The 137,386-nt window shown below is 32.7% G+C and overlaps 13 protein-coding genes, 1 long non-coding RNA gene, 1 other non-coding gene and 1 pseudogene across 18 annotated transcripts; 10 read left to right on the top strand and 6 right to left on the bottom strand.

Moving 5' to 3' along the window:
• Positions 1–40: 40 nt before the first annotated feature.
• Positions 41–9,656, top strand: LOC100790700 (beta-hexosaminidase 1). The gene is made up of 15 exons (XM_003518614.5): positions 41–502; positions 657–731; positions 1,297–1,332; positions 1,905–2,016; positions 2,118–2,188; positions 2,286–2,416; positions 2,822–2,838; positions 3,084–3,132; positions 3,637–3,737; positions 5,218–5,277; positions 6,999–7,032; positions 7,977–8,075; positions 8,358–8,417; positions 8,504–8,754; positions 9,266–9,656. Exons 1-15 carry the CDS (start codon positions 104–106, stop codon positions 9,436–9,438), a joined length of 1,668 nt encoding a protein of 555 aa, XP_003518662.1. The 5' UTR covers positions 41–103; the 3' UTR covers positions 9,439–9,656.
• On the top strand, positions 5,712–5,901 carry MIR9735 (microRNA MIR9735). Its single transcript, NR_126772.1, is given in 1 exon segment — positions 5,712–5,901. It is a non-coding gene; the product is annotated as a microRNA MIR9735 (primary transcript).
• A 9,439-nt stretch (positions 9,657–19,095) lies between the features above and the next one.
• On the top strand, positions 19,096–23,803 carry LOC100790177 (protein-tyrosine-phosphatase MKP1). The gene is made up of 3 exons (XM_003518613.5): positions 19,096–22,102; positions 22,879–23,068; positions 23,503–23,803. The coding sequence occupies exons 1-2, from the start codon at positions 19,643–19,645 to the stop codon at positions 22,933–22,935; spliced, it is 2,517 nt and encodes an 838-aa protein (XP_003518661.1). The 5' UTR covers positions 19,096–19,642; the 3' UTR covers positions 22,936–23,068; positions 23,503–23,803.
• Positions 23,804–25,806: 2,003 nt separating this feature from the next.
• On the top strand, positions 25,807–27,610 carry LOC100527754 (uncharacterized). Its single transcript, NM_001249970.2, has 4 exons — positions 25,807–25,848; positions 26,026–26,073; positions 26,766–27,132; positions 27,351–27,610. The coding sequence occupies exons 2-4, from the start codon at positions 26,058–26,060 to the stop codon at positions 27,433–27,435; spliced, it is 468 nt and encodes a 155-aa protein (NP_001236899.1). The 5' UTR covers positions 25,807–25,848; positions 26,026–26,057; the 3' UTR covers positions 27,436–27,610.
• Positions 27,611–31,103: 3,493 nt separating this feature from the next.
• On the bottom strand, positions 31,104–33,964 carry LOC100789641 (psbP-like protein 1, chloroplastic). 3 transcript variants are annotated; one of them, XM_006574803.4, is made up of 7 exons: positions 33,792–33,964; positions 33,629–33,713; positions 33,177–33,257; positions 32,945–33,027; positions 32,611–32,805; positions 31,709–31,805; positions 31,104–31,312 (listed from the first exon to the last, which is right to left on the bottom strand). In XM_006574803.4, exons 1-7 carry the CDS (start codon positions 33,888–33,890, stop codon positions 31,209–31,211), a joined length of 744 nt encoding a protein of 247 aa, XP_006574866.1. In that variant the 5' UTR covers positions 33,891–33,964; the 3' UTR covers positions 31,104–31,208. The 3 variants fall into 3 exon arrangements, with proteins under 3 accessions (XP_006574866.1, XP_006574867.1, XP_003518660.2); XM_006574804.4 differs by having other exon boundaries at positions 31,709–31,801; positions 33,629–33,716; positions 33,792–33,963; XM_003518612.5 differs by having other exon boundaries at positions 33,629–33,716; positions 33,792–33,961.
• Positions 33,965–39,220: 5,256 nt separating this feature from the next.
• On the top strand, positions 39,221–48,271 carry LOC100789116 (ABC transporter B family member 20). The gene is made up of 11 exons (XM_003518611.5): positions 39,221–39,924; positions 42,397–42,451; positions 42,550–42,725; positions 42,845–43,045; positions 43,423–43,682; positions 43,763–44,073; positions 44,164–44,384; positions 44,466–44,806; positions 45,069–45,853; positions 45,940–46,181; positions 46,413–48,271. The coding sequence occupies exons 1-11, from the start codon at positions 39,538–39,540 to the stop codon at positions 47,640–47,642; spliced, it is 4,209 nt and encodes a 1,402-aa protein (XP_003518659.1). The 5' UTR covers positions 39,221–39,537; the 3' UTR covers positions 47,643–48,271.
• Positions 48,272–49,472: 1,201 nt separating this feature from the next.
• On the top strand, positions 49,473–51,226 carry LOC100788583 (aquaporin TIP1-1). Its single transcript, XM_003518610.5, has 3 exons — positions 49,473–49,721; positions 50,316–50,566; positions 50,689–51,226. The coding sequence occupies exons 1-3, from the start codon at positions 49,589–49,591 to the stop codon at positions 51,061–51,063; spliced, it is 759 nt and encodes a 252-aa protein (XP_003518658.1). The 5' UTR covers positions 49,473–49,588; the 3' UTR covers positions 51,064–51,226.
• A 5,724-nt stretch (positions 51,227–56,950) lies between these two features.
• LOC121174101 (secreted RxLR effector protein 161-like) lies at positions 56,951–57,829 on the top strand. The gene is made up of 2 exons (XM_041012497.1): positions 56,951–57,085; positions 57,362–57,829. The coding sequence occupies exons 1-2, from the start codon at positions 56,951–56,953 to the stop codon at positions 57,827–57,829; spliced, it is 603 nt and encodes a 200-aa protein (XP_040868431.1).
• A 1,431-nt stretch (positions 57,830–59,260) lies between these two features.
• Positions 59,261–64,870, bottom strand: LOC106797814 (uncharacterized). The gene is made up of 3 exons (XR_001387060.3): positions 64,701–64,870; positions 64,317–64,414; positions 59,261–59,431 (listed from the first exon to the last, which is right to left on the bottom strand). It is a non-coding gene; the product is annotated as an uncharacterized lncRNA (long non-coding RNA).
• A 1,550-nt stretch (positions 64,871–66,420) lies between these two features.
• LOC102668120 (F-box protein At2g39490) lies at positions 66,421–69,493 on the top strand. The gene is made up of 3 exons (XM_041011808.1): positions 66,421–67,414; positions 68,806–68,967; positions 69,067–69,493. Exons 1-3 carry the CDS (start codon positions 66,620–66,622, stop codon positions 69,286–69,288), a joined length of 1,179 nt encoding a protein of 392 aa, XP_040867742.1. The 5' UTR covers positions 66,421–66,619; the 3' UTR covers positions 69,289–69,493.
• Positions 69,494–81,799: 12,306 nt separating this feature from the next.
• Positions 81,800–82,567, bottom strand: LOC100500371 (C2H2-type zinc finger family protein). The gene has a single exon (NM_001250091.2). The coding sequence runs from the start codon at positions 82,459–82,461 to the stop codon at positions 81,919–81,921; it is 543 nt and encodes a 180-aa protein (NP_001237020.2). The 5' UTR covers positions 82,462–82,567; the 3' UTR covers positions 81,800–81,918.
• Positions 82,568–88,088: 5,521 nt separating this feature from the next.
• Positions 88,089–93,406, top strand: LOC100787520 (uncharacterized). Of its 2 annotated transcripts, none has more exons than XM_041011804.1 (6): positions 88,089–88,282; positions 88,398–88,531; positions 91,003–92,406; positions 92,500–92,568; positions 92,649–92,847; positions 92,937–93,153. In XM_041011804.1, exons 2-6 carry the CDS (start codon positions 88,529–88,531, stop codon positions 93,029–93,031), a joined length of 1,770 nt encoding a protein of 589 aa, XP_040867738.1. In that variant the 5' UTR covers positions 88,089–88,282; positions 88,398–88,528; the 3' UTR covers positions 93,032–93,153. The 2 variants fall into 2 exon arrangements, with proteins under 2 accessions (XP_040867738.1, XP_003518656.1); XM_003518608.5 differs by lacking the exon at positions 92,937–93,153 and adding an exon at positions 93,160–93,406 and having other exon boundaries at positions 88,092–88,282.
• A 1,428-nt stretch (positions 93,407–94,834) lies between these two features.
• Positions 94,835–101,873, bottom strand: LOC100786978 (2-oxoglutarate dehydrogenase, mitochondrial). The gene is made up of 9 exons (XM_003518607.5): positions 101,551–101,873; positions 99,815–101,430; positions 99,494–99,720; positions 99,061–99,393; positions 97,925–98,171; positions 97,167–97,295; positions 96,029–96,244; positions 95,798–95,921; positions 94,835–95,295 (listed from the first exon to the last, which is right to left on the bottom strand). Exons 2-9 carry the CDS (start codon positions 101,387–101,389, stop codon positions 95,057–95,059), a joined length of 3,090 nt encoding a protein of 1,029 aa, XP_003518655.1. The 5' UTR covers positions 101,390–101,430; positions 101,551–101,873; the 3' UTR covers positions 94,835–95,056.
• A 1,530-nt stretch (positions 101,874–103,403) lies between these two features.
• LOC100793707 (pentatricopeptide repeat-containing protein At3g12770-like) lies at positions 103,404–106,166 on the bottom strand (annotated as a pseudogene).
• A 1,868-nt stretch (positions 106,167–108,034) lies between these two features.
• LOC100786439 (ras-related protein RABE1c) lies at positions 108,035–112,677 on the bottom strand. The gene is made up of 8 exons (XM_003518606.5): positions 112,380–112,677; positions 110,336–110,408; positions 109,768–109,868; positions 109,389–109,454; positions 109,024–109,121; positions 108,777–108,839; positions 108,601–108,693; positions 108,035–108,391 (listed from the first exon to the last, which is right to left on the bottom strand). The coding sequence occupies exons 1-8, from the start codon at positions 112,450–112,452 to the stop codon at positions 108,308–108,310; spliced, it is 651 nt and encodes a 216-aa protein (XP_003518654.1). The 5' UTR covers positions 112,453–112,677; the 3' UTR covers positions 108,035–108,307.
• A 6,415-nt stretch (positions 112,678–119,092) lies between these two features.
• Positions 119,093–119,973, top strand: LOC102659683 (uncharacterized). The gene is made up of 2 exons (XM_006575760.1): positions 119,093–119,503; positions 119,617–119,973. The coding sequence occupies exons 1-2, from the start codon at positions 119,093–119,095 to the stop codon at positions 119,971–119,973; spliced, it is 768 nt and encodes a 255-aa protein (XP_006575823.1).
• The last annotated feature ends 17,413 nt before the right edge of the window (positions 119,974–137,386 follow it).

Raw genomic sequence — 137,386 nt, 5'->3', positions numbered from 1 at the left:
AAGTAGTTTGTATACGTAAGAATTTATTAAATAGTAAGTTGTGACGCATATCAGTAACATGTATACTGACTAAATTATTAAAACCTTAGTGAATTCTGCAACCATGTTTCTCTTGTTCTTCAAACCCACCACCTCTCTTCTCTTTCTCTTCTTCTTCCTCATTATTTCAGTTACCTCACTTACTGTGCCGCCGCGAGGGGGGGCCCCACTCGATAGTGATGATGATATTGATTCCCTCACCTACCTCTGGCCCCTTCCCGCAGAGTACACTTTCGGCGTCGACGCTCTCTCCGTTGACCCCGCCCTCACGCTCTCCGTCGCCGGCAACGGCGGCGGCTCCGCCATTCTCAGAGCCGCCTTCGACCGATACAGAGGGATCGTGTTCAAGCACACCGGTGTCGGGTTTAGTTTCTTCAGAAAGCTGAGGGAACGATTGGTGTCTTCTGTTTCGGCATTCGATGTTGACACTTTGAAAATCACTGTTCGTTCAGACAACGAGGAGGTGAGGGTTTGGGCTTGGGATAACTTGATTCCAAAAACTAGCCATTGAACTGGGGATTGTTACTTACTTGTATACATTGTTTTAGTCTTCTCATTAGTCAACGTGGGGTTCAACTGAGCGAGAACTTTTTTTTTTTTTTTTTTTCTGTTTGCAGCTTCAATTTGGAGTGGATGAAAGCTATACCTTGCTGGTTCCCAAAGCCAAGGAATCTTCCCAAGTCACAATTGAGGTGAGGTGCATTGTTGATTACGATTTTTGGATTTTAGTTTTAGTTTTTTTTTTCTTAATGAATTTTGGATATTCGATGCTATTTTGTTTTGTATCCTGCATGGTATAGACACTGTTGATCTGAAAACAGCTGAATGGCTCTAAAAATTATCCATCTTTTCGGAGTGCCAAAAGCTGAATTGAAGTTGGTTTCGGTTTTATTTTATCTTTCTTTCCTTTTTTTTGTTGTTTTTGAAGAATCTTCCTACTTTCCCGTACTAGAAGCAATTCAATCAAGCACTTTCGTTTTCTTTCTAAGATTACAGTACAATGCATATCTTAACTTGTGTTTTACATATTCGCCTTGTAATTTACTCAAGCAATTGTTGCATAAAAGGAAAAGAAAATTATTATTGATTTTTTTTAATTAAAGAATGAGGTAGAGTCGTGCTTGGCTGGTTATTTTTGGACTTTTGTTTTTTGACAGGAGGTTATTTTTGGACTTGAACAAATAAAGTAAATTATGTGATTGTTAGTCATTCTGCATGGTTGTATGTAATCCTATTTTGTGATTTTGTTTATTGTAGGCAAATACAGTTTATGGTGCATTACGCGGATTAGAGGTATGTAATATGTATAATATTTGCAACTCAATCAGCTCAAACTGTTTATTTCTTCTTTTTCTTTTTTACTTTATTTGGTGGTTTGAAGTGGAGGAGCAGAGGTGGGCAGATGGTGAGGATGTAAAGACTGCAGATTGATGAATGGAGAGCAGTTAGTTCTTGTGTAGTGCTTAAACTTGTGATGCTTGATGACTTTATTTCATATCTGATTACTGGAATTGTAGATACTGGATATCTCTGGATGAGTTGTGACATATACTCTTTAAGATAGTTTCTAACATGTATCTCCATTCTCCATTTTTCATATTTTAGGTTTGTTTTTCTCCATTTGATTGGTAAATCTATAATTTGCCGTGTCCTTGCATTCGGGATAAGATTTCAGCAATTTACTAGAATGTATTCCTTATTATACCTTAACATTGTTGATCTTGATACTGTGGAAGTATAAACCCTGCCCTAACATGTATATGTAGTGTCATACATATAGTAAATTGCTCAAAGTATTAGTTTATCTGTATTTTTACATTGAAAAATGAAGACTGAACTGTTGTTGTCTTTGCATGATGCCCCAGACATTCAGCCAGTTGTGTTCTTTCGATTATACAACTAAAACAGTAAAAATATACAAGGCACCTTGGTCCATCCAAGATAAACCTAGATTTGCATATCGTGGGCTTATGCTGGGTGAGGCACAATGTTTTTAAAGAGAAGATATTTTATTCTGCTAGCGGTTTTACGATCAGAAGATATTGACACATGATTTTTTTATTTGTCTATTTTTGCAGATACATCAAGGCACTATTTACCTATTAATGTAATTAAGCAGATTATTGAATCTATGTCCTATGCTAAACTTGTAAGATATATGTTCTATGTTTCTTTCATTTTTCTTCCATGCTTTTTTTTCTTTTCTTTTCATGTAATGCTGAATATGAAAAATTAATGCTTCACAGAATGTTCTACATTGGCACATCATAGATGAACAGTCATTTCCTCTTGAGGTACCTACATATCCAAACTTGTGGAAAGGTTCATATACAAAGTGGGAACGTTATACAGTAGAAGATGCATATGAAATTGTCAAGTAAGACTCATCTTATCCAAATTAATTTTTGTTCTTCTTGTTTTAACTATCTTCCTCACAAAAGAAATTTTACGAAAGGAACAGCAAGTTGAAATAAATTATCTGTCAAGTCTTTGATAAAATTATCTCTGTCTCAAACTGTCCAGTTGTAAATAATTTTGCCACCTCAATTATTCTATTTTAAACTTGTCACTTATTTTTCTATGACAAGCAATTTTGAACTGGAAATAGTTAAATGTAAATTTTCATTTGAAATTGTGTAAAGGGGACAAGAAAAGCTACTAGTGGAATACCTTTTACTTTTATTGAATTGTTAGTTTCCAGTTACTTTGAGTTGGATTTCTTAATCTATCATTGACAAATATTGTGTTTTCTTTTCTTGCTTCACGGTATGTTGATATAAAGCTTTGCCAAAATGAGAGGTAAGGTATCTTCAAATTCCTTTTCCAAATTTTCTGCTAAATAATATCCTAAGCATTTTGTGTTGATCATGATTTCGAAATTTAGTGTTTTATTTTTCCTTTTTTCTCTTTCGTATTCTTTGTATCATGCAAAATACGTTAATAAAAATAAAAGTGAATCTTCATACCTTTATAAGGCTATTTCTTAAGGCTTTTAAAATATTGATGATCGTATATTTATTGAGTATTTGCATGATTTATTTCAGGCATAAATGTGATGGCAGAAGTGGATGTCCCTGGTCATGCAGAATCATGGTAAAGCACATGCCTTGGTCATTTTTATTTATTAAGTATGACCTGATAGTATGATAATAATTGGCTTTGTTATTGTGACACCTGGAGACCCAAAAAATTTATTTTACTTTTCAAAATTTATAAATATTTCTTTTAAGAAAGAATTGTCCATAGAAAAGTTTATTCTAGCTTGCAAACTGTAACTTCATTGAGTTGAGTGCTTCCATTAAAGGAAGTTCGATGTTGAATATTGGTCTGTGCTAAACTCATTCCTCCAATGATTGGTACTTGCTAGGATTGACATAGAATACAAATTTTGTTTATTTTAGCAAGCAATTGATTTTTCTCCTTTTCATATTTGCTTGGTCTGATTATTACCTGAATTTTTATTCAATTAGTTTTTTTTAATCAATTAGTTTTATTAATTTGGACTTTAATTGTTACTGCAGCAATTTAATATTTATATTTTTTACTGACAAGTAGCATTCATAGCAAATTCTTAAGGTTTTTTTTTTCTTTTTGTAGGGGTGCTGGATATCCTGATCTTTGGCCATCACCTTACTGTAGGGAGCCACTAGATGTTTCAAAGAACTTTACTTTTGATGTCATTTCTGGTATTTTGACAGGTTAAGTTCTTATAAAACCTTAAGCCCCACACTTGTTAAGTTCTTTTCTGATTTATGCATTACATTTATTAACTTTCTCCTCTATTGAATATCATTATGACTTCTTGAATTCTTGCTAAACAATATATTGGGAAGATTATATCATAAACAAGTTGAATATATCAGTAATTTTAGTTATATAACATGCTTAGAGTCTATTAGAGACACCATTTAATATTCAGTTGCAAGTCATTTATCTTTTTTCTCATTTAATTTAACAGTCTTTGATAATTTTCATCTTCTATTTTAACATGGCAGTGGTGGTATTTCCGTGTTTGTTAATTGTTACCTTACCTGAATATGCATATGTAAAAATGCATTATTTTAAACAACTGTCAGGTATCATTGTTTAATTTGAGAATGAAGGACATTAAATTGTTATTTCTTGAATTGATAATTTTAAGGGTTGAAATAATGGATTTCTGATACCAAATTACCAATCATGGCTAAAAAGTAGTTTGCCTTGTTTTATGATATATGAAATACAATAACAATAATACATTATTTGTAATAATAACTTATGACATTTTCTTGATACTATATTAGTCATCTATATTTAATAATACTAATATTCTTTTGTTTTTACTTTTATAGATAGTGTGACTTTGGAGTAAATAATTAATAAAATAGTTATTATTTTACTGATATTGCGCCTATAGTTTTTCTCAAAATTTTGCTCTAGTTACTTTGTTGTCTATCTTTTACAAGTAAAAAAATTATAGTGTGTTTACTCTAAAGATTTGGTTTGCTATGACCTGCTTAAGTAGCTGGACAATGGATTAGGAATCCAAATGTTTGCTAACCATATTGAAACACCAAAGAGAATCAAGTAATCCAATTGGAGTTTTTAACTATTTTGGCCATGGTTATGATTGCATATGTCTACTGTACCTCCAGGAAAGTAATCAATAACATTCTAAAAATACCCCTTTCCTTACAATGAAGCAGTTCAATTGTTATATCCTTTTTAATCATATTGTTGACATCAAACTACCATACTACCATAGATATAATTAAGAATTTTGTTGGAGATTCCCATAAAATTACTATTTTAGTTTTCCTTTTCTATTTCTCTGTTTTACCTAACATCCCCTTTGTTAGTTTCAAAGTTTTAATCCAGTCTTGCTGAAATGGGAGATTATATGAGGGAAATATACTTTCTTATGCTTTCTTCATTTTTCTTTTATTGTTTGTTTCTGCATAAATAAAACATGCATGCATCAAGTTATGCATCTTTATTCTTGTTCTTCAGCCACTTAATCTTGTCCTTCATATATCTTGTTATATTGTTAATATTCTTGTCCTTGATATATCTTGTTATATTATTAATATTATGTGGATTGTTAAACCAGCTTATCCCAACATCTTCTATTTGTGTATTGTGCTCCTCTCTCTCAACACACATAAACTGACTATCTTTCTCTTTTTATAAATTTTGTAGATATGAGAAAGATTTTCCCATTTGAGCTATTTCACTTGGGTGGTGATGAAGTTAATACAGGTCAATCTAAATGGTTTCCTTCTTGCAACTTGCCAACGAACCACTTGAACTAAAAGCTAAATTCGTTTAAATGAGGGAAAATGGTTTTTTTTTTATCATTATTATGTCTTTAAGCCAATTTCTGAACTGATAAATGCTATATGAGAATGGAGAGTGATAATTGTCATATATTCCTACATTTTGTTGTTATTTTGGGGGCAATTATGAACTATCTTTTATGTTTTTGAGCTTTGTGTTCCTCTTAAGTTTTGAATAAAAGCTTAGTTTGTTTAGAATTTTCTAATTTTCTACTTTTTATGCTTGATCTTGGGTTTTTTTTTTCATGTTTTGTAGAAAATTTGAAAGGACCATTTGGAGAAGAGTTAACAAGCTTTAGCAGCATTTTGGAAGGAAAAAAAAAAGAGATAAATTCTGCCAAGGCTTAATCCTACCACTTTGGTACGGCTTAAGTTCAACTTTGGAGGAAAAACATGGATGTTATGGTGCTTAAGCCTGCAACTTTAGTGCGGCTTAAGCACGACCCTTAAGCATGCCAGTTTTTGATTAAGCTGCATCAAACTTTCAGGCTTAAGCACAGTAGCATCCATATTTTTCCTCCAAAGTTGGGCTTAAGCTGTACCAAAGTTTAATCCTTGGCAGTAAAATCTCAAATTTATCTCTTTTCTTTTCCTTCCAAAATGGTGCTAAAGCTTTTCAACTCTTCTCCAAATGGTCCTTCATCAAATTTTCTACAAAACACAAACAAACAACCCAAGATCAAGCGTAAAAAGTAGAAAATTCTAAACAAACTAAGCTTTTATTCAAAACCTAAGTAAGAGGAACACAAACAAAGCTAAAAACATAAAAGATACCACATAATTGCCCCAAAATAACTACAAATGATAGGAATAAAAAACTTCGTACCCCATTGCCCAGAGGCTCTTCGCTATGCGAAGGTATGGGGGAGGGATATTGTACGCAGCCTTACCCTTGCATATGCAAAGAGACTGTTTCCGGATTCGAACCCATGACCAACAAGTCACCAAGGCACAACTTTACCGCTGCACCAGGGCTCGCCCTCAACTACAAATGATAGGAATATATGTCAATTATCAGAGCAACAGATAAATCATTGATGCTGTTGGATACGCCTACCACCGACTTTTTTCCTTGTTTGAAATCTATATTCTAATGGTCCCACATTGCTATCTTCAATATTATGTTAAAAACTGCTATTGTAGGTTGATGCTTCTGTGCAAACTTGTGATTGTTATGAGTTTATCTTTACTAAATTTATCAATGGAATAAAGTAATCTAAGTTCAGATATTATGAGGGTTGCAAGAGCAGATACATCATACATGTACATCTCTCTGAATTGAAAGTTCTTTATATTAAAAATCCATGGAACTGATGTTTCCTCAGAATTGTTTTTCATGTGCTTTTTTCTTTCCAATATTTAGAAACCTTGAAGAGGATTGGGATTCACATTTCAAGGGGGCCTCTAGCAGTCCACACACTTAGTTTCCATGAGTTTATTTAACATTGAAGTTTGAAAATCCCTCAAGTTCCTTAATATGGGTATTTTGTCTATTTAGAAGTGGTTTCATAGCAGGGACCATGTGTGTGACTTCGTAAATTTATAATATATCAAGTATAATAAAGTAGACTTTACATGATTGTTGAAATGTTGAAGATATTTGTATCAATGCTAATTGATGTGAAATTATGTTTTGTTTGACAGATTGCTGGAGTAGTACTTCTCATGTAAAGGAATGGTACTAACATTAACTTGTTAAACTCATATGTTAAATTCTATGATGACTTTTTGTTTAGCCATTTATGTACAGTTTTTGGAAATTCAACTAAAACTTTTTATGTGTAAAGTGTTAGGAAGTCCCACATCGTCTACCTCAATTCTTAGGATGCAACTTATATATCTGTTGGACAACTTCATTTAGTGTCAATTGGTTTTAAACTGAAATTTAACATGATATCAGAACTTATAGCCCATCTTGGTTCTTGTCTATTCTAGTAGGCTCGCTTGTTCTGGCAGCTGAAATCTATGACTTGGCACATGGTGGGTGTGCCTTGCAGAAATAATTTCATATCAAACCTTGCATTTTTGTTAATTGGGAGGGATTTCTGAGGCCATATTTGAGTGACTTTATTTTTCATCTTTTGGAATCAACTAAATTTTTTTGGATTATTCGCTTTGAAGTTGTCATGAACCAATAATCTGAATTCCCAAAAGCTTAAGTTGTTAGTTGGAGATACATGAATGGTTTTAAATTATATCTCTTTAACACATCCCCTCATGAAACCGCCATCTGGGCTTGGAGGATGGACAAATGCATAAGCCCATTTACCTAGTGTTGAAATTTGATTTTTTTATTGGAAGGATCAAGAATGGGGCCAGCAATGATTGACCTCTAGAACACTTGATCATAAAGGCTCTATTACCATGTCATGACATGAGCCAACAATTGACACATGAACAGTTTTATATTAGTGTTTTTAATCATTAATAGGAAGAATTAGCTACTCAATTTTTTGTTCTTTTCTCCCCTCTTTCTCACACCATTTTTGGTACTGAGCATTGAGGTGGTTGTCAATTTCCAGATAAGTTAACAACCATAGTGATTCTGATTAATTGTGAGTGTAAAGGTACTATTTATAGATGTGACATTTATTCTGTATCTTGACCATTACATGAATGCAGGCTTCAGAGTCACAACATGACCACTAGAGATGCCTATCAATATTTTGTACTGAAGGCCCAAGAGATGGCTGTTTCGAAAAATTGGAGTCCAGTGAACTGGTATGATCTGTATATATGTGGTATTATAACTAGAAAACCTTATTTGTACCCTTAATTTGTCCTTAGTGTCTGCTTCACCCGAGTATCTTTCCATCCTAATCCCTCATGTTGAAAACATCAATATTTCAACATTCAAATGCCACTACTAGTTTGCATATGCTTGGAACAGTATGAACAGTATAGTTTATGCGCAAATCAATAAGTAACTGTTCTGTTTAGTGCATGTTCTTTAAATGAAGATACATTTTTTAGATGTGACTTTTCTTTAAAAAAAAATCTCAGGGAGGAAACCTTCAATACGTTTCCATCAAAGCTCCATCCAAACACCATAGTGCACAACTGGTGAGTTTCCATATCTGTAATTAGTTTTATTGCAGGGCCAAACATGTCATAGTTTCAGAATAAAGCATTTCAAGTAAACATTGTAGGTTGGGCCCTGGTGTTTGTCCAAAGGTTGTTGCAAAAGGTTTCAGGTGCATTTACAGTAATCAGGGTGTCTGGTATCTTGACCATCTGGATGTACCTTGGGATGAGGTCTACACTACTGAGCCACTACAGGGAATACATATAGCTTCTGAACAAGAGCTTGTAATTGGAGGAGAAGTTTGCATGTGGGGTGAGACAGCTGATACATCCAATGTTCAGCAGACAATATGGCCTCGAGCTGCTGCAGCTGCAGGTAGGCATGTCTTGCTGATGCTAAGTTGTTCAAAATTCTTGCAGTGTACTTATAGTGTTATTGCTACAGCATTCTCCTTAACTCTTAAACATGTCTTCCTACCTGCTATTAGTAATTCTAAAGAAAATGTATCAGTCAATGAGCAACCTACTCACTTTTCCTTGTGGGATAGCTAGCACATGGGGACTTAAGCTGTCATTTCCTGATATAATAACTGATTTTGTTGCAGAAAGTAGGTAGTAGAAATTTCAGTGCCCCTCTTCTATAAAATTAAAAATTGGTCCTCTCTTATTTCTTGATTTATACCTTTTGAGGATCCATAAAAGATATAGGTCTACATTTATAAATCTATCATTCTTTTTTATTATATAATGGTGCCTCTTTCCTTTATCAAATTCCCTTTGATGGTAGCTTGTATTTTTGGGGGAAGAGGGAAGAAGGGGTGTGTGATTGAAACATACAGACTGCTGATTTTGATTATGCAAAATTAATTACTCCTTGTTTCCCACAGAACGCTTATGGAGTCAGAGAGATTCTACCTCACAAAATATTACCTTAATTGCATTGCCCCGGTTGCTAAACTTCAGATGTCTATTGAATAGACGAGGGGTTCCAGCTGCTCCTGTCACAAATTATTATGCTAGAAGGGCACCTGTTGGTCCAGGGTCATGTTATGACCAATAATCCTTGTAATGATTCACATGTTCAGGTGTAACCTGGTATGCAAGTAACTGATGTTTCATCTACTTTACCTGGTTGATGAGCTAGAATCATTATTTGAGCTCAACTCCATGGCAGATATGGTTGTTGATGTCAGAACTCTTTAATGAACTGGCAACAGCCATGTTGCAATGTAATTTATTGTTGAGTTAAATAAATCATATCCAGTTTACATTTTTTAATGTGTTTCTAAAAGCAAATTATATAGACTTGAGAATGCTATTGAGTTAGCAATAGTACCACTCCACTATACAAACTATATAATTCAATCATTAATAACCCATTAACCCTTCTAATGACATTGCACACTGTAAAGAAGAAAGATTACCATTAGTATCTAAGGTTCAAACAGTTAACTTTACAATATTTATGTAACTATTTTTGTCTTTTTAGTGCTCAAATATAGCCAACTGGTAACGTTCCCTAGTGTACTATGATAAACGTATTATTTTCTGGGATCGGTGATCCAGTTTCCCCTCCCCCCCACCCTCTAGAAAATATTTTCATAGCCATGTCATTTTTTAAAAAAATAAGGTGGACCTGGCGTACTTGCATGGATAGTAAATAGAACTAGTTAGCTTGATTAATCAAAGTTGTAATAAGTAACCAATTTTGTCAACTATGAACTTATCAATTAATTATTTTATACAAATGACCACCATCCATTCAACCTTGTTACTTTTGCTCAAATTTTCTTGTGTTTTCCATTTTAATCAGTCCAGTTAATATTCTTGCTTTAAAAGATTGAAGTAAATGAATATTTTCCGTATGTAAAACACAGAATCAGATTTTTTTTTTTCCACAGCGAAAAAGGCTGAACCTAATTAATCTATTTGTGTCGCGAATAATTTCAGTACTTAATGTCATTTTGGAAATTGTGCTACACTTCCTAATCTGTGATACAAACAGATCCTAAATCATTAAGGATGAAATTGTGTGTGGAAAAATATTTTGATAGTTTTAAGTTCAAATTTCATTACTACAGCACGAAGTCCATATCAATAGAGTAATATTACCAATGAGTATAAAAAACTCTTTTGGTACGCAAAATTTCGAATTTGTAGCTTTAGCCTTTAGCAATTAGGTTCTACCTACGTAACCGTATATGGATGAGTAGGAATAAATGCCATTTTTTAATAAAAGCCTAACACCTCAAATTGGCACCACATTCATAAAGCAACTTTCGTATTATTTGTCATTTTAGTCCATAAAAACTTCAAAACTCGTTCAAATTTTTTTTTATCACTCTCCATTTTAGGGACGACAATTCATGAGGAAACCAGTAATAGCCAAGCAAACCTTATATGATAATCCTGGTATTAGTACCTAAGTCATAATATCATAACAACATAGTAAATGATTGACAAAATTCTGGTAAGGAGGGGATTCCTTATTGCTCTATACTTCCTCATTACGTGATGTACGAATTGGAAGATATTTCTCTAGACAACCTAGTCTAGTTAGGAAGCTTCTTGTTGCAACATAGTAGTATTAATTAACCACCATCCACCACTCGTGAATAATGAAGAAGGACATGCAGTAGTAAATCTGAGTGGATCGACATTAAAGGGGTGTTCCACCGAATTGCCGGGGCTTCAAGGCAAAGTGCTAGTGAATAAGTGCATTTCTGACTCCAACAGAAAGCACGTGTTAAGATTTATACCCCTCTTATGTAGTAGCTTCTTTTTGACAACCAAGTTGTGATCATAAAGTCTCCACGTAAGTAAGTAAAAACCTCAACACTCTTTTGTACTACTCTAGCTACTAGATTTAAATTTTAAATTCAAAACTGATATAAATGTAATAAAGTCACTCATTAGCTTATACTTAATAGCCTAAAGTTTATAGAATAATTGGTTCCATTCTCGACAGTGACTCAAGAAATGTTTTTAAAAAATGCAACAAAATTAAGACAAAACTAACATTGTGATCTTTTAAGTATTTTTTATGTGATTTTCTAATTAAAATTAGAGTTTCACCTTGATAATTTATGCTAATTTTCAGTGTAAACTTTTGTTACACAAGTCAAAGTCAAATTTTGATAGAGAAATAATTAGTACACATGTTTGATTTTGCTTTCACAGAAATGGAACGCGTGTCAAGGTTGAAGTTACTAATTAGTTAGTAACTTCCACTTCTTTTTTCCCCCTTCAATTTGATGTAAGTTTAGCTTGAACCATAGTGTTAAAAGTAGATCCAAACACACCTGTTTACCAAAACACATTTAAATAATTATATCTAAGTTTTATCCATAAAATTATCCACGTGCAAGCCTCATGATAACTAATTATAACAAATGGGGAGTGACCATTAATGTTTGATTGGTTGACCATATAGTCTGATCCCTAGATACAATAATTAATTATGCGTGGAGGCATAAAATGTGGCAATTAACCATATAATACTACACGTAGCTAATTGCGATAATAGGCTTCTAGTTCTACTTTGTCTACTTTAGGTGGCATCCTTGTGTGCCCGTGTGTACAAGCTTTTCAAAAAATGTTGGGTCTATGTTTTTAAAGTATTTCAGGCTTTGATTGGAGGTTGGTATCCTTTTTAAGGCGTTATCATGTCTTGTCAACAAGAAATGCATGCACGTATATATAGTCCTTCAGCTTTATATTAACATAGCAATGAATTCATCACCTGACATGTTCCAAATGTTAGAAATCGGAGCATCACTTTAACAACTTTAGTTAAAGCAATTAATTGGTGATATCACCCATTATCCTTTTTTTTTTATACTGGAATATCACCAATTATCCTAGGACTGGCTGTTCAGGAGAAACATTATATCTTAGAAATTCCTCCTTTTTTTTGTCAAAAAACAAAAGTAATGGTTCTCTCCCCAATTAGAAGAAGTGCTTACTTAAAACAGCGTGATACTATATAGTTTCCTGAGGGAAAAAATAAAAAACGAAAAAAAACCCTACTATATAATTAATTAATTAATTATCCTTCCTCTATCTTTCTCGTGATCAAAACATTGATGACAATCTGCCCAATTATTGAATAGGTGTTGTCTTTATTATAGTTTTGATGTCAGCATTGCGGTGGTCATATAAAACATCGATTAGAAGCTGGAATGGCTTGGTGCTTTTGGCAAACCCCTTAAATTATTGTGTTTTCTATATGTTTTCACGTAAAAACTATGATTAAGATTAATTTGAATTACATTCAATTGTATTCAAACAGATTAAAATTAATACTATCATAATTAGTTTTACTTAACTACTTCAAAACAAGATTGACACATTAGTCGTTTCTTTGCTCCTGTACGTGATGATAGTTTGTGGTGACTTTCTTAATATTTGGTCTCAAAGTCAAAATCCCATCAGTATTTTCTTTGAAGTCGTTAACTTCTGGTTGAGCATCCCACATATGATCCTCAAGTTAATTAACTAAACCTAGAATTAAGAATTCCCTAGAACTAGGCATAATTAGAAAGTTAGACCATGATAGGTATAAAATAGAAGTGAAAAAACAGAAAAATATGTCACGGTAGATGGGAAAATGAGTAATAAACAGGGACGTGCATCATTACGATGGATAAAATCATAGTACAAACAAATAATAGCAATCATGGTTTGACGCCGAGACGCGCGCGGGCCATTTCATAACATAATAATGCAATAAGAAATGTTAATGGATAACATTGTCCAAAGACTTAAATAAATAATGTGTCTAATTATTAAATTGCAAATAAAATTATATAAAAAATTACTACATAAAAACTCTTCTTTAGTATTTAGTTTATGTTTGATCAGTTTATTTTGAAAATAATACTTATTTTTCTATATACTTTTTGAGTTTTTTAAACAAATAATTATTCTCTTGAAATAAACTCATCCCAACATGCTATAATTTGGGTTTATTTTAAGTGTAAAAGTTTTTTTATAAAAAAAAAAATACACCTAATCATGCATATCTGCTTGCTAAAAAAACCTGGAATAATTTTCTTAAAGGTCAATACTTTACCCAAAACAAATATTTTTAAAATATTAAGTGATAGCTAGCCTCCAAATCTTAGAAATTGAAATTTCTTAATTTCTAGATGTCTATTTTGATTTCTTGTATGCACTTGCTGTTGCTGACTATAGTCATATGTGTGGGCCATTCCATCCCCTTGACGTAAAACTAAGAAAAATTTACAGGGTAAGAGACTAAGATGGCTGATGAGCATGGAGATACTACTGACAAATTGTACAAAAGTTGTATTATTGGTCGAAGTAATCACTTTAAGGTTCAGTCTCTATCATTTTCCATGTTCACTATTTGTCTTATTGAATTGGTATTGGAAGACTTTTGAAGCCATGTGTGAAAGTGTAACTTAATGTCAAATGAGTCCCTAATATTTAATGATATCCAAAGATAGCTCCTCCCCATTCAATGAAAGTTTATGAATTATGAGTGCAGCTTAATATATAGGGTATTTCTTCAGTGTGTGACTGCTTCTTTGCTACCATATCATGCAGGGTTATTGTCATCACCTGCACTATAGTGTCAAAATCCATCCGTGACGTTAATTTTCTAAAGGCTGACACGATCATAACATCTCCTTGTGAATGGCAAAATATATTTTTATAACAAAATGAGATAATACAATGCTGCATGCCCCGGCCCCTTTGATATTTATGGTGTATTTTTCAGATGCGCGTATACTAAAAATGAAAAATATTTATATAATTGTATGTAATATATATAATAATACTACTTCCGAGGTTTTATACCACAAACAAACTAAGACTATGCATGAAAGTAGTTAAGTGGGTTATTTTTAATTAATAACATCATAATTTAATTTAAAATATCATTAAAAATAAATAGTTTAAGTAAGACATTAAATGTTTTATTTTTTATTTAATTAATACTTACTTATAAAGTAGTAAGAAGATTTATAAGATAATTAATAGAAAGATATAATATTACTCTTTGGTTTTTATATAATTAAGGACGTGGGGCCATATATGATAAGGTGCTAATTCTATAGTGGATTTATTGTGAATGCAGAACTGAAAGTGTACTTGTCCATGCATAACCACTCCCCTTGTCATGATAAAAATTTAATCAAGATTTCTTTAAGCTTAAGATGAAGGTTTAAATCAATTAAAACAATAGAAACACGTGAACGAAATAATAAACTGACTAATTAAAAGCATTCATTTTCTTAAGGATTGACTACGTACTATGCTCACCGCCAAGAATTGAAAAAAAAAAATCATTCTATGTAATCTATGCAGAGTTTTGTCACTTCAAAGTTCAAAACTCAGTTTTGAACCTTCTACTATTTGACATGACATCATGACCAATTGATCATGAATTATAGTAAACAGATTATTCATTAAAATTTCGTAGCGTCTCATATATTGATGCTTCAGTAATCGCTTGTGTGTAATGTACATCGAGCAAGCCTAAAAGCGTGCATGCAATGCCCTTAAGGTTGGATCGATATAGAGAATACCATAATTAATATTATGAATCTCTTTAATTATATATACAATGGCATGGAGGCATCCAGCTATATTTAACGAGTATTAGTAATATCAAGTAATGGGTTTCTCCATTTAAGAAAAACAAAAATATTTGATTTTTCTTTATTGACTCCATTTCTCCTCTTAGTTATGCAGAAATAACACAGTAGAATTATGTCTTATGGGTTTGTGTACTTCCTTGAATTGAAAAGGAGAAGCACGTGGATTTCAATTTTAATTTCATACACGTGTAAATATAAAGTAAACATTCATGTATACAAGTGTATAAAAAGTTATAAGGTTAACTTATGAATAAAGGGAAATGAAAAAATGAGAATAAAAGGTTAAAAAAATATATAAGAATGTAAATGATTTGAGTTATGCACAAATTATTCAAGCTTAACTCATTAAATATTCACCTGTCATTTGTTAAGGAAAAAAAACTCAAGCTTTATATATATATATATATATATATATATATATATATATATATATATATATATATATATATATATATATATATATATGAGAGAGAGAGACTCGATTATGTAAATGAGTATTACTTACATCTTTTTCTATTTATATATCAATAAAATTAAATGAGTTGAGCACAAATTTTACAAATTCAATATAAATAACTTGCTTATTTAAACTGATGAAGAGATTTTATTATCCTTTATAATTTATATATTAATTATGAAAATATGTGGAATTTTAATGAGAATGTTAAGATGAATTTTAAAGTTTATTTGATTATAGTAGTGAAGAAGTTATTATTTTTTTATTGGTTCAATGAACACACGTTTTTATTTACAGATTATCATATAATACTAGTTTTTTTTTACCTGTGTGATGAACAAATTTATTATATTGGATGTAAATTGTAATAATTAAGAATGTAGGATATCATTTACACTTAAAAAATTTCTCACACTCAAGCTCTTACCCACAGAGGTAATAATTTTAATACACATGCCACACTTCTCATTGGTTACCAAAATACTCGTATATGTATCCATTATTCACATTTTAATTAATATGAAAAATAAAAAACAATATTGATTAAAAATATGATAGTAATAATAAAATTAAAATTTAATTAAAAAATATTTCACAAAACATTATAATGAATATCATAAAATATCACAAAAAATAAAATCCTACTGTTTCCAAAAAAAAAAAAAACTATTCAACGATATTTTACAAAAACAAGATACTTTAGCAAATAAAAAAAAATGTGATTTTAATGCTAAAAGATAATATTTTGTAAAAGGTATTTAAATGTGATTTTTTTTTAATAAGAAACGTGATGTAACTATATAATTAAAGAATGTGATCAACCTGTTAACAAATAAGGATTAAGAAATGAGTTTTTTTTTTATCAATTAAGAAATATGATCTATCTCTTAGTTTTATTATTATTATCATTATATGTGTGGGTATGAGTGAGGTTTAGTACTAAAATACCCTTATCTATTAAAATCTGTAGGTAACTACGTATATCCATTAAAATAACTATTAAGTGGATAATTACACTACTTATCATGGATGGATTTTGCATATAAGTACCTACTAATTTATATTTTTATTTTTAAAATAACTTTTATAATTAAATATCACTCGTGCAAGTTACATAAATAATTCTTTAAATTTTCTATGCTACTATAAAATTTAGTTTCTGTAAAAAAATATTTAGTTATTTAAACTCAATACCGTTAATTGTGTAAAGTGTATATTTTATTTTTTAGTTTAAAAATATAATTTCTTAATTAATTTTTTTATGATATATATGTAACTTTATTTTTAAAAAAAATATTAGTATGAAAAATTTTCAACTGATTACATAAAAATATTATTTTATATAACATAAAAGTAAAAAATAAAAAATAAAAATTATGGTTTAAGCTCCTTTGAATTTATAGTAAAACAAATGTATTTATCAGCTGTTTAAATATGACTACCACTTTTCACAAAAAAAAAATCATTCGAACAATTTCAACTTCAATCAAATATACTTTTTTCAATTAGTTTTATCACAATTAAATATTTTCAAATTACAATAAATTAAAATTTATAAATATAATAAGTTATGTGCATAAAAACTACTTACCCGTATAATCGTCTTTCTATATTGTTTTGTACAAATTAAAAATAAACTAATAAATGAATGAAAAATAATGACTATTTTATATAATTAATCTTATTTTTTAACCCAAATTATTAATATTATAAGTGATATAAAAGAAAAAGACAATCGATGTTACCTTAAAAGAGTAAAATGATAATTATTTTAAAATATTTTTTTTTACATGACAATTATAATTTTTATAAAGCGGAGAGACTAGTTGAATGTACAAATTTAATACTCATTAATGACTAAAAAAATGCATAAAACTCAATAATGAGTTTGTAAATTAATGACATTATAAAAACTCATGATCTTTATTCGATTATTTAATAATAATGTGCATTTAAAACCTATTTTCTATTAATTGTCTGACTAATTAATATAATTAATTAAATCTTTTTATATATAAAATGAATTGTCTAAAATGTCTTTTTTATAGAAAAAAAGTATGCCAAAAATTCCTTACTCTGTTACTCCATTTAGTTCCAAAATAATAGTCTTTTATTTTTTTTCTTAAAAATAATGAATAATTCTTTTAGCTTTTCTTAAGCTATTTTTTCCCAACAATTCTCCTATATATAGTTAAGAAGATAAACAATACTTGCGTTGAAAATAAAACACCAACCATAAAAATAAGTTGGTGGTTAATATAATGTATTTGTTATTGATATATAGAAAGATAAATTTAGGATGAAAAAAAATGTTAGGAACACTTTTTTAAACATACTTTTCCTTTTCCTTTTTATTGAAATTTATTAAAAATAATAAAAAACGTGTAAATTTATATCACATTTAATGATTATTTCTTATAATTTTATTATTTTCAATAAAATTTAAATCAATTAGAAATAGTATGTTTTAAATATTATGTTAACTCTTTTTTTTTTTTTACAAACGTAGTTGGAAATCTGAGAATATTTTTGTCTAAAATTATAACAACTAAAGATTTGCCCATAACCTAAAAGACTATTATTTTGTAATGAATGGGGCATAAAAGAAACTATATGAATGTATAATAACTAATAAATGAGCGTGAAAATTTAAATATTCATTAATGCTACCTTTAAAACCCAATATTTTTCTTTTAATACTTAATAATAAACGCACCCTTAAAATTTATTTTCTATTAAATGTTCCATTGATTAGTATTATTCATTAAATAAATAAAAGATAAAATAATTAAGAGTTTTGCTAATCAATATCTCAAGGATCCTAATTAAGAAATTAAAAGGAAGAATTTTTTATTGAAAATTATATGGAATACATTTTTACTCATCTTAATAAAAAATATATTCTTCTTTTACTTTCTTAACCATGGCTTTTGTATTTGTCAAAAACTAAAAAATTATTGTCTAAAGTGTCTTTATTTTGTGTGAAAAGAAGCATATAAAAACTTTCTTATTTTATTATGTAATAAAGATAAATGTTAGCCAATATTTTTATAATACTGATAAAAAAAAGTGAAAGAATAAATGAATGTATAATAAATAATGAATGAGCCTGCACAAATTCAAATGCTCATTAATGATATCATTAAAACTCATTATATTTTTTCCATGTAATGATGAATACAGATTTAAAAGTTACTTTTTTATTAAATGTTCATGATTCATTCAATATTGAATAATTAGGTTAAATATAATTTTAGTGGCCTATTTTGTCCAATTTACAATTTATTTCCTCATTTTAACGGTGAAACCAACTTTTTTTATTGCATTTGTTAGATGAAAATTAAAGTTCTGAGTTCTTATTAATATTTCAAATGAAAATTTAGTTCCATTATACAAAAATAATAATTACATGTATGCATACTTCACACCTCATATTTAAAACTTGAAAGCCTTAAAAATATGAAAAACAATTTGTTGACTGATAATTATTTTTCTTTCCTTAAATGGCAATAGTCATCCTTCAATTAAAGACTTATGTTTAATTTCTTCCATATATACTTATCCAAGTCTTGGTTGGTCTTCTCTCCTGGGTTGGCATTGCAAGACAAATCATATTCCTGATTCATGTGCCATTTTTGACAGTAAAATTCAAAAAATAAAACTGAGAAAACCCCAAAGACAAAGAAAAACTGAGGTGGCATAAATATAGAAAGGACTCTCCCCACACAATACAAAAATGTATGTACTTACCCTTCTCTTCCCTCCTATGAATAATCACTTCTCTTCCTGCTCTCAACAACAACTCAAATACCTTTCTCCCTTGCCCAATTCCTAAATCCCAGTCCCCCCTTTTCAAATCAAATCCCAATTCCCCTCCCAAACCCCAAAAAACATTCACCTCTTCATAAAAATCCCACCTTTCCTTCAATTTTCCCCTACCCACCCTCTCAGTTTTTCACTTCAAGATTCAGACGTGCTTTCTTTCCGCTTCTCTCTCTTCTTTTCTTTGTGGGTTCCTTTCCCCTTTCTCAAATGCTTAACCCTACGCGGCTCCGATTTCTTCTATTGCCTTCAATGCGCACCGTTTCTGCGTGACCCAGAAAACCTAGGTGCCTAGGGCTCTTCCAACCGTGAGTTTTGCTCGAAATTCGATTTTTCCGATTCTTTTGCAAGTGGGTATGGTGGGGAACGATGACGCGGGCCACCTCTCCGCCTCCCGGGAAATGTTCTGGCGGTCGGCGTCGTGGTCCTCCTCGCGCACCGCCGCCGGAAATGCCTCTTCCGGCGAGGCGGAGAAGGGCTTCGCTGATTCCGGCGCCGCCGACGGTCCCCACGGCCAGAACCGGCGGTTTGGTCCGCCGCCGCTGACGCCTCGGTCGCAGCAGAATTGCAAGGCGCGGTCTTGCCTGCCGCCGCTGCAGCCACTCTCCATCGCCCGGCGGAGCCTCGACGAGTGGCCGAAGGCGGGCTCCGACGACATCGGCGAGTGGCCGCAGCCGCCCACCACCCCCGGCGGGAGAGCTAATGGTAGCAATGGTGAAAGGTTGAAACTTGATTTGTCTTCCATTCAGCATAACAACCCTGATCATAGTAGGAGTAACAATGGAAATGGGCTTGTGAAGAGGGATAGAATTGCATTTTTTGATAAGGAGTGTTCAAAAGTTGCTGATCATGTGTACCTTGGTGGTGATGCTGTTGCTAGGGATAGGGACATTTTGAAGCATAACGGTATCACTCATGTGTTGAATTGTGTGGGATTTGTGTGTCCTGAGTACTTTAAGGCTGATTTTGTTTATAGGACTTTGTGGCTGCAGGATAGTCCCTCTGAGGACATTACTAGTATTTTGTATGACGTGTTTGACTACTTTGAGGATGTTAGGGAGCAAGGTGGGAGGGTATTTGTGCACTGTTGTCAAGGGGTGTCTAGGTCTACTTCCTTGGTCATTGCTTACCTTATGTGGAGGGAAGGGCAGAGTTTTGATGATGCTTTTCAGTTAGTGAAGGCAGCGAGAGGGATTGCTGATCCGAATATGGGGTTTGCTTGCCAGCTGTTGCAGTGCCAGAAGAGGGTTCATGCTGTCCCTCTTAGCCCTAGCTCTTTGCTGAGGATGTATAGAATTGCTCCACACTCACCCTATGATCCTTTGCATCTGGTTCCAAAAATGTTAACGGATCCTTCATTGGCTGCATTGGACTCCAGAGGTGCATTTATCGTGCATATTCCTTCAGCCATATATGTTTGGATTGGTAAGGATTGTGAGGCCATCATGGAGAGGGATGCCAGAGGGGCAGTTGGCCAGATTGTCCGGTATGAGAAGGTGCAAGGGCCTAATGTGATAATTAAGGAAGGTGAGGAGCCTGTTTCCTTTTGGGATGCTTTTTCAAGTTTTCTGCCCTTGATGGACAAGGACAAATCTGGCAACAGAGTAGAAGAGGGAAAAAGATTAACCAGTCAAGTTTTACCTGGTGAGAGGAGGGTGGACTCATACAATGTTGATTATGAAGTTTTCAAAAAAGCAATCACCGGAGGCTTTGTGCCTCCATTTGCTTCGTCAGGTGAACATGAAACACATCTGCCTGCAAGAGAGAGTAGCTGGAGTGTTAAAGTTTCCTATACTGGCACAAAGGAGTTTGTTTCAGCCCCTCGGTTATCCTTCCCAAGGGTTTATTCAGATTCCATGTTGTGTATTTATACGTCAGCAAATGCAAATTTGTCTCCATCATCATCCTTGTCCTCATCGTCATCATCTGTATCATCATCCTCTTCGCCGTCTTATGTTTCTCCAGATTCCATTTCTTCTGATTCTAGCCCTCATTCAAAGTCTTTGTCAGAAGTGTCCCCAGATTCTTCCTCCATAGTTTTGACTTCTATTCCTGTATCTTCATGTTTGTCTAATTTTTCTAATTTGTCAATCACATCATATTCTACTCCTAAAACAGTGTCTAACAGTACAGATGTCCTTGGGGTCAAGTTATCACATCCCTGGTCTCAGTCAGCCTCTCTACCGTTGAAGAAATCATCAACTTCCCTTGCCGAACGGAGAGGTAACTTGTCAAAATTTTTGAAGTTGCCACTAATGAATGATAAGACACAAGTAACAGATAAATCGTCAACTTCTCATGCTAGTCGAGAATATGACATTCTTGTTAATGGGAATGTTAGCTATCTGCAACAATCCGATAATAAAGATTATTTTTGTAAGTCTAACAACCATGCCAAGGATGGAGGTGTGAATTCAATTCAAAAGTGTGAGCTGGCATTGTGTCCAAGCATTGCTGGTAGCATGGACCTCAAGGAATTTAGTCAGTCTACATTGAAGCGAACTAATGAAAGTGGCTTACTGCAGTGTAATGTCGCACAAACTTGGGTATATCACTGGCCCAGTCTACAAAAGATTGAGACATTTGGTGCAAGTCATTTGGATTCTAAAGCTGCTTTTGTCATATTCTCTCCCAGTATGCATGTACATCCAGGAAACATTTTATATATCTGGGTAGGGAGGTCTTTCAATTGTGATGCTTCACAGGTTCACTTAGATATTGATAAACAGACCGATTATGTAAGAATTGCTGACTGGAATCAAATTGGTTGTGATCTCCTTGCTCAGTTTAGTTTGCCAAAGAACACAGTCATGAAGGTATGAACTTTTCCTTCTTTTGTTGCTTCATTCTCACAACTCTATGCATTAAATAAGTTGCTCCAGTCGTGACATGCCTGTTTAGTACTATCTCCAGTCCTATATATAAATTAATTTCATGCCTTTTCTTTTCTTTCTTCTTTTTTTTTTTGGGTTTCTATTCTAGATTAAAACATAGTACCCTCTGACTTGGGCAATTTTTGCAAGGAAATCTAGCATTTCTTGCTATATTCTGTACCACCAGTATCTATCTTTTTCCCGCTTTCAGTGGAATTGATAGCACAAGAGGTGATGGAATCTCTAACTGAATCTAGTGTTTGGTTAATTGTTAGATTGGGGTGCTTTTTAAGATATTAGGTGGGCCAGATGTTGCAACTGTTTTTTCACAAACCATATGAATGATTTCTTTCTTTTTTATTGGAATACTAAACAAAAAAGAGGTGAAATTGATTGACTTTAATTGTTTGAAAGGTGATATTTCATCACTTCATTTCACAAAAATAAAGATGCAGAAACTGTGAGAATTAAGGACAGCACTCTGCTGTAGGATCTGTGGACACGTTGATACCATAAATCGTATTTCATTTCTTGGGAAAGTGATTATAATCCCAATTTTATGGTCAAGAAATCACTCCAACCTTGCCTTGTTAGCATTTGTTGATTTGTGATTTATCTTCTATATATTTTTCTATTCTAAAAAAAGATTGAGTTGAGCATGCACCATGGATTGTCCAAATATTTTGAATTCTCATGTTGATCTTCTTGTCTGTGAATAGGTTGTTAAAGAGAATGAAGAACCTTCAGAATTCCTTGATCTACTGAATTCATTGTAACTAAAACGTTACTAGGAGAATCCTTGGTTCAATTAGCTTCTTTAACCTTTTCCCAGCACCTGCAGCTATCTCTTTGTATGGCAAATTTTCAGGCTCTAATTTGATCTTCCCTGTGATAAAAAAATCCAGCGAGGTAATGAATAGCTGTTACAGTTACTTGTTTGTTCCGAGCATTTAGTTTACTACTGCTTAATTTTATCATGGTAATAATTGATTTTTATTTTTATCTACTTATAGTTTATATTGCATGTTATTAACATGTCTACATGTTCTTTCTCTAATGATAAAATACATCTAGTCTGGATATCACCTTTGTTGTACCAGCTGCATCAATGCGGTGGCTATATTTAAAAATTCATGCCCATATATAGTTAGAGCAGTATTTTGAGTTTGTGAAAATATATTAAATCTCAATTGGAAAGAAGACCCTTATAAGTGTTACTGATCTTGATATATGAAATACTTCCAATTTATAGATTTTTCAGAACATTACTGTTTAATGGTATCCAGGCATGTCCCATTAGTGTTTAATTCTTAAAACTGAGTTTTGTTATATGTTACTTGCAGGAGGTTGCCCAATGCCAAGTCAATTGTAGTAGCTCGGCTGATTGTACAGTGCAGTGCTTTACCACCCCTCAACCTGGACGATTATGTTCAATATACTCAAATTTCATTCACTTTCTCATGTTATTTATAAAAAACAATTCCTTTTTAGCTATCTTTCCTATCCTCTCTCAATGCGGAAAATGGTGTAGTTTATTTGCTTATATGTGAACAATTTCCTGATTGAGAATTTCTAAGTTTGAAACAGTAGCCGGTTGATATAGATTTCTTAATGAAAAAAATACTAGTATTAGATCGGTGAAAATGCTTGTATGATAGACAACTAAAGTAAATGTTTTTACATAATCCCGTGTTCGTAAGTAATCAAACATGATCAACATAGTAAATTCAATGAATGGTTGCGGATACGAGACAAACGATTTTAAATTGGAATGTCAAATTAATGCAATTTCAAGATGGGATTATGCAATGCTCTTCAGATATGGTTTACCGTCGTTTAAAGTTCGGTTACATTTTTTAATTAACTGAAGTAAATCGATTCACTTCTTAATGTTTAGATTCAGTTTGATATTCTCTTAAATGATGAATGAAAATTGTGAGTTAAGTCGATTATTCCTCCCTATTCTTTTCTTTTCTTTTTTTTTTAAAAAAAAAAATTGGGTGCATTTTGATGTTTGAAATCTTTCACCTATGTTACCACCTTTGTCACAGGAAAAAGGTAAGAAAATAATCGTTTTTGTCAAGCACTCCCTAGTTACAAATTTGATGTTTTTTGTACATTGTAAAATCAGGGAGAGTGCTAAAGTAACTGTTTTCAGTATGAATCACGTTAAATGGTTGAAAAAATGGACGGATTCTATGGTGCATCATTGCTTTTTTTTTTTTTTTAATCAAAGACATTTAAGGCATTCCTTTCATAATCAGAGAAGAAATACATGAAGCAACTTGATAGAAGACTTGACTTTTAGCATATAATCTTAACTCTAACTATGGTGCATCATTGTTAATAACCTTTTAGATTAGTATTTGGTTGAAAAAATGAACTCTTAAACTAATTTTATTATATAACATTCACTTGTCAGTTGTTACAAATAGATCTTAAAACCACTAAATTTCTTTTATTAATATTTTTTTTTATCAAACTTGAACATAATTGATATATAAATTAATTTTAAATAAATGAAAATGTATTTACATTATCAAGTAATAATTATAGATTGTTATGTAAGATATTAAATTCTATGAAATTTTAAACAAAAAATAAAATAATTTCTTTAACTAACTTTTATATTTAAAAATAAAAAATTCCCATACTTTTTATTATACACTTGTTTTTTTATTACTAGTAAAATAATTAGTTTATAATTTAATATTAATTAATATTATCTTTGTTTTTTTTTTGTTTTTTTCACACCATAAAAATACTTCAATTAACTTTTTTTTTACAACAGCTTAAATAAACTTTAAAAAAATTAGGTATTTTGGTCTTTTTACTACACTTGCTGGGTGTAGAAGAAATTATGTTGAGTGCAGGAAGAAATTTCCTAGATTGGTCCAAGACAAGGAACAGAAACACACTATTCTTCCTCACACCAATCACCCACACCATTGACGCCTCCTTCCCCTCCCTGCTGCGCCGCGACACCAGACACCATTAATGTCTCCTTCCCCTCCCTACTGCATTGTGAGTTCATCCCTCCCTTCTGTCGTAGTCAACCTGAATCCTTTCATTCCATTGCGCGCCCCCATTGTGAGTATTCCCTTCCATACATCTTCATTTTTTACTACGTTAAACCATACAGATTGACAATCCCTATGGTACATGAGGGAATCCATATAAATCATATGGATTGGCGATTCGCATGGAGTAAACGAACACCAAATTTTTTTACCTGTGATGATGCAATGCTACTCATGAAGGAGGAGGAGAGGAAACTAGGGAGGAGCCACAAGACAATAAACACACACCACGAATAATACAAATATCAGCTTCACGGAAAAGAAGGAGGAGACCAACAGATGCGTCAAAAATTCCAAATAAATAGTGTCTTACAAATTACCAATCTATAAGCTATACGAAGAAAAGATAAAAAGGAAGGAATGAAAAAAAAAAGATAAAATTAAAAATTTTAAAAATATATTAAGTGTAAAAAAAATAATTATTCGGTGTAAGAAGAATAACCCTATCGGTGTCCACCATATTGAAAACTTTACGCACAAGTTCTTTGGGTTTCAAATCTTGGGCCCGACAAGGTTGTTCCTGTAATTTCGTGTTCTATATAAATCACCTCCCTCCTTCAGCTGCTTAACCTAAAACCCTAATTCTACAGCAGCCCTCCGATTTTTAAGGTTTCTTAAGCTCTGATCGATTCATATTCATGCGTTTCTACTAAGTCATTTCTTTTTTAATCTGAATTCTGAAGCTGATATTCGTGTAGCTTTGGTTTTACTTTTTTTTTTTTTATAAAAAAAACAGCTTATGCTTTAATTGCCTAATGCAGTTTAGTGTTATATGTATACATGCAGGAGGTTGTGTGAATTGCTGGTGAGTGATTTAAATGGCTCCTACTAAGGGTGAGTCTTGCATTATTCTTTTAATGTCCACTTCTTCAATATTATCTTTCTATGTATCTATCTATCTATCTAGAGGCTCATGTATGTAATGTTGATATTTATGCTTAGTTGCTGAAAAAGTTAGATGTTTGTAATGGTCTGTTTTGTGCTAAAATATATCCTGTTTGCTGATTGTTGGTTACTTCATTAATTTAGTGCATATTATGGTGAATGCACTATGTTTTTTGGTTCTGTACGCCTATCCTCTAGTGTGTGCTTGTGAACTGAATGAATGTATGCCTAGTTCAAAGAAAATGGATGTGCCCCTGGGTCCTTTCCTTTAATTTTACATGAATGGAGAATATTTTGTTTTTCATGTATACCGGTCTGTTTGGAGTGTTTGTCGAGATGTTGACAAATGATAATGCTAACATGTTGAATTCTGTAGTATTATACTGGATTGCATAAGTATTTTGCTTTCCTTACGTTACTATTTAATTTGCATTTCCTTTCGACTACTCAGTCATAAGTCATGTCCTGCTTTTCTTAGCAATGTATAGTATAAACTTATTGCCCTTTTTTGCTAGTTTGATGTTCTCTTTGCATAAGTATTCACTTTAAGGTTGATGCATTGTTTTATAGACATAGTTGGCAAAGGCTCAAAGTGACACTGGTTTCCTGCTAATGATCTAATTGCTTTTTTCCTTGTGCAGTGGACAATGCCAAAAGGGCTGATCCCAAAGCTCAGGCCTTGAAGACAGCTAAGGCTGTCAAATCAAGTGGTCAAGTGTTTAGGAAGAAAGCTAAAAAGATCAGGACATCGGTTACATTTCACAGGCCAAGGACCTTGAAGAAGGAAAGGAACCCTAAGTACCCTCGCATTAGTGCTCCACCCAGAAACAAGTTGGACCATTATCAGATACTTAAATTTCCTCTAACTACTGAGTCTGCTATGAAGAAAATTGAGGATAACAACACGCTGGTTTTTATTGTTGACCTTCGTGCAAACAAGAAAAAGATTAAGGATGCTGTGAAGAAGATGTATGACATTCAGGCAAAGAAAGTCAATACATTAATCAGGTAATGGAAATGACAACGCATTTACATCTGCTACATGTATATTTGATTTGTTGAAAAAAAAAACAAATGTAGAGAAAAAGGACTAATTGGTTAGCTTACAGTGGTTGCTATTTACTTTTGTCCTTAGAATTAGATTTATTAATATTGCATAGAATATTATATTAAGCAGTATATTTCTTTGTTTTTTTTTACCAACTTGCTTATTTTGTTTTATGCAGGCCGGATGGGACAAAGAAAGCCTATGTTAGGTTGACTCCAGATTATGATGCCTTGGATGTAGCTAACAAGATTGGTATCATCTAAGTTGTACTCTTGATTTTAGCGAAGCTAATCCTTCATTGTTAAGATAGTTGTTCTACATGTTCTGAGTTAGGACTCTTTGTTTTCCATATGTATTGACTATTGTTCATTCAATTTTGAGTTGAGAACATGAATTCAGTTTTATACTAGTATAATTAATAGTATAAAAGTAGTTTACTGACTCCATTGTTTCCAAGGTTTGATCAATGTCCATTTCCTTATATGCCAAGGTATAAATTTATGTCCCAAACACCTGCATAATTAAGTTTTCTTCTTCACTTGGTATGTGTTGTAATGTTGGTAGTGGATAATTTAAAGATATGTTCTTGTTTCTGTCACAGTTTTACCCATATGTAAATTGATTACAGAAAGTTCAACTCATTTTTGCTTGGGTGTAATTAGCTCTCTTGTTTCTCGACCCACACAAATGAAACTGGAGATAAATTTAATCTAAGGGTTTGCATTTGGTTGTGGGTTTGAATTTGGGAACAGTCTCTTTGCATATGTAGGGGTAAAGCTGTGTACAATGACCCTCCTTCGTACCTTTGCATAGTGAGAGTCCTTTTGCAACAGAGGTATGCTAGTTTTAAAGGGTTGTGTTTTTAGTATATTATTGTGTAAATTGATACACTGTAGTGACAAAAATGAAAGTTCTGTTATTGTTAGCAATCAATTAATGTATTAGTTTATATTATTTGAGCTACATCTGGACTCCACATCACAATCTCTGCCCCCTCATTCACCTTTGTTCCTTTCAACCAAAACTTGTCTGCATTAGTCATGATATTAGAATTTAGAATCTATTGATATACACACTTAAACAATAATTATGACATGTTCCTATTTACTTTTCTTTTGCCTTGGTTGCTATTCATGACATGTTTTTTTTACATTTTGAATACCAGACATAGTCAGGTGTCTACCGTGTTTGGTAATTTGGTAGAGACTGTTACATGTCTGGGACATAATATACTGAGAGTGCGTTTGATAAATATGGGTTTCCCATGTTGTATTATATAATCTCTTTTGAAGGTGTCCATCGTTGCCCATTAATATGGATTGTTATTATTTGAGCTACATCTGGACTCTACATCTGGACTTTTTTGCATTAGACACACAAACAAGATTTAATTATTGCAAGTTCCAATTATGGTGGTTGAATACCCGTGTTAGTTTTTTTTCCGTTTGTTGCTGAGGAAAATAATTCATGATTTGTTTTTTCTTTTGAATACCAGACATAGTCAGGTGTCTGCCGTGTTTGGAAATTTGGTAGAGACTGTTACATGTCTGGGACATAATATCCTTAGAGTGTGTATGATAAATATGGGTTTCCCATGTTGTCTTATAACTCTTGGAAAGGTGTCCATCGTTGCCCAATAATACACATTGTTATTATTTGAGCTACATCTGGGCTCTACAATTTCTGCCCTTTACTCAACTTTTTTCCTTTCAAGCAAAACTTTTTTGCATTAGTCATGCCTTTAGAATATATGAATGCTACACACAAACAAGATTTAATTATTGCAAGTTCCTATTATGGTGGTTGAATACCTGTCTGTTTTTTTTCCGTTTGTTGTGGAGGAAAACAATTCATGATTTGTTTTTCTTTTGAATACCAGACATAGTCAGGTGTCTGCCATGTTTGGAAATTTGGTAGAGACTGTTACATGTCTGGTACATAATATCCTTAGAGTGTGTATCATAAATATGGGTTTCCCATGTTGTCTTATAACTCTTGGAAAGGTGTCCATCGTTGCCCAATAATACGCATTGTTATTATTTGAGCTACATCTGGGCTCTACATCACAATTTCTGCCCTTTACTCAACTTTTTTCCTTTCAAGCAAAACTTTTTTGCATTAGTCATGCCTTTAGAATATATGAATGCTACACACAAACAAGATTTAATTATTGCAAGTTCCTATTATGGTGGTTGAATACCTGTCAGTTTTTTTTCCGTTTGTTGTGGAGGAAATCAATTCATGATTTGTTTTTCTTTTGAATACCAGACATAGTCAGGTGTCTGCCGTGTTTGGAAATTTGGTAGAGACTGTTACATGTCTGGGACATAATATCCTTGGAGTGTGTATGATAAATATGGGTTTCCCATGTTGTTTTATAACTCTTTGAAAGGTGTTCATCGTTACCCAATAATATACTGTTATTATTTGAGCTACATCTGAACTTCACATCACAAAACCTTTGCCCCTCTTATCATTTATGTCAAGTTCCTATTATAGTGGTAGAATACCTTTTAGTTTTTTTTTCCTTGGTTGGCAAACAGTTAATATAGAAAAACAATTCATGACATTTTTTTATTTTGAATACCAGACATAGTCAGGTGTCTGCTTTGTTTGGAATTTGGTGGATACCGTTACATGTCTGGGACATAATATACCAAGAGTGAGTCTGATACATATGGGTTTCCCATGTTGTATGATAACATCTTTTGGAAAAGTGTCCATCGTTGCCCAATAATATGCTTTGTTATTATTTGAGCTACATCTGGACTCCACATCGCAAAAGCTCCTTAGTCTCTCTTGTTACTTTTAACCTTTGAAATTGCAAAAGGAGAATCATATATTAGTAGTGCATTTAGGATTTGATTAATAAAATTTAATATAATACTATTCATTGCAAGTTCCTATAATTGTGGGTGAATATTTGTGTTTGATGTAATATTTTTTTGTAGCTAGACTAGTAACATTATTTTTTTCGTTGTTCTCAGCGTATTTGTTTGTTTAATTCTTCTGGATAGTTAAACATATTCTGATACATCAATGTAATTCTGAAATCATACAACCTGTGACATAGTATAGTTGCTACAGGGCCTGTGGTATTTGTCAAGACTATTTGGTGAACATTTCTTGTAAAAAAAAAGGTTGCCCTGTTCAAGATATTGGTGTGATGCGTCATGTACTATTCAACAAACCAAGCTTGTTCTGTGGATATTTAGAGGTCAGCTCAGGATCTTCATTTGTTGGACAATTAATGAGTTGGTAACCTATCGATAGTTTTGGATGGCATTTATCTTAATGCATTCAATATTGTGACGCTGTCTGTCATAGACTGCAATGTAACTTTGGGCAGGCTTTTTGACTCATCACGGTTCCATTATAAGCTTATAACACAGTATAAGATTGTTTCCGAGTTTTCAACCTATGTTACGTGGAACTGATGTCAGTCCGATATTTTGTGATCCCAGATTTGATGTTCCAAGGCTTAGAAAGGAGTTCAAAACTTTAAGCATGAATGTAGTCTGTGTGTTTAAGAATGATTGATCAGAATATCCATTTAGACATAAAACTTACATAAACGGATTGAGGCAGCGAGAGTAAATGCGTAATAGAGCTTTCATGTATGTCGTTCGTATCATTTGTTCTTTAGGTAGATTAATCATAGTTTGCGCTGTGTTTTGAATAGGCTATGTTTAGTTTATTTTATATAAATTCTTTCACATTTAAATTAAACTCTTTGGTTTATTCCAAAGTTGTGAATGTGAAAATATATTTGTATGGAAAAATATCCATCGCCGTTCTCAATTCTTCGAATAATTAGTCTCTGCCTTATAGTTGAGGAATATCTTGTGTTAAAAAAAAAAAAGAAATCCCCCCCTTCTTTTTTATACAATACATTTACTCATTTATTGTACATATATTTGGAAAGTTATAATAAAAAAACAGATAAAACTTGATACTATAAAGCTCAAAATTCAAATGAACATTCTCGCTGAAGAGTTTAATATCTCTAATATGGTGGTAATAGTAATGATCATTATCAAACGTCGAAAATTTTGAAGGATTCTATGACCGTCTGCAGCCTGTCTTTCATCTTCACCCATCTTCTTTCGTTTGCTCCTGTCGTCAAGGTGTAAAACTTACCTACAATTAATAATTACATCGTAAGGAAAAACATCAATAAAAATCTTCTGGAACTAACTACCAAAATGTGCTCATAATGTAATTGATATCTCATTAGTTGTGTAATGTTTATTTATCTAAAGAGACATTTTTATGCCTTGTGGGGGCTAGTTTGATGGCTTTGAACTATGAAAAAATATCTTGCTTTCAGGTAAGCAAAAAAACCTCAAATGTTTTGCTTTTTCATAGTTAAAAAATATTCTAAACTTGGATACAAGATTACACACATTTTCTAATTTTAAAGGTTCAAGGTACTTTGCTATTCTTTATGTAAGTTTTAATTCAGTTTTTAAATATAAAAGGTCAATTTTCAGACTTCATCATGCACTTCAAATATTTAAAAGGATCAAATCATACCATTGCCAATGGAGACTGTGCTGAGAGCATGACGAGTATAGTTCGGAGCCTGAGCAATGAACTCAAATTGATAGTATTTTTTTCCTTCAACATCTAGCTAAAGCATTACATAGATGGAGCGAGCCATGATCAGTGTCTTTGCAGTTATACAAACATAAATACTCACACATAAGAACCAGAGATCAGAACATTGAATGTGAAGGTACTTGATGCAAGTGGCAAGCATTTAGCATAAAAGAAATGTTAATCACAGAGCACGTATTCACCAACAAGATTAGGTACCTTCGGAAAAAAAAAAAAAGAAACAACGAAAACAAATTCAAGAGTAGCATTTTCACCAAAGACAAAAATCAAGAGTATCATTTAGTTGCTTAAAGATTTCCTATTTGACAACAGTAAGTCAGTAACAAAATTCAGAGTTGTTTATGATGTGTTGAACACATTAATTTAACACTCTTCATTAACATTTTAAATCTTCACAAATCACTAAGTTTCTAAATTGTGATTCTCCCTCATGTCCGGAAGATCAAGCCAAATGACAGAATATGATGACGACTAACTGTTCTCTGGCCAAATACACTCAAAAACATAAAAGATTTCTGTTCTTTTTATCCCAAAAGAGAAAAATGAACATTCTTCTTTGTAATCCCATTTCTAACAATTATCTAATATGCTCTTCTAAATTTGTTGGCAATAGTTTTTGTATGAATACTACAAACCATTAAAACTGGTATTCATCTAGTTTGCCGATGTTTAGTTAGGGAAGATGTCAAAAATTCCAGTAGCTTACATTGTCAATCTATAGTAGTTTTGAACACATGAAAGAATTGTTTTTCTCTCAATACATTGTAACATGAAAAATAATGACTACAAACAAGGAAAAGAGATGTAAAATATCAAACCTCTTTTGCTTCTACTATCTTGGTTTTCTGGTTTGGAGGGGCCAAAACCTTTTTTATTAGAGTTTCGGCAACCTCTTGAGGGGACCCAAATTCTGTAATATCCTGTTTGCCAGTTGGTATCACATTTACACTGACATTCTCCAGTGGTTCAATGACATCTTTGAACACCTTATCTTGACCTTCAATTACTACTTCCTGCTCACTCCCCATTATAAAAAAGAGATGAAGGAGCTAACCTTAACTTCCATTTTAGCTTTGTATCAATAAATCAACTTGATATAGATATAAAAGTCACACTGGTGCAGACTGCAGACAGTATTATAACAATACTCACCTGCCAACCAAAAGGGTAGAGAAATGAATATCCATCTTTCTTGTCCAAAACCGGCAAAAATCCTTTCTTATTTTCTGCAGCAACTGAGCCATATCAAGGGTATATCCTCAGGATGTCAGGCCTCAGAATTTAGGAAAGTCACAGGTGTCATAATAAACAGCATTTGTTCCTTCGTGATCAAGCACAGTTCAGTAACATATGGAAAATTTAACTGCTTAAAATGCAATCTTACAAGAGTTCGAGTGTTGGTTGAACAAAAAAACTAATGGGGCAGTGGTTCCAACGGCAATCACTTGGCGCCTTCTTTGTCTATCTGCCAAGGTATGACAAAGGATTAAAAACAAAATTGATAGTCCCAGTTCATGATAGCAATTCAACATTAATGTCTAGGAAACAAAAAAAAAATAAATTCAATACTTACTTACTACCATACAAAGCAAATAGGAGGACCAATAAGAGGATGTTGTAGGAGAATTTAAAATTGTTTGTCAGATACTTCTCTAATAAATTTGTTTACAAAGGTATAGGGATTGCTAATCAAAATTGAAAAACTATTAAGATTTCACCTCGAATAACATGAAATTCGTATTAGGATTTTCTGTGCCCCACATGACACCCCAACATCACATGTAACTTGTTATAAGATAATGACAGGTACAAGTTGAAAATGAAAGAAGAACAAGCCTTGAGAAGTTAAAGAAGCAGAGGGTTCTTGGACTGCTTTGACAATGAAGGAAATAGCATCTCTTCTAGATGAACGAGTGACATGCTTCTGTAACAAAACCATATTTCAGAATGAATAAAATTAGCACGAGTTAAAAGCATGAATGAATGCATGTGTAGGTACCTGAGGGAAAGAGGAGTTGTGAAGCGTTGGGGAATTCTGCAGCAGGGACATCATTGTTGTTGTGTGAGAGTGAGAATGCAAAGAACAAAGTAACGACATGTTATGTGGTTGAGGACTCGCTTTTTGGAAGTTTCACTTATCCACATCACAATCTACAACTCCCTCCTTTCCATTTGTCCTCGTCACATCTTTAATCGAATTATAGAGCTTTGTGGCTTTAATGAATACATATTTACATAATTTTTCTAATACTTATTTTTTTAATTATTTTTTTAAATTAGTAACTTTTAATAACTTTTTGTAATAATATTTTGAAATCAAATCCTCTCGTACATGTACATGCTATATAATGAACGCATATAATTTGCTTTTGTATAATAGATTTAATTTCTAATTATTGAAAATGGGATAAATATTCATGTATGTACTAATAATTTTGTATATCGACTTTTATGTTGGTTGCCAAAGACCTAACATAACCCTACTCCTTAACTTGAGCTTAAAATGGGCTAAAACATATGTAAAATTAAAGGATTGAGAAAAAATTATTGTTGCATATATTGATGAAAAGATAATAGAAAATCATTTATGATAAGTTAAACATATAAAAAGTTCACAAGAGACGTTAATCAAAAGAGTATTACATGCCTTTTAGTCATGTAAAAAAGAGAAAAAGGAAAAACAAAAAAATATATTGTAGGAAGACATGTAAATGATATTTTTGAACTTTTGATTTTTAATTGTGTTGAATGGTAATGTGTAATCTATATAACTTGTTTCATTGAATGAGATAAAAAACGTTGACATTGTTATTATTGTAGTTATATGTTTTTTTCTTCTATAACACGTGTTTTTTTTAGTTTTATAATAAGTTCAATTAATATTTTTCTTTGATTAATTATTCAACAAAAAAATTATTTCCAAGTTTATTTTTGGGACACATGATCTCACCATTATTTAATATTTTCTTTTACATATATTTTAAAATTTCTCAAATCATTATTTTTTAAAAAAAAAAATCGTCCATGTTAAATTACTTTGTTACCTCATTTTTCTTAAAATATTAGTTAAATTTATATTAATTTTTTAATTTTAAATCTCAGCTAGTTATATGATCAAACTAATCATTTCAACTTTTTAAAACTTTCCTCTGTTCTCTTTAAATCTAATTTCTTTATATTTTTTTAGTTGTTTATTTGATTACTTTTATAATTTATTTATTTTAACTTATAAGTATAAATTTTATTCAAATTAAAAATATCGTACAATGCACAAAATAACTTGCTAGCTTGAATTTGATACTCAATTCATTCACGTTACCTGGTTGAATGATACACACCTATGGACCTTGGGAAACATCTTTATTTTCTTTATTTGGGGATTTATTCTGCCATATATACTCTGTAGAGTCAAATGGTGCAGACTTTACTCAGGTTTTATTTTAATTTTTAAATATAACCAATTGACCCAGTATGGTCAAATGATTTAGACTTAATTCACTTTTCGAATTCTCCGTCGTGTTTTTGAAAACAAGAATTGGCCTTTGACTGTGTATTGTTTGTTACATTATAGAATCTTCCTCTATAATATACTATAAAACTACCTGTAATTGTTTTAAGTTTTAAATAGAAGTAATAATTTCTGTCCAAAAAATATAAGTAATAACTAATTATACTGATTTCATTATGTTTTCATCTTATATAGTTGAGCGCCAGGTAGGAGAGTTTGATCCTTATTTTAATTTATTTTTACTTGAATTCTAATGAACTCTCAAGAAAATAAAAAGACGAAAAAGTGAATTGAATAATCGAGATAAAAATATACACTAAGTTCAAGGTAAGAAACGAATTGAAATCTTCTCTAGCAAAGATACCATTACCAACCAACTTAATATCGTGTAAGATTTTTAACCTTTAATTGGTCTTTGCACAATAATTTAGGAAGAGGGAAAAAATTGTAAAGTACAATCCTAATTTCAGTTGTAGATAAAATTTTGTTGTTGGAAAAGAAGAAGATTCATACTATTCTAAAACAAAAGAGGTAGGATTTGATGTTGAAACTTTGAATAAGCTATCATTCACATATTCTTCCACGCCCTCTCTTGTCTAACCAAAAAACAAAAATTGTTAGTCTAACTTTGAATAAGTTATCCTTAAACCCTCCCTGCGCCCTCTCTTGTTAGTCTAACATTTTTTTTAATTACTCATTTATTTACTTTTTTTAGAGAATTATTCATTTATTTATTATACACACATAATCTTTATATTTTAGTTCCTATACTTAATTTTTTTGTTTTAGTTTCTACATATATATATTTTTTAATTTGTTCTAATCTATGCCATTCAAAATTCTAAGAACTAAAACAGATTAAAAATATATATGTATATAGAGTCAAATGAGTTAAAATTGTGTGCGTAGAGAATAAAATATGTAACTTTAAAATGTAGAGATTAAAACGTTAGGATTGTATATGAACTAAACAAGTAATTAAACAATTTTTTTCCACTTGGTTAAGTTTAGTGATATGGTCCTATATGCATTTCCATAAACTGATAAAAGTGAGTGACAATGCACAAGAATCCTTTCCATGGTATCTAGCTTTTGCCAGATAACGAATGTGACTTGAAGCCACTAAAGATAAGTAAAAAAAGATGAGTGACAGCATAGAGTATAATTAATTAACTTTCTTGCACTACTTCTTCCATCATTCATGAGCCTAGTCTCCCAAATTACAGAAAACTCTAAGAAGAAAATGGGTGACATTTGAGAGTGCCTCATCTATCATCTATGAATTGGCCTAATAATTAGTTAGAAAAAGTCAAAGAGGGCCCTTGAATGCCATCAAGCATGAACTAGAAACACAATTGAGCACTCTAGCACTATGAACATTTGCACAAGTTCTCAATGTTTTTTTATTTATTTTTTCTTTCTCAATTTTATCCCTAGTGGTCCTTTGGTAACTCCCAATCCCAAAAAGGCAAGAACTTTAATGATTTCATCGGCAAATAAGAAACCTTTTAAAAACTTTCAGAAACACAAAGGAAACTTCAACAAACTACCTTTTCATTATTTTTATTATTAATAATGTTTTTTCTTTTTGACATTTTATCTGTTTTCTTTATTTTATAGATAACTATTATTTTCATATAATAATATTAAAAATGTTACCCATTTGTGCTAAAAAATATAATTTACCGGCCGTGAAACTGTTTTAAAATAAAATAAAAATCTTTTAACTGATTAAAACTAAATAAAAGTCGCAGTTAAACAATGGGTTTCTAAGATTATTCCTCGAATATTTTTTTTAAGTAAACCCACCCACGCATGAATGTGTTTATCAGCTAATTTTAAGTGAAAACAACAATTTAAGCAAGTTTATATACAATTAATTATTTGTATAAAATATATTAAAGAAAACATCATAATTACAATAGCTTGAATCTTTTAGTTATTACGTGTAACAATTAACATCACTATAAGTATTTTTCAAAACACAATATAAGGGATATCTTATTCAATATAAATATCAAACATTTTTTTTCTTCTCATTTGAGATCTTAAAAATGATCTGAGGTGGGTCAATATTTAGATGAGATAGTTGTTTAAATAAATTATTGGTGCTTTGGTAATATCAAAGTCAGAGTCAGGAGTTGCATGTTGAAGGGTGGTGAATACTATAAGGATTATGATTTTCCTCCCCCACCATTGCCGCACTCACTCTTCTCCCTCTGTCGCTGATGACAACGACGACAAGGCAATAAGATCGGACAACCTCTACATGTTTTTGATGACTCACCCAACTACCACTGACAACAACTTGTCCATGGTAGTCCAACACTTATCCCAAGAAAAACAAACTTTCTATGACTACAATTTCTTTTCCATCATGGGAGAATTAATTGACTTTCTCGCGATAAACTACTTCATCTGGTGTGTTGATAGTTACTTGCAACTACATGTCAATATAAAATGCATAGAAATGAAATGTAGAGTTTTAAGATGCTCATTTTTTCATTTAGAATCAATCAACTATGGATGTTTATTTTTTAGTCTTTTTAGAGTATTTAACATGACAAGACAATTGATACAATGGGTGGAGTGCATAAAGCATTATTTTTTTAGAGACATCATCAATGTAATGTTCATTTATATAAAGTTCAATACATGTTTGAGACTAAAATATAAGATATTGACTTTAGTTTGGATCAAGTTAAGTCCAAATGTCCTTCACAACCTAAGAAGTGTTTGGCTGGATGACACAATTACCAACTTACCATTTACCATGTTGACCTAGGTGAATGTCAAATTATAAACTTTATGACCTTTCCAGTTAAACATATCAAGTTCAAAGACCTAATTTGAAACAAAAATATTAATGCATGATTTGATTCATCTTGGATGATCCAAAATCACATTGAAATATCATCTAATGCAATCTTAGGTGTTTGGGTGAGTGCAATAAATTTGATTCTAAATGAAATTGGTTTTATAAATTAATTTTAATTAAAATCAATAATAATATAATTTGTGTTTGTATGTTTTATTATTTTTTTAAATAATTGAATGTTTTATTCTAAAACCAACTTAATAACAAAGCAATGCATGTTTTTATTTAATGTAAAATTTATCTGAACTTACTTCAATCAAATCAATTTTGAATCTAAAATACTAAATCAATAAATCATTAATTATTTTGGTAAAACAAAATGAATAAAAGTCATGCAAAATTTTTGTAAAAAGCTATTAATTTATAATAACTCATACATATTATTCAATCAAGTAAGTTAAAAAACTTTAAATATAATTATATAAAAAATTTATAACAACTCAACACAACATAAGTTATATTTATAAATAATTTAATGATTAATTAAATATTTGCAAAATAAATTTTTATTTTGATCCATGTAATACACAAATTAAGTTGATAAAACTAAATTATATATATAGTGTAGTTATGTATATAAAAACATTAAATCTAACCTTGAGAATAAAATTAAAAAAATGAAAATGTAAACACATTAATCGATCAATTCAAATTAAAACATCGAAATTATAATGCCCAAAAAAAAAACATATAAAAAAATTATCTCTGCGCTCCTTTACTTGGGCACCGGCACGTAACACGTGTCATCTCTAACGACTCTCACTCAAGGACCCTAACGTAATTTTGCACACACAAAACCATGATCGATCATCATTGAGCGTGACTTTACCAAAACACCCTTCTCCGTTGTTCCAGCTTTGCATGCATGCCTTTGTCGTCACAGCGCACACTCACTGTATCTGTGTCCCTAAAAAGCATAAACCCATAAACAAATCAATTAATATTTAACCAAATATTAATAAATACTCATAAATTAGGAAAATACCTTAAAGCACATCGACGCCGGCGTTTGACCGTTAAACCTATATATATATATATATAAAATAAATAGAAACAACTCTCCCAAACCCGAAGAAGGAGAAGTAGAAGAAGAAGAAAACGGGAGAGGGTTCACAATTTTCGCGTGCTGCCTCGGGTAACGATAGTTTCCTCTCTCCGTGCACCGTTTCCGACCTGAGAAGGTGTAAAAGGAGACGGCGACGGCGGTGCGGCCAAGGCCAGGACGACGTCGTTCGCCGGAAGAGGAAAACAAAGAGGCGCAGTTATAATCTGAGGATTTTAAGTTTTTGACTGGATCTGCTGAATTGAGAATTTTCGTTCGGAAAGAGTTTTCGTTTCCGTTTCGGCAAGAGAGAAGAGATGATGGTATCGAGAGGTTTGTTCGGGTGGTCCCCGCCGCACGTGCAACCGCTCACGCCGGTTTCGGAGGTGTCGGAGCCTCCGGAGTCGCCGTCGCCGTACCTGGACCCCAGCGCCGAGACGTCCGCGTCGCAGCAGTTGGAGGCGGAGGAGGAGATGGAGGAGCCGGAGGAGATCGAGCCGCCGCCCGCCGCGGTTCCGTTTTCGCAGCTCTTCGCATGCGCCGACCGCTTCGATTGGTTTCTCATGGCCGTCGGTTCCGTCGCTGCTGCGGCGCACGGCACCGCGCTCGTCCTTTACTTGCACTACTTCGCGAAGATCATCCACGTGCTGCGGTTGGATCCTCCGCACGGCACGTCGCAGGAGCAGTTTGACAGGTTCACCGAGGTTAGATTGTGGTTTTCATGCGCAAACCCTAGGTTTTTGCTTTAATTTGTTTTCCCCTTTGTTTAAGGCTCAGGTGATGTTTTACCGTTGAGATGTAATTGAAAGCTTTAATTGTTGAATTCATGGACAAGCTTTGTTGTTATTAGACTGGGTTGGGGGTAATGATGATGCGTATGTGCATATAGCTTGTACATGTAGGTTTTCGTTTCTGATAGTTTGATTTGGTTCACTTGGCTAGCTGGTGATTGTCGAAGGTATTGTTAGGGTTTAAGGCTTTAAGCTATGTATTTCAAAATGTGTCTTCTATTTTTGTTGTTCTTGTAGTCTTCTAGGCTGCATGTACTGTTCTATTAGTTTTTTGGTTTCCAGACAAAATTGGTCAATATGTGAGAACTTCCGTGCGGAGAAAATTAGAAAGTTTGTCGATTTACATTTTCTAAATCATTAACTCCTGCTGTTTCTGTAATTGATTGGACAATGAGGAGTTCAAGAAAATTGTTTAGTTCTGCTGATTTTGTCGTTGCCTTGTCTGCTTTTGAAAATTGATTATTTTCACTGGCTGCGGTGGTGCACTTTTTGTTTTCATAATTTCTCCTCTTGCATTGAATTGGTGCAATGTTGCTTTAGATATTTGATCAATTAAATTTTCATGGAATGTCTGAGCCTTGTCTAGTCTGTATGCAATTGTAAGGTTAGATTGTTTAGTACTTTTGAGATATTTGGTCGTATCATTTTGTAGTAATAAATGAAATCATCTTTGACTATCTGCCCTGTCCATAACAGTTTGTCAGTTGTCATAAATAATTTCATTACTTTAGCAATCTGTAGTTTATTTCAACTCAATGAGTTGATTCATACAAGAGTGAGTCTCCCATGGTTAGTTGAGTCATGGAGCTATTATTTAAACCTATTTTTCAACCTTGAGCTTTTGGAAGTGAACTCTCTTCTTAAACTAATTGCCTGAAGTGCATTGCTAGCTTACAATTTTTCTTATCTCATAAACATACAAGGATGAAAGTGGGTTAGGATTTAATTGGTTATCTTTTTCTAGGGTGAATTTAAGTTTAGAAACATATTGAAGTTTCATTGAGGTTAAATGACTTACAATTTTCTGAAAATAGGAAGGGATTTTAAAGAAACTTTCTTTTGTATTTGATTGCTGTAGAAAGTACCCGTGGAAAGATGACTTTCTATTTGATATCTTTAGGGTTTTGATGGGATTGCTTTGTGTTGCTGTCTGCCAAGGAAAATGAATCTGGAAACAATACAAAATTAAAGAAAGCAGGATCATGTATTGGAGAAACCTAAGCACTGCATTTCACATCTAGGGTTTGATTGCATTACGAGAGTACACTTGGTCGCAATTTGCTGCCATAATTCATGAAACTGATAATTTTATTAAGAAAGCAAAGATGTTACAACTTTTTAAATAGGACTCTTATACTATAACTTATCCTCCAATGGTATGGAATAAAGTATTCTGTAAGGATTTGGGCCTCCAGCTATTATGTAGTCAAAAATATCTTAACAAGATCGGATTCAGCTAAATAACATAAGCCCAATCGCAAATTCAACCCAAGACGATGAAACGAAAATTATGATATCCCGTTGGGTTGAAAATTCTTGAAGTTTTATTCCCAGATAGGGTGGTTAGAATCTTCTACAGTTCTACTTGTATTTGTCTTGTGAGTTGTGAGTGTTGGCCTGATTCTTTCTTTTTGATTTTTGCAAAGGATGGTAATAATTATGGTGGTTACAATTTTGTTTCTCCTTGTCAAGAATATATAGAGTCAAAAACAGGAAGGAAAGGTAAGGAAGTGGTTAATATATTGAATAAAAGGCGTTGATTGTACTGATCCTACTCCTGTATTTGTATTGAGGATATTGTTATTAGTTTCACAATGGCACATATCCTTTCAGTTAGAGTGCAGTACAAGCAGCAACTTCCTTAAATCCATAACACTTCCCTAAATTACCGAACCGTATGAAAACTTCAGACAATAATACATATTTGTGACTTGTGTTAATTGTTATCTGGTATTCTTGCGTTGTAAGTATAGCTTCAAAATACATTCTGTTTGTGTTTGGCCTTTTCAGCTCTTGGAGGAGAGAGAGTAGAAGGATTAGAAGGCTTTTTTTTTTTCCATGCAATTGATTTGGTTTTTCTATTATTTGGGGGACCTTTGAGATAGAAAGCATGAAATGCTTAAAGTCAGGGGAACATACTTTTCCTCTCCATTAATGAGCATGCTGAAGTTTTACTCCATTTTCTACTGTTGTCATGGTTTCTCTTAACTTTTTCGTAGTTGTGTCTCTCTTATTCTTTGTTGGTTTGCTTTTGGTATACCTTTTGTTATTTGAAATTTTGAAAAGGGGAAACTTCAGGGGTGAAATTATCTTCAGTTTTCTGCAAGGCATTGTTGTTTGTGAATCAGTGGACTTTGGCTAACTTACTTTTTTTCTCTTCTGCAGCTTGCTTTAACTATTGTTTATATTGCTGCGGGAGTTTTTGTTGCTGGTTGGATTGGTAAGTTAAATGTTTATTTAATAATGATAAGTGTGCTTTATGAGATGTTGCATTTAAGTCTTGTGCAATTCTAATGCTTTTACCCTCCTGTTAAATAGAGGTTTCATGTTGGATTTTGACGGGAGAACGGCAGACTGCTGTCATCAGGTCAAAATATGTTCAAGTACTACTTAATCAAGACATGAGTTTTTTTGATACTTATGGGAATAATGGAGACATAGTGAGTCAAGTATTAAGTGATGTGTTGCTTATCCAGTCCGCCCTCAGTGAAAAAGTATGTCTTATTTTAACCATGTGTATAAATTACTTCCTTTGAAAATGTTAATTTCTCTGCAGTTAATATCTTTGGACATATGTCTTGTATAATATATTTATATGTTTTTGATGATACAGGTTGGAAATTATATTCATAATATGGCTACATTCTTCAGTGGTCTTGTCATTGGCCTTGTCAATTGTTGGCAGATTGCTTTGATAACGTTAGCCACGGGTCCATTTATTGTTGCTGCTGGAGGAATATCAAACATATTCCTTCATAGGCTTGCAGAGAATATCCAAGATGCATATGCTGAAGCAGCTAGCATTGCTGAACAGGTTGTTTATTGTTTGATTTTAATTGTTACAATGAAACAAGTACTTTCCTCTTTTCTTGTGTTTATGCATGAGATAGTCATATAGATGAATGCTTCAAGATTTTTGCTAGTTATTTTCTCTATAGCATGATGGAGTCAGAGTCTCAGATTATACATAGAGCTATTTGTATTTTACATCTCAGATTATTGTATATGAAACAGTTTTGAAGTAGGAAATGCTCTGATTGCCCTGATTGCTGTTTTGTTAATAAGATCAGAAATGCTTCAATTTTATCTTTATTTTTTCTTTAATATTTTGAATTTGAAGTGGTGCTCGTAAGAATGGTGAAGTGTTTTAGTGCTACTGATTCTCAATATAGATAATTTCTTGTGTTGCAGGCAGTTTCCTATATAAGGACATTGTATGCATTTTCAAATGAAACTTTGGCCAAGTATTCATATGCAACATCACTGCAAGCTACTCTTAGATATGGTATATTAATCAGTCTTGTTCAAGGGCTTGGTCTTGGATTTACGTATGGACTAGCAATATGTTCTTGTGCATTACAACTCTGGGTTGGAAGATTCTTGGTTATTCACGGAAAAGCGCATGGTGGTGAAATTATAACAGCTCTTTTTGCTGTAATTCTAAGTGGCCTGTGAGCATTTTTCCCACCCAACTCACATATTTTAATATATGCTAATTATTTCACCTAAATTTTTTGTTACTTTTATTCAGGGGATTGAATCAAGCAGCGACAAATTTCTACTCATTTGATCAGGGACGAATAGCTGCTTATAGACTATTTGAGATGATAAGTCGGTCATCCTCATCTGTTAATCATGATGGCACTTCCCCTGATTCTGTGCAAGGAAATATAGAGTTCCGGAATGTTTATTTCAGCTATCTGTCTCGTCCTGAAATCCCTATCTTGAGTGGATTTTATCTCACTGTACCTGCTAAGAAAGCTGTAGCACTTGTTGGCAGAAATGGCTCTGGAAAAAGTAGTATTATTCCACTCATGGAGCGTTTTTATGATCCTACATTAGGTCATTATTTTCCCCTTGATGCAGTATGATTTTACTATTGCATTCAAAGTGATTTGCATATTTAAATTGATTTGCCAATCTGTGATTCAGGAGAAGTTCTTTTAGATGGTGAAAATATAAAAAATTTGAAACTGGAATGGCTGAGGAGCCAAATAGGACTAGTCACCCAGGAGCCTGCTTTGCTCAGTTTGAGTATAAGAGACAACATTGCTTATGGGAGGGATGCCACCATGGATCAAATTGAAGAGGCTGCTAAAATAGCTCATGCACATACATTTATCAGCTCATTAGAGAAGGGTTATGACACACAGGTAAAACTTGGTTGCATTATAATGTTTCCTTTAAGTGGCAGTGAGGTTTTAATTTCCAAAACTGGTGCTCCTGGCTTTCAGGTTGGCAGGGCTGGTCTATCTTTGACCGAAGAGCAGAAAATAAAACTTTCTATTGCTAGAGCTGTGCTTCTAAATCCATCAATTCTTCTTCTTGATGAGGTTACTGGTGGACTTGATTTTGAGGCTGAGAGGGCTGTTCAGGGGGCTCTGGATTTGCTTATGTTGGGACGCTCAACAATAATAATTGCTCGAAGGCTTAGTCTCATAAAGAATGCTGACTATATAGCCGTTATGGAGGAAGGCCAGCTTGTTGAAATGGGTACTCATGACGAATTATTGGCACTGGATGGCTTATATGCAGAGCTTCTTCGATGTGAAGAGGCAGCAAAACTTCCCAAGAGGTCACACTTCTTCCTTTCCCATGCATTATTCTTAGTCTACCATGATATAACATGGATCTCTTAAAATATTGGGATGTTGAAAGAGGCAAAAGTTTGTTTAGAAAAATATTTCTTAGAATAATAAACTAATAATGTTTACACTTTAGTGCATCTGAACGACCACTGAACTACAGCATTTAACATTTTCTGTTTGAATAATGTTTAAGATATTCCCACTGGCATTTTGATGGCTTACTTTTTTTTCTTTTTTAATGATCACCAGGATGCCTGTTCGAAACTACAAGGAAACTTCAGCCTTCCAAATTGAGAAGGATTCTTCGAGTCATAGCTTCAAAGAACCATCATCCCCTAAAATGATTAAGTCGCCCTCTCTTCAAAGAGTTTCTAATGCATCCCGACCTCCAGATGGCGCCTTTAACTTGCTAGAATCACCAAAAGTCCAGAGCCCACCGTCTGAGAAAATGCTTGAAAATGGTCTGGCATTGGATGCAGCAGATAAGGAGCCATCAATAAGAAGGCAGGATAGTTTTGAAATGAGACTGCCAGAGTTACCCAAGATTGATGTTCATTCTGTGCATCGACATATGTCAAATGAGTCTGACCCAGAATCTCCCATTTCACCTCTTTTAACATCTGATCCTAAAAGTGAACGCTCCCATTCACAGACTTTTAGTAGACCACTTAGTCATTCTGATGATGTTTCAGTTAAAATGAGAGAAACAAAGGGTGCACGGCATCGAAAACCACCATCACTGCAGAAGCTGGCTGAGCTTAGTTTTACTGAGTGGCTTTATGCTGTGTTAGGAAGCATAGGTGCTGCTATCTTTGGGTCTTTCAATCCCCTTCTTGCTTATGTTATTGGTCTTGTGGTGACAGCTTACTATAGAATTGATGACCCTCATCACCTTGAACGGGAGGTAGACAGGTGGTGCTTGATCATTGGCTGCATGGGTATTGTGACTGTAGTTGCCAACTTTTTACAGCATTTCTACTTTGGTATTATGGGAGAGAAAATGACAGAAAGAGTTAGGAGAATGATGTTCTCAGGTTCATAACTCCTCTTTAGCAGTGTTTTTCTTTCAAAAAATTTATAATTTTGAACATTACTTAACCTGCTTCTATAATAATGGCAGCCATGCTACGCAATGAAGTGGGATGGTTTGATGATGAGGAAAACAGTGCTGACAATTTGTCCATGCGATTGGCCAATGATGCTACTTTTGTGCGAGCTGCTTTTAGCAACAGGCTTTCCATATTTATACAGGACAGTGCTGCAGTTATTGTTGGTCTTCTCATTGGTGCTTTGCTGCACTGGCGGTTAGCACTTGTGGCTTTTGCAACCTTTCCAATTCTCTGTGTTTCTGCCATTGCCCAGGTTTGCACCTGCTGAAATATAACTATTTTGAAATGAATGTTATTAAATTATTGTACCTGTTCTAGATAAGTGAGATCTGTGAAATACATGGCTTTTATTTTCTGGATCTTTAAATTATATGAATTAATGAATGGCTTGCCAAAGCTTGCTAAGAATAATAGGAGTCTGGTTTATTTACTTTAATTTTCTGCATGAAAACCATATTAAATGCAGTCTGCTTGAATATTGCAGAAATTTTGGCTTGCTGGATTTTCGAGGGGCATCCAGGAAATGCACCGAAAGGCATCTTTGGTTCTTGAAGATGCAGTTAGGAACATTTACACTGTTGTTGCCTTTTGTGCTGGTAACAAGGTAATGGAGCTCTACAGGCTGCAATTAAAGAAAATATTTAAGCAGAGCTTTCTTCATGGGATGGCAATTGGTTTTGCATTTGGCTTTTCACAGTTTCTACTTTTTGCTTGTAATGCCCTGCTACTTTGGTACACTGCAATATGTATAAAACGTGGTTACATGGATCCACCTACTGCACTCAAGGAGTACATGGTTTTCTCATTTGCAACATTTGCACTTGTGGAGCCTTTTGGATTGGCTCCTTACATACTTAAACGACGAAAATCTCTCATATCCGTGTTTGACATTATAGATCGTGTGCCTATAATTGATCCTGATGATAGCTCAGCATTGAAGCCACCCAATGTATATGGAAGCCTCGAGTTAAAAAATGTTGATTTTTGTTACCCATCTCGTCCTGAAGTGTTGGTATTGAGCAATTTTAGCCTCAAAGTCACTGGGGGCCAAACAGTTGCTATTGTGGGAGTTTCTGGGTCAGGAAAGAGCACTATAATATCTTTGATTGAGAGGTTTTATGACCCAGTTGCAGGCCAAGTTTTCCTGGATGGTAGGGACTTAAAGCAATATAACTTGAGATGGTTGAGGAGCCACCTTGGTCTGGTTCAGCAGGAACCTATTATCTTCTCAACAACCATAAGGGAAAACATCATATATGCAAGGCATAATGCAACTGAAGCTGAGATGAAAGAGGCTGCAAGAATAGCGAATGCTCATCATTTCATTAGCAGCTTGCCTCATGGTTATGACACTCATGTTGGGATGAGAGGTGTTGACTTAACCCCAGGGCAGAAACAGAGAATTGCAATTGCTAGGGTAGTGCTGAAAAATGCCCCTATCTTGTTGTTGGATGAAGCTAGTTCAGCAATTGAATCTGAGTCAAGCCGAGTAGTGCAAGAGGCAATAGACACACTAATAATGGGAAACAAGACAACTATTCTAATAGCGCATAGGGCTGCAATGATGAGGCATGTGGACAATATTGTAGTGCTTAATGGAGGACGGATAGTGGAGGAGGGCAGTCATGATACATTGGTAGCAAAGAATGGTTTGTATGTCCGACTGATGCAACCTCATTTTGGTAAGGCTTTGCGTCAGCATAGGCTTGTTTAGGATGGGGAGTATGTGATGTTGTGACTTGTGAGTAATTGCTACTAATTGTTGGCTCATTTTCTGCTTGAGTTGAATCACTGGTGACTTCTGCACCTGAAGGGTTTTTCCTGGAATGTGGGGTGGAAACTGGAAATTGGCAATGAGAATGATGGGGCTTGGATCAGCACCTGGCATTTGTAGGCATAGGAAGAGAATACTGTAGGACAAATAGATGTGTAGGAATTTAAATATAGGATTTTGGAGTTTGGTTGGTTTTGCGGACTTGGGTTGAATTCTTTTGGAGTCAAGCAGCGTAGACTGAGGGTGTTTTCTATCCATGGCATTAATTTGTTTCTCAAGAGATAGTGAAATCAACACTAATTCTGCTGAGGTGAGGTGACACTCTTTTACTGGACTTCCTTTTCACTCTCCCTAACTACGCGTGGATGATGAACTTATTCATAACTGTAATTTTGTTCTTTTTTCTTTTCCAATTTGTCATAATTGTAGAAAGTTCAGATCGAAGAGTTGTAACCTCTGTATATATATAGCAATAGTTTGGAAGGCATTCCTTTTGCTGCTGGAATCCTGAGTATTTTTCCCTACATATTGAATGCATATTTTCAAGTGTATTTGGCCAAGAATCTTAACTATTCTTAGTCTTTTATAACATTCATTTTTTCAATCCTTTTTACATTAATAAAGATTCAAAGTTCAGTGCTAAACATTTACCATACCTAGGCTTAGGAGTTTCAGAGCATTTCATCTCCTGCTTCACGTCCAATCACCTGCTTCACGTTTGCTCTTCGAGCGTGACAGAAGAAGAGGCCAGTGTTCTGGATTTTTTATTTCCCCCTTTTTCAGTCTACCTTTTTTCCCCCTCTCTAGATTCTGTATTTTAAGTAGAAATCTACACAACCCCACCAGTAAGTGTAGATGGATAATGCCGGTTTATGCTAAGATGTTTTTCATCCCTTCTCTCTCTTGTATATCTAAGAATGGTACTTTGGTTCAAAAGTCTAATCTTCCTCGCTCCCCCCATTTTTTACATGAAATAAAAGTCTTTGGATTTTGGTGTGCCCGTGTGTAAATTATTTAGAATATGTTTGAATAAACGTTTCAAAGAGTACTTTTAAAAGAAGGGAAAATAAATCAGTTATTAAAATTAATTTATATATTTCACTTTTATAGAAGTTTTTTATTTAACTTTTATATAAGTTGATTTTAATTTATGGAAGAGGTTTGACATCATAAGTATTTATTGACAAGTTCATTCAAACAAAATATTATACTTCAACTTTTGAAAGAAAAAGTAAAAAATAAATTCCAAAGTAATTTGTTAAACAATGATATCCTTATTTGATTTGAAAATTATAAATAATTTAGAATTACTTTTGATCTTTATAATTTTATATTTAAAATTTTGATCTCTTAAACCTTTTTATTCCACATTTGATTTTTATGTTTTTAGTGATAATGTGATATTGAGATGTTAATGTGATAGATGATGTGATAATTTTATTATTTTTATAAATATGATTACTATATTAGACACCCAACTTACAACCTATCAGTCATTAAAAAAAATCAAACATAGTCTATTCTTAATTATGGTCGTCAAATATTAGGCTAGCCGGCACTTTCGCTAATGCTGAAAATATTATTTAGCAAAACCTTTTGTAAGAATCCTTGGATCTCCCACTTCAGCTACATCACATCACAGCCACACACGTGCCAAGACTATGACCAAGTTTCCTAATGAAGACTCCACTCCTTAGTCCTACGTTGCATGCTTACAATATTATGGTACACAGTCTTACTGACCGTTTCCTTGGCCGTTAATTTTGGTTTTTAAAGTGCAAACAAAGCTCTCACACTTTGTCCTCACTTTTTTAACCAAATTATATAGAAAAGAAAATCAGGAAACACATAAGTTTCTCTTCTGTTTCTTGAGCTAGCTAATAATAATGGCAATATATAGAATTGCAATTGGGACCCCTGGAGAGGCTGGCCAACCTGATGCAATCAGAGCAGCATTTGCAGAATTCTTCTCCATGATCATTTTTGTTTTTGCTGGGGAAGGATCTGGCATGGCTTACAGTGAGCACTCAACATAGTATTCTTTTCATTCCAAAATGAGTTTTACAAGTTTATATATCTTAGTCCCATTTAAAGTTACATTGCAGTTTAGAATAATTTAAATTACAAGTAGTGTTGCAGAGTATTTTTAAGACTTTAGTGTAAAGTTAATGCCAGACATTCGATATTCCTCTGCTCTCTCTTTGCCTCCCTTGATTAGGAGAAATTATTATATAGTCCAAGACCATCACATGTTTATATTGTCTTGACCAATCTCTAAGTGGCGCATAGTCTAATTTTTCAATTTACAAGAAAAAAAACAATAAAACTTTGATTACTTGTTATATAAATATTGATGGAATCTATGATGGTCCCGAACCATACATAGTTGCTTACATTTCTAAGTAAAAACTAAGAGAGTATTATAAAACAAAGTGGTAGGAATCAGAATCACTCATACTTGAAATAGTTACATACTTCCATTCTAAATAATTCTAGCTACATAATATTTGTATACTTTTAATCAAGAGTTGAAAATTTCAACACGACGTTCAATAGTTGTATCCTCGATTTTGATTGCTAGTGAAATGACTAATCATTGGTTATTTTTCGCAGGCAAACTTACCAACAATGGACCTGCAACACCAGCTGGTCTCATTGCTGCATCACTATCTCATGCATTTGGGCTTTTTGTGGCTGTCTCTGTTGGGGCAAACATTTCTGGTGGTCATGTAAACCCTGCAGTCACATTTGGTGCCTTCATAGGAGGAAACATAACCCTGTTGAGAAGTATTTTGTATTGGATTGCACAGTTGCTTGGTTCAGTTGTTGCATGCATTCTTCTCAAGTCTGCAACCGGTGGAATGGTAACCATATTTCACCTTCTGCTTAAGCCTTAATTTACCGCTGCTATTCATAATTTATAGTAACCTTTTGCACTCAATTCATGATTGAAACTCTAATTCATTTTGCAATTTCTACATTGCAGGAAACAACAGGCTTTTCCCTATCACCTGGTGTGTCTGTCTGGAATGCATTAGTTTTTGAAATTGTGATGACTTTTGGGTTGGTATATACAGTTTATGCCACAGCAGTGGACCCAAAGAAAGGGAATGTGGGAGTTGTTGCACCAATTGCAATTGGCTTTATTGTGGGTGCCAACATCTTAGTTGGTGGTGCATTTGATGGTGCATCCATGAACCCAGCTGTGTCCTTTGGCCCTGCTGTGGTTACATGGTCATGGACCCATCACTGGGTCTATTGGGTTGGTCCATTCATTGGTGCAGCAATTGCTGCAGTAATCTATGATAATATCTTCATTGGAGATGATGGTCATGAACCTCTTTCAAGCAGTGATTTCTAGATTAATGTGTGCTTATTGTCCTCTCCACATCGAGGAGTGAATAAATTATTAGAGATGGTTAAGAATTAAAAGGATTCTGAGTAATCTATGTTCTTGTTGTAGGAATTAAGATTTCTTTTTTCTTTCATGTAATAGAGATGAAGAATGAATTTTCTGGATGTAATCTTTAAATGTTAGACCAATGAATTTGTCCTTTACATTAACTTTAACAATGTATTATTTTATTGCGCTCGCAGTTATAAAATTATGTTTGAGACAAAAGTAATTTTGTCAATGAATTATAATCTTTATTTTTGTGTTTAGTTTATTTTTATGTATTGAATTTGTATTAGAAGGTGTTCTACAAGATTGTCAACTGCAAATCAAACATGCATCAGGGATTTTGGACAAAAAGTATTTCATAAATAAACTTTTTTTTTGTTTAAAATTAGTTTTAGTATTAAATAATGAATTATTATAATTACATTAATTTTAATTATTTTAAATATTAAATAAAAATATTCAATTCAAATAATTGACTTAATAGTGTAAGGTTTTGTTCCGTGGATGAAAAAATGATCTATTTAACTTTCATAGTGTGAATAATTTTCTTGGTACAAGGACAACCACACACACCACATGTTGAACTAGTCTTTGATCCAATAAATTAAAAAAATATTCCTAATTTTTTGAACTAAGAAAAAAAAATCAAAAATGATTTTACGCTTTAATTAACAGCCCGGACTTACGTGCATATGGGTCGATACAATTTGACTTAAGAATGAATCTATAAATTTAGTTACACGTCGCTTTTAATTTGGAAAGAGGAAGAAGCTATGTTTTAATTGCATGAACCATCAGGTGTCATTGAAGGGGATGCATCCAATCACATTAATATGTTTTTTCTTTTCTTTCTTTCTTACAACATGTACATTTTATTTTATCCTTATCTTATAAATTTTAAAAATGTTGATAAAGTTTCATTCATTTATTTGTTTACATATACAACAATGTAAAGGTCTTTTATTTGAACTAAATACATTATATATTTTTTAAATTAATTGAAATAACTTTTCTTATAAAATCTTGGAGGTTTTGATCATTAGGAGATAATTTTTCTGACAAATTTTTCTATTTTTTTTTCTTGGGTCTTGAAATTTTAAAAATTTTATATGAAATTTATGGTCTCCATTCAATATATGATGATGTATTCCTTAGTTGACCACACAATATACATATGAAGTTACGTTAAAGATATCAATAACATAACATATCACTTGATTTTTTTTATATTATTTTAATTTAATAAACTATTTTATTAAAAAAATAATAAAGTTAAAGTGACTTGCAACTACATGAACACCCTTCACATTAGATTTTTTTTTTCCTTCTCTCTCCCTCTACCTCTTTTCTTCAACCAATGACCACCCTCCTTCGTGTGACCTGCAACTAGAAAATGACTCGCTGTCGTTCACAACCACCGGAGGTGACTAGCGACGATGGAGGCCCCTTCCCTTTTTCTTTTCCCCTTTTTCCTCTCTCCTTCTCAAATGACAGCACAATCGCAAGATTTTGATCTCTAGCGAACCCAAGTCCAACTACATCTCTACACCAATGGTAAATCGATCGTCATCATGAGTCTCTAGAACCCCTCCATGTATCCTTCTATTGGGATCATGCATACTTTGCCATGGTGGTGCGATTTCCCCCCAACGGCGAGTGGCTCGCCTCCGCCAACGCGTCGAGCACTATTAGGGTAAAGGGCACCACGAGATCTGTATTCTCAACGATTGTCTGTTAGCAATTTTGGGTCATACATACATACATACATATATATATATATATATATATATATATATATATATATATATATATATATATATATATATATATATATCACATGAATGAGTTATGGCCATTATTTTATTAGCCAAAATATTAAAGTGGTCTAATCAATATAAAATTATGAATAAGGGCATATATGTCATGAAAGACTAATTGTGTAGATACCATTAGTGATATTATAATTTGATGAAGGGCCAAATTATAATTAGCAAATTTGGGGTAACTGATGGAAGTTAGCAATACAAGAGGTTATGGTCCCATTTGTAGAGAGAAGCGACAAAACATATAGTTTTGCTTTCTTTTTCTCTTTATCCCCATCAGAAGAGAAAATTCAGAGAAGAAAATAAAACTCTACATCTAGAAGATCATAAAACCAATCTTGATCCTTATCAACCTTTCATCATTCTATTATGATTAATCCAGATACGCTTCTGTATTTAGTTTTCGTCATGATTTTGAGTGTGGGAACACAATGGAGTTTTATTCATCTTTATGCTGTAATTTCTCTCTACATGGATAGTAAGCATGTGGTTAGAATTGATAATTGTCTATTAGAATCAAATTAGGTTGATTGATTGAATCCCAACAATTCGGCATCAGAGCCACCCATACTTTTGATTCATGTATGATTTTGGAAATTTTTTTTATTCAAGCTGCTGGCATATTCTAAATTTTAAATGAATTTAGATATTTTACATATTTTTGCTTGATCTTACCAACAATATGTAAATGCACCGCTCATTTAAAGGTTACAGTGCATCATTAATATATATACATACATGTAACTTTGTGCTCGTTCTTACCATTAGAGGTCATTACAATAAATTAAAATAACAACAATGGGCTTCTAAAATTTGAAATAAATAAATAAAGTTAAAATAATTTACTCTATAAATGTTTTATTATCGGATCTGGTGCATCAATGTTCAAAATTTAGCTACAATATATAATTTTAATTGTTTAGCATTTAAATGAGCTAATTGAATAAGATATCACCAAAGTGACCTCTCTTGTGTAGATTGTTCATGAGAAATGTTATCGTGTGTGATTATTTATATGAGTGATGATTGACCCAAAGGAAAGTTACCATTTAACTAATTTTCATACACACTTATAAACGTATGATAATTATGAGGTTTTGCATATGAATGATAAATCACATCAAAAGATAGGTTTGTTATTTGATATGCTTTTATTATCAACGTTTGAACATTACAACAAGAATATCACTAGCAATTAATACCGCGCTGTCCAAAGACTTCATATTAATGGTGCACTAGATATCTTGAGATGGGATATACCATTATTTAAATGCATTGATGATTGTTATGTGAGCTTATTGCATTATTTGTTTTGATCTTTTTAGTTGTTGCTTCTATATCGGCTAATCTAAATTCGGTTCCGGTTCTTAACGGTACAAATTTCAAGGACTAGAAAGAGAACATGCAAAATGTTCTTGGCTGAATGGATCTAGACCTTGCATTAAGGATTGAGAAACTCCTTTTTCCTATAGATTCCAGTACCTCTAAACAGAGGAAACTTCATGAGAAGTGGGATCACGCATGAATTGTATGATCATTAAGCGTGACATTCCTGGGTCTTTAGGGGTACTGTTTCAAATGATGTAACTAGTGTCAAAGAATCCCTTGCTGAAATTGAAAAGTGCTTTGCAAAAAGCGATAAGGCGGAAACAAGTACTCTTCTTTAGAACTTAATCTCCATGAAGTATCAAGGAAACGGAAATGCCAGGGAATAAATTATGGGAATGTCAAATATTGCTTCAAAATCAAGGGCATTAAAGCTTGAGCTATCAGAAGATTTGCTTATTCATTTAGTGTTAATTTCTCTACCTTCACAGTTTAGTTAGTTTAAGATATCTTATAACTGTTAGAAGGAAAAATGGTCTCTTAATGAGCTCATTTCATACTGTGTGTAAGACGAGGAAAGGCTGAAGCAAGAAAGGATTGAAAGTGCTCATGCTGTAAGTACCTCTAAAGACAAGGGCAAAAGAAAAAGAACTGAGCAGCCCAAGAATGAAGTTGCTAAGGGTCCAACAGAAAAGAAACAAATTCAAGGTGACAATTGTTTCTTTTGCAATAAGCCTGGACATGTAAAGAAGAAATGTACCAAATATCATGTTTGGCGTGCAAAGAAAGGTATGTTTCTTACTTTGTTCTGTTATGAGGTCAATTTAGCTTTAGTACCTAGAAACACTTCGGTGGCTAGATTCTGGTGCCACTACTAACATCACTGTTTCAATGTAGGATTGCCTAAGCTACCGGAAGCCAATTGATTTTGAAAGATAGATATATGTTGGAGATGGTAAATCGGTGGAGGTGGAAGCTATAGGGCATTTTAGACTATTATTATGTATTGTTTTTTATTTGGATTTGAAGGACATTTTTGTTGTACCGTTATTTAGATGGAATTTGGTTTCAGTTTCTTATTTGGACAAATTGGGTTATTTGTGTTCATTTGGAAATAATGTATTTAGGTTGTCTTTTAATTTAGATATTGTTAGAACTGGTTCACTCTTGGCTTATGATAATCTATATTTACTTGATACTGTAGCTTCCTATGGTGAATCCTTTAATGCGGAATTGCGTGGTACTAAGTGTAGAATTGATAATACAGACTCAGGAACATTATGGCATAAGTGCTTAGGTCACATTTCTAAGAACATAATTGAACGACTTATGTCAAACGAAATCTTGGATTCCATTGATTTCACAAGCTTTGATGTTTGTGTTAGATGCATTAAAGGTAAACAGACAAAAAGCAAGAAATTAGGTGCATATAAAGCTACAGACATCTTGGAATTGATACATACAGACATTTGTGGGCCATTTCATACACCTTCATGTAATGATCAATAATATTTTATATCATTTATAGACGATTACTCCAGATATGCATACCTGTTTCTTATATATGAAAAGTCACAATCTCTGAATGTGTTCAAAACATTTAAAGTTGAAGTTGAAAATAAACTCAACAAAAGAATCAAGAGTGTCAGATCTGACTGTGGTGGTGAATACTATGACAGATATGACAGTTCAGGTGAACAACGTCTGAGGCCTTTTGCTAGGTACCTAGAGGAATGTGGAATCGTCCCACAGTACACCATGTCGGGGTCACCTAGCATGAATGGTGTAGCTGAAAGACGAAATATAACTCTTAAGGATATGGTAAGAAGCATGATTTGTCATTCTAACTTACCAGAGTCACTCTAGGGAGAGACATTAAAGACTGTAGCTTATATTCAAATAGAGTGCCAACCAAGGCAGCTGCCAAAACACCTTATGAGCTTTAGGTTGGGCGAAAGCCTAGTCTGAAACATTTTCATGTATGGGGATGTCCAGCTGAGGTAAGACTTTATAAGCCAAATGAAAGGAAATTGGACTCCTGAACAATAAGCAACTATTTTATTGGTTATTCTGAAAGATCTAGGGGCTATAAATTTTATGATCCCAAATTAAAGACAATTTTTGAGATGAGAACTGCCACATTCTTTGAGGATATTGAGTTTAGGAGGAAGAATAAGGTTAGAGACTTTGTCTTAGAGGAAGAATCAGTAACAATTCCAGAACCAATTCGTACAGTTGCTTTTGATAAAGCAAATTTGAAACCTCTATAAGATATTGTTATTGAATCTCCCACTCAAGATAATTTGGTCGTTCATGAAGAACAAACTCAAGATCCTCAAGAACCTATGCTTCATGAGCTAGTACCTTTGCGGAGATCTATAAGAGAAAGGAGAAATGCTATTCCAGATGATTATGTGGTATTTTGCCAGGAACGTGAGGAAAATAATGGTATGATTAAAGCAATGAATGAAAAGCATAAGTCCATGCAAGACAACAAGGTTTAGGAACTTGTCCCATTACTAGAAGGTGTGAAACTCATTGGTTGCAAATGGATATTTAAGACCAAGCGGGATTCCAATGGTAATGTGGAGAGGTATAAAGCTCGTCTTGTGGCAAATGGCTATACCTAAAAGGAAAGGATTGACTTTAAAAAGATTTTCTCTCCAGTTTCATCGAAAGACTCTTTTAGGACAATCATGGCTCTTGTTGCACATTATGATTTAGAGTTTCATCAAATGGATGTTAAGACGACATTTCTCAAGGGCAACATTGATGAGACAATTTATATGGTGCAACCAGAAAACTTTGTGTTGGGAGACCCAAAGAATATGGTTTGCAAATTGACAAAATCCATTTACGGGCTAAAACATGCATCTCGTCAATGTTATCACAAATTTCATCAAGTAATTCTCTTATTTGGTTTCGAGATGAATCTTGTTGATGATTGTGTGTATCACAAATTCAGTGGGAGCAAGTACGTTTTCTGGTCTTATATGTTGATGACATAATGCTTGCCACTAATGATATAGGCATGTTGCACGAAACCAAGAGATTTCTATCAAGAAACTTCGAAATGAAAGATCTTGGTGACGCCTCCTTTGTATTAGGTACTTAAAAGGTTTGGCACGCAGGAATGTAAATTCGGGGATACTCTAGTTGCTAAGGGAGACAAGTTCAGTCTCAAACAGTGCCCAAAAAGAAATTTGGGAATTCTAGAAATGCAGAAGATTCCCTATGCATCAGCTGTAGGGAGTTTGATGTATGCCCAAGTATGTACAAGTTCGGATATAGTATACATAGTTGGGGTATTAGACAAAAATTTAAGCAATCCAGGAATGGATCATTGGAAAACAGCCAAAAGAGTTATGAGGTATTTAAAGAGAACAAAGTATTGTATGCTCACATACAAGAGGTCAGATCAGTTGGAGATTACTGGGTATTCTGACTCGAATTTTGCAGGATGCCTAGATAGTTTGAGATGCACTTCAGGTTACATTTTCATGTTAGCTGGTGGTGCGGTTTCTTGGCGCAGTGCCAAGAAAACCCTTACTACTTCATCCACTATGGCAACATAATTTGTGGCATGCTATGAGACATCAAATCATGGAATATAGCTGAGAAATTTTATCACAGGGCTGCAAATTGTGGAAGAAATTGAAAGACCACTTAAGTTATATTGTGACAATAAATCAGTTGTATTGCATTCTAACAATAATAGGAGCTCGACCAAGTTGAAACATATTGATATCAAGTTCCTAGTTGTTAAGGAAAAGGTACAGAATGAACAAATTTCCATAGAACACTTAGGGACAAACTCCATGATAGCAGATCCTTTTACTAAGGGATTTCCACCCAAGATCTTTCATGAGCATGTTACTCACATGAGTGTTTTACAGTTCGAGGAATCTTTGGTTTAGTGAGAGTTAGTCACTTTAATGTATTTTATGTTCTATGTTAGATTTTATGTATACATATCTTGGCATTTGGATATACATACATACATACATATATATATATATATATATATATATATATATATATATATATATATATATATATATATATATATATATATATATATGTTTTAATATTCAGATATCGCTATATATATATATATATATATATATATATATATATATATATATATATATATATATATATATATTTGTGACCAGTGGGAGATTGTTAGCAATTTTGGGTCATTGATCGAGGTCGTACCCGAATCAAATAAACATTAAAAATGCAGTATCTAGGAAGTGATTCTAGGCCGTCTCCCAACGAGCAATGGTCAACGTTCATAACAAATAGTAATAAAATAGTAATGAATGGCGGGGTGTTTGTTTTTGTAAATTAAACAGCGAACAAGATTTAATTAGAAAATATCATAATTAAAACACGTTGTTTCCCCTTGATTCACAAGCAAGTCTCTTATCCTAGGTTACGAGAATTTATCCTTTATCAGTTCAACCACTTAATCCAACACTAAATTAAATTACTAAGCGAAATTTAACATAAGGCATTCATTATGAGATTAAGCAATACATACACCAATTAATGATGAATGAAACTGATCATTAAGCATGAACATAAATTAAGCGCAGAGACAATTAATCAAGCACTAAACATGCATGGATTAATAACAACAAATACAGAGTAATTGGTGAAGAGGAAAAACTGATCAGAATTCAATAGTAATAATAAAAACTCAAAGAGAGTTGTGCTTGATCCTCAAGAGAAAATAACGCTTGAGACTTAGCCTTCCATTAATCAATAGAAAATGAAATTGTAGTAGAAAACAAAGAAAACTAGAATTATTCTCCAAAACAAAAAAAACTAAAACGAAAGAGAGAGCCTAAAACTAGAACCTTGGTGTTGTTATATAGTTATCAGTCCCAAAGTTTACAAATCTGTTTTAAGTCCAAGCCCATAAATAAAATAAAATCTAGATAAGATAAGACAAAATCTAGATGAAATACAATCTAGATAAGATAAGATAAGATCTAGATAAAATAATATCTAGATGAGATAAAATCTAGATATGATAAGATAAAATCTAGATGAAATAATATCTAGATGAGATAAAATCTAGATAAGATAAGATTTGGTAGAATAGAATTGTCTGCTCTTTTCAAGTTCAAGCCCAATTCCGAATTCAAGCCCAATTACTTATAATTCTCCTGAAATTAAATTAAAAACACAAAATTAATCCAGTAGGCCCAAATGATAAAACTACATAATTAATTTGACAATTAAGGCTAATCAGTAATTAAAATGATGACAAAAAGGGTTAAGAAATATGAGAAAATGATGACACATCAGTCATACATACATACATATATATATATATATATATATATATATATATATATATATATATATATATATATATATATATATATATCACATAATTGAATGAGTTAGGGCTATTATTTTGTTAGCCAAAATACTAAAGTGGTCTAATCAATATAAAATTATGGCTAAAGACATATATGTCATGAAAGGCTAATTGTGTAGATACCATTAGTGATATTATAATTTGATGAGGGGCCAAATTATAATTATCAAATTTGGGGTAAATGATGGCAGTTACCAATACAAGAGGTTATGGTCCCGGTTTGTAGAGAGAAGCGACAAAACATACAATTTTGCTTTCTTTTTCTCTTTATCCCCATCAGAAGAGAAAAGAAAATTCTGAGAAGAAAATAAAGCTCTCTACATCTAGAAGATCATAAAACCAATCTTGATCCTCATCAACCTTTCATCATTCCATTATGGCTAATCTAGGTACACTTCCGCATTTAGTTTTCATCATGATTTTGAGTATGGGAACACAATGTGGTTTTATTCATCTTTATGCAGTCATTTCTCTTTACATGGATAGTAAGCATGTGGTTAGGATTGATGATTGTCTATTAGAATCAAATTAGGTTGATTGATTGAATCCCAACATTATCTACTCCAAAGTCTTTGAATGCGCCACCACCTATGCATCGTGGCTCCACCACAGTATCTGTATTCTCAGGGTCAACAATACCTCCCCCAATGTCAAAAAGCAACATATGCATCAAAATCAAATGCATCATGATGTGTTGTTACTCGTTAATCTTGAAATCAGACATCTAAAAATAAAGCAATGATCAGTTTGTATGGAAGGAAAAAATCATACTCGCAGAATTCAATAAAAATGTCTAACTCACATGCGCACAAAGTGTTCAACTAAATGCCTCAATGAAAAACGAAGTTAAAGAGAGAAAGTTCCTGAGTTTGAAGTAGGTACAAATGTTGTTGTGGGAGAGTTAGGAGAGGGAAGGTGATGAGGAGAAGAGAGGCGTTCGTTCACCGGAGAGGAGGGAACTGCCACTAGAAATTTCCACCTGTGGCGACGAAGGGTGATCAGAGTGGTTTCCTAGATGGGGTTGGGAGAATCTGGTGTAACACGACCTATGATAATAAGATAGATCTAGCCATTAAAATTAATGGTCCACTATCAACCACCTGTTAAGGTGGCACGTCATCTCATTGATGCCTCTAATGTGGTTTCGCACATGTATCACTGACGTGTCCAATCAACGGACAACGGACATGTCATCACGTTTTGGATGGAGACTATCTTTCAATTTTTTTTTTGAAGTTTTAGGAATCCAATGAGAAACAAAAAAATTTCAATTACAAAGTTTGGATATATTTCGTAATTCTTCAACATATTTAAGCCTTATTTTATCATTGTCTTATATATTTTAAAAATGTTGATAGGGTTTCATTCATTTATTTGTTTACATATACAATAATGTAAAGGTATTTTATTTGAACTAAACACATTATATATTTTTTAAATAATTGAGATAACCTTTTTGATAAAATCTTTGAGATTTTTACCATTAGGAGATGTTTTTTTTCTAATTTATTGAATGGGGACAATTTTTTGAATTATTTATCAAATGAGAGTAAGTCATATGGATAGTTACGACTTGAGATATAGAAGTCATCATATGATTTTTGGGACTTTATTTATTTACTTTTAACGAAGTTGTATCCATGACCACAATTTTAGTTATTTTTATTTTATTTTCAGGTTATGACTTCGAAGTTGTGTGATGGTCTACGACTCTAGTTTTGTATTTCCTCGTGCTTTAAAATTGTGCATTGTATATCTTTTGTAACTTTTTTCTTTCTAATTATTTGTAAGTTATTTATTTTCTATATTTATGTTTCTAATATTATTAATTATTGGTTGCAAGAGAATTAAAAAAAAGATGTAAACAAAATACTTAAATTAAAAAATGTAATGCATTGAGTTTTTTTACTTTTAATATTAATAGTGGGATGATGTCCCATAGGAAGATCAATCACTCGTATATATAATGAGATAGATGAATCAATTCCAAATAAGTCTAAGAAACACTCATTGTATAGAACTGAAAGACGTGATTGTGGTAATTGTCAATATAAACAAGTTGATCCCTAATATTGTGCATACTTTCTATTTTTATGTTTGTGGATAACTTATATTGTTTCATTTATTTTAATATACTATGTTGTTTTTATTTTAAGAAATTTTTGTATTAGTAAATTATTTTCTTATTTAAATTATTTTAAAAAATATTTTTTTATTGTTTTTTTAGGATTAATTGTCAAAATTAAATAAGTTAATAATACTATAAAGTCGGAGGACAATTCAAGACTTTAAAGTTGCAAGATATTAGCAACTTTAAATTCATGTAGTTCTATATGACTTTAGTACATTTAATTTCAAAAAGAAATAAACATTAATAAAATAACAAAAATCATAAAATAGTTTATGACTTCATTAAAAAAACAAAAACAAAAATCTCAAAAATCACACGATTTCTGTATCTAAAGTCATAACCTTCCATACGACTAAACCCCACTTGGTAAATAATTCATAAACTATCCCCATTTGGTAAATTAGAAAAAAATTGCCCCCTAGTGATCAAAAAGTCACAATCTTCTCCTTACCAACTATACCTTTAATATAAGCAATAAAGTTCCATCTACACTATATGAAAATTGTTATGTATACTTGGTTTTTGCACTTAAATTAAATAGCAATTATCTCATTTTTTTTCTCTTTTAATGCTCGGTTTTCGATAAAAATTTCGATTGTTTTTTTTGCCTTCAGGAAGTTAATGTTAATGAATTTTATAGTTTTAGCTTGTTTTATAGAGTTTTAGTACAACAACAATGGACTGAAAAATGTTAGAACTTAAGCCGTTCACTTGGTGTGCCTGTGCGCGCTCAGCGCGAGAAGTCCAACTTGGAAGAACATGTGTCAAGCATCTAGTGGTCATTGAAGTCAGATGTAATGTGCATGACGCTTAATGTGTGCACATGCAAGCTTAGCGTGTGGGGTCTTTTGAAAGAAATAAGATAGTGGACTGTTTTTGAGGAGTTTAGAAGGGCACCGTTCAATTGAACAAGAGGAGATTGCCTAGGGCATTTTTCTAGAGTCTAAAACCACTTTGGGAGCTCTTCTTTTTTCATGTTCTCCATTTTCTTTGATTCTTCTGGTTTTTGGTCTCTCATTACCATGAGAGGCTAACTTACCTATTGTTGGGGGCTTGGATACCAAACACTGATGTAATGATCTCTACTATTCATTTAATGCTATTTTAGTGTTATTGCTTCCTTTCTATGTTTATTGATTTGTTTATGGTTTGATCACTTATATACATATGTGTCATAGTGTTTTAATCATTGAAAAATGTTTTTACACTAAGAACTTGAAGGAACTTCTAAGTAACCCATATCTAGGGATGGAATGGTATTGATTAGCCTTATTTATGCACCTTCACTCTTAAAGAAGTTACTTGGTTTAGCTTTCTAAGGGATTAGTAACTTAGACTCTTTCACACGAGAGATCATGACTAGAGTATATTAGTTGGTGAAGGTAACAATTGTAATAACTTTAAATGGTAAAAAAATATTAACATTACATCAATAGTTCATTTGGTCGGTCAAGCATCCAACACTCCTATAAAATTTACACCAAGTTATCATTTTTACCTACAAAGTGTTTATTTTTCTTGTATGTTTGAACCTTGCTCTATTTTTTATGTCTTTTATTACTCTTGAACCTTATTAAATTTATACACTTTTATCTTGAGATATATTAGTTTTTCTTCGTTCCATTACTTAAAATTTGGTTTATACAAACTACTAGCCAAAACAAAATCCTTGTAGACTCGACACTCAATCTTATCATTTATTATTGCTTGTATGTATTGGTACGTTTGTCAAGGAGTTAACATTACATTGGACAAATACTTTCTCTCTTCCTCTCTTTCTATATATAAGACTCAATTGTCTAATTCATCGAAATTATGAAAAATGATTAATTTATTTGGTAACAATAAATTTATCTTAAATTTATATTTTTTTTCTAAAACTATTCCTATAATTAATATTCTTTTGTAATTGTTTGTCAATATAGTTTAAAATAATTAATATAAGAAATATTATAAATTAAATTTTAAAAAAAATTAAAAAACATCATTTGAAATTTGAGTCTTATAAATAAAAACAAAAAAGTCACTCACATTGCCTATTAACTTTTCATGACAACATCAATCAAGATTTTAAGGCAACAAAAAAGCCAACAAACGAACAAAAATAGCTTTCAAATAATGAACCATCCATACTATATTTAAATATTTGAATAGTTAGTAGGAATAACAAAGAGGAAAAGTTAGACACATTACAAGAATTACACATTGTTATTATTCAATATTTTTTTAGAAACATTAATAAAGTATTAAATATATACATTTAATATACTTAATAAACTTAAGAGTTTGTAATTTATTAAAATATTGTTATTTTTTAAGAAATGAATATATAAAAATAATTAATAACTATATTACATACTAATTAATAATTAAAAATTAAGTGAATATATGAACCAAGGAGATAGTGTCTTAGCATCTGAGATAACAATCAAAGGATATCACAGATCAAATACATTACATATAACATAAACAATTGTAGCAGCTAGTCAAAACTCATTTGATGATACAATTGTATCATTTGAAGCATAAAACTCACCTAGACTGAACATCTTCCTTCCCCCTTATCGTAAGACAAAGGAAATCCCAGGGTTCACTCTTGTCATCACAACATAAAAAAAGACCTTCAACTACAACCTACATAATAATAACAATAATTAAACAAAACCAAAAAATCACACAAACTAACAAACCCTAATTGGAATTGGAATAATAAAAGAGAGTAGACAGAAAACATGTGTTTGTTTACAACTTCATTTTTTTGTCCCACTCAACAAAGCAACCGTTGATATCTAAAAAAATTGAAACTTTGGGGGGGTAAAAACAATGAATCTTAAGAATCCATGATTTTGTTTCAGTTTATTTTCTGGTTAAAAATTGAAGATTGAAAGTTAGAAAGTGAAAAAGGGAAGTAAAGACCTACAAGTAGGAGTGAATGTACCGAGAACCTCTTAAAAATTGAAGATCGAAAGTTAGAAAGTGAAAAAAGAAAAGTAAAGACATGTAAGTAGGAGTGAAGGCAACGAGAAGAGAAGAGAATAGGAGAAGAAAGAAAGGAAAAGAGAAACAATGCTTATGAGAAAAAAGTGGAAATGAGAGTGTAAAGGAGTAGGAAAGAGAGAGAAGGAAATGAGGATTTTAGAAAGCATAAATTGACAAAAATAACCTCAAATTTAGATAGATGTCAACATATTAGAATATCCAATTTTATCTTTTCGACAATCTATTCGTTTGCATAAAATATATATATATATATATATATATATATATATATATATATATGAAATGAGTGAGTGTTGTGTAGATAAATTACTCAACTTTTATTAGGAAGGCGTGTCGTGTGGCGTGAGCACTAGCAGGATAGACTTTGGTCCCACGTGTATTTAATAGCTGATACTTTACAAGTAATTATTTTGTTTAGGACGACTCCCTATGTATCATCATTCATCACTCAATTCTGGATTCATTGCAGTCACGGTTTTCACACATTTATTAGCTACGTAGTTATGATTTTTAATTAGGTTAAAGTAGTTTTTTTATTCTTTTAATTCAATTTATTTTTTAGATTTAATTTTTTAAATTAATTTAATTTGATACTTCAATTCTAAAGTATAACTGATTTTAAATCATTACAAAATACATATTTTTAAAAAAATAGATCTATTTTAAAAATGAGAGAATAAATTGATTCGATTTTAAAAATTAGAAAATGAAATTAAATAAAAAATTAAATGATCAAATTAAAATAATAAATGAGAAAGAAAAAAACTAATTTAATCTTTGAAGTATTCACTTTGAATTGTTGAATTAAGATTGAATAATTTATATATACTTTTTCTTCAATAAATTCGACTTAAAACATATCTATTTAAGATTTAAATTCTCCAAATTTTATTTGATATAAATTCGATAACTGGCTAAATGTGTGAACACGAAGCCTGCAACCAATTTAGATTAATCATGACTTTTCCTACACTCTGAATTCATGGGCAACAATCTGTTCTAGAAGAAACCAATTCCAAGAGGACCACGAAATCCTCAGAGTCCATTCCTTCCATCAGCAAAATTGTTACTACCTTGACCTCAACATTTGTACTTTTACTACGCCAATAGAACTGGTCCTCGCTAAGCTTCTCTCATGCAAACCTCGATGGTAAGAAAAGATTAAGAAAAATCTAATGGGTCCATTATCCATAGATACAAGCTTTGCGTCAATTCAAATCAACAATTATTAAGAAACCTTGATCTGCTGAAAGATTTCTAGGTCAATTATAATATAAAACTCAAATCACGACTTTAAATTAAAGATATAGAAGAATTTGCCAGTTATACAAGCTACTCATTTAAAAGCCACCGAAATAGTTATTGCCCCCCATTTCACCATATACATATGTTGTCGTAATGAAGGAAAAGTCCAATTTTGATTAATGAAGCGGTTACAGATAGCATTTAATAGCCTTCAAGAAATTTTTTTATAGAGATAATCATACTTAAATTAAATAAAATTACGCATAAAAAATTAGATAAAATTATTATTACGGACAAAACTCTTTTTAAGTATTTAAAACACTTATAAAAAAAAGTATTTAACTTAACCATATATTTATAACTTGAATTTGAATTTGTAATCACCGGTTAAGATAAAATAATCTCGTGATAATTGATTTGATCCAACACTCGATCGGTGGTAGCCTCCTCTGACAATTAATTACATTTATTTGTTTTACATATCTCCTTGTTGTGACCTGCATAGTTCACATGAATTTTAAAGTTACAAATATATAGATGTCATTGTAATCTTAGTCCAAACAAGACCATACTGAAACAACAGATTCATTCCATATGGGAAAGGATCTGTTTAGTAATTTACCAGACGAAATTCTAGGTCGCATAGTTTCATTTCTACCAAATGAATCATCGCTAGAAACCAGCCTTCTTTCTACAAGGTGGAGGGACCTGTGGAATGAAGCTCTTGTCAAACATGGAACTCAAGAGGATATCATAGGTGTTGTTGCTGGTTTTATCACACGTTTTGAGGAGTTTGATCCATTGAAGCATCCTAGAAAGCTTCAATTTCACTTTGCTGAAGACAGTGTAGTCTCAGCAACCGTTGCAAATAATAACAAGCTTATGCTTCATTTTTCCCCTTGGAAAGAAGAGATTCAAATGGGGTATGAGTTGGAGTTCAAGCAAACTAAGCAACACATAGCCACCTACCAGTCTTTTCCTTCCACTTTCTCAGTCAAAACCCTCTATTTGAAATCGGTGAGTTGTTTCACAAGTAATATTGCTGCCTCCATCGTTTCAAATTTGGAGCATCTTCAGAATTTGGTGGTCATTGACTGCAAAGGGTTGGAATCTTTGAGTGTTGACTCCACCTCTGAGCTTCACATGTTAACCATCTTGGATTGCTTAGAGTTGAAGACTCTCCATCTCAAAACTTCTAGGCTCAAGTCTTTTCGGTATCGTGGGCCTCTTCCTTTGCTTAGGCCAGAATATCATTTCAACCTGCGTGATGCCATGCTTGATTTCAGATTAGGACTAAGCTGCAGTGGTTTAAAGACCAAGGATTTTGATGCAACCCTTTTAACAATAAAGAACTGTGAAGTTCTTACTCTGTGTAAATGGACTTTTGAGGTATGTCATGCTTGTTTAGTTGCAATTTTTTGTTATTTTTTCTATACATTGAGAAATCACACCATGGGTTGAATCTCTTGTTGGGAATAAATATATATATCTAAAATTTAATTCATCATGATATCAATTTCAGTAAAGAATTATTATTTATTTTATTATCATATTTATTATTTTATTAAATTATTAATTTAACAAATTCTTAATTAAAATTAGAGATTTGTTATGATGATAAAGATTATGATAATGAGAAATAAATTTTTTATAATTTTCATCTAAATTATTTTTTATCGTAAGATTATTATGAACATGACATCAATAATTCGGATAGGTCAATATATATATATATATATATATATATATATATATATATATATATATATATATATATATAATTATCGTTATTGAATAAAAATTAATAGATTTTATTTATTAAATTGCATATATAGATGATATATATGTGGATGTCATTATTGAACTGACTTAATTGAAAATTTCTAATAGTTAATATTACATTGATATGTCAATTGAAAGTTCTCAAGAAGAAATATAATAATTTCCTTTGACATGAGATTATCATAGTAATTAATAAGTTATTTGTTATATTTTAACTTCAGACACCTAATGCCTTATGACACTAGTTGAATGAATATTGGATATGATTAATCAAGAATTAATGATTAAAATATAATATATGATATAATTTTTATTTTTATAAAGATAAAGAGATATATAATTATTTTAAATCTTTTCTTTTTTTCTTTGAAAAATGATCCAAATTCATATCTCTTTAACATTATAAATAGAAGTGAAGCATGTAGTGAATTAAATCACACCAAACACAAACTAAAAAGTTAGTTTTAGACATGAAAAGTAGAAAGAAAATTTGCTCTTTAGAGTTCTACTCATCACAAAGAATTGATAGAAAATATATTATCTAGATGTGAACACAAATGAAGTCTTCACATTATTGAAGAAAAATTTTGTTCCTTCATGAACACATCTTTAAGCACACAAACTTATTTTTTTTATTTATTATTATTGTATATTTTTTAATGTAAAATAAATAATAATTTTTTGCTACAAGTATTGATAACATATGTAACTATTACCTCTACCTATATGCAAAATTGTGTGGGTTGACATATTCTTACAACTTTAATATGGTGTCATATGCTAAGGGTTTCTATCACCATGTCCATTTGTATAGAAAAATATGCGGTGAAAGATATCAACCTCTAAAATGAATATTAGAATTTTGAAAGATTAGTTTTCTGATTTTTGACTAGAACATAATTAGGTACATCCTGAAAAAGAATGTTCTAAGATGTCTCATTTTCTTTTATGCTGTGAACTATGAACAATTTAACTCCAAAAAGGTTCTCTTTTTGTAGGAATTAATATGGCCATCGATTTCTCCTCTATCTGGGAGCTTCATATTCTATAAATTAAGAGAGTTATGGTGGATTGACAACTATCATGAGGATGAATACAACACAGATGCCTTGTTCTCCTTCTTGAAATTATGCCCTTCCTTGGAGCATCTTTTTGTGACTGTAAGTTTCTTCCTTAGGGATTAATTGAACCTGTTCTGCTAAGCTTTTTAGGTTTCTGACATAATTCTTTTTTCTTTTTTTTTACCGATTGATGTGCAGATTGATCCTGAAAGTTATTCGGCTGGAGGGTCCAATTCATGCTTAATGAAAGGGACTAAATGCACAGAACTGGAACATCTTAAACTGATAAAGTTTATGGGATTTTCAAGTCGAAAAGATGAAATCTCATTGGCTAAATGTTTAATTCATCTAATCAAGGGAAAGCCTCCAAAGATAAAGACTTCAGATGGGAATTGCTTGGATGCAGTGTTTGTGCAGTGATTTTAGATTTCTTCAACGTTTTCAAAAGCTAGTCCAATTCAACAATCTGTTTTTATTTTAGATTTCTTCAACGTTTTCAATTTATTTATTTTTATTTTTCAACTGTTTTGTAGGTTTTAATTAAATTTGACTAGTTTTAAGCATTCTTGTTTTGAACCCCACAAAGAAAGTCTAGTAAGCCTTAAATACGGTTCCTTACTCCCTATTATGGAAAAGAAGTCAACGATTACAAGATCAATATTCAATAGTACACTCATCGAAATATTTTCTGTTTCTGTTTGTTGCAATGAACAATTATAATCAAATTTAAGAGTCGGTTTTAACTACAGAACAAATAAGACAGATAAAGGAAGAAAAAGGAAAAGTTACACACAAGATTACCATCTTAAATCTATAATAAAGTGATTTATGTTTATAAAGTTTTATGTAAAAAAAATTGTGATAAAATTAATATAATATTTTAGCCAATACAAAATTTTCATTTTTAGAAGTAAACTTAATTTTAATTAAAATTTAATTCAAAATCACGTTTATCACCATCAAAAGCACATGAGGATGGGGTTATCAACCACCTAACCGGCTAACCCAACTTATAAACATACGATTATTAGCCCTAAAACTTTTATTGCTAAGGTTCCAAAAGGCGAAGCTCTTTTCGATCATATCCTTCAATCCCTCCAAACGATGAGATCATTATCCTTCCGCATCCAAATATACTTAATTGAACACCCTACAAGTAAGGAAAAGATCCATAAATCGATTTTAGATTAAAATATGATATCAAGTTCCATGACAAGAAACAAATCGTCACAACTTTGAGCAATCAATTTTCCCAATGGCAAGTGAGGAATGGAAGTTGCATGAGAAGTCACCTCAGCCCGATGAGTAGTTATTAGCACCTTTAACCTCATGACCTTGTGTTGTGACTTGTGGGTAACCAAGGATAATTGGAACTGACCAAAATGAGAAGAGAGAAAAAAACAAAGGGAAAACACATGTCATTTTAATAAAAGTCATCGCTATCTAAAAGAGCAAAGCCAAAAAGAACAAAGTTCAATAAACTAAGAATTAGAAAATAATTCAAGTCTTTAGAGTGTGTTTGGATGGAAAAACTTAAAATTTTGAGAAATTTTAAATTCTAAGAATTTTAAATACTTTAATTGAAATTCTTTTATTTTCAAATTTTAGTGTTTGAATAAAAAAAGTTAAAATTATGAGGTGAAAAAAAATGAATAAAAAAAAAGAAAATATATGATTGGTGTGCTAGTTATACGTGTTTCTCTACGCTTAGACCCGATCGATGTTCCATAATCTCATACTTGAAGAAGATAATTTCAATTTCTCATCTTTTAGAAAGAAATTAAAATTTCAGATTTTTAGTTGTTTAAAATTTTGTTTTAAAATTTCAAAATTTTAAATTTCTCACAAAAAAACATCCAAATAATAAATTCTAAATTACAAAAATTCAAATTCTCTAATAAATTACTTTCCTCAATTAAAATTCTCTATCCAAACATAACGTAATTTTACTTGAAATTTTAAGTTAAACTGCAACAACTTATATGATGCCTTTAGCCATTGTGCAATTTGATGGGGGCATTTATATCAGTTAAAAACTATGTCCTCTTGAGAAGAGCTTGATTTTGGAGTTCTGAACATGCATGTAGTTGCAAAACATTTAACTTTGTAAATTGCTTGTCTTTTTATTGTTTGGATATTTATGTTTTAGGTGGTTTGGGGTGCATACAGAAGTGCATGGGGACATAAGTGAACAGATCTAACAGTTTCAAGGATTATTTGGTGGAAGGGGAGTGGATTTAGATTGCTGGATGGTGGTGTGGTATGCGGTTGTAAGAACTATCTGGTGGAACAGTAATACAATGATTTTTAGGTAACAGCAGATGCAGTTGCAGTGTCTCCAAAATTTGGAAGAGGTTAAAGTTCACTCGTGGAAGGGCTCAAGGCAAAAAAGAAGGGATTCACTTATTCTGACAGATTGGATGAATAATCCTATTGAATGTATCAGGAAATCAACTTTTTGATATGATATGTAGGAACTGACCAGTGATAAATCCCTTTTTGATAGATTGCAATTGGTCATAAATTTAACTTTCCAAGCCGGTAGATGTCAAGATATCTTGGGCTAGATCAATTTAATTCACTGACTAAACAGGTGCATTTGACAGTTCTATCCCAAATTGTAATGTAATTGGGTTTAAAATGAGAAATCAATGTAAGAAAATACATATAGAATAAAAAAACATTGAAAAGGGACTTTGATAAACAAATTATGGATTTTTAAAGCGCTGTAGAATACCTGCGCACTATTTTATACAGCGTTTTACCTATAAATAAATTAACGCTGTAAAATATGATTTTTTGGCATAGTTATACTTCTGAACTCTGAAGAGGGACTTCAAAACATGTTCTAAGCTCCCAACACTTAACAGTTAACATGCTAGATGGCGAAGTTGTGGAGACAGTGATAAACAAATTATTTTTTTTTCATCTTCTTCTATTAATAATTATACACTGATATAAACAGCTTTCGACAGAAAGTGCCTTAATATTAACATGATAAAAAAAATTTAAAGTTTACTGCGCTTAATGATAAAATCATAAAAGCACTGAAGAGTAACTCTTTAGTGTATGTAAGTTTATAGTTGCTTTTCCTACTTTGTTTGTTTTAGGATTATTATTTCTACACCATTTAAATTTCTTTTACTCCAATATATTTTAAAAAATTCTAACTTTATCTTTTTTTTTTTCTTTTCTCCGTATAGTCTATACGAATTAACGGCTCATATAGATTCATAATTCGTATGGATTTATTTATATATGTAAAAAAATATTATTAAATCAAAATTAATCGTTATAAAATTTCTTATAAAAACTTATATATATATTAAATATATATTAGAAATTTTAATATTATATATAGCGATGTTAATTAATTTTTAATATAATTGATTTATTAGTCTAGTTGATTAGAGTGTCATACTAATAACCTAAAAGTCATAGGTTCGAGATCTGCATGCATCATTAATTTTAAGTTATTTCGTAAAATATATTTTTAATATAATATGGGTCATAGGATTATATGTGAGAGTATTTTTTATTTTTTCATTTCAGTGCTAGGTGTATTAAAAAAATGCTGAATAGAGGAAGAAAATCCCTTTGTTTTATTGAATTGGGGCCTGATAAGTATTCAACTAGCCCAATCGTGTTATCATAGTGGTTACGGCCCAATTAATGGCTTCTTTTTCTTGCCTTGGATCAGAAATTTGAGACCTTTTTCCTCTCTCAAACTTTAGTTTTTGGTCAACCCTCTCTTTTGGAGGCTACTTCTTAAGAAAGTTGAGCTCGGCCCAGACTTCATTAAATATGTTCTGTTTATTTTATTTATTTATCAGGCAGCTTTTTTTTTTCCACAAAATATGGTTGTCCAAACTTTTTCTTTTAAGCCAAACTTAATTATTTATATATATACATGTTTAATCAAACTCAATACTAAAAATCACCAAGTACATAAATCAATTGACACAAAATTATTTTTGTTTAACCAAAAATATTAAATTCAAGTTTAGAGGGAGAATTTTACCATACCATAAAAAAACTCAATACTAACTGTAATTAATAAATTTTTTTAAAAAATTATCACGCTTTATTTATTATCCATTTTATTTATTTATTTAGAGTTAATTGTTAAAGTGTTAATTAAATTGGATTATTTTAAAAAATAAAAATACTCAAAATTTAGATAAAAATAAATATATAGACATAGTAAGGGCTTAAAGGTCATGTTTTAAAATTAGCTAAATCAAAATGACAGATTTGATTCGTTCAATACTTCAATTGACCGATATAGCTTGATTAATCTGTACATGTATATGAGGTGGCGGGTTAAATATATTTGACTGAGAGGTAGATATCAGGACTAGGCATGACAACGGGTTCAAATTTGTGGGGCCCACTTTGGATCCATCCTGATTTTGATTGGAAAAATTCGAGTCGATCGGAGTTGGAGTTGGAGTCGGGTTCAAATTTTTCCTAATAGCCAAAGTTGGGTTTGGATTTTTCTCGATAGTCAAAGTCGGATTCGGGGTTGAGGATGAGATTATTAATATCCACCTAAAACCCGCCTCCAAATCCGTCCCGCTAATAATTAATTTATAAAAATATCATTACATATATATAACATATTAAAACATGAAACTATTAGATTGAATTTTATGTTAATGTTGGATTGGATTTTATGTTGTTATGTACAATCTAAAAATATGTTATGGTTGCTATTTAAAATTATATTTTTCATTTTATGAAAAATTATATATTTTTATAAAATTTTATAAGCAGGTCGGAGGCAAGATGGGACGGGAAAAATTCAATCTCGTCTAGAGCTGAGATAAGATAAATATACACTCCATTAGATTAATCCGACCCGACCCATCATGTTTACCCTGCCTAGTTAGTACATCACCAACTACAATTACCATAACAACAATAATAATCAAATAAAGTAACAAAAGGAGAATTTAAGGTGCATCCACGTATTAAAGAAACAAACAAGTCAAAGAAAGTAATGAAAGTCTAAGCAATATTACAAAAGTAATTTATTAACCATGGTCCCTGCGGCCAGATTGCTGCACTAACGGTGGGGAGTGTTGTTGACTTGAGGCAGTGTTGCGTTTTTTCTGCAACTTCTTTCTCATCTCTTAATTTCTTTCATATTAATTACACTTCAAAATGGAAAGTAACGAAAAGGACAATCACTTTGCCGATAATTATACGAGGAAGACTGTTTACTGTGATTCGCCTTTCTCAAACTCAACAACTTATTTTAGAAGATACATTAATAAAGTTAATAAGTTCTTATTGACAAAATTAATAGTTAATATTACGAATATTTGTACAAAAACCATATATATAGTTAGATTTTTTTCATCAACAGTATATTATGTATTTTATTCATTTTTTTTACTATAAAAGTATATTTGAGTTTGAAAATCTCACAGTTGTTTCTGTATTTTGGTTTTTAAAACACTTGTTTAAAAATAATTTTCAAGTGTTTTTTGTTATACAATGACTATGACAATAATAAAAAATAAACTTAAGATCTCATGCATATACTACCTAAACCTCTAATCACTAGATCAATCCTAGTGTACTTTAAAAAAAACGATCCTAGTGGTTTTTTTTTTTTAGATTTAATAAAATTTGGACGAAAATTTATTTTTGATAGACTTGGATGAGAAATTGATTACTGTATTGTCAAATTATTTAAAAAAAAAAACAGGTTTCAAAACAAGAAAGTGAGAAGTGAATCAACAAAAACCCTAAGTTTCCACTTTCCACATCCACAAAAACAAGGGGCTACGCATTCTGCTGTCGTTTTGATCACGATCATGTCTTTTGCCTTCTCATTCAGACGGCATTGATCACGCCGTCGCTTAAGTGGCTTCCCAATGTTAATTAGGTTGGCAATATGAAGATTGGTACTGACTCATTGCTATTGCTCCAGACTAACGAGTTTGACCTTCTCTTGTATATTAATTTATCATTAAAATTTTGTGTATGCTTAGTCATACTTATAATTTCATTTTCTTTTGTCTTTTATGCTATCAAAGTTGTTATTGTTTTAAAAAAAATTCAAAAACTACTTCAAAAGAACTCTGGTACCCTTTTTTTTACTAAAAAAATTGTCAAATTATCAAATGCTAAGATTACCTTCATTATTAATACAACTTTTATTTATCTAAACAAAAATTAAACTGTTACACCAACTTTATAGTGATATCTTTTAACGGTTCCTTACCACGAAACTTAAATTGTTGTTGTTGCTTGTAGAAGCAATCGAAAAAGTAATTAATTAAATTGCTTGTGTTTTATTGTTTTTCTTTAAATATTTTTGGGATGTAAAATCAGATTGGCTAAAAAAGATTGTTTTAGAATGAAATAGATTTATAATCACAATGTTCAATCGAAATTAAAAGAAGTTTAAGACTTTAATTTCTGAAAAAAGTCAAAATAAAATAAGCAAGAAAATTTAAAATATATAAGTGAAGAAGAATAAATATAATAAAAAAAGACAAAAGAAGAAGAAGTGATGGTATGGAATAATGAAAATACATACTCCTATTTCTTATCATTGAAATAAGATCTAGTTCAATTAATCGAGTAAAGTATATATTAATTATTATAAACTCCTAAAAATACATGTGTTAGGCATTACCCAAATTTTGGCTAAATGAAATTCAACTTCTTAGTAAAGAATTATTATTTATATATAGACTTCTTTACCTTCTTATTAAAGAAATACGGATAAAAAATGATAATGATGGAAGATGCATGTCTTAGACATTATCAAAATTTTGTCTAAATGAAATTCAACTTCTTATTAAAGAACTACTATTTATATATAGACTCATCTACCTTATAGGCTAAATTTTGACTAGTTGTTAAATATGTTGTACTTATTGATTATATTTAAATGAAATTCCTTAATTTATCCCTCTAAAGTTATATGTTTATCACATTAACTTTTCAAAAATATTATTCTTCAAAATAATCTTTCAAATATTTAAATTGTTATCCTATATTTTAGTCCTTTAAGGATTTGTCGTTAAATTAATTAATTGCATAAAAATTTAAATCATTGCTACATTCATTCTTACGGAGCACTAGTTGTAACAAAAATAATTTTTGGGGTACTAATTTAGTGACAAAATCTCTAAAACAAAACTAAAATAGTAACAAAATGATATTTGAAGAACTAATTTGATGACTAATTAATGTCTTGATATATATGTAACTCTAGAGAATCAAATTATAATTATTTTCTATGTTTAATAAAAGATCATGTTTGGTAAAAAAAAATTAAATAAAATATCATGTTACATAGTTCCCTAAAATAACTAATTAAGAAATATATGTTTTTTGAAAGTAAATATCTATTTAATTCTTTTAATGCATTAAAAATAGAAAATATTAAATTGTTTTATATTTTCAATATAATAAATACTTCTTTTTTGAATATTTTATTAATAATAGATTAAAAAAATTGAGGAGCATTTAAAAAACTCTTTTTAATAGGTTAAATTTATAAAATAAGTCACAAATATGTGCATACCGTATAGGTGGAAAAACCCACTTAAATTTAACTTGTTGATTGTTCCAGCCTTCCATGCATCATGCGTGTTACTAATGATATCAAGTGGCTTAACACATGTACAAGAAAAAAAAAAAAACAAGTGGCTTAACATTTAACATTAGGTACAACAATGTTAGGTATGCATAGCGTGTATTGTTTTAAGGAACGTTTCAAACAGGGAAAGACAGTATATATATAGACTCTAGATTCTCTAAAATCAAAATATCACAAAAGAAATATCCGTGTTTATATTTATTGAATTACGAACGAATAGAGCAATTCAAAGATTCGACACTAGAGGATCAAATGAAATAATTAGTTCCATTTTATAATAAACGTTTTTTAATTTCCTTTAATATAGTGAGTTTGGTATGGTGGAGAGAAATAGAAGAGAAATGTTTCGCATTTAAATTAAAGAGAAAATAAAATGATTTTAAAAAAAAATGTTTTTAAAGACAATATTTTTCTTACTTTTTTTACCTAATTAAATAAAAAATATCATTATTCATATTTTTCTTCTTCTCTATTTTCTTTCTTTTAATCCCAACATACCAAGTGTTTATATTGTTTATTGTACTTTATAATATATCTACATTTTCAGGTTTCTATGCGGTGAACTTACCATGATATAATCAGTATACAATACTTTTCTATACGGTGAACTTACCATAATATTATGTTCAACGTGTTTTTCTAACGCCGATCTAAACATGTTATAAGTTAACAGAAAAGTGAAATCATGTACGTACTCAGTTTATATCTCATAACTTTGACCAACTAAAATCGACTCAGAGGAATTCAAATAATAGATATTATAACTTTACAATAACATGAAATTGAATATAAGTAGTTGATCGATTGCGTTTACCTTGATCGAACAATTTTGAACGCAAAAAAAACCTTCAATAATGGAAGCCGCGGGTGCACCTTTAACATAGGAATTTTTAAAGCTGCTATTGAAATCCATAATGTATCTTATTAGTTATAATCTGTGACACTGATATATTTCCTGTTTAGCTCAATTGACGGAGAAGATATGTGAATTATTGTAAATCTTTTAACATAGTCTCTAATTTTTATAGATAAAAAAATTACTCCCTTTCTAAATAAGACATGTATATGATTAACAACAACAAAAAAACAGACATATAGATTTGCAAATAGTTACTATACTAATTAAATGCATATCATACTAATTAATTTAGATGGTTTGAACTTATAGGATGTAGCTTAGTTAATAACACACTAAATTTATGAAAAATAACTTAGTTTGATCCCACAAATACATTTAGATGATTTGAAATGCAATAATTTACAGTAAAAGTATTATACATCCAAGTCAAATAAATTTTTTTCTATTTATAATGATTTATTTTAAAAATTTAGGTTTAATTATACAGTTATCATCAATTTATAAATTTTATCATTTAAGATTTATTTGATGCATTTTACCGATATATTAAACGTGTAACAAAGTGTTCATATGTTCTTAAGAAATAACATCGTTTTGTTACCAATTTTTATATAAAAAAAAACATTATTTTTTTTATCAACAACGTGAAGATAAAATATTAAAAATAAAAAATATGATAGTTAAATTACGTATAAAAAAACTTTAACGATAAAATTCGTAACATGATCATTAATAGTTGAACGGTAAAATAAAATATGCGATTAAGTCAAAAATTTATTCTTTCTCAATAAGTCATTTACCTTTTCCTATATTAAATATCTCACGCTTTCTCTCTCTCTCTCTCTCTCTCTCTCTCTCTCTCTCTCTCTCTCTCTCTATATATATATATATATATATTGATTCAACTAATTTATTTCTATAATTTTTAAAATTTTAAAACTCTTTTGGAGGCTACTTCTTAAGAAAGTGAAGATGCAAAATTCTCTCGCTCACCCATGATTTATGAAGTATCCTTAACACGGTGTATATGATAAGTCTCAAGTAACTTCATGTGACCCAGCCGCAAGATCACAAAACGCATTTTCACTCACAAATCTGGTCATATCATATTTCAATTGTGACTCATAATAGGACACCATAAGATTAATATTAGAAGTGATGGCTTGTGTGAAACCTATATAAGTAAGAGGTCAGCTTGAGACCAAGAAGCTGCTTTATTAATAATAGGAAAAGTTAGACCAAACTACTGAGATTTCCCAGCTGGACCAATTAACACAGTCTTTGCAAGCTACCTACTTTCTTATACCCATCATATAGCTACACATTACTTCTAGAATTAGCATAGTTTACCCTTAACTCGTGTTTCAGTCTTTAAGGCGTACAAATAACCCTTTCAACCTTTTTTTCACTGTATGATCCATGCAAGTCAAGCCAAATTAAAACCAGTGTTTCTATAACAAAACCAAGGAAGCACTGCATTCATGTAATTAAAAGAATGATTTTTTTTAGCGAAAGACATGCAATATATAAATATTAAGATACGCAAAAAACAATCAATCACTTATATTTTTATTTAAAATAATTAACCACAGTTATTTTATGAAAGTAACGTGTGTGTTTGATAAGGTAGAAAAGTGAAGGATTGATTTTTTAATTCGAAGATCTAGATCTTAACTAGCCGACACGGATAAATAATCAATTCTCAATTTCTTAATTCCTCTTTGACTATAATGTTCAGGCGGTTATATCGAATTAATATAATAGTTCCCACGTATTGTTCTCATTCAATGTACGTATTTTAATGAATCATCCAAGAAAAACCTTTTTCTTCAATTTGTCATTTGCCGGGGGTTCAATAAATGTGGCTTAATTAATTTATTATATATAATAACTATGAAACTTCTGTAGCTACTTAAATTTCTGAATCAAAGTCTCGAATGCGACTTGACTAAGCAAAACGATGAAATTACAAAAGAGAAACTTTGACAGTTAATATGAGATGATGGATATTGATGGCCATAACGATGGTGACTGTGTTCACAAAAGTCTACTGTTGTTAGTTGCGCAATTACGCACAACGGCATAATAATAAGCACAAACAGTCGATTTTCTTATTAATCAAGTAAACTTTGCCAACCTAGCTACTTTATACGTCAGATCTTTGCTATCATATTGCAGAAAAAACGTTATTACAATCCCTTATAATTTTATGAATAAATAATAAATATATTAAACTGTATATTTTTTTTGCACTATTAATTATTCCATCACTAACTGTCTTGTACGTAATTATATAAGTTTATTGATTTTATAAAAAAATAATTTATATACTAACAATGTAAAGTAACTATATATTATTATTTAATTATAAATCATTATATATATGATAAGTTGATTGATTTTATAATAGTTTTTTTTAAATTATATTAATATTTTTTATTGTTTAACAGTATAAAATTTTTTACATTAATAATACATGTCAACTAAATTCTAATTTTATATAGGCAGTTGAGGAGGTTAACAAGGTTTGTCATTTATGTGGTCGGGATTAAAGAAAGGAGCATTTTCTAGATTACTTCGTGTCTCTACCTGGTGTAACTTGTAGTAGTATCAAAAGTTGTCACCATCGTCAATATTATCCACAAAAAGTCTAACTATTTGGACAACCAATGTGTACCTTGTGTAATTTGCCATGGCATCAAAAAATTGTTACCGTCACTTGTGGGATGATTAATTTCCAGAGAAATTGTGGCCCTTTCTAAAAGACGTAATGAAGAACAAAGATAAATAGAAACCAAGAAACACTTGCATGTTAAGCACATGGTTTACTATGAGTTTGGTCTAACTTATGTGGTCTACTTTTGAGCTTACTCAACTAACTCTATCTACCAACAACAACTGTATGAGTATTAAAATTCTTCAACACATTTTAAATTAATGTGAATGAAACAAATTGATTAAAGTAATCAATTAGTAAACTTCTAGATGGCAGCTGCAAAGATTAATGTATTTCTGTATTGAAGTGCACGGCACTTGGTATTTGGAAATTTCCTTCTAGACTTTATATACAACGAAAAATTAATTCAATGTGCATGATGTATAATTAGCTGGTGATTCAAATACAAGCATTTTATATAATCTCTATTTTTGACAGAACTTTATATAATCTCTATTATTTAGGACATCGTGAGTTTTGGGAGTTTTTTGTTTTTTGAATTAGTTTCCCACTTATGAGACCTTTTTTTAAAAAAAATTAAGATATGCATTTTGATTCTTGTAAAAAATAAATCCTTATAAGTCCATAAGTAATTATAGAGAAGTTAGATGTAATTAAGAACTTTTCAAAAACTTTTTATTCAGTTTAGAAACTTTTTAAACCGTTTAGAAACATAACTTATGCAAAAAAAATGTTTTTCTTTAAATATTTATTAAGAAATATAGTTACTCAAATTCAGTTGATCAGTGCACTGGATATGCATGATGGCTAATGATGCATAACTTTTTTTTATGTAAGTCGTTCATTATTTTTCTTGTTAAAAACACAGTCGGATATAAAATACGCTTAAGCAGGTTGTTTAAATATTTTCAAAGAAATTGAATTCAACAACTTCATACAATACGTTTAGAAAATTAAAAAGGTGGATCACACCGAAAAAAGAGAGATGTCGAGACTCTGAATTTATGAGACTATAAATTTGATGGTAACTTAACAAAATTAATTGATATTATATACATTAACAACATGTATTTATTTTTCAGTAATCTATCGCATAAGAACTATACGTTAAATATGTTTGACTTTAAATAATTATGAGTTGGATGAGATAAGTGACTTCTTAAAAAATTTCTTAAATAACATATGAGTAAAGATAAAACACGCTAAAAAATTTTGTACGAAAGTCACCGAAAAATTGATAATGAAAGGCATTACATTATCTTTTTCGAACAAACAATCATTTTTTCATATCTTTTAATGGTAAACTTTAAAGGATCAACCTTGTTTGAGTTTAAGCTGTACAAATGTAATCGTGTTCCTAATTAAATGGGGCCAAAGTGGATAAGGATTTAACTTAGATATATGTTTTCTGAAATTTTTATATATATTATTAGCTAAAACTAAAATCAAATGATATTTTACGAACTAAAACTAAAACCAAAAAGGACAAATTAAGGGAGATGCAACCAATTAGTTCATTAGCCAATTAGCCCTGGTTATATTATATGTATGCAAAGAATTACCCAGACTTGTAGTGTGGCAGTTAATTAGAAGCAAACATATATTTCTTTGTTATCAATTCATTAATTAACTCAATATGTAGGCATTGCCAATGTCTCGGACTCTTCAAACAAATTTTAGCGGAATGGCTTGGTTTCTGTTGCAAATATTTTTTTCAGTGACTCAGAATATCACGAAGGTTCTAATTTTGCCCAAGAAGTGAACAATTTTTCAGACAGAATGATAAACAAATATTATAGACGATAGATTAAAAAAAAACAAAACATTCATCTATCTATGATACATAAACTATACCTCCCTAAGTTTAATTAACAGTACTCAACAGATCAATCAATACAAATAATCAACAAAAGTAGTTGGCTTTCCAATCTTCAAAAACTCCAAATCATTCTCAAAGGGTGTCAGATTCAAATCCAAAACCAAAACTCTCTTGTTGTCAGCTTTCTTCTTGGGTGATGAATCAAAACTACTACCGCCACTACTACTACTCGTAGCCGTAGCAGAATTGTACACGTTGTTTCCATTCAAATTCGCAGCTCTATGCCTCCTCATGTGGCCTCCCAAGGCTTGCCCTATAGCAAACTCCAACCCACAAATGGAACACTCATGAGTCTTAGGCTTTGGGGGTGAATCATGAAGCAATTGGCCTTCAATATTATCTCCAGCCATCAACCTAGGCTTTTTATGACTAGCCCTGTGGCCACCAAGTGCCTGAAATGAAGGGAATTGCCTATTACATGTTTTGCACTCAAAGACACGGTTGTTCATTGAAGTGCTTGATGAGTAGGTGGCCTCAAATTGATCACCTCCACGAGAAAGCAACATCAAACAATTTGCCATGGTTAAGCTATCAACCTCTCTTTCTCTCTTCATGACGACTAACCAAAACAAAAATTTAAATATGGCCGGGTGCCTTGCTTTGAATTAAGGTGTGGAAATGAATTGTGAATGTATGAAAAGGGAACAAAGGTATTGGAATGGAACTCTAAGAGACTAGAAAGACTTGGTATTTATAAAGGCTACTTCTGGTTTGGTACGTAGCTTGAGAGTGTTGAACACTCCTCTAACAATAGTTGACTTTTTTTAAATAATTCTTTTTTTATTTAACATTTTTTGAATTTTTTTTTGTGTGTGTGAATGAATTACATATGTTTTTTTACAGACCACAATTACTCCAATTAAAGTTGGGTGAGATCATGATAAATGAAAAAGTTTCCTTTAAAAAATTTAACGTAACTAGCCATATGTATCTAGATTAAATTCGAGATTATATTCATTAAGCTAAAAAAATGCTATATTAGACTACAAACATAATCAATAATTTGAAATTGACCCGTAGATAAACCCAATTAGTTAAAATTTGAAAATAAAGTTAATATAATTTTGGCATGAACTTCAACATATAAATTTTATGATTACTATATATCTTGAACACTTGATCGATTAGTTACGTCTGTACACACGAATTGGTGTGACATGAATGTGCATTGAGACTTTGATTACTTGTGAAATAAGCAAGTGTGACTGCTGCAGCAATTAAAGCAATTAAATTAGATGTGCTGAAGTAAGAAGAGGTTACTACTTAGGGGTTGTTTGGTGGGAAAGGAGTTTGGTGCTAGTACGTAGGCATGACAGATTTACTGAGACAAACAAGACGAAGCGAACTAGGCTTTTGTTTTTAATGATAAGGATTTGGGAGGGGCGGCACTACTACTATTACTAAAACTGTGATCAGTGTTCAAACGTTGGAGGAAAATTCTAAGGCCAAGTTGTGTCGCTAAATCTAATAGAAAGGTATGAAAAAGGAAGCAGCAGAGGACCTGAGTCGGAGGTTATAATAGTTACGGACCTACACGTGAAGATGACTTCCAAAGCATCTAGAAATCATGTTCCACGTTGAACATAATATAAAATTCAAATACAAACAAATTTCTCTTCGGTAAAATAAGAACAGAAAGATGTTCATATTATTGTCTTCTTTTAATAATTTATTTCAAGTAATTTTTCAAAGTTGAAACTTGAAAGTGTCAATAGTTGTGTTCGCAGATACGGGTTTAATTTAAATAATGATATATGTTATTTTCTAATTATTATTCCATTTTCTAATCATCTAGTTTTTTTTTTACTTGGTGGGTATGTGGATTGTGAATTACCATGGGAGAAAGAAAGAAAAAATTAAAGAATGTAGTCAGTAAAAGAAATAAACTCGATTACAATAATTCTCAAGAAGGCATTATATTGATTACTTTAATATTGTTCATCATTCTTAAATATTTTTTTTAATAATTTATATCAATTTTCTGACCCCGCACAGTTTCTAAAAAAAGTTTGACATCATTTCTCACACTTTCTCGTAATATTACATTACTTTCATTATTTTAAACAGCACAATTATTATTTTTTAATCTAAAGACTTTAAAAAGTTTTTAAAATGACTGCAAAACTTACCTCACTCTTTTATAATTATTGTAGGACAGCAAAACAAATGATACAATTAAAAATATTTATGAGACCTACCAAAAATAGAATGGTTTAAACATCTACAATACATATATAGTTATTTATATGAGTTAATTATCATAATTTGTAAACCTTATAATTTCATATAAATTTAGTTATTTTAAAAAAATCATTCAAATGCTAAAATTATTAAAATGAATAATTAAATTAATATTGTGTATCCTACGATGCTTTAAAATATTTTATTTATAGTATAATATAATGTTATCAATATAAATAATTTCAGGTCATATATTCTAGTGAGAAAACACCTTAAACAAGATTGCTTAAAATTAAATAAGGCTTGTAATACTCTCATTGAAAATACTCTAATTATGTGTTAATGGTAGAATTTATTGTGTAGAGTTGTTATTTGAAAAGTAACTTTCCGTTTAAAATACCTCAAGCAACTCAAGTTTTACTTTTTTTTTAGGGAGCTCAAGTTTTTCTATAACATAATAATTTCAAAATGCTTCTTAAAATTCTTTTTTTATATATAAAGAAATTGATAAAAAGGAAAGGCATCCTAGCAACACATGCAGTTTTACTCATCAAGCAAGATCTTAGTGTCGTTAATATCGAATCAACATCTATAGAATGCCTCCCAACCTTATTGTTTGATGCTTTACTCACAAAGCAAATTAAATTTTATTAAAGATGCCTTTAGAATAAAATTTTATGATTTTTTGTATCGTAAAATGCAGACTATACTTTAAGAAAGTGTAACTTTAATTTAGAAGCTATTCAAAAGCACTATATGTAAAAAATTTAAATTCTACTAATGACAAAATGTTATTGTAAAACTATCATATATGTACGGTACCATACACACATGTATCCAATCATCAATTGGTCTAAAACACTAATTTAATTGGTCTAAGCTGGATAATGTACAGTACAATACACACATGTATCCAATCATCAATTGTTCTAAAAATAAAAGTGGTTCGATGTAATTAACTTGCTATTGGACATTCAGTAAAAAAAAACTTGTTGTTGGACACAATTTTTTTTACAAGGTTCCGTAATCAGTTAAAATGGTTTCTTGGAACTTATTAATCCACTCATCATAACAAACCATTCCTATAGTATATAAAAGAAAACGAACTGAAACTAGAAATGCATGGTTCAATATGGCAAATAAGATCCATTGATCCAAGCAAGGTAACGTGCAGGGAAAATTCTTCCCATTACGCGTGTCTCGCTCTCGCATATGTTAATAGTACTATTTAATTGACCAACCCCTATGCTCATTGTAATAGGTCTGATGTGGACCACATAAGTCAATGGGCCTCAAGCATCCTAATCCATTAGGTGCTTTGGATTTGGATCACAAATTGTTTCATTCAAATTCTTGTGCCAACTTCCAACTAAATTGATTGACCAACTTGTACGTTATTATCTGGAAGGCACCTTGCAACTTGCAAGCTGCACAATTTCTGTGAAGTTTACGACACTTCTAACCTTTTCTACTTTTCTACCCTTTTTCTGTCAAATTTCTAGAGCTTGTGACAAAACTTTTCCAATCTTTGATTTTCATGTTGTACAGCTTTCTTTTTCTTTTATTTACCTTTTGTTTGTCAAAATATATCAAATTAACATGATAAACTGTATGTATATTAATTTAAACGCAAACACCCTATTTATTATTAGTTTCAAATTTGTTAAAAATCACAAAATTATTTACAAGTTCCATTGATAACTTTGTAGGTCTTAATAAACCAATAAAAAAAATATGTTAAAAATGTATTAAAGAGTGTGTTGTTATCTATTGATAACTTTGTTTCTTCTAAAATTGTTTAGAATATTTCACACATATATATAGAGAGATAACTCACGTGCAGATTTTTTTAACTAACTTTGGCATTGGTAATCATGTGTTTTTTTGGTCCAATTTAGTCCCAAGTATTGTTCAAAGGACTTCTACACTAGGATTACTTGCATATAAATTTTATTTTTTTATGTTGTATGATGGATTTTAGTTTGATGTCTCATGTCTGTTCTTGTTTCTCCTTTATGTTAATACAATTTAAGCCTTGCAGTTTTTCTCAGTTAGGATGAATGATGCCGACACAGTTGGAATCAGTCTCCTCTAACCGGTTACTCATGTAATCCTTTACTAATTATTTTTCTTAGTTTAGTCCTGTCTTAGGAATATAACAAATGGAGAGGATCTGAGCACGCGTAACTAATACACTTGTGCTTATTAGGAAGTGACGTGCACCAAACATTGTACCTGGCTGGCTCTACAGAGACAGGGAGCATGTACGAGAGATGAACCGATTTGTTTTTATGGTTATTAATTGATTTTGTGAAATATCCCATGGCTGTAATCCACACTCTAATAACGCTTATATACGCAGTGCATGAATCAGGTTCCACCCCTTACCATGTTTATGGGGGGAACTGTGTCCTTTTCCTGTGTGTTGTGCTTACCCTATGATATATGATCACTGGATTTGTAATCTAAAATCATTGGGTATTCAAAAGTAAAGTTAATCATGATATGAATATACTTTTTTCTCTCTCAAAAAATTATAGTTATAAGATTATAAATTTAATAATCAAAATTATATATTTTCATTATTTATTATATATAATATCATAATTTGAATTGAATTATTTAATTATTTTATGCCACTATATTTAAATTTAAATTTAATCTTTTTTAAAGAAAATGAAAATTTAATCTTAATTCCTTATTACTTATACAGTAAGCATCATCATTAAAATCGCATTGATTATTAAGGTGAGAGTCTAATTTTAATTTGACAATATTAGTAAAAAATACTTAAAATTTTGTAGATAAATTTTGTCAATTTATAATCATGACTAGTATTTTAGCACATACAATACACAAGATAAATGTTATTGTAATAATATAACTAAAATATAGAATTAAAAAATATATTATAATTAAAAATAATAATAATAAATAGATATTTTAGAACATGTCAATTATATTTTTTTATGATAATAATTTATATCGTAATGAGGTTATTTTTAATTTGATAAATTCTTTTAGAAAGATATTAAAATTCAATTTTGAAATAAACATGTCATTATAAATTAAAAGACGTAAGAGATTAAGAACTTTTTTTAAAAAAACAAAACAAATCCCTAAAAACACACATTCTCATTTAATACAACTGAACCAACTTATACAAAATTATTAAGTTTAATTAAAGGTCTTAAATTTAAATATTAACTCAAATAAGAGAATATTTATGATTTATACCAAAACATTAAAGATAATTATTTAAATTTATATAATAAGGATTAACTATTATAAATATAATTTTATAATTATAATCGTTGAATATATAATTGTGTGGAGTTATTTTATCTTTATCAATAGTTTTAAATTTAAATTTTGAGTGTATAATTAATTAACTATTAATTTTTTTTTACTGTCTATAGTAATTTTATACAACTTATTTAGAGTTTAATAAAATATAGATATATCATCACGTGAATTCATATTCTCAAAACACAATATTGTCTATAATTATTTTATATAACTCAAACAAAAATATTTTTATAATTTTATTGAAGGATACGTGTGATTTAATATATACATATGTTATTATAGAATAAAACGTAATTTTATACTTACAAGTTTCAAGTAAGTCACTTCAAAAAAGTTTCAAGTACATACCTTGAAAGCAAAATCCGCGAAACATTACTCTCACGCCTCAGGAATTCAAGTACAAAACTTCGGCGGTGCATGTGTTCCTTCACCACGTGCCAATCACACCATGACACGTCACTAACACCGCAAATGCGAAGCACACATTGAACCTATCATAATTCTCCACGTGGCACATCGACGAGGTGCGATCAGATTAATTATCTATGATGCACAATATACACCCCTTCGAAGAAGCTTAGGGCAGTTCAGATTCCCCCGAAGACGGAAAGATCACATAGGTAGACACGTGTACGGTAGAGACGGCCATAGGAAAATTGGTAACCCTACATATTCCCGCACTATATCTTTGATCCACCCTCCCTCACTCACTCTAAACCTCATTTGTAGTCCCAAACACTTCGTTTTGGAGTGAAACCAAGTGTTGCTATCAACGGAGGAGCGCCCACACTGGAAAAAAAAATCTCCGGCGATTGTTCCACCGAACCTCTTCCGTTCTCCGCCCCGATCCTGGATTCAATCGTCGATTCCAGTTTCTCATTCTAGGTTATTTTTTCTTCGCTATTTTTATTTTATTTTATACATATTAGTTCGACCAACATCGATGATTTTGAATTGGTGATTCCGTGGAGTTGATCTTTATATGGTTTTTGTGATGTAGTTGATCGAGTTCGTAGGTTTTTATGGTGCTTCGTTGGACACACGGTGGCGATTTGCATTACTCAGTGGGTGGTGGTGGCACCGTGAATTATTGAGTCTGATTACACTCGCTTTGAAAAATCGAAGAGAGAAATGGTAGGTTCAAGATTATGATAAACTATTTGCATGCAAATGCGGGGTCTGGTATATGATTTTGTGGTTGCCTGGTTGTGCATGATGGTTTGTATGGTACTCTTGCTATGTCCTTTTTTTAAGCCATTTATGTAAAGTAGTATACTTGAAATTTATATATTCATTTTGGAGTTAACGGATTTCATGTTTTCATGTTCATTTTATGGTTTATCGGTTTATTCAAATTGTTGGGGGTTGGGGTGATTTAGCAGTGTGAATTTTTTAAATAGTTCTATGACACTTTTTATAACTTCAATTATTTAATCAGTGGGGTCACCAGAATAAAGAACTTGTGAGATATTATATCGTGTTTGGGGTGGCAGTGAGGTGAGGGAAAATCAATTTCAATTTCATAGTGGGTGCAAACCAGCCCATTTTGGTGTGGAAAAATCACGTTCTTTACATGGTTTTAGGGGAGCCACCAGGATTTTGAAGGTATCCAAACACGTTATTAATCGGTTACTGTATGGGGAGCTTACTCATGAGTTAACTTTTTCTACTTCGATATAGATTTTATTGTAAATGTAAAATGTCAACATTTTGTGCAATGTGTTAAATGAATTCTGGATGTCATTTTAATATTGTTTCTCTCTAGTGTTTTATAATGTAAGGTATAATTATCATTTTAGAGTAGGGATTTTGTCCAATGTGTTAAATAAATTCTGGGGTTGCTGTAGGCTGCAATGGCGTGTTTATATGGTTGAATTTTGGCCATCCGCCTTTAGGGTTGGCCATGGGTCTAGATCAACCTGTGAACCCGATCAATCCGAAACGAACCAAGAGCTAAAAATCAGTTTGGTTTGGTTTGGTTTGGATTTTTTTGTCTAAACCCGATGACTTTGGTATGTTTCTCTGGTTGAACAATTTGAAACCTGAAAGAATTGATCCTAACCGAACATTAGACATTATAAATCTGCTGTCAATTCCTTTCTCCAATCTTACTCACTGCACCTGCTTACCACCAGCTTAAAGTCTCTATCCAATTCCTCCTTTCTTTAACTAAAAAAAATTAAAATGTAAGGTAAAGACCAAAGCTGAACTCTCTCTTGAATGCCATGGATACCAACCCCGGAACCTTTTTGCTCCTCTTCTACGTCATGTGCTGCCTCCCTTCCCTGACTCAGATCCGCTGAGGAACCTTTTGCTTCATATATGAATATATGATCAACTGGGCTGTTGTGCAGTGGTGGAGCCCCAAACAATTTTTCCAGCATTTTTCCCCATTTTTGGAGGATTCTTATTTTTTATTATTAAACCTGACTGCCTGATCCAAACAAACCCAAACGACATCTGGTTGGTTTGGTTGGGGTCATTAACAAATTTTTTTCGGAACCAAACCAACCCAAACCGATTGAAATAAATTGGTTTGGACTAAAAAAATCCCATAACCAAAACCAAACTGACCTGTGGCCACCATTATTTGCCATTGATAACTGATAAATTTATAATTAACCATAAAGGTCATAGTTTTTAAGCAAAATATCCAAGTAAATAAAGATTAAAGTCAAGGAAACAAACAAAACTCTAAAGACATTCATATTTCAAAGTTCAAACACGGTGACATCTTCAGTAGAAAGGGTATTGCAGAGAAAAGAATAGAGGTTGAGGGTTCAGATATGGAACATAGAAAACTACATACAATTAAGGATTTTTTAAATTCTAAAAAGGGTAAGGAAATCTCAACTTTGCCTCTAAACCCCCTCCTAAAAAGTAAAAATGACGTTGGTTTTTTGGGCAAAATAGGATTTATGGAAAGCCTCACAATAGGACTGCTAGAACCACTATTTTGGCTCCGATTGAGGCCACTACTGTTGCTATTTGAAAATTCACCACACCTACAAATAACTATCGAGTCAAGTTCGGTGGATGAAATGGAAAAATGTTGAGTATAAATTTTTATTTCAAATGTCCAAAGGAATATCTACCAGACAACTACAAGAGCTATTAGTGAATGTTTGGAAGTGTAAAGTTTAGACAAGGGCAAAAAATCAATGATGGGAATGATGACATGGATACGTGAACATACCAGAAAATGTAATATTAGGAACAAGTATATTTAGGGAAAAGTTGTAACAGCACCTACTGAAGATGAGTGAAATTTGCTTGTGGTGATTTGTTCATGAGAGAAGACAAATAGAAGCTCCAACAAGAAAGTGAATATATTGGAAGATAATGCTTAGTTATTGTTCTTGTTGTTGTATGCAATCTGCTGGGCAGCTTTGCTGCATGTTTTCTATGTGATAATCAATCTGGTAATCTGTTTGTATGATCTTGATGCTGAATTTGTTTTCAGGATACTATAGTTTCTTTATTAAAAGTTAAGAGAAATTTCTGCTGTGATCTTTGTCTTTTGGTTCCTCAACAGTTAGTATTTTTTTTCAATATTGCAATTTCTGTCAAATAGGATAAAAATGATAAGCTGTGATTTTTTGCAGTCTTATCAGCATAAAAGCTTTTGGATGCCACGAGATGCTGGCTGCATGGCTGAAGAAAATGTGGGATATGAAAATTCTTCCAGAGTAGAATCCAAGCGCAGTCATAAGTGGTTTATGGATGCAGGTGAACCTGAAATATTCAGCAACAAGAAACAAGCAGTTGAAGCTGTTAGTGGCCGGCCAGTTTCTGGAGTTTCACATGCAAATGTTTCCCAATGGGACAACAATTCAGGATTTCACTCAGTCACAAGTCAATTTTCTGACCGTCTTTTTGGATCTGATCTTGCTAGGACTGTGAATTTGGTTGATAAGAATGTGCCATCCATTGTAAGTGGAAATCTGAACATGGGAAGGAAGGATTTTGAGCATCAATACGGTAATGATCCTTCTGTGGGATTGTCAATGTCTCATTCCATAGCAGACACTTCATCATGTCTCAATTTTGGTGGCATCAGAAAAGTTAAAGTTAATCAAGTCAGAGATTCTGACAACTGCATGCCTGCTGCATCTATGGGGCACTCCTATAGTAGGGAAGATAATAGTACAATTTCAGTAGGTGCTGGCTACAATAAGAATGATGGTGGCAATATTTCATTGGGTCCTACTTATAACAATGTAAATGACAACACCATTGCTATGGGGAGCAGAATGAGTAAGACCGATGACAATCTTCTTTCAATGGCTCACACCTTCAATAAAGGGGATGGGGGTTTTATGTTGCTGGGCCACAATTATGGCAAGGGAGATGAAAGTATCTTATCAATGGGTCAGCCCTTTGACAAGGGAGATGGAAATTTCATATCAATGGGTCAATCATATGAGAAGGAAGATGGCAATTTAATATCTCTGGGCACCTCATATACCAAGGGACATGAGAACTTTATACCAGTTGGTCCAACCTATGGTAAATCAGGAGAAAATTTCATAACTGTTGCTCCTTATGACAAGGGTACTGATCATATTATATCACTGGGTCCAACATATGATAAGGTGGATTCAAATATTGCATCAACAATTCCATCATTTGACAGAGGAGATTCTAGTTCATTACCTGTGGGTCAAAACCACCATAAGGGTCAGAACAGTTCCATATCTTTCGGAGGTTTTCATGATGACCCTGGACCAAATATCCCTAGCGGAATCATTAGTGGCTATGATCTGTTGATAGGAAGCCAGAACTCAGCTCAAGGTATGGATAGCCAGAACGACCTGACTGAGACAAACACTGAATCACTTGTAAATAGCATTCCAAAACCCAATACTAAAAATGATATTGTTAAGAACAAAGAGCCCAAGACAACCAAGAAGGCTCCTACTAACAACTTCCCTTCAAATGTCAAAAGTCTACTGTCAACTGGTATTTTTGATGGTGTTCAGGTGAAATATGTTTCATGGTCACGGGAGGTAAAGTGTGTTTTAATTTTGTCTTTGCTTTATTTCTGAGCTGTTGTAGTTTTATTATAATGTTTTTAACATTTTCAAGAATCTGCACGGCAGAAAAGTCTTAAGGGGATCATAAAAGGAACTGGGTATTTGTGTTCATGTGACAACTGCAACCAGTCAAAGGTTAGCATTTCAAATCACAACATTCTGATAATCTGCATAATCCAGGTGATTGTGCTAATATATTAAAATCTGTCATGAAGGCTCTTAATGCATACGAGTTTGAGCGTCATGCTGGTGCCAAGACAAAACATCCTAACAATCACATATACTTTGAGAATGGAAAAACCATCTATGCTGTTGTTCAAGAGCTGAAAAACACTCCTCAGGATATGCTTTTTGATGCTATTCAAAATGTGACTGGCTCTACCATCAACCAAAAGAACTTTCGAATATGGAAAGGTAACAAGAACTGTCAGTTTGCTTGGTCATGTCTTTGCTTCAGTTATTCATGCTTAGATATAAAAAAAACTTCGTACCCCATTGCCCAGAGGCTCTTCGCTATGCGAAGGTATGGGGGAGGGATGTTGTACGCAGCCTTACCCTTGCATATGCAAAGAGGCTGTTTCCGGATTCGAACCCATGACCAACAAGTCACCAAGGCACAACTTTACCGCTGCACCAGGGTTCGCCCTCATTTATTCATGCTTAGATATACTAACAAAAAAATTCTTCAATCTTTTCTACTTCTAATATTTTTTTACCCCTTATCAGCATCATACCAAGCTGCTACTCGGGAGCTTCAGCGTATCTATGGAAAGGATGATGTGGTCATTCCGTCTTGAGTTCCCTTTTCTTCTTAAAAGTTCAGAACAGTGGTAGATATGTAATCTGTTCATAGTGAGTGATTGGCAGGTTAATATTTTAAAAGACTACTTAAAATTGAAAAGTTTTAGCCAATGCTTCTTGTAGGAACTTGATTGTTTTATTAATAGTAATGAAGATGTCTTTTTGTGGTTCAGTTGCATTCTTTCCACTACAATTTGCTGATGTGTTGTCACCTTTGTTAAACTCCTTGCAAGCCGTGTTCTTTAAGAGATTCCATCCAGTATTGGGATTGCGGGTGGTCACCCACCCATCCCATCTCATCTATTATCTATTATGTGTAAGAAAACGTGGTATGTTTATGTTGCGCATTGTGAGCTGTTGACAGTATTGCACTGTTCTTATAATTTTCGTTTAAGGTATATAGATACCTCTAACGTATAACATCATAGTCGACACTGTTAACATCTATATCTTTCCCTGTAAACTGATAAGTCTAATATTACAAAGCGGAACTCAGATTTCAATTATATATCTGCCAGAAGTTTAAATTGGAGTAAATCATAATATTAATTCCTAAAATTAGCCCTTGAACTAAGGAAACTCTATATAAGTCCCTGAAGGTGTAACTTGCCTATCACAGTAGTTTAAAATTAAAAAAAAAATGTATTACTTGAGTGATAATACTAATATAAATTTCAGGCGATAACTACTTAAAAGTTTTTGGAGAATGATGACCTGAGTTTGGTTTCCTTGTCGAAGTTTTGGACTACCAGTGGTTTACACTCCCTATAACTTGATGATGTAATAGGCAATATTCATTTTAATAATTGTTAAATTTTATAATGGAAGTACTTAAAATTTTAAAATGGTATTTCAATCCTTCCTTGAGCCAACTTCGTCTCTTACCTGTGTCTAGATGAAAAACCATTCTTGTTGCCAGACGAACATTATGAACGATAACTCAAACCACATGTCATCAGAGGATTTACTTTCATTTCCAAAACATTGTCGGAAATTTTTCCTATTTCCAAGGTTTGGTCAACATATTGTCCTACATTTTCTTATATCACGTTTTCTTACAGATCCCCTCCTGTTAATTTTAACAAGATCATCTTTAAATTGTTTATTTTTTGTTGATAAATATTAAATATGCTTTAATTAATGTCCATAAGAAACAAGAAACGAGATTATGTAAAAAGACATCACGTTATCTTCCTCGTCTACAGGATTATGAAGGTTAAAATACGGTAAGTTTTCATCTCTTCAATTTCCCGAAGTTGAAATGTTTTATAAAGAAGCTCTACAAAGCAATGGCATCCATCTTTCTAGCAAGACTAAATTATCAGACAAAGATCCATAGGATGAACTCGAATTGATTCAAGAACCATATCAAAGTTGATTTTGAATTGATGGTATTAAAAGGCATATTTGAGAGAAAAAAATTATGGGGAACTCTTGGCCATGATCCTGAGGCTATATTGCCAAGGCATGCCTCTGGAAAATGGAATTACATAGTCACAAATTACGGAAGATGCTTTTCCAAATTACACAGCATAAATTAAAAAAAAAAATGGTAATTCCCAAGGCATCAATTCAACTAGTAAGCCAACCACGCCTTTGCTATCGCAACAAGGAAATATAAATATTTCAGCATACGTATGTTGAAATTCAGCTTAACATACTTTTTGTAAGGAACCAAAAGAACATAAAAAAAGGTCAAAACTTGAAAGCAAATGTATGAGGTCGCCTTCCTTCCAACTATAGCCACTTACGTGGTGGATAAATTAAACTAAATGCATTATTATCACTCTCAAAAAAGATGGATGCATGTGCAAAGGATTTTTCAAAATGGGAAGTCGATTGGTTCTTGTTGAACGGCTTTTTCAGCAATCTCAGTCTGCTCCTTCTGGTGAACCTTGAGGAAGCCAGTGGCTGTGGCCGCGGATGGAGCACGACCAATATATTTGACATCGTCGTAACCTCCCCTATTCACAGCTTTCATTGAAGATATAAGTCGGGGTAAAACATAAGTGTATCCACCCATGTTCATTGGCTCTTCTTGACACCAAACAACCTCAGCATCTATACAAGAAACAAAACAGAATATAAGTATGAAAACCATAAAGGGGGCGAAACAGATATATTTCTAGAGACTAATTTCTATACATTGTAAATCAATCAGAAATTATCGTTGGTAAGACTTTCAAAGTAATTATTACAATTATTATACATGATGGTTTGTGATTGGATGTCAATGTAAAAATCTTTCACAATGTGAGTGCATACACTATTTCCTCATTCCTATAGCAAAAGTTAGTCATGCTTAACAGCAAAAAGTGAAATTATCTCCCTATGGGGTATGGGCTAGCTTTTTGTTTTTTGAAGTAAGGGGTATGGGCGAGCTATTTGGTAAGAGATGCAACATAAAGGTATAAACATAAACACTGCCTATAACAGAAGGACAAACAAGAAAATTATATCCTAGACAAAAGACAAATTATACCCCATACACACCTTCAACAAGCAAAATAAAGAAATCAGAATCTACTTCCAGGGAACATTTTCTACAACTAATTATACATACTTGGATATCGTTTAAGCTCTCGTTGGACAAGGTCATAAGGGAAAGGACAAAGCTGTTCCACCCTACATATTGCAACATCATTTGCATCAACCTTTGTTCGTTGTTCATCAAGTTCATAGTAAACCTGCAAGGCATAGTCGAATTTTACAGTCATAAGCACCTTCTTTAGAATGAAAAGGCATAAAAACTGATTGATACCAAGATAGCTGGTTTTTAATGAGTACCACATACTTTTCCAGAGCAAAGTACTAAACGTCTAATACCCTCCTCAACATCTTTGTGGGCATTTTGGTCTTTTATGAGGCGCTTGAATCTGGTTCCCTGTTTGTCAAAGCCTGGGTGGCCTTGGACATCATCAAACTCAGATAAATTTGATCTGCAAGCCTTGCTACGAAGCAGGTTCTTAGGGGACATTACAATGAGAGGTTTGCGAAAATCTCTATGTACCTGCAAGAACAAAAGCAGCAGAGTATGAGAAAACAAGGAACATAACTTTAAGTGATATAGCCACCATTAAATCAATTAATTGTTAATTAAGTGGACGACAAAGCTCTCCCTATCATGGAAAAACAAGGGATCTTGACAGTGGAAGCAGATCAGGTGGCAAGGAGCATGAAGGTCAAAGGTGATATCAAAGTTTCTCATGTGTCCTCACTGCCAACATCCTAAATTGATGTGGTGGAGGGACCAATGGAGGACACTCAAGTTAGACTTGTAAGGATATGGTTTTAGGTGATGCAGGAGATGATGATGACTGGATGGAAAGCTCAAAAGAAGAGATGGATGGAGAGCAGGCTGAGCAATCAAAGTCTAATGGAGAACCTCCTCAAGATCTTAATTCTAATGTTGACATTGAAGAGTATTGAGTACATGCCTAATACAAGTGATGAGTTAGCTGTCATTTCATCTACTCATAATAACCACAGTATGGAGTTAGAAAATGATTTTGATAGTGTTGGTTTGGCAGTAGATGTAGAGTAGATGCTGGAAGGGAGTCTAATACGAATATTGATCATTTTTAGTGGACTCGTCAAATAAAAATATTTTTCTTTGGAACTGTTAGTAGTGCTTTCTTCCATTATTGCATGCAATATACGGATATCCACCATCCAGATTTGCTAGTGGTTATGGAAATTAGATTCTCAGAAGTTAGTGGTTTCTCAGGAGGGATTGTCGTAGCTTGGAATTCCCAAAATGTCACTATTACTCTCCTGTATAAGGAGTTTCAATATCTTCACTAGAAGGTGAGTTATACTGGAAGAGGAGATTGGTTCTTTACTTCTTTAGTCCTTCCTGCCCCAACCCCATTTACTTTTTGGGCTTCGGCCCTGTTGATCACTAAAAAAATAAATCAATTTACTGTACCAACCTGCCTCCTTAGAACATGGAAAAAATTAGCAGGAGTTGTGACATTCACAATCTGCAAATTACACTCCTGAATCTGCTTCCGGAGGGTTGGATCCATCTCAGGGATAACATGAGGGTTGTCATCAGCCATCTGCCATGAAATTAGTGAACACTAGTTACTTCAATACTATACAGATAAAATAGGGAGATGGACAGAGCACATACAACAAGACTAAAAAGCAGTTCGAAAATAGGCAGCAAGATAACATGGCTTAAGTTAATTGCTTGTTTACATGAGAAACATAATTCAAATTTCAAACCACTAATAAAAAATTCCAAAAAGATCTTTTTTTCACTTTTCCCTTTTGTATTATAGGCCACAGATGGCAGACTCTAAACCAACCTAGAATGCCATACTTCAAATGTGAAACTACTCTCATATCGTGCAATTGGATCTTCTTTTTTTCACTTTTCCCTTTTGTATATGTGCGTGCACTTAAGACAAAGCAGACAACATGCAATCAACAAAATACATTTTTATATGACAGTGCCACTTAGTTCAAGTTGACATATCAATCTCAAAGTACACCACATATAATAGGATGCACTAGAACCACCGATATGTGTGTCATCAATTTCATCAACCCAAATATCCAACACATACACAAGGAGGGCAAACAATAGTCAAAGTTGGCAACAGGATTCAAACTCAAGTAAATGGAACAAATCAGCTCAAAAGTATTCTCAAAATATAATTAGAACATAGATTCACAAAAGAACCTGAAGAAAGCGTTCCAATCTTGCACTTGAATGCTCTGGGCCCTGGCCATCATAACCATGAGGAAGTAACACAACAAGCCCAGTCTGACGAAGCCACTTAGCCTCACCAGAAGCCAAAAAATTGTCAAATATCACATGAGCACCATTAGCAAAATCACCAAACTGAGCCTCCCAAATTATCAATGAATTGGGATTTTCCATTGAGTAACCCAATTCAAATCCAAGAACACCAAACTCAGAAAGTGAACTGCATATTGTTTCAAAAATTTCTTAGAAAAGAGGCCAAAAACAGAAAATAATAAATCATATGTTCAATATAAGTAACGAGTTTTTTTCTGCCATTTTTGTAAATTTTTAAGATGCAATCTTGACATCAAGAAGACACATTGCAAGACTTGAAGAACAAAGCCATGAATATGTAAATCACATTAAAGGCTAGAAAACTAAGTATATTAACAAAGGAAACAAAAATCCAACGAATATTGCTGATAATTTACAATAAAAGTTTTGTATTAAATGTAATCATTAATGAATTCTTTGTATACTTTATACATAATGCAAAGCTAAACTGACCCGGCACTTTTAGTTATGTGTAATTAACAAAATGATAAAAGCCACGTGTATATTATCATTGAGTGATCAATATAACATTCCTAAATGATCGTTTACCTTTGCTCAAAATCACTGTGGCTGGGCTTATATTAATCCAATTTATTAAATATAATATATGAAATGCGACCCAACATTTTCTACAGAATTAACATTTTATTAATAAATTCAAACAAAATTCTATCTAACTCACAAGGGATCAAAGCATTACATATTATACAACTATAATACAGTGACCAGGATTAATCATCAAAACACAAGAGACCATGGCTTATAATAATTACAAAAGAGCCTTCTATTAAAAAATTTAATGATTGGAAAACAGGAAATTCATAATAACTGTTAAGTGAAACAGTGTAATTGTAACTTCTTCATGTACTTTTTAAATTGTAACACCAAGAAATCAGAGCCAAAGGCACCACAAGTTACAGAGGTTTCCTATCCAAAAACTAGGATACCGGTGATAATATAATAGTAACAAAGCTGAAACAGGCAAGATAACTATATGTATATAGAAGAAAGATTACCTATTGCTAACAGTAAACATCTCTTCGTCTTGGTTCATTATAACATGGTCCAGGGGACAATATTTCTCCCCTGTTGTCTGATCGTGAACTACAGCATGGCGGTGACTAAAAGTTCCTCTTTCAACATCCTGACCACTTAATCGAACATGGTTACCTTCAATAAGCAAGGTAGCATAAGCAAGCGCCTCTGCAAATCCCCAGTCAATATCTTCCCCAGTTTCAATCATTTGGGCCCGTTGTTCATAAATCCTCTTCACTGCTCTATGAGGTGTGAAATTTTCAGGGATGGTTGTGATTGCTTTTCCAACAGTTTTCAAGATCTCTGGTTTCACACTGCATGGGATAGATCACAGACTTCAGCAGTGTTGTTCAAACAATAAAAAATACTAAACAGAAAAAAAAAAAAAACAACACATAAATTTATCTTCCATACCCAGTGTTTCGGATACGTGAAAGCTGTTCAGGTGACTTGAAACCAAGCCAATATGCTGAAAGCCAATCTCTTCTTTTTGGAATGTATTCTTTGCTAGCCAAAAATTCTTCATTTAGAATTGATGTGACCTTCTTGTGGATCCTATCAATTTCTTCTTGTGTCAACTCCCCTGATTCCAAAAGGTTCTTCTCATAGATCTCAAGAGTTGATGGATGGCTTCGGATTACCTATATCAACCCCACAAAGTTGCAAATTAATTAACTTGTCCAAAAGTAATATGAATACAAAATGAAGAAAAACATAATAAACAAAAGGGCTAACCTTGTACATTTTAGGCTGAGTGAAAGATGGTTCATCAATCTCATTGTGGCCAAATCGACGGTAACACACCAAGTCGACAACCACATCAGAGTGGAAAGTCTGGCGCCACTCTGCAGCAAGTTCACAGGCATGAACAACTGCTTCAACATCATCACCATTCACGTGAAAGATGGGAGCATCCAAAGCCTTGGCAACATCAGTGCAATATTGTGAAGACCTGCCAGAAGTCGGATCAGTTGTAAATGCAACCTGATTGTTAAACACGATGTGAATCGTCCCACCAGTAGTGTAATTTGGAAGAGCACTTAAATGCAGGGTTTCATAGACCACACCCTGTCCAGCAAAACTTCCATCTCCATGAATCAACACACCCATGTTCTTCGTTCTATCCACGTCATTTGCGTAATACTGCTTGGCTCGAGTTTTCCCAATAACAAGCGGATTGACAGCTTCCAAGTGACTAGGATTTGCCACCAAAGACAAATGAATCCTCTTGCCACCCCTAGTAGGGCGATCATACGATGTCCCCAAATGATACTTAACATCTCCAGTTCCAGTGTAGAGTCCAACTTCCCCCTCAGGCTGAAGACCACCGCTAAACTCGCAGAAAATCTGCCGCAGGGGCTTCCTTACCACATTCCCCAAAACATTCAGCCTCCCTCGATGTGCCATTCCTATAACTATGCTCTCAACCCCAAGATCAGATGCCCTATCAAACATTTCCTTCATTCCGGGAATAAGAGTCTCTCCACCCTCAAGACCAAACCTCTTTGCAGAGGTCCACTTGGTGGCCAAGAAGTTCTCAAACAAGGAACTCCAAGCAAGCCTATCAAATATAGCCTCACGCCTCTCCCTATTAAACTGTGTAGGGGTGGGGGTCTCAATCTTGTCCCTAAGCCAATTACACTTATGACGATCTGCAATGTGCATATACTCATATCCAATGCTTCCACAATAGGCCTGCTCAAGCCTTGTCAAAATGGATCTAAGGGTTTGCACGGGGCGATTCTCGGACAAGAAACCAGCCATCCTCCACACCCCTAAGAAGAACTCTCTATCAAGATCAGCCTCAGTGAAGCCATAAAGTGCAGGGTCCAAATCCTCAGAGATTTGCCTTGGTTCCAGATTCAAGGGATCCAACTTGGCCTTCATGTGACCATTAACCTGGTACGCCCTCACCAGCAACAACAACCTCATACTTTCCTGAATTGTCTGACCAGAAATTCCAGGTGAGGTTGTTGCCTGCCCCACAAAGTTCCTGAAGAAATTGTCCCATGACTCATCCACACTGTTGGGATCAGCCTCCCAAGCCCTCTGAAGCTCTTCCAAATACACACTGCTTGTGCCATCTAAGAAACTATCTGTTAACTTTGAAAGAGGAACCGCACGTGGAACAGGTGCAGCTTGTTCCTTGAAAACCGTGCTGTGGAAGCTTCTGCTATATGGTGATGACGATGATGATGGTATCGATGGAAGGAACCTTGCCCTTGACACAAGGTATGTGGATCCACCCTTGGAAAGGGTTCTCCTAATTGCATGCTTTGCTATGCTAGTTCCAGCTCTAAACCATGCCATGATTGATGGTGATGATGCCTTTCACTATCTCCTCAACACATCTGAGACAGCCATATACACATACCCAGAAAACAGTTAGTCAAAAAATATATATTTTAACAGAAAATAGAAGGAAATAAGAATACCCAGAAAAAGAAATGCGGTTTGTTTGGAGGATTTACATGGGATCGAGTAGAGGGAGAGAAACCGTTCAATTGGGAAGGATTGGAGTGAAGAAAATGGAGAAAAAAATAGGGTAATGAGGAAAAAAGGAGGCCTGGTGGCGTTGAAGCAAAGCGAGTGAGAGAGAATGGAGAGTGTTTTTTGCTATTTTATGGGGAAAAAATTGGAGAGTTCAAGGCTTTGAATTGATTTAGGTTTCTTCGCTTCCTTCCACGTTGGATGGCTGCGTATTCTCTCTCGCTCGAACAAAAGAATGTGTCACTGCCCACTGCCCCCTTTCTCTTACCCTTTCCCAATTTTCACGGGTCCTTCTTCCACCCATCTATTATGTATTAAAAATCTATTTGAGACCCAATGAATTTAGCTAAATTGATAATACTACTGCAAACATATGGAGATATTTTGGGTAGCATCTAAAATCTTAATTGCGGTCATTTCAAATAAAAAATAAATATTTGAGAATAAATGAGAAAGATATTTAAATGATAATACGATAATATTAATCGGTTCTACTAATAATTGGTTTAAAATATTTTAATTAATTCTATCAATAATAATGTAATTTTTTTTACCTCATATTTATTATTCACAGAAGATAATCTTTTTATTTTACTAAATTCCAAAACAATTTTATTCGAGATAGATAAAATTATTATAAATATAATTGTATGTCAATATTTTAATTTAAATTCCCTTTCTATTATTTATATATAATCAGGAAATTATTATTATTTAATTTTGACAAATTTTAATTGATAAAAATAATTATTTAATTTTAGGTTAATTTAATCCTAAAATACATGTTCATAGTCATGTTTATTTATATATTTTATTGACCTTTTCACCTTCTATCTTCGGCTTTTTTTTTTTTATCAAAAGAGACTGCTCTAATCTCAATTCCATTGCTTCTAATCATTATTTATTTATATTCATATTATTAATGTTCCTCTCTTAAAACACACTGTATCTCTATTCATGTTTTCTTCATTTTATGAAATCCCTCAAACATATAAAGTTTGATTTATCCAAATAAATAATTTTCATATTGGCTTAACATTTGTTTCCTCTACATTATTTTTTCAATTGATCTTTTTACTTCCTTAAGAATACACTAAAGAACTATACGTTGCATTTGCAAAGAAGAACAAATAAACTATTTGATTTTTTTTTAATTTATTCTTTTATTTTTTTAAATGCTAAATTTGATTTTTATCTTATTTTTTATTCAATTTAATCATTTATCTTTTAAAAAAATTATTTTAGTCTCTTTTTTTTCAATTCGATCATTCGGTTCATTTAAAATTAAAATCATTAATCATTTTAAAAATAATTCTTTTTAATTAAAAATGAAGGAAAAGAGAAGAAAACTGAACCAAAAAATTAATTTTTAAATGATTAACAACATCAATTTTAAATAAATTAAACTAAATAAAATAATTAAGATAAATAACTAAATTAAACCAAAAAATAAGATAAAGAATATAATTAAACTTTTCAAAGATAAAAGATTAATATGAACAAACAAAATAAAATAAGATAAATGATAAAATTAAATTTTTTAAAAAATAAATGATCAAACCCAAAGAAAAAAATAAGATAAAAGACAAAATAGATCATTTAACCTTTTTTTTTCTTTTCAATTTTCATCTACAATTCAACATGTTTTGAGAATGGTTGAAGACTAAGGGGGTGTTTGGTTTGACTGTTTTGTGTTTTCATTTTCACTGAAAACAGAAAATGGTGATGAAAATGTGTTTGGTTGGATTTTTGAAAATATTTTCAGTGAAAATGAAAACAGAAAATAACCAGAAAATGAAAACAATAACATTTTGTTTTCAGTTAAAAACATGAACCTTATTTTAGGTAAAATAAAAATGCGATGAGAAGGAATGTAATTTTAAGCAAATCTAAAAATACAAAAAAAAACAAAAAGTCAATATATCATAAATTTTCAGTGTTTTTATTTCCTAAAAACAGAAAACAAAAAGTCAAACCAAACATATTTTCAGAATTCTAATCTTTTGAAAATGAAAACAGTTTTCAGAAAATGAAAACAGAAAATAAAAACAGAAAATGAAAATGCAAATCAAACACACACTAAGATTCTCCTCCTTCCCTTCATAATTCAGATCATGCAAAACAGATTCTTTATGTGGGACAAACCCAACCTCCTTCTAATCTCTGAAGCTCATTGAAAATTTCCTTAGCCAATGGGTGTGACTTGTCCCCTAAATGAAATGCCTGTAGCTTCCCATTTATTTCAATTACACTGTAACCAAGGTCCTTATTCAATCCTTTCTCCTGCATTAGAAATCGAACATGTGCAACACAATCCCACAAGCAGGAGCAAGCATAAAGATTAGAGTTGTACATAATGCCCTGTATTGTATGGATCCAATGAGAATAGCTTGTTTGCAGCATATTCTCCCAATGTTACACAGCAATGGATCTTGCATGCACTCAGAAGTGCCCCCCATACACTTACACCAGGTTCAATGGGAATTTTCATTATAAATGCACAAGCCTGACCCAGATAAACTGCACGTCCCAGGAGATCAACAACACAAGAATAATGCTCATTGCAAGGCTCAATTTCAAAGTCTTTCATGCAATGGAATAGCTCCCATCCCTCTTTTACAAGGCCAGAATGATTGCATGCTGTGAGAGCCCCAATAAAGGTGACATCATTTGGGAATACCCCTGCTTGCTTCATTGCATGGTAAAGATTAATGGCTTCCTATCCTTGACCATGCAATCCATATCCCATAATCATAATAGCACTCCACATAGCAACATCCTTAACAGAATTACGATCAAATACCCTGCAAGCAAATTCCACACTTCCACATTTTGCATGCATATCAATGAGGGCGGTATTAACAAAAATGTCACTTCCATATTTACTCTTGCTAACATAGTCATCCATCCATCGGGCTTATTCGAGGGAACCAACTTGCGCACTAGCTAAGACAGCAGACCTCACAGTGACAGAATCTGGTTTAATATTTCTTGAGATCATGTCACGGAATAGATGCACCGCTTCCTCAGCATGGCCATTCTTTGCATAGCCAGATATCATTGCATTCCGCATAATCACGTTTGGTGTCTTCATTTGATCAAAGAAAGATCTTGCGCAACTGTCACCAGCCCACATTTAGCATAAAAAGCTGTAAGAGAGATAAGTAAATCAAGTTCATCTTCAAGACCCATTTGGATGACACAGCCAAGAATAGATCTCCCTTGTTCTCAGTCATCTACATCAGTATAAGCCCTCAGAATGCTTACCAGAGCAATCCAATCTGGTTTCACATCAGCATTTCTCATTTGACCGAACATTCTCAATGCTTCCACAGCTTTCTCATTCTGTGGATATCCAGAAATGATGGAAGTCCATGAAACAATTGTTCTATGGTATAACCCATCAAACACCACTTTTGCCACACCAATATGACCACATTTAGCATACAATGACACGAGGCCATTCTGCACAAACACATCTGACCCAAACCTATATCTGATTATCTGCTCATGAATTTCACAACTCAAACCAAAATCTAACAACTCAGTACAAGCTGTTAGTACATGAGGAAAAGTGAATCCATCTGGATGCACTCCTATCCATCTCATCCATCTATACATTTCAACAGTGTCCCTGAACATATTCCTCGAATAACTCCTAATGATGGCATTCCACATAAACACGTCAGGGTAACAAAATTCATCAAACAGCTTGCGAGCATAACAAATTTGTCCAAGATTTGAACTCCCATTAACCACTTTAGTCATGAGAAACCCATTATGTTGCAACCCGGAGATAACTAACTGGTTATGTATTTGATCAAGGTGTCTCTTGTGGGTAGAATTATCAATAAGAGATGCGTAGAATGAGTCTGAATTGAAGCAATGGCCATGGTTAACAAAGTGTTCAGGGTGAAGAGCTGATGAAAAACAAAGATATTTACAAACTTGAGGACCAAGCATCTGGGTATTTGAGAAGTTGTAACCTTTTCATTTTTGGTTGTAAGGGGAGATATGCTAAGGACTTTCCAAGCCATAGAATTGTGTCCATTATCTTTCAATGTTTGTTTGCAGATTCTGAACTCATATCAACAAAAGCAATTCAATTTAGATCAATGGAGACTTAACCTATTCAGTTTCTGGTTTCCAGTTTCTTGAAGCTCGATTTAGTTCTGGTTTCTCATTCCCAATCTAAATTTGAGCACATTGAAGCATTTAATCAAACATGTGAGCTACGTTAAGAGAGGTGATAACTGATATATCACGTGTTATAAGAAACAATACTTCAAACCTTCAACAACAGAAGCCCACTCCACAGTTGAATTCCCAAATAAATAGAAAAAGACAATTAACCGAATAGTAATAGAATTCAATCACAGGTGGTCTTGCCATCGATGATCACACAAGACACGTAACTGGCACTTGTCTCTTTTTCTCTACGGAGAGAAGTGTTGAAAAAACGAAAAGGTTGTATTGGAGTTAAAAGAAAGAAGAGAGGATCCACATGGATTGCGTTGCAGATCTACGTTTGGTTTTGGGAGAGTTTGAGACTGGGGTTGTAAACTTTTGGTTTAAATAATCCGTATAATTGATTTTTTTAATTCTTATATCTTACCTTTTAATTCTCTTTCATGTAATTTGAAAAGTGATTTTTTAGTCCTTAAATTTACATTTTAATTTTTTTTAGTCATATAATTTAAAAGTGATTTTTTTAATTTTTATATTTTATATTTTAATTCCCTTTTAATTTTAGACATCAAAATATAAATACTATTATCAATTATAATTAACTACAAAATTATTAATAAGTCGTAACTATTATAAGATAATTTGTAATAAAAAAATAGTTAATAATTTATAACTAACTATTTTTATTTTTATATATTTTTTTAATAAGAACTAAAAGATAATTAAAATACAAATTATAAGACTAAAAATATCACTTTTAAACTATAGAAACTAAAATAAAATTAAAATGTCAATAGGAACTAAAAAATCAACTTTCAAACTATAAAAACTAAAAGGTACTTACAAGTTAAAAATCAAATTCTGAAAACTAAAAACTATCACAAGAGAAGCAGAATTGATTAAAAGCTCTAGGATGAACCTCATTCCTATAGATGAAATAGTTTCTACTGATTCCAAAATATATTCCATAGTTAGTTGGTTCGATTATACGTCTGAAGAAGAAGAGTCTAACAAAGACTATAAAATATTAAACGAATTCACTAGAAATGAATACACAAATCTATACCCGGTGGATGACAAATATAACTATTATGGAGAAATCCTTGATGATTTGGGATACAGCCTAATATTCAAAACATAAATGACTCTGAACATGAAATATAATTTCACATAGGACCAGATCATAAAGACTGTCATTTCTGTAAAAGATATCCCCACAAAACATTAAGAGTTCACTGTAGTTTATACTATAAGAATTTTTGCAAGACTTGTGTACAAACTATTTTGAAAATAGAATTTTCAGACTTTAAAAAAGAAAATGATTCTGGAAATAAAATTATAAACAATAGGATTTCTACTTTGGAAATCAGATTGAACCAAATAGAAAATAAAATTATAAACAATAGGATTTCTACTTTGGAAATCTAATTGAACCAAATAGAAAAAAATGTAGATTTTTTTTATGAAAATTTTGAAAAAAACATAATTCCAAAATTGACTCTTTACAAAACAAAGATTGCATACCTATAATTTGTAACAAAAAGAACAATAAAAGCCTAAATATTTTGGTAAAAATAAATTTTCCTAAAATAAATAATTTTGACCAAACTGAAGTAATTTTACAAGCTTTGATAGATACTGGTTGTTCTTTTACTTTCATGTGCAAAAGTGTTGTGCCTCAACATAATTGTTTCCGAAGTAATATAATAACTAAAACCTGAACTATGTTCGGAGATATAATAACTAATGACACAGAAACAAGAAATTTTACTATCCAATTATCTACAACCTGTGATATTTTTTACAACAAAATCTATAAATAAAACAGATGTTGTAGATTTTCTAAAAACTATCACAAATTATCAATTTAAAATTGAGATAATTTTTAAAATTCAAGGGCTAATATAAAAGTGGAAGAAAAAATAAGACCCTCAAATTAAAGGATTAAAAGCTTAAAATGCTCACCAAATAAGAAACTAGCATTTTCAATTTTTAATTTTTATACAAAAAGCTTTGGTAAACAAAAATCTATAGTCCACACATGACACACCTAACCCAACATCTCTAAAAGCATATTTGGATTACCATTGCTTAGCCATTGGAGAATACACAATGTGCTTTCAGAGAAAATTTTCCTTCTTATCTTTTATTCTAAACCTACTTTTGAAAAACTTGCACGGGTAATCCAAACATGCATTAAGCCGACCACCATCAACTTAAGATCGTCTGGAATATAATATTATTTGCAACAGATAAAAGCTTTTCTAATGATCAATCTGAATCGAAACTTCCGAAAGATTTTCTTTTAAGAGTAGGAGTACAAATGAAAGAGGAGAGAATGGAGCAAACGAATTAATCACAACAAATCCGACAACTAAGTAAGCAAAAAATTTAAAGCACTATCTTCAAAACATAGTCTTTGCAGTTGGGAAATACAAGGACAAATACATGCTCCCACTTTTAAATGTCATCAAAATAACTATAGCACCCATATGAGGGCAAGTGTTGAATCTGCACCCTCTAACTGCAGATTCTGATCTGTTATTTGTTTCATGAACCACAGCAAGCCGATTTTTGAGCAGCTAGACCCCCGGTGGCTGCCTGGTCGGGTTGGTTAATCTTGATAGTCTGAGGCTGAACCACACAAGAAGAAGATACTGTCATCATTCAGGATTAAGAAAGAAGCAGCAATTCCATGCACTTCCTTCAAAAGTTAGAATTAAAAAAATCCAGATATTTCCTTAACAAGTTTTACAACAACTAGAATTTGATGATGGCAAAATTTTAGTCTTTCAGAAAAGAAATAAGAGTACAAATGAAGGACAAAAAAGTCAACAACATACTTCAGCCTTAGAATCTGTGTCTGCAAGCCTTTGCTTGATATCTCTTGCTATTGAAAAGAAAACCTCCTCCACATTCATGTTTGTCTTCGCACTCTGCAAGAGTTCTTCCATTGTAAATATAATGAAGTCACAATTTATTAAATGAAAAAAGTGATTGTCAAACAAGCTCTACTCACGGTTTCAAAAAACTTGATACCATACTCATCAGCAAGGGCTTGACCTTTGGAGGTAGGCACAGCCTAGAGGACAAAAAAGACCCTTTGTTGGAATAAAAGGAATACAGGCATTACAGAGAGAATGCTCAATGTTATAGCACTATAGCTGTGAACAAATGTTGGCTTGAGCAGAGTAGATCATGTATCATCTGCTCCGGCCAACCAAATTATTAGATGTAGATAGAAAAGGACCCTCCGAGGTACATACCCTTTTACTTTCATCCATATCAGCCTTGTTACCCACAAGTATCTTGTTTACATTGTCAGAAGCATGTTGTTCAATGTTGCGAATCCAATTCCTAATATCTTAACATATAGAAGCAAGATATGTTAAAAATAAAAGGAAGAAAAAATGGATAAAAGAAACTTAACCATAAAAAAACAGATTCATTTGTACACATAATTCAACCTAAATACACAAAAAGACGGTCAAAGGTAACAAGAGAATGGGGTGAGGGGGGAGAAAGAAGAAAACACAATTCAAAGGGTCAGCTGAAGCTCTCATGCATTAGTCCATAAATAAATACAGAAAAATATCAGAAGAATTTGAATGTGATCAGGAAAAGAGATTACTGTTGAAAGATGCTTCATCAGTAACATCATAAACAAGCAATATGCCCATGGCTCCACGGTAATAAGCTGTAAAAACGAGTCACACTGTAAGAATTTTTTCTTTCATCAAAGAAATGGATGATTGCAATTAAAGTAGAACATTTATCCACATTATGAACTTAAATTACAGTAAAGTCTGATCAAATTTATTAGGCAATTAAAGCATTTTATATTCTATGTAAGTGTAAAGCAACTCCAAGTTCACTTTAGATTTATGGGCTACGAAGTGTGCTTAAACTTCTATGCCTTCTATATATATAAAAAAAAAAAACCAAAATTGAAATGTGATTAAACTTCAAACATATTCGATTAGCTAGATTGCAGAAGACAAAACAAATACCTGTGGTAATAGTTCGAAATCGCTCCTGACCAGCAGTATCCCAGATTTGTAACTTAATGCGTTTGCCATCAAGTTCAATGGTTCTTATCTTAAAATCAATGCTGCCAAAATACAGTAATATAACATGGTTTTATTTCCATCAACAAAAATATATATATCAGCTTCTTTGAAATTGTGAGTAGACAGAGACTAAACATATAAGACCAATCTGATACCCCCAACATGAGAGAATTCTTTTTCATCAGCAAATGTTAGTTGTTAGTCTTGTTAGAATGTAAGTGGGTGGGATTCGAACCCATGACCTCTCCCTCCCCCCTTCTCCCTTCAACCACCAAACCAACCTTAGAATTTTAGAAAGAGAATGTGTATTAAGTATAATGTTTGATAAGTATGACATGTAGCATGAAGTCTAGACATTGCATTAAAAGAGAAATCGGACAAATATTCAAGGCAGCCTTATTAATTACTTGGAATACAATGCTACAAGAATCTCGGATAACAGAAGACAGTAGCCAGTAGATGCTATAGCATTTTCACATGGTATAAAAGAAAACCAGCAGATACTAACCCAATGGTGGTGATAAAACTGGTTGTGAAGGAACCATCAGAAAATCGCAAAAGCAGACAACTCTTTCCGACACCTGCAATTGTTAGTCAGATAGCTATTAAAAGAAGACAAAACTTCAAGTGAAATACAAAAAAAGACAAAATAAGACACCATGATCAATACACACACATTCACATGCACAAATACATAAAAACAAACATAAATATGTATATCTGTATATTTGGGAGAGTATTGTCCATATATATATATATATATATATATATATATATTACATTTTGGAGGCACTGTGATACTGGACCTTTACCTGTGGCATGTTGCACTTTGCACACTAATCAACCTGCTTTCTATTTCTCAAAAAAAATAAATTTTCTAAAATAACTACCAACTTAACAAAATTTTAGAATGAGGTACAAAAATTAAAATAACTACCCATTAACTATGACTTATTTTATGGATTATTTTTCAACTTCAAGGCACCAACATACAAGCATATTTATCTATTATTTATGGGTGCATATTTAAGTATTACATACTATTATCTATATATACAAAAATGACCAGTGAATAGTCAATGACTCAAACAACAACAACAACCAAGCCATTATTGGAAACCAGACTATCTCACATTTAACACAAGTGGTACATGCTCAGTGTTCACATATTTAAGTTCCTAGCAAACGCCATAATTCATAACACTGACTAGTATAGCATAGACTCAAACCTACTATTAGATGAAAATCATTTGTGAGACGTCCTAGAGTTTGCATGCTAGTCATTGCCACATCATGCATATCTTTTTCATTTATAAATCAAACATATATTATAGGATCTCCTTCTTTCTCAGAAGCCTTCCATGAAATTTCTCACAGCACCCTATCAAAGGCAGTGTTTCTAGATCAATGATATAGGTCTTCTTGTTTCCTTATGTATCTTTCAATCAAGCCCTGCAACAGGCATATAACCTTTGCGATTGAGCTTCTTGGCATAAAACCAAATTAGTACACAAGTCTCTTGTCTTTAAACAATTGTTTAGGGTACTTTTGGGGTAAAATTGTGATTCCTCCTCCATTTTTTGAATGGATTTTTTGCTTTAGAAAATAGGATTTGAAAACCTTCTTCATTCACCATTGCACAAAAAGCCACATCTATTTTCACCTCCATTCCTTCACACTGCAAGTTTCATTCTTTCTTCTATGCTTAGACTTCCCAATTCACATTCTACTAATTTTAATCTAATTTGTTATGTTCTTTTTCTATTAATTTAACCATCATCTTTCATCTTTTGACCTCATTACTAAGTTCTTATTATTCTTAAATTGATGATGATTGTGTGTGAAAACTGTGACTTATTATGTTATAAAGAGCACAGTTGTCACTCTTGTGTGTGTAAATTGACACATAAAATGGCATATTTCCTATGGCTATATTCTCTTCTCATGAATAGGTATTACCCACAGGCATTTCCTCAAACCTACCTATCTCATTGAACAACTTAAACCATGTCTAGATGAACTTCTCAGTGAGCACTTTTAGGAGAAAAAGTTAAGAAAGTAAAAATGAATTAAGCTTCTATCATTAGTTAAAATCAACTTATGCACTTAAACTTTTGTAGAAGCTCTCTGGTTTAATTTTTCCAAAAACTGATTTTAACTTGGGAGAAACTTAATTCATTGTAACTTGTTATTCCCTTCTCTATAAGTGTTTATTGAGAAATTTATGTGAAGCTATACTTTATTACTTTTCCTCCCTAAACAGTTGAACAAGTTCACCGTGTATATCATCCTGTGGCCATTGCCTCATCTTAGACATTGTCAAATATAGCAACCACGTGTTAAAAGACAATTAACCAGATAATAGTAGCATTCAATCCAGGTTTAAAAAACATAAACATAATTAAAATGAAGCGTCTCCAAACTAATGAATCACCAAACCCCAGAGAAGAAGAAGAAAAAAGCAATAAGGTCCGAAATCTGAAAGAAGCTAGGGCGTTTGGTTTGCTTAAGAGGAGAAAAAAAAAATAGAGCGGAAAAAAGGGGTAACTAACCGCTATCGCCAATAAGAAGAAGCTTGATGAGGTAATCGTAATCGGCACGTGCCCTCGCAGGTGGTGCTGCCATCGGTGACTGATCACACAACACACGCAAACGAACTCCGAAAGACTCTCTCTCTCTCTCTGTGTTGAGAAAACGAAAAGGGTAACGGAGATCAAAGAAGAGAAGAGAGGATCCAAATGGCTTTTGCTTTGTTTCTCTCTCTCTCTAAACTGTGTCACCAGTTTCCGTTACTTTATAGATCTCCCACTATTTCTTTCTTTATTTATTCATCTATATATATATATATAACCAAAATAAAGTGAGACTCTGGTATAATTGCGTGTTTGTATCAATGTATTCTGAATGTTAAAAAAATTAGATTTTGGCTTAAATAATCATCAGTTAGATTATGTCAACAACAAAAAATCATCGGTTAGATTTTTTTTATAAAAGAACTTTCTTATTATTTTCTCCGTGAAAAATAATCTTATTCAAGTTAAAATATTATTATACCTTTTAAACAATAGTAAGATATTATTATAAACAACAAAAATTTCTCTTCAAGCTTTTAGCAATGTTGTACATCAAGAATTCAAACTGAAAACTATAAACTATTGATTAAGTAAAATTAACTCCAGATTAATTGACTGTTATAAAATTAAATACTTTTATATGAGTATCTTTTGTATTGAGATGATTTTATTTCAGGAATTATTATGTTTGGTTTCAGGATTTGGTTAGACACTTTATCACTTAAAAAGGAATATAGACTAAATAAAATATTTGTTATGAGGATCGAAATAGAAAATATATAATTAGAATGTATTAATAATGTCAAGTTTTTTTATATTATCAAATAACATATTTTCATATAGATAAATTTATTAATTTTTATAATGAATATCTTAACAAGATTTTTATTTAATTGACTATGTATTCACAGTTAAACTAAAAAAACTTAAGAGAACCAAGAACAAAAAAAATTCTATATAACATAGACTAAAAAGTCATTTAAATACTTTTTTAAATTTTAGTGTTCTTTTAAAAAGAAATTATCAAGCTATGTCCAAGCCTAAACAGACAGTTGGAATTTTAAAATAACAAGAAATTTTATTTATATGAATGGATGAAAGCATTTCAGCTGAGAAAAAGTCCATGAAAGGTTTTGATTGGGAAATTCTTGAAGATGAGAGGGAAGTCCGTTTTCTTAGAACAACCCTAAGATAAAAAAAAAATGAAATAGAATTTTTAAAAATATTTCAATAATTAATAGCATAATTGAAATCGTCAACCATTATTAATAACCGATAATGTTGAAGAAACGGAATTTTGGCTAAGTAACTTGTCACCCACCAGCAATTGCCAATGGTGACCGAAGCTTGTTACTAATTAGATTAGATTATTAAAAATAATATAGCAAATAGGAGCAAAATAATTGTCATCGATTGTGACGTGAGGTGATTATAAGGATGTTCACATGTGTGAAAACTCAAACAGAGTCAAATCAATTCAATTAGTTCGATTTTAATTTTGAGAGTTTGAATTAAACTCGATTCGATTCAATATGTATAAACCCGTTAAATGTGTGGGATGCTTAACCGGCTCAGTTTTTTTAAGCCGTGATCCAACCTAATTTTGCATTGATCTGACATTTAATTAAATTTATTACATATATATATTAAATTATTAAATATATAATATTTTATTTTTTAAAAATACTTTACTAAATTATTAAATCAAATTATTCATGTTTTTTATTATATTTTCATCTTGATTTTATTTATATTTTTCATATTATTGTATTATTTGATTTTTTTTAAAAAATAAAATATGGTATATATTAGCATTTAAACAATTCATTCTATCAAACAAATATGTCACAATTTAATTTATTTAGAGGACATTATCATATATTTACAAAGTTTAAGATAAAAACATATTATTTTAAAAACTTTAATTTTATAACTCACTTTGAATTGGTTTGGTTCATATTTGTTATTAAAATTATATAAATCGAAATCAACCAAATTCATAAAATTTTAATATTTTAATCTGATTGAATAACAAATTAAACCTATGTGATCCAACTAGTAAATGTAATATTCTAAAACTATTCAATAAATTATTTAGATAAAAATTACCTAAATATATGATTATTTAATCTTTTACTAAAACAAAGATAGATTTTTATAATCTCTTGAGGAGATGTTACTATAATAATAGTATTAGATTTATTTAAAGATAATAATAATAAAAAGAATTTGGTTTTAGCCAACTTATCAACTCCTGTACGTGAATGATAATTGGCTTTATTCTCTGGTAGGAATTGCATTTGATGATTGGATTTTCTTCATTTCCTCAAATGTATTCTCATCATAAACCACTTCTCATCTCTTCAAACCTTTAAATACATGCAATGATTTAAACCAGGTGCACAAAACAAAATCCATACACTTCAAACAGGACAAATATGAGAATTTACCATGATTCAAGTAGTTTATCATAATTTGGAGGTAATTCTGCTTTCCATAACTATTTGCTTTCTCGTTTTCCCATCATTGTACGGAATCAAAACAAGATATTCAAATACAAAGAGTTATTACATAACTAATGCACATCGTCGAAATTCAAAAATAACCACGAAACTCATGACCATTCAGATTTTCTTACATTGAATGAATGCAACTTGCTCTGGAAGTCGAGTGTCCAGGGTTGCAGAACGAACCTGCAAGCAAAGTCATTAAAATTCCTACATGTAAGACATAGGAGCCATTATCCAGTTATTCCCACATCAAATTCAGTCAGTACGTACTACTTCATGATTTTAAATGAAAAAGTAACAAATCAAATTGAAAACTTAGTCAACCATATTTATCAGCCTAGCACTCTTCCGAATAAATAAAAATTAAAAATAGATTTCGATTTCAATTTAAGGAAGGAATTATTGATGATACTTGTTCAGAAATGTTTGGTTTTTCATTACCGTTAGTCATTACTAGCAACATTGGCGGATAGAAAAAAAAATCTGAGTAGGGACAAGAAATTAGGTTTAATTATTATTTTAGTTTTCTAATTTATTTTTCATGTTTAATTTTTTTTTTTAAAGTTTCAATCTAATACTTTAATATATAAAGTCTTTTATTGACACTGAATTTCCTTAAGTAGAAGTATATATATCAAATGAGAAAAATTAATTTTAACCCTTAGATTATAATTAAAAAATGATGTATGGGATTAAAACTCCAATTTTTCTGAAAATAATTTTTATATCAGTTGTGTAGTCAATGTTTATATATCTGATATAAAAAGTCAATTTTTTAAACTAATTTTTAATTGATTTTAAAAATTAACTTTTAGATTGATTCTTTAAATAATTTATGTTAAAATTTATTTTTTTTTATAGATTATTTAAGTGACTAATCTAAAAAGTAACTATTTAAATCAGTTAAAAAAAAAGTGATGTATTAAAAGTCTTTTTTTGTCTTAAAAATTTGTTGGATCAAGTGGCCTCAGAATAATTAAGAAGGGGGTTGAATTAATTATTCCTAAACCTTTACTAATTAAAAATTTACTCCTAAAACTTTTACTTATGTTGTTAAGAGAATAAGGAGTAGAAGATAAACTTAACCAAAAGTAAAAGCAAAAATTAGAATGCACAGCGGAAAGTAAAAGAGTAGGGAAGAAGGAGATAAACACACAAGAGTTTTTATATTGGTTCGGCAATAACCCGTGCCTACATCCAGTCCCCAAGCGACCTGCAGTCCTTGAGATTTCTTTCAACCTTGTAAAAATCCTTTTACAAGCAAAGATCCACAAGGGATGTACCCTCCCTTGTTCTCTTTGAACCTAGTGGATCTACCCTCCACTAGAACTGATCCACAAGAGATGTACTATCTCTTGTTCTCAGTCAACAACCTAAGTAGATGTACCCTCTACTTGTACCACAAAGGATGTACCCTCCAATGTGTTAAGACAAAGATCTCAGGCGGTTAAACCTTTGATACTTTGTGAATGGGGATACAAAAGAATTCTCAGGCGGTTAGTCCTTTGAAAACTTTTGTATACGGGAAAGGAAAGAATCAAAAGAATTCTCAGACTGTGTCGTTTTGAATTCTTTGACAAGGTAGAAGGGAGACACAAAAGAATTCAGGCGGTTAGTCCTTCGTTTTTTTGGAAAAGGGAGAAGAGAGACACAAAAAGAATTCATGCGGTTAGTCCTTGGCGAATTCTTTTTGACAAAGGGAGAAGAGATGAAAAGAATGAATAGCACAAGTTTTCAAGGTTTAGAAAACCAGAAAACTTTGGAAAGCTTTTGGCACGAAAAAGAAGAAGAAGTTCAAAGAGATTCAAGACTTGTAAAAAGATTGTATTAGATTGATTGGATTGTTATAAAATGCAAAACAAAGCCTTGTTTTTATAGACTCTTCATGTCTGGTCAAGAGGACCATTTAGAAGAGTTATGACTTTTAGAAAAACTTAAAACCAATTTGAAAAAGTCAAAAACCATTTGAAGAGTTACATCTTTTGATTTATTCAGAAACAATCACTGATAATCGATTACCGAATCAGTGTAATCGATTACACAAAGCTTTTATGTGAAAGCATGTGACTCTTCACATTTGAATTTGAATTTCAACGTTCAAAGACATTGATAATCGATTATCAAAACATTGTAATCGATTACAACTTTTTTGAAATCAATTGAAACGTTGTAAATTCATTTGAAAACTTTCTCAAATCCATTTTGCTACTGGTAATCGATTACAACAATCTGGTAATCGATTACCAAAACATTATTTTTTGCACAATTTCGCTGTATAAATGGTTACTTAACTTTGTATTACTATATATAAAGAAATTTAATATTAATTTTAATATTAATTTTTAATATTAGTACTAGATTTTTTTCATAATTTTAGTATAATCTTTAATTTTACATATATTTATTTTTTAATTTTCATATTTTATTAATTAAATTATTTCTTGATGGTATCCAAATAAATAATATTACATTTAAGGTTTAATTAATAAAAACATATACAAAAGTAAAAATTATATCAAAATTGTGGATTTTATAAAATGTAAACATTAAAACCATGTTTACAAAAAATAGAGAAACCAAAATTAAAATTAAAATTTTAAATGGATTAAAATTATAATTCACCTAAAAACTAATTTTATGTCATATTAATTTTTTTATATTTAAAAAAAAAAGACAAAAAATATCGTAAAGAAATACTAATGTGAATAAAAGCTACTACAAATTATAAATGGGCCTACACACGGCCCAACCTATTGTAGGTGCACCCAGCACTTGAAGTGAAAAACTCGTAATACTCCTGGCTTATTTTTTAAAAAAAATGCGAGACTCTCTCTCTCCCTCCTGCATTTCGACTTATTCTTCCTCAACCCGATTTGTTCTTCTTCCTCACCTTAGTCGTTTTCGTCTTCTTCTTGCTCACCTCACCGGTGTTTCTATTTGTCACCATTGTTGCCGTTAAGAGGAGTTTGCCGGGAAGAGGTTCTTCTTCTTCTTCAGCCATCATTGTTGCCATGAAGAGGAGCTTGTCGTGAAGAGGTTGTCGTGAGGTGCATTGAGGAGGTTTCTGTGAGGAGCAATGCCACCGTCCACCATCGAGGGAGCTTCGTCACCATCCATCGTCGAGGTAAGCGTTGTAACCATGTCTTTTAGTTCATTGTTGCTGGAGTTAGGTTGATCTGCTAGGGTAGTATATTGATTCGTAATAGAGACGTTAGTTTACGGATCAACTTGATCCGTAAGAAGGAATTTTAATTTTAAAAAATGCCAAATAGGTTATAAATAATGAAAATTATTTTTATTAAGATTTAGGGTTAGTTGTGAGGCTTTTAGGCTGAAGTAGAGTACGATTGAGTGATGAAAAAAGTTTGAAATCATGCGTTCATTATTTGATGAAGTTTCTCTTAACTTATTTGAGATAATGAATATTTATTAAGATATTTCTATGGACATAAGCAAGAAGTACTGAAAATGTTAAATTTGTGTTGTTCTACTATTTCTATTTTATGGAGTTGTAGTTAGTGTTTTTTATCCTTTGATGTGTTCTTCCCATATTTCTATTTTATGGTGGTGTTGTTAGTGTGTTCTTTCTTTGATGTTCATTGTACCTAAAAGGGTTTGCTTCCCTAACAATCGCATTCAGCTACTACAATTTATCATAGTCTGAAACTAATAGCTTCAATACCAATAGGAACACAATGAAAACGAGTAGTTTATGGAGCCAAAATAATCATTGATTATTACCTCAAGAAAATCATACAGTTGATACATTTTGGTTGGTTTCACCCTCAAACCAATCACACCTAAAACATTGTTGAAAATAGTAGGCTTTTTTGGTTTGTACTGTATAATGCATGCGTAGATAACATGTAATTGGATGTGTGCTTTCATGCTCATAGTTGTTATGTTTTGTGGTCAAAAGTTTATGCAGTAATTCATTTAAAGAGCATGTAATCATGATTTGAAATTAATATTGAGCTTCAATGGAACAAAATTAATCATTTAAAGAAGGAGTGAACAAGAGTGGATAGTAGTAGTTGCTGGTAATGCACCAGGACTAACTCATGCACTTGCACTTTCCCTTTCATTTAACACTATGATTCAATTCGATTGATATAAGCCAATGATTTTCACTTTGTGGATGCCTCTTAGCAAATTTTCGTCATCGTTTAGGATCTGCAAATCATGGTTAGGACTAGAGGCCTAGGCCGTGCTTTAGGTACGGTTAGTGGTAGAGGTCTGGGGAGAGGTGATCATGATGATTCTGACGATTCTCCCCAGCGCCGAAGGCCTACCGCATCCGCACGTAGGCAACGAGTACCTGTGACTGTTACGGATGAGGCTGACGTACCTGCGACTGAGATTGACGTACCTGGTCCTGACTTAGCCTCGACTGAGGCTGGTCTAGATGCGGATGAGCCAATGGTAGAAGCTGACATTCAGGACACTGGTGCAAACACTGCTGCAGAGGATGATGTAGACACTGGTGCACAGGCTGCTGAGGATGAGCCTGAGGGATTTCTGGGTGGTCCGAGCGACCCATCTGTACTGACCGAGTATGCGGATCACGTCGCAGGCAGCGTATGGACAGGAGAGGTATTTATAATATTCAATTTTAGTTAGTTGTTAATTATACTTTATCATTGAAATTTGTTTTCCTTTAAAAGATGATGTTAACGAATTGTGAGTTCCTTTATACTTCAATTCAGGAGCGTCCTGAGTTGAAGTTATCCTCTCACGGGAGGAAGATGCATAGTTTAGGCAGGCCTGTCCCTACCATTGAAGGGCTAGTTGCTGGGACAGGACTAAGTCCTCTGATTGCGTGCTCGATAGACACTGGCGATCGAGGACTTTTGTTGTCGTTTGTCGAGCAGTGGCACCGGGAGACTTCTAGTTTCCATCTCCCTATGGGAGAGGTGATGATCATGCTGGGCAACGTCGCGTCTCTTCTGCATCTGCCCATGGTTGGCGACTTGCATGCCTTTCAGCCCGTGCACATGGATGATGTTGTACAGATGTTGGTAGAGTTATTGATGGTCACTACAGAGCTTCCAGGGCTGAGATAGGGCAGTGTCGTGGACTATACATACACCTACAATGGGTACGTGATATCTATGAGTGGCGATGCCAGGCATGACATTGGACAGCTGCGACTCGCATGTTTCTTCTTCATCTTCTAGGTTGCACTCTTTTCGCTAACAAGAGTGCAACCCATGTTCATGTTGTGTTTTTGGAGGCCCTTCATGACCTCAATCAGACTAAGAGGTACGCTTGGGGAGTAGCTGCGTTGGTGCATATGTACGACCACCTGAATGATGCTTCTATCAGCACCAGCCGACAGCTTGGTGGTTACATCATGCTGTTGCAGGTAACAAACATGTTTTTGATTCGTTGAGGTTTAACAATGTTTAACTTGAAATTTTTTTAGACTTTCATTATTAATTTTATGATTTTCATATTACCTCTGTAGTGCTGGATATACGAGCACTTTCCCTCAGTCGCAGAGTCCACTGCTGATCCGGACTACGACGAGGATTCACTGTGTGCCGGTAGATGGATTGCTATGAAGAAGACCGTGAAGAGCATACGTACACCGACGTACAGGGAACGCCTAGATTGACTCCAGATTCTGGATGTCTGTTGGATTCCATATGGGGAGCATCGACCGGTCCGGAACTTCCATATGATTTCATGTTATTCTGGTCTGTTGCACTGGGGGCCTGTTGTTGTGTATTATCGACCAGAGAAGGTCATGCGACAGTTTGGATACACCCAGACCATTCCTACTCTACCTGCCGATTCATGAGTGTCATTTGATGATATACACGACTGGTGGATGCACTATTCGGACCATATGGCTACAGTAGATGACATCTGCGTTGTGCTAGGGCAGTGTGCCAGCGACTACATGGACTGGTTCTTCTGCATTTTGCATCCATTCCGCATTTCGCATTCCACATTTCGCATACCTTGAAACCATTCCAAGAAGCCTCCTATATAAGGTTTTTTTGAAGACATGTCCAACGACATGTGTACTTGTTTCAAATGATGCTTTAATCTTCGTGTGCTGCAACATAATCATGTTGTTCATGGCATCCCACACACTGCATAAGTCTCCAAGGCTATTTTGTAACAATTTTTTTAAAGACGAGTGAGCAAATTCAACCCTACATTTCAAATACACAAATAACAATAAACATATACAATAATACAATTCCATCAATTCATCAACATTAATAGAAATAGTTGAACAATTTCATACATGTTTGTTGTTGTGTTTCCTAAGTGCATCACCTTATTAGTCCAGGCGGAAACAAATTTTTCCTTGTGTGGTATTATCCATGTTTCCTTGACATAGTCAACAAACATTGGCCAAGGTGAGCAAGCCATTTCGAACTTCTTCAGGCATTCATCAAATTGCTATTATGAAGGAGAATCAGTCAGACATCCCCAACAATCCATGACATAATCCCAAACATTTTTTTGCCTAATTAGTGATTTACATTTGGCCTTCACATTCTTGTTTATGTGAAAGCTGCACAACAAATTTGTACAATCAGGGAATACAGTCTTCACTACATTCATCAATGCTTGGTCTCTGTCAGTGACAATAACTCCAGGGAGGGCATCACGCTTTAAAAAAAGGCCTCAAAAGCGTTGTAAAGCCTAGACCAAATTATTAACATGTTCACACTCCACATATGCAAAACCGGCAGAGAATGTCATCCCAGTCGGTGTCACCCCAACAAAATCGAGCAGTGGAAGTCTGTACTGGTTTGTTTTGTAGGTGTTGTCTATCAAAAACACCAAATTACATGTGTTGACTAACCTCACTGTATCAGGGTGACACCAAAAGATATCACGAACCACGTCTTCATCCTTTATTTCGTGCCAATGAATATACTGATCACGTTCAAGAAGCTTCATCAGATGTTGCATTTCAATATCACTTCCTCTTATGGAAGAACAAAATGCACTTCTTGCATTGTATATCTGTTTAATGGTCGTACAACTATTGGCATTGTGTTCCTTCAGAGTTAGTAGAATGTTTCTTGGCTTCACCATGGACTTCGTCATATCAACAATAAGTGTTTTTTCAGCTTTAGTCAATCGCTCCGCATATGGATGTCCAACTAATGAGTTGACCAATTCATGATTATGTACTGCACAAATCAACTTCACCATCCAGCCTTCTCCTCCAACCACTGGCTTGCAACAAAGCTTGAAGGGACACCCACATTTCCTAGTCCTAGTGTCTCTTCTGATAAGTTATTTTTTCCTACACCTATACTCGCCACTACTTTCACAGCTAATTAACACAAACAAAGTCCTTTCTCTACTACCTGTGTTTGTGTCTGACCTTATAATCACTGCCACAAATCCGTTTTCATGAGCAATGGATCGAGCCCACCGCAAAACATCTTCTCGACTGTCAAACACCTACAAAGCAATCCACATAATTTAAGTTTTCTACCAGTATTCATTTTATTAAATCTCTCACAAACATGAACATTATAACTTGATAAGTATTGAACGCATCGGAACAATCAACATGTGGTTCATTCGCACCACATGCTTCTTCATTTTGATAATCCATATCTGCTTCTTCAAACATTATACTTTCATACATCCACTGATCTTCGTCGATCTAACCATCTCAAATAAAAAATGACCATACAAACAAATTAATAATTTAAAGAAAAGGAAACTTAATTAAAAAACCATAATTTTTTTTTTAAATTACACTTATGGATCAAGTTGATTCATAAAATATTTACGGATCAACTAGATCTGTAATAGGATTTTATCAACCTACAAATCAAGTTGATCCGTAAGTCACTTACAGATCAAGTTGATCCGGCAGTTGTTATGGGAAACGTACGGATCAAGTTGATCCGTAAGAGACTTATAGATCAAGTTGATTCGTACCTTGTAGAAGCTTTTCCAAAATTATTTTGATGATGCCAAAGATTATTAAAGATCCATTCAAACAAGATTAAAGAATCAAGAAGATTCAAGTGAAGATTCAATAGAAGACTCAAGATATGCAAGAACCTCAAGAAAAGCATCAAGATAAGTATAAAAAGAATTTTTCAAAGAAAAGATTGAATAGTACAATTTGTCCAAAATAATTTTTCAAAGAAAAATCTTTTACAAAAGTTTTTACTCTCTGATAATCGATTACTAGAAGGCCGTAATCGATTACCAGAAGCCCAAAACAATTTTATAATTGATTTACAAAGTAGTAATCGATTACCATGGGAATATAATCAATTACTAATGTTTTTGAACATTGAATTTCAAATTTCAAGAGTCACAATTTGTGATAAAACATTTTTAAACTTGTTTAATCGATTACACAACATTTGTATTCGATTACCAATATTTCTAAACGTTGGTTTTCAAATCTAAACATGAAGAGTCACAACTGTTGATGTGTAATCGATTACACTATAATGGTAATCGATTACCAGTGACTGGTTTTGAAAAATAAATTACCAAGAGTCACAATTTTTAAAGTGACTGGTTTTTGAAGAATTTGCCAAGAGTCACAACTTTTAAAGTGACTAATTATGAAGAAATTGCCAAGAGTCATAACTTTTAACATGGTTTCTTCTAGAGCCATCAAATGACTATAAATATGTGACCATGGCACGAATTTCATAACTGAATCATTCTCAACATCTTTCTAAGAGTTTTTGTTCAACACTTGCTTTGTCAAGAAAAGTTCATTGAGAAAAAAATTGTGCTATTCTATTTTCTTCCTCGCCTCCATTCTTACAAAAAGTTTTTCAAGAAACCTACTCTTGGTGATTATTTTCAAGAGAAGGTCTTCTTGGTTGCAAACACTGAACACAAGGGACCAACGTTCCTTGGGTTCATTGCAAGAAGCAGGATTTGCTTCTTGGTTGATCACTGGACACAAAAGACCAATGTCTTTTGGGTTTATTGTAAGAAGTGAGTATAACTTATTGGTTGTTATCACTGGACACAAGGGACCAACGTTTCTTGGGGTTCATTGCAAGAAGTGAAAATAACTTCTTGGTTGTAATCATTGAACACAAAGGAGGGAAGTCCTTTGTGGTTCATTGCTTGTAAAGGATTTTACAAGGATAGTGGAAATCTCAAGCGGGTTGCTTTGGGATTGGACGTAGGCACGGGTTGTGGCTGAACCAGTATAAATTGAGTTTTGCATTCTCTCTTTCCTTAATCTCTTTTACTTTCTGTTGTGTTTATATTTCTTTAAAGTTACTTCTCTTTATTTATTATTTGAGTAACTTGTAATTAAAGAAATAATTAAATCTAGGGAATATCTAAGTAAGGGAAATTTTCAATTAGGAATTGTCAATGAAATCTTAATTTAATCCCCCATTCTTAATATTTCTGAGGCCACCTGTCCAACATACCTTTCCCATAACAACTGTCGGATCAAGTTAATCTATAAATATATTACGGATCAACTTGATCTGTAACTGATCCGTACATCCCCAACAGAGGCACCACCATTTTCGTACCTCGTATGCCACCGACAATCACCACAATGCTCAACACCGGTACCTTCACCGCACCTAATCGTTCACAACGAACCCACGAACTGGAGATAATGCAGCACCAAAAACAGAAAACAAGAGAAACAAAAGCAAGAAAAATGGCGTACAATGCACATTTCCAAAAAAAAAAAGCGTTTATAATGAAGAAAGAAGCCAGGGGCATTTTTGCCATTTAAAAAATTGTTGGGTGCACCAGCAAAAATGTTGGATGCACCTAGTAACACTCTAGGTATAAAACGATCACATGAGCTTTGGATCCCCAAACAAGACATCATCGTGCATGGCTCACACACTTTTGAATAAAGTCAGTTTTGAATTCGTTTTCAATGCTACTGAGCAGGAAAGAAAAAATTCGTGACTGGGCTTCAAACCCATGGTGTTGCTAGTCTGAATTTGCGATTGCATTCATTTGATTTTCCAGGTTCTTCTCTCGCTCCCTCTCTATTTCATTCCAATTATGTTATCTTCAAACTTCTTTATAATTGATATGAGAAAATGGTGTCTTTCACTCAGCAAATGCCACTCAGTCCTAAAATTGTGTTTTAATCAAATGTTTGTGGTGCAATTTTATGTTTGTGATAGTAATTTTATTCTAGAACAACGTGGTAAATTTTTCTTTTCTTATTATTGATTATTCAAAAATGTTATATTTTCCATGAACAACGGAATCACCCTAAATACTATGACAAGAAAAAAAATATTTTTTCTCTCAATATTTTGAATCTTTTTTATGAATTCAATAACCCTAGGTAACCCTAAATTTTGTGACAAGAATGAATGTTTTATTATGAATTCTTTGTGAATTCAATGACACTTAGTGATCCTAAATTTTGTAGCAAGAACAAATGATTTGTTATGAATTCTTTGTGAATTTAACGGTCATCGGTGACCCTAAATTCTATGGCGAGAACGGATTCTTTATCATAAATTTTTTATGAATTCAATGACCCTCTGTGACCTTAAATTTTGTGACAACGAAATTTTTGTTATGAGTTCTTTATGAGTTCAATGATCCTTGATGACCCTAAATTTTGTGGCTAGAACGAATGGTTTTTTTATGAATTCTTTGTGAATTCAATGACCCTCGGTGATCCTATATTATGTGGCAAGAACTAATACTTTATTATGAATTCAATGACCATCGATAACCTTAGATTTTGTGGCAACAATGGAATTTTTATTATGAATTTTTTGAGTTCAATGACCTTTGGATATCCTAAATTATGTGGCAAGAACAAATGATTTATTATGAATTCTTTGTGATTTCAATGACACTCGATGATCTTAAATTTGTGGCAAGAACGAATACTTTATCATGAATTCTTTGTGAATTCAAAGACCCTCGATACCCTAAATTTTTAGGTAAGAACATATTCTTTATGAATTATTTGTGAATTCAATAACTCTCGGTGACCATAAATTTTGTGGTGAGAATGAATGTTTTATTATGAATTCTTTGTGAATTCAATTACCCTTTAAGACCTTAAATTTTGTGGCAAGAACGATTTTTTTTTTTATGAATTCTTTGTGAATTCAATGACCCTAAATTATGTGGCAACAATAGAGTTTTGATTACGAATTATTTATGAGTTCTCAATAACCTTGAGTGGCCCTAAATTCAGTTGCAAGATCAAATTTTTTTATAAATTCTTTGTGAATTCGATGACCCTCGATGATCCTAAATTATGTGACAAGAATGAATGCTTTATTATGAATTCTTTGTGAATTCAATGACCTTTGGTGACCTTAATTTTTGTGACAAAAACAAATTTTTTATTATGAACTGTTTGTGAATTCAATGACTCTAGATTTTATGGCAACAACTAGATTTTTATTATGAATTCTTTGATTTCAATAATCGTCGGTGACCCTAAATTTTGTGGCAAGAATGGACTCTTTATTATGAATTTTCTGTAAATCCAATGATATTTGGTGACACTAAATTTTCTGGCAAAAACTAATTTCAAGGCCATGGGTTTTTATTCGAAAAAAAGGGTATGACTCTTATTGAATGGAAAAATGTTAGGGTATGTTTCGATTTTAATCTCATATAAAGCTTGGTCACTTAGTTCTTATAGCGTTACTCCTACACATCATGTTATATATCTAGATGTACTTCATAAGGTTGAGCTAATAATAAATCATACTGAGAGTGAATCAATAAAGTTGTGTTTGTTAATTTCTCTCTAATGTAGTAATGTCAGATTTCTTATATTATTAGTGTCAAAAGTTAAAATATTTTATATACTAAAATAATTAATGATTTTATATGAGATTGTATTATATAGAAACTATTAATGGTTTACCAGCTCTGCTTTGTGTTCGAATAACATCGGTAAGTGTACCGATTCGCACAAGTAGTATATAAAACGGTAAGACCGAGTATCATATCCACATGATATTTGTTTCACTCAGACACTGTACATTCAGTAAGCAAACATTTGTATAAACTAAAAGCAAAGTAAATATCAAGTTGAATTTTGCACTACAGTCTATTTGAGTATAAACTAAATATCTAGGATTATAGAAGCGAAACCAGTCAAGTAAAAAGCGTTGGGTTGTTCTATTGAGTTCCTCTTGATGTTATTATGTATTTTCTCTATTTAACATTATCCTAGTATTCTTGTGCTCTGTTTTTCGACTCTCCTCTAAGTTTCCGCCAACTTCAGTGTTTTAAAGGCTTCTTGGACATTTCAGCTTCTGAAGGCTCGCTTAGCGAGACTGGCTCGCTAAACCAGAGTAAGTGAATTTTGGCTTAGAGAGCTGGGCGCGCTAAGCACGAGAAGAGACAACCTAATCGCTGGGTGAGCTGGCGGCGCACTGGGCAAGCACATCTCTGACTAATCCTCTTCTAGGGTTTCCCAACCCGCTAAGTGAGTTGTATGTCTCGCTTAATGGATGCCACTCGCTAAGCGGATCTGCCTCGCTTAGCGAGACATCAGCTACTTCAACCTTCTCTTTTTTTGGCTTAAAACTGAAGTGGTTTCAACATTAATTCACAAAATGAGAGTATCTAGTATATAAAATCACACTAAACATGAAAATATGTACAATTCCTACAAAAGAACCATAAATTGGAGGTAAGGTGCTAATTTTGTGCAAATATTCAATGCAAAACTAAGTCGTGAATAGTGACTATCAAACTCCCCCAAATTTACAGTTTTGTTTGTCCTCTAGCAAAGAAATAATAGTTTACTTGTCCTCAAGTGATAAAAATCATAGTGGTTAACCAAAAATGTGTTTGTCCCAAAACATTCAATCACATTAACATAAGTGGCAAGCAATACTTCAACCAACAACCCTTCATAAAGATATGCAGAAATTCAAAGATATGAACATGTTCATTAAGCAGCACAAATGAAATAAGCTAGCAAGCAAGACAGGCATCAAGGAAGGTTCATCAAGCCTAATCCTCACGATCACTGTTTCTTTCATAAGCACAAGTGTTTAAGGTAATTCTTCAAATCAACAACCAACATAAGTCTCAACTTTTGCATTTCATCTCATGTCATACAATCACAAACACACAAATTGAATTTGAAGGACTATCTTGGCTTGTAATGAGGCTGGGCTACAAACAATTCATGGTTTTTCTAGGATGCAAAACTTAGGTTCTAGGAGAGCATTCATCCTTAGATCACCCTTTTCCCTTTTATTTCCATCTTCTATTGATATGCCATACTTTTATAAGACACTTAGCTTAAGCAACAACACACATAAACTTTGCTTATTCTTGAAAGTTTTATTTTCTTTTTTTTAGCAGTTTTTATTTATTGCTTCTTTATACAATTTCCTGTGGCTGTTGTTTGTTTTACCACAATCATCACCACCCAATACCTTTCCCCAAATTTGGAACAAATTTGCTTTGAACCATAATGCTCTCCTACAACCTAAAGAAAGGTAGATGGAGATTATAATTCAACAAGCTTAGGGTTCAAGTCGATCAATCAGATTTAAGTGCAAAGGTTTCATCATTCATGAACAGGGTAAAGCTATTTGGCTAAGTGGCTAATTCAATCAATCACGACCTTCATCATTTCCAAATCATGCATTCATTCAGCATTTAGATATTCATGCAAAGATCGGTACTCGATGCTAGTCGTTCTCTCACAATTTAAGCTCACACAACTCACCGAGTTATGGCCAATGATTACCTTCACTATTTACCTGCCAAACAAACTAACAGTTTTACTCACGCCCTTAATTCATGTTGTTTCTCTTCTAACTACCGCATACTTATTCAAAGCACGTGATCTAACATCGCAATTCACTCAAGTCATGCAATTAATCAAATTCAAAACCAATCACAAACACAAAAAATTTAAACCAAAACAACCCACTGTGCAAAGAAATGTAAACTGTTCAAAAAGTTGTGAAATTTGGTATGTAAGTAAATAACTAAAACTAAAACTGAAATTTAAAAACTGAATCTAAATAGAAAAAATCTAAATAGCAGAAAATGTAAATAGGTCCTGTCTTCAACCCTCCTGTGTCGGTGTAGGGTCATCCTAAGGTGAGGAAAGAGCATCTTGGGCTGGCAGATGTATGTCCCGAGCTGAAGTAGGCCAAGGATCCCAGGTGCTCTGCACTGCTGCCATATCTGCTGCATAATCTGTGTACTCAGTGACATCCATGGGTGTGGCAGCAAGTGTGACCTCTGGAGTCTCCGCAGGTGTCGCCTCCGGCTCTGGTTGTGGCTCTTGGGCTGTAGGAGCCTCACCTCCCCCCACAGGAGAAGGATGGACTCCTGGCCAGGCCACCTGGGCCATGAAATCCTCCATACTGATGATGGGCCGATGTTGAGCCAGATCGTGAATACTCTGCATCGCCAGGCATAAGCCATGGTGAAGGCTCTGCAGCATCGGCACCAAGACGTCTATGTTCTGAGCAGAGGTGCCGGAGGGTGCTGGTGGAGGAGGTGCTGATGTAGAAGCTGGAGCAGGGGTAGAAGAGGAAGGAGCAGAAGCGTCTGAGGGTCCCTAGAAAGGTGATCATGGGATCATCTGGGTTCCAACAGTTCTTCTTCTGAATATAAGCCAAATTAATGGCAAGGCTCAAGGACTCTAAGGTTAGTGAGTCAGGCACGACTCCCCTAGCAATGTAGAGAGCGGTGGTAAGAGCAGGGAATCCGAGCCTGGAAGAGTTGGACTGGGCCATCTATGAAATCTGGCCTGAAATAAATGAACCCACATCCATATCCATCTTCGTCACCAGACCGCAAACTAACCTCGCCCTGTCCATATTAATATCGAATGTGTGAGAGGTGGGAGCGAGGTTAGAATATGACAAGATGCTCCAGGTCTGCGCCAAAGTAGTGAGGTCCTTCCTCAGGAGCTTCTAGGGCGCTCCTTCAGCGTTAAGAACAAAATCGCACTCGAGAATGCATAGCTTGGAAGCAAGCTCCTGAGGGTCTAGGTGTGTATAGCAGAACCTTAAAAAGGCTGAGTAGTGCTCCCCTGGCTCCAAAACCCCAGGGGTCTCTAGAAAGGCATTCAGCGTCTCTTCATCAAACTTAATCAGCTTTCCCCGTACTCGAACCTACCTGGGGGACTTATCCTCTGGGTCATACAAGTTTGCATAAAACTCCTTGAACAAGGCCACATTAATGCGACGATCAGGCTGCCTGGTAAAGGCTTTATGCCATATACGCCTCTCGAGCTCCCGTTGGAACTTGTCGTACTCTGTCATATATAATGTAACATTCCTCTCTAGGAGGATGTTCCTGGAGTGAATGTTCTGCTAATAACTTTCCCATGCGACCTCGGAAACAAATCTCGTCGTGTTGTAGGGTTCTTAAGGTCGGGAGGCGGTTGATTTTCTCTTCCTAAAGGCCATCTACATCAAAAGAATCACAAGAAAGAAAGTTAGACAAGTTTTATTCAAGATTAAAAGTAGAAAAATAGAACAGAAAAAAAGGTTGGGTGCTTAGCGAGACTGGCTGGCTTAGCGCGCCTTCAAAAAATAACGTGATACGTTTAGCGCACAGGGCGCGCTTAGCGCGACTACAGGAAAATGAAGACTCTGGCTGAGCAAGACACCCTCGCTTAGCTAAAACAACACAGTGGCTAAGCGAGCATGGCTCGCTAAGCCTTATTCTCCAATAGAGAGGTAATTGCACTTAGCGAGACAGACTCACTTAACGCGACACACTGTACAGGCTTAGTGCCAGTGGGTGCTTAGCCTGACTTGACCACTGGAAAACTGACTAGGAATCCTACACTTTCCCTTTAACACTGCACATAAACATTTTTCTCAAGGTAAACACTGGTCGGATTATGGTATAATTCACAGCTCACAACATAAGTATTTTCACATCAAGTGTTAACCACACACTTATTCACAACTAAATCTCATGTTCACAATTTCACATCTCATAATGTCATAATCCACTATCACATGTTTACGTGTATCTCACAAATTAACACATGTTCAACTTTACACTTATACTCAATCTCAATAGCAATATTATAATTTCAAAGCAACATGTTATCCCACAATTCATCACCTATTTAATTTATCACTTATACACAATTTCATGATCCCAATATAATTATTTATCATATTAATCCTATCAAAAACACAAACAAATTATACAAACATGTTTCTCAATCCACGGGCAGTAAAACCTCTCAAACAACAAGAATTTTAATATAATAAACATCTCAATATAAACCCTAATTTGATCCCCTAAGGATTCTTACACATTTTCATTCTAACCCAATTGCGATAAACTCATCTCTTACCTCTAAGCGGGCTCACGTGTGTTCCCATAGTGATAGCGGCATCTCTAACGGTTCCATGACATTCCTCAAGATTTTCCTCTAGTTGCTCTGATAAGGTTTCCAAACGTTAGAGAGAAGAAGAGATTGAGACCTTCATTCCACTGTCTACGTGAAATAAGTATTTCTCCCTTCCCAGACATCATTTAAAAAATCCCAACGGTGAAGATATAATGAAATGAATTTCAAACCTATTGTCCAAATTTCACAATGATCCAACGGTTAACAAGTCTAGGATTGTAGGTTTAATGAGACTTATTTTGGATCTCTGCGGGAAGGGAGAAGGTTACAATGCAAAGAGAATTTCTATCTCCTCCGACAGCTTTTTGCAATTTCGAATAGTGAGAATGTTCGGAAATGAGTTCTGAACCTGGTGCTCAAATTTCACGATGATCCAACTGTTAACAAGTCCAAGATCGTCATTTTACTGAGACAAATTTGTGTGTATGCAGAAAAAAGAGAGGGTTTTGGGAGGAGGAGAAAGGAAAATGAAATTGAGAGGAAGAAAAAGCGCACAGACTGTCATCATCCTAAAAATTGACCTAATATGTCTCTATTTATAGCTAGATACTTTTAGCCTATTATTTACTCTATTTTTTAATTTTTATTTTATAAACAAATACTCTATTTTATTTCCTATCAAATGAATAAATCAAATATTATTTTTATTTTCCTTCAAACTATTATTTTAATAAAGTTATTTCTCCTTATTTATTTAATTATAAAAATCTCATCATTTTTTTCTAAAAATCTATTTATTTTAAATGAAAAACCTTTTTAATTTATTTCCCGAAAAAATGGGATGTTACCGTGCTTACCTCTAGAATTAGAATTCATACATTTGTCCACAACAACAAGAACAAATACAAATATAAAAGAGCTTTCAAGCAAAGTTAAAAATTATGAATGTTTTTTAGAAGATATGAACTAAATGATCACTTATAGTTCATTCTACCATGTGATAAGAAAAGACTTGTCTATAAAAGAGCTTTCAAGCAATAAGTTAAAAAGTATGCATGCTTTTTTAAATAATGATCTAAACTATCACTTATAGTTTATTATACCATATGGTATGAAAAGACTTGGATGAGACTATTCTCCATAATGTAACTAAACTAACAGATGAAAGATAAGTAAAAGAAACACTATCGGTGGGATTATAAGTTTTCATATCATCCATAAGCTTTCTCAAACCTATTAGATAAATTTTATAATTCACAAATGTTATTTATTCAATGAAGAATGTAAAAGTAAGAATAATCTACTTCTAGTTGATAGTTTCTGAACTGATTTATTGAAAAACAAGTGTCCCTATTTAGGCTGGGAAGATATACTTGCTGATAGAGAAAGAAATAGGTACAATAAGAGCATATGCTTTTAATGCTTAGTTTATCCTTAGGTTCAACGTGATAGATATACTATTCACATTCTCCAGATAAATTTTCTTTGTGTTCAACACCATACCTTTTTGATTTCAGTAAAAGAAGTTGCAACTATTTCATTGCATTATTATTATTATTATTATTATTATTATTATTATTATTATTATTATTATTATTATTATTATCTTGGTTTCAGTAAAAGAAGCTGCAACTATTTCATTGCATTATTATTATTATTATTATCTTGGGGCTTCAAATTTTCATACCATAAGGCATTACCAAAGAAGTAATTATGAAAGAAAAAAAATTACCTCATCTCCTGTGTGATCAGTTATGAAGTGAAGCCAACCATGCCATTCAGCTGGAACCTGGGAGGCATTATATCTAGTCTTCTTTGCATATTCAACCCACTTGTGCCTTCCAGCCAAATATTAAGAAAATCATGACATTTATAAATTTGTTATCATGTCAAACATGCGGTTTACATTACTAAAGTTGATTACTTGTTGAAGATAGAAAAAAGTATGGCATTATGTTATAATATTCATGGTGATCTTTTATGGGAATGATGACATTTTCACAGCAACATTTACTAAGACATTGATTTATCGAACTCTCTGCACTTGAAAATCGAATGTTGAGGAATGCTCACACCTCAAATTCAACTAAAGTGACAAGCTTTTTTTGTTGGTGATCTTTTTTTTTATGATTAAAACACATGGAGAGCAACATCCCTTATATAGTGGAAGAAAATGGATTGAAAAGGTATATATGGATCTGTAAACTATAAAAAGACAAACAAATGTATGCTATTGATTAAGAAATACTTAAATAATTATTATCAAAATGTTTTTTCATTAAAATTCATAAGAAAAAAAATTTAAAGATAATAAAAAGTATAAATAATTTGAAGTAGTAAATTTTATGAAATTTGACTATCCAAATTAATTAGGAATTTGTACCTCGTTGATAGCAAGCACTTGGTCGTTGCTCTTCTTCATCTTTTTCAGTTTTCTCATAAAATACCTAATTGAAACCAAAACAAATTCAAGATTATAACAGAACTTCGGGGGCCATTAATCTCTCCAGCATATTTTAAAGAAGAGCAATCAATTGATAGAAGCAACCACGCTGAGAGGTGGAGCGGTGAGAAGTCGACGACGATGGAGCTCGAAACGGAGCGGACGATACAGCTTGAAAATAGCATTGACATCGGTATAGGTTCATCCAAGATAGTTTTGTGTTCAATTTTGTTTAGGGAAAAGATAAAGAAGAAGAATAGAGAATGAATGAGAATGAAAATGAGGGATACTGAGAAAAGCTTAAGCCTAATTTTGAAGAAAGGGGTCTGGAAGAAAGAAAGCGGGAAGAAGATGATGTAGGAAGTTAATAAGGAAGCCACGTGGCACTTAGTCTGTTATGATTTTTTTCTGTTATGATTCTGTTTTCGTGGGTATAGATAAGGGGTGGCAGGGAAAGGAAAAAATAACTTTTGTAATCTTTTTCACTGAATGCAATGAAACTATTCGGGTTCTATTCTTCCATTAGAATCCCTAAAGCTTTGTAGTTCTTCGAATAGTCGTTATTCCTAGTTTTACCTTCATCAGTGGTATCAGCTTGGACCTTCCATTGGCAGTTATGGCAGAAGCAACTCATAATCAAGCAGCGTTGCGGGAACAAGAAGAGCGCTTGGAACACCGGATCACGTCAAAACTCAAAGCGCGCATAATGGAGATTACATCTTCAATACATCAAGCGATTGACTCTTCCATCGATCGACGAATCTTGGAAACATTACAAAAGAACTTTGATTCAGAGATTAATGCTACGGACCGAGGACCTCATCGTAGAGACGAACACCATGCAAATTCCAATTATTCTTGTGGAACGCGTTTGGCACAAATTGATTTCCCGCGCTTTAGTGGTGATGCAATTCAACAATGGATCTACCAATGTGAAGTGTATTTCGGGATTAATGGTACTCCTGTGGATTTTCGGGTGAAATTGGTTGTAATACACTTCAAAGGGAAGGCACTACAGTGGCATACCTCCTTTGTGAAGACTCTTCCAGAAGGTAACCTTCCTAAGTGGACTGAATTTACAAACATATTGATCGATCGTTTTGGTGTAGTATATGATGACCCAATGGCTAAACTTATGCAATTAAGACAGAAGGGTACGGTGGTGGAATACCATGATCAATTTGATGCAATAACTTCTAGATTAGACATAAGTGTTGCTAATTTGTTAAGCTGTTTTTTAGGAGGGTTAAAAAAGGATATTCAAATGACAGTTAAAATGTTTCAGCCTCAAGATGTAAGAAAGGCATTCCAGTTGGCTAAACTGTATGAATCTGCTTCCAGTTCATACATCCCTACCAAAACCTTCCCTAAATTCCAGAAAACACAACCTAGTACAAAAGCCATTTTACCCACACCTAACCCTACCCACAAGCCTATTGATTCACAATTTACCTTAAACCCAACTCAACGACAACCTAATAAAAAACTCACACCTGCCTTTATGGCTGAGAGACGATCCAAAGGACTTTCTTATTTTTGTGATGAACCATATAGCCCCAACCATGCTTTAACACATAAGAAACTTGAGATTCATGTTCTGGAGGTGAGTGATACTGAGGAGGAGATTGTAGATCAGTTTGACAACACGCATGAAGATGGTAGTACTTCTTTGGACCCTCAAATATTAGTTAATGCCCTGACTGGTATAGCTAGTTCCAAAACTATGAGAGTGACTGGTTACTATTAGAAGAAACCCTTACATATACTCATCAACACTGGCAGCACCCATAATTTTTTGGATGAGGGGGTGGCTAAGAAATTGGGTTGTCTTATAACAGACATTCCTATCTTAAGTGTGGCAGTAGCTGATGGAGCTCGGGTAAACATTACTTCTACTGTTAAGCAGTTTTCTTGGATACTTGAAAACACTGGATTTACCTCAGATATGCTTCTTATACCCTTGGGTTGTTGTGATGTGGTGTTAGGAATTGAGTGGTTAGTTACTCCAGGGGACATTACCTGGAACTTTTATAGGTTATTTATGCAGTTTTATGTCCAAGGTAAGAAATTGGTCTTGAGAGGGGCAACAGGTGCAAGACTAAAAACGGCAAAAAAAAAAACAGTTACAAAAGACAATTGTCTTAGGTGTGCATTTATCCATGCTGCAATTGTGTGACACAGATAATAATTTCCTACTGCACTCATTAACCACACATGCTACCAATCAAGCTACTCCTGAATCTATAGAGGAGTTACTATTGCAGTTTGAGGACATTTTCCAGGGACCTACGAGACTACCACCTAAGAGAAAAGGTCATGATCATAAAATTCCCTTGGTTGCAGGGGCTAATCCTAATAATAAGAGGCCCTACAGATATGCTAAGCAGCAAAAAGATGTCATTGACAAGTTGGTGCAGGATTCTCTTAAGTCTAGTATAATACAGAAAAGCAGCAGCCCTTTTGCAAGTCCTGTTGTCCTAGTTGGCAAGAAAGATGGCTCTTAGAGACTTTATGTTGACTACAGAGACCTTAATAAACAAACAATTAAGGACATGCTCCCTATTCCTTTAGTAGATGATCTTTTGGATGAGTTGCATGGGTCTAAGATGTTCTCCAAAATTGATTTATGGTCAGGTTATAACCAAGTGAGAATGGAGAACAATGATATCCACAAGGCTGCATTTAAGACACATGGAGGCCACTTTGAGTACTTAGTCATGCCATTTGGCCTAACCAATGCACCAGCCACATTCCAAGGTCTCATGAATAATATTTTTCAAGGCTACCTGAGAAAGTTCCTTTTGGTGTTTTTTGATGACATCGTAATATATAGCAAGGATTTACAACACCATTTCTCTCATTTGCATATGGTATTGTTGACTATGAGAAGAAATTCCTTGTATGCTAAGAAATCTAAATGTTACTTTGGTGTAGAAAGAGTTGAGTATTTAAGCCATTTTATCACAAAAGATGGTGTGTCAATTGACCCTGCAAAAATCATGGTCGTCAAGAACTGGCCAACCAACATCCTTGAAACAGCTGAGGGGATTTTTGGGACTTGCAGGGTACTATAGACGGTTTGTTCGAGGGTTTGGTGGGATTGCAAGGCCTTTAACCAAAATGTTGAAGAAAAATAATTTCCACTGGTCTAACAAAGCAAAAGCAGCATTTCAATCCCTCAAGGATAGTCTGATTCAATCACCAGTATTAGCATTACCTGACTTCTCTAAGGTGTTTGTGGTTGAGGTGGATGCTTCAGGTTATGGCATTGGTGCTGTGCTGATGCAAAATCACCATCCAATTGCTTTTATTAGCAGAGTCCTCGATATACAACAACAATCACTTTCCACATATGAAAAGGAACTGTTAGCAGTAGTCTTTGCAGTCCAAAAGTGGAGACATTATCTATTGAATACTCACTTTATTATCAGAACAAACCACAAAAGCCTGCAATATATACTGAGCCAAAGGTTGACGACATCCTTCCAACAGAAATGGTTGGTGAAATTGATGGAATTTGATTTCACAATTGAATTCAAACAGGGAAGAGAAAATTTAGCAGCTGATGCCCTATCCCGACACAAAGCCGTAGACTGTCAAACAATCACAACTCTCATACCGGAAAGCAACATGTTGAACAGAATCATACGCTCTTGGTAGGCTGATCCTGACATTCAAAAATTGATCCAAGATTTGCAAACCGATGCTTCTTCACATAAACATCATACTTGGAACCATAATGAAC

This window comes from Glycine max, chromosome 2 (genome assembly GCF_000004515.6).
Source record: "Glycine max cultivar Williams 82 chromosome 2, Glycine_max_v4.0, whole genome shotgun sequence".
In the NCBI taxonomy this organism is placed as follows: Eukaryota; Viridiplantae; Streptophyta; class Magnoliopsida; order Fabales; family Fabaceae; genus Glycine; species Glycine max.
This window is presented reverse-complemented; position numbering and strand designations above follow the sequence as displayed.

Excerpts from the sequence above, each read along its gene's own strand:
- LOC100790700 (XM_003518614.5), top strand. The coding sequence starts at position 104 with ATGTTTCTCTTGTTCTTCAAACCCACCACCTCTCTTCTCTTTCTCTTC. Across the intron at positions 732-1,296 it reads CTTCCCAAGTCACAATTGAG|GCAAATACAGTTTATGGTGC; the intron begins GTGAGGTGCATT and ends TGTTTATTGTAG. Across the intron at positions 8,418-8,503 it reads AACACCATAGTGCACAACTG|GTTGGGCCCTGGTGTTTGTC; the intron begins GTGAGTTTCCAT and ends TAAACATTGTAG.
- LOC100790177 (XM_003518613.5), top strand. The coding sequence starts at position 19,643 with ATGGTGGGGAACGATGACGCGGGCCACCTCTCCGCCTCCCGGGAAATG. Across the intron at positions 22,103-22,878 it reads CAAAGAACACAGTCATGAAG|GTTGTTAAAGAGAATGAAGA; the intron begins GTATGAACTTTT and ends GTCTGTGAATAG.
- LOC100527754 (NM_001249970.2), top strand. Across the intron at positions 27,133-27,350 it reads AAAGTCAATACATTAATCAG|GCCGGATGGGACAAAGAAAG; the intron begins GTAATGGAAATG and ends TGTTTTATGCAG.
- LOC100789641 (XM_003518612.5), bottom strand. The coding sequence starts at position 33,890 with ATGTCGTTACTTTGTTCTTTGCATTCTCACTCTCACACAACAACAATG. Across the intron at positions 33,717-33,791 it reads ACAACTCCTCTTTCCCTCAG|AAGCATGTCACTCGTTCATC; the intron begins GTACCTACACAT and ends GTTTTGTTACAG. Across the intron at positions 33,258-33,628 it reads TGCTTCTTTAACTTCTCAAG|ATAGACAAAGAAGGCGCCAA; the intron begins GCTTGTTCTTCT and ends ATACCTTGGCAG.
- LOC100789116 (XM_003518611.5), top strand. The coding sequence starts at position 39,538 with ATGATGGTATCGAGAGGTTTGTTCGGGTGGTCCCCGCCGCACGTGCAA. Across the intron at positions 42,452-42,549 it reads TTTTGTTGCTGGTTGGATTG|AGGTTTCATGTTGGATTTTG; the intron begins GTAAGTTAAATG and ends CCTGTTAAATAG. Across the intron at positions 43,046-43,422 it reads CAGCTAGCATTGCTGAACAG|GCAGTTTCCTATATAAGGAC; the intron begins GTTGTTTATTGT and ends CTTGTGTTGCAG.
- LOC100788583 (XM_003518610.5), top strand. The coding sequence starts at position 49,589 with ATGGCAATATATAGAATTGCAATTGGGACCCCTGGAGAGGCTGGCCAA. Across the intron at positions 49,722-50,315 it reads AGGATCTGGCATGGCTTACA|GCAAACTTACCAACAATGGA; the intron begins GTGAGCACTCAA and ends TATTTTTCGCAG. Across the intron at positions 50,567-50,688 it reads AGTCTGCAACCGGTGGAATG|GAAACAACAGGCTTTTCCCT; the intron begins GTAACCATATTT and ends TCTACATTGCAG.
- LOC121174101 (XM_041012497.1), top strand. The coding sequence starts at position 56,951 with ATGGCTCTTGTTGCACATTATGATTTAGAGTTTCATCAAATGGATGTT. Across the intron at positions 57,086-57,361 it reads TGGGAGACCCAAAGAATATG|GTACTTAAAAGGTTTGGCAC; the intron begins GTTTGCAAATTG and ends CCTTTGTATTAG.
- LOC102668120 (XM_041011808.1), top strand. The coding sequence starts at position 66,620 with ATGGGAAAGGATCTGTTTAGTAATTTACCAGACGAAATTCTAGGTCGC. Across the intron at positions 67,415-68,805 it reads TGTGTAAATGGACTTTTGAG|GAATTAATATGGCCATCGAT; the intron begins GTATGTCATGCT and ends CTCTTTTTGTAG. Across the intron at positions 68,968-69,066 it reads TGGAGCATCTTTTTGTGACT|ATTGATCCTGAAAGTTATTC; the intron begins GTAAGTTTCTTC and ends ATTGATGTGCAG.
- LOC100500371 (NM_001250091.2), bottom strand. The coding sequence starts at position 82,461 with ATGAAGAGAGAAAGAGAGGTTGATAGCTTAACCATGGCAAATTGTTTG.
- LOC100787520 (XM_041011804.1), top strand. Across the intron at positions 92,407-92,499 it reads ATGTTTCATGGTCACGGGAG|AAAAGTCTTAAGGGGATCAT; the intron begins GTAAAGTGTGTT and ends TCTGCACGGCAG. Across the intron at positions 92,848-92,936 it reads GAACTTTCGAATATGGAAAG|AGGCTCTTCGCTATGCGAAG; the intron begins GTAACAAGAACT and ends CCCATTGCCCAG.
- LOC100786978 (XM_003518607.5), bottom strand. The coding sequence starts at position 101,389 with ATGGCATGGTTTAGAGCTGGAACTAGCATAGCAAAGCATGCAATTAGG. Across the intron at positions 99,394-99,493 it reads TCACGTATCCGAAACACTGG|TGTGAAACCAGAGATCTTGA; the intron begins GTATGGAAGATA and ends TATCCCATGCAG. Across the intron at positions 98,172-99,060 it reads ATGTTTACTGTTAGCAATAG|TTCACTTTCTGAGTTTGGTG; the intron begins GTAATCTTTCTT and ends AACAATATGCAG.
- LOC100786439 (XM_003518606.5), bottom strand. The coding sequence starts at position 112,452 with ATGGCAGCACCACCTGCGAGGGCACGTGCCGATTACGATTACCTCATC. Across the intron at positions 110,409-112,379 it reads TCTTCTTATTGGCGATAGCG|GTGTCGGAAAGAGTTGTCTG; the intron begins GTTAGTTACCCC and ends TAACAATTGCAG. Across the intron at positions 108,392-108,600 it reads ACACAGATTCTAAGGCTGAA|CCTCAGACTATCAAGATTAA; the intron begins GTATGTTGTTGA and ends TGTGTGGTTCAG.
- LOC102659683 (XM_006575760.1), top strand. The coding sequence starts at position 119,093 with ATGGTTAGGACTAGAGGCCTAGGCCGTGCTTTAGGTACGGTTAGTGGT. Across the intron at positions 119,504-119,616 it reads GCAGCGTATGGACAGGAGAG|GAGCGTCCTGAGTTGAAGTT; the intron begins GTATTTATAATA and ends ACTTCAATTCAG.